This window comes from Clavelina lepadiformis, chromosome 4 (genome assembly GCF_947623445.1).
Source record: "Clavelina lepadiformis chromosome 4, kaClaLepa1.1, whole genome shotgun sequence".
Taxonomy (NCBI): domain Eukaryota; kingdom Metazoa; phylum Chordata; class Ascidiacea; order Aplousobranchia; family Clavelinidae; genus Clavelina; species Clavelina lepadiformis.
In genome coordinates this window covers 23,387,327-23,527,172 of record NC_135243.1, presented here as the reverse complement: position 1 = coordinate 23,527,172, position 139,846 = coordinate 23,387,327, and the positions used below count along the sequence as shown (strand labels likewise).

Here is a 139,846-nt window from a genome sequence, read left to right as displayed (position 1 = left end):
GCGCTGAAAAGCCTTCCCTCTCTTTGTGGCTTTGGTTCTAAGTAAAATTTGCGGCACTGGGATTGTTTGCGGTACAAGAAAAGAGAAAAACGGAAGAATAATATTACAAAATGGTTACAAAATTACAAGTTTAATAGATTTTGACCTAAAAAAAAGACCTAAAGAAACAATTTGACCGTATTTTGACCTAACGTAACATTTTGACTTTATTTGACCTAATAACTTCTATACCACACGTCGTACAAAGCTGAAATTTGTTTTGTGCTTGTTTGATAACATTCTGGGCAGGTTAAAAAAAATTGACCATATTGACTTTTGGTTGCACTAGTAATTACCTCATATTTTCAGTTGGACATTAAACCAAAATGCACGAGCCTTGCCGTTCGCGGTCATGAGCATGACGTAGTGATGGCGTCATCATACGGTATGCTGGGCTCGGTGGATTCGAACACAGGATCGCCGGACCTCGGATGGGACACCGATCAATTTCCTATGGATGTGAAGAACGCGACTTTCATCATGAAGGTAAACTTCAACCACGAACTTGAACTTGTGTTGGATTAATGACCTAACAATGATTTATTCTTAAACACGAGAAGCAAGAAATTAAAAAATGTCAAAAGCCTTACCGCAGCGTTTTATGATGATATTTGTCTATTTTACAGACGATTTTGGACCAGGGCAGACTGGACCCGGCGGCCTGAATTTCGACTGCAAAGTCCGGCCAGAATCGAGCGATGTTGCCGATATGCTAATATCGCATATATTGGCGACATGAATTGCTTTGTGAAGGCACTAAGAGTGGCGGCTACCAGAGATACAAAATTCTACGTTTCTAAGTACCATTTACTAACAAAGCTTGATCGTGCGTATCAATTCAAGCTCGTTTTATCGTTTTTTACTCTTTTTACCTCCAGATACACTATTGATTTTGGTCGAATCGTGTAAAAGTCTGTTACGTGAAGAGTAAGTGTTTAAGCCAGGTCTATAGCTCCTTTCACCGCCACACCAGAGTCACACTTGAGTGCTGGTGAGAACTTATATTTAAAAACTGAACACAATATAGACGTCGACTTAAAGTTGAAATTTAGAAGAGGATCGATCAGTACAAAAGCACAGAGCAGAGAAAACCACCTGTCGCCAACACTCACTAACCGAACTGCCCCACGTATACTCCAAAACATTTTAAGGAATTCCTCGACGGGTTATTTGATAATTAGCGGGTTAAACCAGCGGCAACATTGGTGTGAGCAACAAATGCGATCGACAAGACCAAATTTCAACAGTGTTAACCCAAAAGTTGCCAAAATCCAAACGAATGCTCAAATACAGACTAAATATAGCAACAAGAATAAATGTACTGTCGTCACATTTGTTACACGTCTTTCTCTGTGTGATTTTTCTTTTCCAACTTTTTCTGTGGATTTAAGGCTCTTAAATTTACTTTCAATGTTGCAGTAGTTAAATAAATCTACTTCGTGATGTCAAACGACAAAATACTTTAATTTGATTCATTCTTCGAAACCTTAATGAATAAATATAGATGAACGTGAAAAAATTTCAATTACAGGTTCCGAGTTATACAAATTCCGACCAACAAATCCAGTTAATTTCCTAATAACTATTCCTGCGCGCCGAAGCAAGCCCATCAGAACGAAATTTAGTTTTATGATTTGATTTTATATTATGCACGCTTATGTATGATATTACATACCACCGTTATAGGTAAGATATTACCTGACAGTAGTTAATGTTAAACCGAAATTACATATACCTTAGCCAGACATGTGTGTGTAGAGATCTAAACAAATATAAATTAATAAATCAGCATTTTTTCCTTTGTTATATAGTAGTTATATATTTAAGTATATCTCAAAGGAGAAGGCGCCTTTTAAAACGCCATCTCCTGCGAAATGTGATATTTCAAAATGCAACAACCAAACTCAAGCAATTATTTGTAGTTGACCATGACCATAACAGCAACGTCACAACCGTTTTGATAGTGACAGAACAATTAAAGGAAGATGGAAGGAGATGATTCCACACTTTATCGAGGTACGTTCGCTTCACATCTTCACATTGCTACCGCCATCTAGCGTTAATTCAATTTGGGTTGGTGCTGAAATTCCTGCTTCAACTTGGTCTTTAGATCAGCAATTTTAATGACGTAGGACATAGTCGATGCTCTCTAAGATAGCGCCATTCAAAACTCACAACTCATACAGCAACTCACGTATTGTAATTATATGAGCAATATGCACGATGATTGTCGCTTTGGATCGATCACGGTTTGATTTTATTTACATTGCATTAGTTGTAAATTATAATACTATTTTGAAATGTGTTTTGTCTTCAATTCTGGCTAATTGCATGAAGCTTAACCCAGGCAGTTGCAATACAATAAAAAACAATACACAACCTAACCTGGAGTTAAAAAAAGCGAACTTATTCAGATGAAATGTCGGCAGCGACTAACATGCGATAAGCTTCAAAACACGGTTTACATTTCGTAATTTAGGATTAAAAACTCTTTTTGGTCAAACTCCCGTTGAAAAGAACAAAGTTTCGTTACCCAAGCAAACACAAAAGACAGATTCCAGACAGAAATTCTCCTAGAATAACTTGCACCGTTAGACGGCGCGGTGGATATTAAACAGTCGCTCGTCATGAAACCATCGTCAGTGATATAACTAAAACGTAGTTTTGATTTCATTAGCATATTTGTGTTACACATTTCAGAGTTTATTAGTATTTGAATTTATTAGATCTGTTCAACGGGTAGTATTAAGTTGGAGTCTCAAATTCAACTGAGCGCCACAGAAGCAGCCTTCTGTCCTAGCGAGAACATTGAAATGTCGCTCAGAGTGAGTTGAGATTAAAGTTATATCATTAACAGACCTCATAAAAATTATTTGCAACGTCAGGTGTGGACTTGAGGTGGAACCTTAGAAATGCATCACATTTCTGCCCCCATGGACATCAAGTGTTTCAGAAAAGAGCTCCCAAATTCAAACTGGGCGAACGCGGAATAGCAAGAGAGCGGTGGGAAAGGTTTAGTTGGAACAACTGTACAAGGAAAAATTTTACAGGAAAACTCTTCGTTTAAGAAAGGTGGGTAACTTGAAATTATAATGCGTGAATTCTATGATGTTATTCTGACGTAATTAAAACGTCATCAAACTGAAAGTTGTGCTGGATTCGAGGTTTGCTTCAAAGGTTTTTATGAGTCAGCATCTGGGGCTCGACGGAGATCAGGACACACAAACGTACCTAAAATTGTTTGTTTATAACATCAGTTATCTTTTGATGTTGATCAACCATCTTAGATTAAAACATACATTTACACAAAAAAATTAAGATGACTTATCAACAAAAATCAAGGTGAATTTTCAACAAAAACGAAAAAGTCGAATTACAAAATGAAATGGAATAAAAGAGCATAGAATAGCATCAACAATACAACCTTTCAGTGCTTTCTCACTTTCATTGTACTCTGATCATGATTTTTGATGATTCCATGACTTCATGCTGATCATGGCTTGGTTTTGGAGTGCATGCGCGCCTTAAAACGTTTAGGATTTATTACTTCCGCAATCTGCAGTGACGTCGATGCGCATTTATGCCAAACACAGGGCTACTGGCACAGTAGAAAGCATATTTAGTTACAGACAAGACAGAGATTTGCTGATAAACAAAAAATGTTGCTGAGATTCCAAAATTCATCGCTGATTGATCAGGAATTAATGTTGGTAGTTCTAAGTAGATTGCAAGGGAATAAACACAACCATGAAAGTTTTCTCTGTCCGAACAAAAGGAAGCAGAACGCCTGCAACACTTTATTACTCATGAACAAGGGCCATTAAAGAACTGAGGTTAAGTTATCAAGCAAGAAGTATGAGAAAACAGTGTTGGTCGGGCCAAGGTTTTTTGAATACTTGTTAATAGAGACTTAGATTTCGATATTGAACTTAAAGTTCTATCCAGTGACCAAATGATCAAACATTAAACTTGCAGTTATGTTAACGTTTATATGTATTAAAACCCATGCTAAGTTAAATCAGGGTTTGCTTTTCAGAATTAATTTTAAGTCAGGAAAAAGTTGTTTTGTGTCCTGTAACTTTTGTGGTGTTAGTCATTGGTCTTTTGCTGATTGTAATCATTCATAATGATCTTTCCCTTTTAAAGCACAGTACCTAATCAACGCAATCTACTCTTTAAGTATTACGCTTATGGTGTACATAAACTGACCAATACTCCTTGCATTGTAAGCAACGACCAAACATCAAGGTACATTCTAACAAACAAAAATGCAACGATGAATGTGTTCATTATAACTTTTCCGTACGAACACAAAATGCTCATGTATTTCTATAAGCATTCGCTACAATACTTAGTGTTTTGGTTTAATAGTTTCAAACAATGGAATTTATTCGGTTTGTATTAAATTATCGCTGGACGGTTAACGAGGGTTGACAAATTGCTTTTAGCGTCATGAAGTTGTACTACTTCCGGTTTATAAGATTGCGAAAGTGTAGCGTGTGTGTATAGGAAGGCATGCGCGTGATTGCTGCTTTGGATTGGCCCAGGCACTGCTGTCAAGCTAACATCATATTTTCAAGTTATGTCGTGCAAGTTATGCAAAAGTAATGTGTTTAATATAATTTCGGAAGAAATGGAAATGGCTAAAACGAAAATAATTTCATAAGTTGAATTTAGCTAGGAAATTACCGGACCTTCTATGCTCTCTGAAGCAATAATGTCATCATTTCCATCGTATGAAGCATCCAGTTTTACGACCAGTTGGGATGAAGAGGACTTATTGGGAAGTGGAAGTTTTGCTACAGCTAGAAGATGCATCCATGATGAGATGGGAAGAGTTGTGGTCAAATGTTTTCGTCCTGATAAAACGAGTAAAGCTAAAGTCATGAATGAGTAAGAACGAATTGCATTGCTTTGCTCTAAGCTGATTCTGCTCTGATATAAACCTCACCGTTTAAATGGCAGACTTTTTTGAACAGCCATAGTAACAACAAAAGCTTTTAAAACGTTTCGGTTCGTTTTAAATTGCAGGTAGTTTAGCTTTGAAGTTTAAACGTCACCAAATGGATTAGTACTAGTTGTTTTTATGAATAAAAGTATAAAGTCTGGATGAAATGTTTTACTGAAAATGTCATTATAGTTGTTTCCAGATTTAACAATGATAAAGCCAAAACACGCAGTTACTGCAGTAAGAAAATTTAGAAGCATGAATTTACACAAAGTTGCCTTTTACGTCCTTTCGAATTGTCTTAAATGTGTAGACTGGGGTATTTGCTTGTTCATGATGATAAAACAGAAAAACAAAAACGTTGCGTAGGGAAGCAACATAAAGTGAATGTTGGTTATTCTTTAAATTAAGTTGCTTTGCATTTTCAGTGTCGAAAGAGAGATGAAGGTTCTCTCTCGTCTGAAACATCAACACATTGTTGCCGTTTATGGCATCACTCGATGGAACAATTGCATTGGAATCATCATGGAACATATCGACGCTGACAATCTGGATTCTTTCCTGTGGCTCCAAGGAGATATAGCAGACATACCATTGTTACTGAAACTCCGATTTTCCCATCAAATAAGTGACGGCTTACGTTACTTGCACCACCATGATAAGAAGAGATCCTACGTACATTGCGACCTGAAACCACAAAATATCTTGGTTACATCAGACCTGATGATGAAGATTGCGGATTTTGGCTCCGTTGCCATTGCCGCGGCAACAGGAGTTACAGGAGGATCTATTACAGTCACTTCAAATACTCAGCATACTCCATTCTACACTGCACCAGAGCTTTTAAGAAATATACTGCGTGAGAAAAAGCCAAGCATGGATGTATACAGGTAAAAATAGTTCCGGTTTGTGGGGAAATAGTATTAGTAGTAGTAAGACAACAGCAAGGAATTTAGAGTCAAGTAATTAATAACAATAACAATAATAACAACTGCAGTAAATTGAAATTGTTTTCATGCGACAGTAAAGAAAGATTGTACGATCAAAACATTTTTTAAACAAAATATTTTTCACTCCTTCAGAAGCATATATTAAGCTTTTGTGTCTTGTTATTACCATTATGTAATCATAATCTACATGTCCATGTCATTACAATGCTATAGTCTTGTGCATTGTAACGGCTTTTCGTAAATATAACTTGAACTTTTAGTCAAACTCGGTTCGTCTGCCTGATAAGCAAAACATTTGCTAAATCAAGCACAGTTTTAGATAATTTTACGACCAAAGCTTTTTGTATCAATGCGAACATAAAATTGATATCATAAATATTTATACGAAGTTCTCGTTAGCAGCGAGCTGTGGTAACGGCAGCCGCTCATTCACAAAATGTATATCCTTTTTGATTACGTAGCTACTGTGTATCTGCTAACGAATATATTTCAAGAAAAGCCAACGTACAAAGATTTCTTAGTAGAGTTTTTGCGCAATTACAACTACAGCAAATATTTTGGTATTTTACAAGGTTTTGAATATATTCTTCGATATTTTTGTTCTATTTTTCCAATTAAAAGCATTATTTTTGTTTATCTCTTTGAAGTGATTTAATTATTGATTAATTTTTTCAGCTATGGGATGGTGCTTTATGCAATCCTCACCAGGCATCCTGCTTTTTCCTCTGATAATCCTATCAGTGGAGCAATCATCGAAGTTATTAAGAGCTTAGGACAGAAGCCATACCAGCCATACTTAGACAGAGCTGAATCATCGTTGAAAAACAAACCTGAAGATCTTCAAATTTTTTTGTTCTTGAAAGATATCATGGTTCGATGCTGGGATTTTGAGGCAAAGAATCGGCCAGATATGCAAGGAAGTAAGTGCAGCTTTGTGCATATCAATAGACCTATAACAGATATTTGTTTACAATTTTAGTGTTGATGTGGGGGGAATATAGCTTTATGTTTCTCACAAACATTTTATATCGGCTAAAATATTTGGTACTTATGCAGTTTATGACGAAATTGATGTAAATCTGCGTTCATTGAACAAATCTGACGTCACCTTCCACATAGCTGATCTCCAAAGGAATAAAAAACCTGAACCAACACAAACCAGTGTAAAAATTAACCTGAGTGAATTCTTGTCTCCATTTGAAGTAGGACCGACACCGTCTATAACTTTTGTAACAATTCCAGGTTTACAAATCTCTTGCATTAAGGCCTTTTTAATCTTATTTTGTTCTGTTTACAAAATGTTTGTCATACGTTGTTTTCCAACCATGTAATATTTATATAATAAACCACAAAAATAATGCAAACATGCCTGAGTAATATGGTAGTAAAAAGTAAATGAATATATATTTCACATAACCCTTTTAACAAAGAAGCTTAGAAGGTTAAATGATTTTTTCAAACGTCTGGCATTATAACCAATACAAAATTTGCGTTATAATTGTTATATTTACTTCAACCAACTGTTAAAAAATTTAAACTTAAGTCGAATTCCAACAGGAAAAAATTCAGCAAATGAGCCGGCAGATGGAGTTATTGAGGCTGGAACGGATGTTGGGAATCCTCAAGGTGAATATGAAATGCAAGTAGTGTAGTGTAGTGCACTGAATCAATATAATGTGTGTTATTACAAACTTTATTTTGACAAAAAAAATTATTGAAAGGCGTTCGTTTGGATTTTGATTTTTTACGATTTTGACAACAAAAATTGTTGATTTTTATTCAACGCAGAACTGGAAGTTTTGAGTGAACGGATCTCAAACATATATGGTTTAATGTCTACCGGCGAAATTGACCAAATACTGGAAATGTGTAAAGATTTGACCTCCATTCTAAAAACTACTTCTATAAGCGGAAATAACGCAATTGCAACCGGAAATGACATCATTAATCTTGTCAAAAAGTTGCACCATGTGAAATATTCATTTACAGTTTTGACGCTTCTGTTGTGTGCAGGTGATCTTACGAAGAAAACATGAATAACTTTTTTTTTAACATTCAACAATGGAAAACATAATTACTTACCGGTATACTTTAACTCTGCGTAGGCGACCTCCACAAAAAGGTTGACAACTCTCCAGAGAAAGTAAAACTGATGGAAAAATGCGCAGATGAATGTTACAGGTTTTTAGAAAGATTCAGGGATATGGTGCCACAGACATCACAAACCATCGTGATTTCACGCATGAATGGCTTTCTGGAATCCTTGCAAAAAGCGGACAACGTTGATGAAAAGCTTGTGGTTGTTGCAAAAGCTGAATGCATGCAAGTGGTTGGATATTGCCATAGACGTCAAAATGACAGCACTCACTCTATAGAAGTGTTGAAACAAGCAATAAGTAGCTTGGAGTCCACCTTTAACGACGACTGCCAGTTGCATGCAGTGTACTCAGTATGCTGTAACAATTTGGGTAGGTCGAAAATTTTTATTGGTAATACAGAAGAAAGTTGGCAGTGTACTTATATTGTTCTTTTACCAGGTTGGGATTATTTAAACAATGACAATCCTGAAAAAGCAGAGGAAGCCTACATTAAATCATTTTACGCTTTTCCAAAAGTGGAAAATGTTAATGTCGAATGGAAGATGGAATATACTCATATCACAACAGCAAGTAATGAACCATTTATAACCAATAACAACCTAATGTCGTTTTTCGTTATATCACGTGTTCGTTAACGTGTCACGTCACATCATGTCACGTGTTTGTTAACATTTATACTTTGATTTTTTTCAATAATTCTGTCTTGCATCGACAATGTCATCATCATTAACACACACTTTCATTTTGGTTTTTAATACATCAAATTTTATGTGAAATACAGTTGGATTGGTTCTGTCCTAATACCGATCTCTTTTTGTCCAGACGATTAAATGTTCTTAATCTATTTTTCACGTCATCACATGTTTACAAAATCTAGTACGCACTTACAGTAGGCAAAATCAAAACAAAACCTTTTCTATCAACTCTTAATTCCGTTTTTAGGTCTGTGCTATCTCTATCAAAACCATCCCACCTTGCCGAGGGAGAACGGAAGTGACGTTTACAACTTTTTACAAAAACAAGAACACTTGACGGGGCTTCCCCGCTTCTGGAACATCTTATCAAGTTTGAGATTGATGATTCTTCTTCACCTGGATGGTGACGTCGAATCAATCGGCAATGAACTTGTTGCCATGGCAAGAAAAATATCGCCGCAGTCTAATCTACGCGGGAACTTATGCAATGACGTCAGAGAAACTGCCGAACTTTTAACTTCAAACAATAATGACGAATTAGCAAAATCATTACTACAATGTGCAGATGAGTTTGAAAAGTGATTATAAGTCACTAATCGTTACTAATAAATTAATCGCATTCATCGGCCAGTTTTGTAACCAAGTCAATCATATACGGGTATTGCTTGTCAATAACTATTGCATGAGCTGATAAAAGGCGATATTGTTCTTAGCTTGAACCGATTCTCTTCGCCCGTCTTGTCTAGTGTCGGAGCAAAATTAGAGCAGGGTGACGCTGATTCACTGTGTGCGGAATGCTGTATTACTTGCGCTTTGTCAACACCAAGTGGTTAACAGTTTTATGTTGCGCATTGCTGCTCTGTGTTCTTTGCAGCGTCATTGTTGCTCGATTTTACTGCGACATGCTCATTATAACGTGATTATTAGCCAATCAGTATCGTATTTTAAGTCATGCAACTATCACAGAATATTCTAGAATCAATTTAGAGAAAATTTTAATGTAATTACATAATAACTCAATTAGTAAGGTTTGTGATGTTCAGCCTTTTCGATGCTCGCTTATTCATTATTCTGATTGATTGATGATGCCGTGTGTTATCTGCAAGATATACTATGTTAAATATAATATGTTACTCAGATACTATTCCTTTAACCATGAGGGCAATAATAAGACTCAGCCGTTAGTACGGCAACTATTCCTCAAGTCTTGTTTAATCAAAAATCGCAACCTTCTGATAATGTTTTAGTAGCGGTTAGTTATCACAAAACACTAACTTGTTGCTACAGTAGCCATCGAGTCGTCATCCAAAATCTCGCGAATGAACAACGTCGTTAACTCCCGAAGAGGTGAGGTACTGGAGATCGAGCAGATATGATGGGAAGTTGTCTTTAGTTTGGCCTTTGGTGTCTCACTCACACACAGCAGAGTTTGCAAACTCACCACCATTATTATAAGTAGAGCACCTAATAAAAGTAAAGCTTCTTCGCGGCGTTGCCCAACCGGTAGGATACCGATAGAAATGAATGCATTTTCTAATGTTGTGGAACGCACTAATACTGGTCACAATATCAAAGAGACCGTTCAGGACACCGTCGGTATGGTGGGCGTGTGTACCGCGACACCAGACAAGTGTGCAGCGCCCAACAATAAATGGCCAAGGACAAACGTTGCCGCACGTAAAGTAGTTGCTGATGTGACAGAATTATCAATGACGTCACACTTATGTTTTATTCAGGTTTTACTGTGTAGCTCATTTTAACATGTCTTAATTGTTTTTGTCTGATTTGTGCGTGTGTTGTAGCTTTATTACTTTGAACGCTTTTCTTATCTTATCAAGCATTCCAACGCCTAAGCTGTAGCCCGGTAGCTCTGTTGCAAATAAAGGGTCTTATTCAAACATCTTGTCTCCACCTGATGTGTTTGGTGAGGGGTTCACCATCAAAGAAGAATCAGCTTAGTAGGAACGGACACAGCTGCAAATCTAAAAATACAACGCTCGGCTTTTACAGTACTTATAGCCTAGAAATTATTCTCAATGTCGTGAGTCATGAAAGTGACCTGGTCTTCACAGTTAACTTTCTACGTCGAAAAACAGCCTATACTTGCCTGTAATGGAGAAGTCCATTTTGGGTTCAATGCATTTGTAGATCATCTATATTCTATAAGAACGTTTTATCTTGAACGATACTTCTTTGGAAGCTCTAATGCAGCATCTGACGCTCATGAATCGCAGTTTCACTGGCTCTACTGCAGATTTTAGGAAATTCCTGGTATCTCAAATATTAGGAAAAACAATTTATCACAGACTCACAGATTCAAGGAAAGTCCAGTTAATTACTGAAGATGGCGTCTTGGCCCGGGACCTTTCCTGGTTTCGCTCGCTGGAGAAAAAAAAATAAAGAAAAGAATAAAGGAAATGAGAAAAAAATGCTGGAAAGCTGTGAAAAAGTATTATGAAAACATTACCAAAGATATTTCTGCTCTCAGGTTTGTCTATCTTCCATGCCTCAGACACTTTTTTTGCCCCAAGTTTAAATAACATGCGACATGCAGTCCCTTCTCTTCTACGTCTCATCTTTACAAACATCAACCGAACTTCGAAAACAAACCTCAACGCGAACGTAGTAAGCAAACTTGAATCTGTGGCTTAGCCTACACGACAACGCAAATGTATTTTTAAGGCCCCACTGTACTTAGCTTGCAACAAATCTTTGAAAGTTTAGTTTTGAAATGTGACAAATATAAACTTTACCCCGACTCACCCTGATTGAAAGTTCAATATATTCACCACCTTGCATCAGCATATCACGGTCGTAGGTCCTAAAGAATTCAAATATTTCTTACTTATTGCGAACAGATCTATGAAATAACATACGACAGGTAAAGAAACAATTTGTGATCAACTATTTACTCAGATTTCTTATAAAGTATATATAATATACAGTTGGCCATGGGGTTATAGAGTGTTCTTTTTTTCAAGGATCTTCGGAAATTCTAACTCACGAGATGTGATTGAGATGCTAATAAAAGCTGAAATACAAAATAATTTTATCATTAGCGATGTTTTCCAAAGGTAATAAAAATATGATTTAGTCCCACCGCGCCATCTAACGGTACACGTTACTACAGATGAATAGCTCTGAGTGGAAATTGCCTTTTTTACTTTTACTTCTGATTGACACCGAAGCTGATAGAATAGAATGCATTTGTCGAACTACTCCAGGTTAGCTTATGTCCTACTTACAGTAAAATAAGTGTTTTACTTTCTGTATTAACTTATATGCTTTTAGCCACACTTGAAAACGAAACATTTCTGAAAATAAAATCATATAACATGCAACTACTGTAATGTAAATAAACTCAAGCCGCCATCCAGTGAAAATCATCGTGCATATTGCATATATAATCACAACAAGTGAGTTGCTCTTTTTTGCGTTGCGCAATCTCAGAGAGAATCGACCAAGCCCAAGTTCATCGCAAATGCCAGCAAAACGATACAAAAAAGAAAGCACAGGTTTCTATGCATAAGAAATATGATTCATAATTTACTCAATTGTAATCTAAGATGTGGCCAAGTTGAAGCAGAAAGGTGACTGTGAAATTATACTGTATTAACGCTAGATGCTGCTAGCGAGCTAGATCCTTCAAGCAAGTCAGGCTTTCAAAGCGGTTATGACGTAGCCGCAATGGTAACGACCTCATGAATTCGAGTACAAAGAATGAGTAATTGCACTTTGAAATATTGTATTTCGAATTACATTAGATTTTTTTTTGAAGGTGAACCTCCCCGTTAAGGTCTAGTTAAATCTAACTACTATATCAAAGACAAAGGAGTGCTAGGTTAATGTCTTGTTTCTGCTTAACTTTCTACACGCACATGTCCTGCTGAGGTAGATATGGCATTTCAGTTATATCAGCTACTGTTAGATAAGTTCTCATTTAGAACAGTTATGTCTTGCATAAAAAATCATACAATTAATTTGCAGTGTATTGTGTTTGCATTATTCACCATTCCTGGTCATTCTTTCAGCTCGCAGACAACCTGATTAAAAGTGAATCGGAAAGACAAATTTATTGGATCAGCAGCGATTTTGTATTTATCGGCAGCAAGATTTGAAACTTATTCACGTTCACAAAGTTAATCGTTAAGATGTGGATGGTGGTGTAAAGTAATGCATTTTACCGCTTGATGTCGCCCATAAGTTATACTTACTTTACTGTACAAAGTTGCAAGTAATTACTGGAGAATAATCGACATCTTACACACAGAAATGCGTTTCCACCATTTGGTCAAAAACAACAGCGCAGGATAAAAAGGAGTAAAAAGCGGCGATAAAACCGTAGTTGAACTGTAACACACGATCAAGGTTTGTTGGTAAATTGTATTTAAAAATTCAAGAATTTGTATATCCGTTAAATGGTAAAGTATAATTTGCTGAACTACCTGGGCTAACAATTTTTCAGCATTTGTGGCCAAAAAATAAACAAAATGATCTAAAAACTTTTATATGGTTTTTAGTTTTTACCCACCGTAAACTATAAACTGTTTTAAATCTTATAAATAAATGGAGAAAGAGCTTTTTGCAACATGTTGTAAACATTCTGGTTTTTTAAGGCTTGAATCCAAACACACAAAATTATCATGATGGAAAGTGCCATTTTATTTTTAAAAATCTGGCAATTAAGTTTCGCACATCACTCGACTTTACAGCAGAAAGTTTTATCAAAAACGAAACAAATCCCTTAATTACGATTAATTAATTACATTATTTACATATCTTTTGTACTTTGTCCTGTACAAGGCGCCAGGTATCACAAAAAAGAAAAAGAATAATTCAATAACATGTGAACTATGATGATGCTTCCAAGTCTTTTGCTATTTATATAAATCACTGTTGTCGTTTTTGATTGTTTTTACAGTTTTCTTCTGAGGATGATAATGTTGGTTACTTTGGTGTTTTTGGTGTTCTCTGTTCTTGTTGTTTTTTTCCCTTCTCTGACCCTGGTGACCTCTCCTTCGGTTTTGGTGCTGTTTCTTTGGATGGACTTGCCTTCGAGGCTGACTTCTTTGGGCTATCTGGCATTGTTGCGTTTCTTTTGTTCCAAGACGTAACGTTGTCCCAACCAAGTTACGTGAAAGCGAAACTTTTATTAATAAGTTGATTACTGGAATAAGTAAATATTTATCGTATATTATTTGTTGTTTTTGAAACATAAATCTTGATATAAATTTATTATTTTTTAAGATATCACGGCAAAATCACTCTCCATACCAAAAGCACACTGACCAGACGTAACGTACGCTTTTGAAATACATCACAAGAACACTGCGGCCTAAAAATCGTTATCTTTTTTCTGAATAGCAACGTTTTTTCCTTTCTTTCTCGAAACACCGTTTTAATACTTATGACCACTTTTTAGCTTTTTGGCTGTCGAGTACTTTATTTTGGTACAAATGCTTGTGTAAAATAAATAAAAATATACTTTTTGTACAGATACCTGCCTAAAAAGTGCTCGTTACCAAAATCGAGTTCCAGTTTATCCGTACCGCTTCATTTGAAGAAACGACATGGTCTGTTCGTGTGTGTTCAAGCATACGCAGGAAGATTTTTCAGTTCCTATGATAAATATGAAGCCACTGTTTCGCGTAGGTGGTCATGCGAAAAGTGACATTTCAAGGACTTTTGTCGATACTCGATGTTCAATATTTCAGTTTAACTCTACAGTTTATTCACCTTTGTTGAACGTGACCAAACGCAGTACTTAGCAAATAAAAAGCAACCGCTGTACAAGTTTGTTGTTTCTTAGTGTATTAAAAGGCTTAACTGATCTTTTTTGAAAGTAAATTTGGGCCGCAACAACTTCTTGTCAGTTACTATATATTCAGTCGTAAACGTATATTTTGGGATATTTCATATATTTAACTGCAGATTGTTACCATTGTCAATTTATGACGTCAGACATGTTCATGCAAACGCCACAAAAGTTAAATTAGAAGCTATAAAAAAGCATTTTTCAAACTGGAACAATTATTAGTTAAGGACTATCTCAGGTTTTCTTTGGTTCCTGAAAATCTGCATCAATTTTCTGACAAACTTGTGTCAAGCTTCAAAACTTATTCTGCCAACTATCAGTTTCTTGTGGAAAATGGATACTATGCCGTTTATGGTTTTTAAATTTCTTGCTCGAATTTCGTCTCTAGCTTTCTTAATCCTGCTGCGTTGCGTAGGTAAAATCAACCAAGAACCTAAGAACATTAACAATGGCTGTGACATCGACCGAAACCTTTCACTAATAAAAGCATTTTTTACTATCTTGGCTCTATCTTTGCTACACCTTGGCGCTTGTGTTTGTTTTGGGTACCTATTAACCTATTCATGTTTAGTCAAGCATGTGAAGCAGATATCGCTTTCACGTTTCAACATTCAAAGTTTTCTAAAGCAAAGGCGGATATATTTCTCGGCTTGCTTTGCCAAGCGATATATGACCAAAGGTGTTTTAAGTGCTTTTGTATTAGGCTGGGTTGATCATTTTGGATTGATCATTGTTTCTTCATTATTTTTGTTGATCGTGTTACCACTTGTCATCCTTCGCTAGTTACAAACAAAGTTAATCGTTAAGATGTGGATGATAGTGTAAAGTAAAGTATTTTACCGCTTGATGTCGCCCATAAGTTATACTTACTTTACTGTAGATAGTTGCAAGTAATTTCTGGAGAATAATCGACATCTTACACACAGAAGTACGTTTCCACCATTTGGTCAAAAACAACAGCGTAGGAGAAAAAGGAGTAAAAAGCGGCGATAAAACCGTATTTGAACTGTAACACACGATCAAGGTTTGTTGATAAATTGTATTTAAAAATTCAAAAATTTGTATCTCCGGTAAATGGTAAAGTATAATTTGCTGAACTACCTGGACTCCCAATTTTTCAGCGTTTGTAGCCAAAAAATAAACAAAATGATCTAAAAATTTTTATATGGTTTTTAGTTTTTACCCACCGTAAAATATAAACTGTTTCAAATCTTATAAATAAATAGAGAAACAGCTTTTTGCAACATGTTGTTAACATTCTGGTTTTTTAAGGCTTGAATCTAAACACACAAAATTATCAAGATGGAAAAGTGCCATTTTATTTTTGAAAATATGGCAATTAGGCTTCGCATATCACTCGACTTTACAGCAGAAAGTTTTATCAAAAACGGAACAAATCACTTAAATACGATTAGTTAATTACATTATTTACATATCTTTTGTACTTTGTCCGGTACAAGGGGCCAGCCATCACAAAAAAGAAAAAGAATAACTAAATAACATGTGGACTATAATGATACTTCCAAGTCTTTTGCTATTTTTACAAATCACTGTTGTCGTTTTTGATTGTTTTTACAGTTTTCTTCCGAGGATGATATTGTTGGTTACTTTGGTGTATTTGGTGTTCTCTGTTCTTGTTGGGTTTTTCCCTTCTCTGACCCTGGTGACCTCTCCTTTGGTTTTGGTGCTCTCTCGTTGGATGGTCTTTCCTTCGCGGCTGACTTCTTTGGGCTATCTGGCATTGTTGCGTTTCTTTTGTTCCAAGACGTAACGTTGTCCCAACCAAGTTACGTGAAAGTGAAACTTTTATTAATAAGTTGATTACTGGAATAAGTAAATATTTATCGTATATTATTTGTTGTTTTTGAAACATAAATCTTGATATAAATTTATTATTTTTTAAGATATCACGGCAAAATCACTCTCCATATCAAAACCCCACCGACCAGACGTAACGTACGTTTTTGAAATACATCACAAGAACACTGCGGCCTAAAAATCGTTATCTTTTTTCTGAATATCAACGTTTTTTTCCTTTCTTTCTCGAAACACTATTTTAATACTTACGACCACTTTTTAACTTTTTGGCTGTCCAGTACTTTATTTTGGTACAAATGCTTGTGTAAAATAAATAAAAATATACTTTTTGTACCGATACCTGCCTAAAAAGAGCTCGTTACCAAAATGGAGCTCAAATTTATCCGTACCGCTTCATTTGAAGAAACGACATGGTCTGTTCGTGTTTATTCAAGCATACGCAGGAAGATTTTTCGGTTCCTATAATAAATGTGAAGCCATTGTTTCGCGTAGGTGGTCATGCGAAAAGTGACATTTCAAGGACTTTTGTCGATACGCGATGTTCAATATTTCTGTTTAACTCTACAGTTTATTCACCTTTGTTGAACGTGATCAAACGCAGTACTTAGCAAATAAAAAGCAACCGCTAAACAAGTTTGTTGTTTCTTAGTATATTAAAAGGCTTAACTGATCTTTTTTGAAAGTAAATTTGGGCCGCAACAACTTCTTGTCACTTACTTTATACTCAGTCGTAAACACATATTTGGGATATTTCATATATTTAACTGCAGATTGTTATCATTGTCCATTTATGACGTCAGACATGTTCATGCAAACGCCACAAAAGTTAAATTAGAAGCTATAAAAAAGCATTTTTCAAACTGGAACAATTATTAGTTAAGGAATATCTCAGGTTTTCTTTGGTTCCTGAAAATCTGCATCAATTTTCTGACAAACTTGTGTCAAGCTTCAAAACTTATTCTGCCAACTCTCAGTTTCTTGTGGAAAATGGATACTATGCCGTTTATGGTTTTTAAATTTCTTGCTCGAATTTCGTCTCTAGCTTTCTTAATCCTGCTGCGTTGCGTAGGTAAAATCAACCAAGAACCTAAGAACATTAACAATGGCTGTGACATCGACCGAAACCTTTCACTAATAAAAGCATTTTTTACTATCTTGGCTCTATCTTTGCTACACCTTGGCGCTTGTGTTTGTTTTGCGTACCTATTAACCTATTCATGTTTAGTCAAGCATGTGAAGCAGATATCGCTTTCACGTTTCAACATTCAAAGTTTTCTAAAGCAAAGGCGGACATATTTCTCGGCTTGCTTTGCCAAGCGATATATGACCAAAGGTGTTTTAAGTGCTTTTGTATTAGGCTGGGTTGATCATTTTGGATTGATCATTGTTTCTTCATTATTTTTGTTGATCGTGTTACCACTTGTCATCCTTCGCTAGTTACAAACAAAGTTAATCGTTAAGATGTGGATGATAGTGTAAAGTAAAGTATTTTACCGCTTGATGTCGCCCATAAGTTATACTTACTTTACTGTACAAAGTTGCAAGTAATTTCTGGAGAATAATCGACATCTTACACACAGAAGTACGTTTCCACCATTTGGTCAAAAACAACAGCGTAGGAGAAAAAGGAGTAAAAAGCGGCGATAAAACCGTATTTGAACTGTAACACACGATCAAGGTTTGTTGATAAATTGTATTTAAAAATTCAAAAATTTGTATCTCCGGTAAATGGTAAAGTATAATTTGCTGAACTACCTGGACTCCCAATTTTTCAGCGTTTGTAGCCAAAAAATAAACAAAATGATCTAAAAATTTTTATATGGTTTTTAGTTTTTACCCACCGTAAAATATAAACTGTTTCAAATCTTATAAATAAATAGAGAAACAGCTTTTTGCAACATGTTGTTAACATTCTGGTTTTTTAAGGCTTGAATCTAAACACACAAAATTATCAAGATGGAAAAGTGCCATTTTATTTTTGAAAATATGGCAATTAGGCTTCGCATATCACTCGACTTTACAGCAGAAAGTTTTATCAAAAACGGAACAAATCACTTAAATACGATTAGTTAATTACATTATTTACATATCTTTTGTACTTTGTCCGGTACAAGGGGCCAGCCATCACAAAAAAGAAAAAGAATAACTAAATAACATGTGGACTATAATGATACTTCCAAGTCTTTTGCTATTTTTACAAATCACTGTTGTCGTTTTTGATTGTTTTTACAGTTTTCTTCCGAGGATGATATTGTTGGTTACTTTGGTGTATTTGGTGTTCTCTGTTCTTGTTGGGTTTTTCCCTTCTCTGACCCTGGTGACCTCTCCTTTGGTTTTGGTGCTCTCTCGTTGGATGGTCTTTCCTTCGCGGCTGACTTCTTTGGGCTATCTGGCATTGTTGCGTTTCTTTTGTTCCAAGACGTAACGTTGTCCCAACCAAGTTACGTGAAAGTGAAACTTTTATTAATAAGTTGATTACTGGAATAAGTAAATATTTATCGTATATTATTTGTTGTTTTTGAAACATAAATCTTGATATAAATTTATTATTTTTTAAGATATCACGGCAAAATCACTCTCCATATCAAAACCCCACCGACCAGACGTAACGTACGTTTTTGAAATACATCACAAGAACACTGCGGCCTAAAAATCGTTATCTTTTTTCTGAATATCAACGTTTTTTTCCTTTCTTTCTCGAAACACTATTTTAATACTTACGACCACTTTTTAACTTTTTGGCTGTCCAGTACTTTATTTTGGTACAAATGCTTGTGTAAAATAAATAAAAATATACTTTTTGTACCGATACCTGCCTAAAAAGAGCTCGTTACCAAAATGGAGCTCAAATTTATCCGTACCGCTTCATTTGAAGAAACGACATGGTCTGTTCGTGTTTATTCAAGCATACGCAGGAAGATTTTTCGGTTCCTATAATAAATGTGAAGCCATTGTTTCGCGTAGGTGGTCATGCGAAAAGTGACATTTCAAGGACTTTTGTCGATACGCGATGTTCAATATTTCTGTTTAACTCTACAGTTTATTCACCTTTGTTGAACGTGACCAAACGCAGTACTTAGCAAATAAAAAGCAACCGCTGTACAAGTTTGTTGTTTCTTAGTGTATTAAAAGGCTTAACTGATCTTTTTTGAAAGTGAATTTGAGCCGCAACAACTTCTTGTCACTTACTTTATACTCAGTCGTAAACACGTATTTGGGATATTTCATATATTTAACTGCAGATTGTTATCATTGTCCATTTATGACGTCAGACATGTTCATGCAAACGCCACAAAAGTTAAATTAGAAGCTATAAAAAAGCATTTTTCAAACTGGAACAATTATTAGTTAAGGAATATCTCAGGTTTTCTTTGGTTCCTGAAAATCTGCATCAATTTTCTGACAAACTTGTGTCAAGCTTCAAAACTTGTTCTGCCAACTCTCAGTTTCTTGTGGAAAATGGATACTAGGCCGTTTATGGTTTTTAAATTTCTTGCTCGAATTTCGTCTCTAGCTTTCTTAATCCTGCTGCGTTGCGTAGGTAAAATCAACCAAGAACCTAAGAACATTAACAATGGCTGTGACATCGACCGAAACCTTTCACTAATAAAAGCATTTTTTACTATCTTGGCTCTATCTTTACTACACCTTGGCGCTTGTGTTTGTTTTGGGTACCTATTAACCTATTCATGTTTAGTCAAGCATGTGAAGCAGATATCGCTTTCACGTTTCAAAAGACAAAGTTCTATAAAGCAAAGGCGGATATATTTCTCGGCTTGCTTTGCCAAGCGATATATGACCAAAGGTGTTTTAAGTGCTTTTGTATTAGGCTGGGTTGATCATTTTGGATTGATCATTGTTTCTTCATTATTTTTGTTGATCGTGTTACCACTTGTCATCCTTCGCTAGTTACAAACAAAGTTAATCGTTAAGATGTGGATGATAGTGTAAAGTAAAGTATTTTACCGCTTGATGTCGCCCATAAGTTATACTTACTTTACTGTACAAAGTTGCAAGTAATTTCTGGAGAATAATCGACATCTTACACACAGAAGTACGTTTCCACCATTTGGTCAAAAACAACAGCGTAGGAGAAAAAGGAGTAAAAAGCGGCGATAAAACCGTATTTGAACTGTAACACACGATCAAGGTTTGTTGATAAATTGTATTTAAAAATTCAAAAATTTGTATCTCCGGTAAATGGTAAAGTATAATTTGCTGAACTACCTGGACTCCCAATTTTTCAGCGTTTGTAGCCAAAAAATAAACAAAATGATCTAAAAATTTTTATATGGTTTTTAGTTTTTACCCACCGTAAAATATAAACTGTTTCAAATCTTATAAATAAATAGAGAAACAGCTTTTTGCAACATGTTGTTAACATTCTGGTTTTTTAAGGCTTGAATCTAAACACACAAAATTATCAAGATGGAAAAGTGCCATTTTATTTTTGAAAATATGGCAATTAGGCTTCGCATATCACTCGACTTTACAGCAGAAAGTTTTATCAAAAACGGAACAAATCACTTAAATACGATTAGTTAATTACATTATTTACATATCTTTTGTACTTTGTCCGGTACAAGGGGCCAGCCATCACAAAAAAGAAAAAGAATAACTAAATAACATGTGGACTATAATGATACTTCCAAGTCTTTTGCTATTTTTACAAATCACTGTTGTCGTTTTTGATTGTTTTTACAGTTTTCTTCCGAGGATGATATTGTTGGTTACTTTGGTGTATTTGGTGTTCTCTGTTCTTGTTGGGTTTTTCCCTTCTCTGACCCTGGTGACCTCTCCTTTGGTTTTGGTGCTCTCTCGTTGGATGGTCTTTCCTTCGCGGCTGACTTCTTTGGGCTATCTGGCATTGTTGCGTTTCTTTTGTTCCAAGACGTAACGTTGTCCCAACCAAGTTACGTGAAAGTGAAACTTTTATTAATAAGTTGATTACTGGAATAAGTAAATATTTATCGTATATTATTTGTTGTTTTTGAAACATAAATCTTGATATAAATTTATTATTTTTTAAGATATCACGGCAAAATCACTCTCCATACCAAAAGCACACTGACCAGACGTAACGTACGTTTTTAAAATACATCACAAGAACACGGCGGCCTAAAAATCGTTATCTTTTTTCTGAATAGCAACGTTTTTTCCTTTCTTTCTCGAAACACCGTTTTAATACTTATGACCACTTTTTAGCTTTTTGGCTGTCGAGTACTTTATTTTGGTACAAATGCTTGTGTAAAATAAATAAAAATATACTTTTTGTACCGATACCTGCCTAAAAAGAGCTCGTTACCAAAATCGAGTTCCAGTTTATCTGTACCGCTTCATTTGAAGAAACGACATGGTCTGTTCGTGTGTGTTCAAGCATACGCAGGAAGATTTTTCAGTTCCTATAATAAATGTGAAGCCATTGTTTCGCGTAGGTGGTCATGCGAAAAGTGACATTTCAAAGACTTTTGTCAATACGCGATGTTCAATATTTCTGTTTAACTCTACAGTTTATTCACCTTTGTTGAACGTGACCAAACGCAGTACTTAGCAAATAAAAAGCAACCGCTGTACAAGTTTGTTGTTTCTTAGTGTATTAAAAGGCTTAACTGATCTTTTTTGAAAGTGAATTTGAGCCGCAACAACTTCTTGTCACTTACTTTATACTCAGTCGTAAACACGTATTTGGGATATTTCATATATTTAACTGCAGATTGTTATCATTGTCCATTTATGACGTCAGACATGTTCATGCAAACGCCACAAAAGTTAAATTAGAAGCTATAAAAAAGCATTTTTCAAACTGGAACAATTATTAGTTAAGGAATATCTCAGGTTTTCTTTGGTTCCTGAAAATCTGCATCAATTTTCTGACAAACTTGTGTCAAGCTTCAAAACTTGTTCTGCCAACTCTCAGTTTCTTGTGGAAAATGGATACTAGGCCGTTTATGGTTTTTAAATTTCTTGCTCGAATTTCGTCTCTAGCTTTCTTAATCCTGCTGCGTTGCGTAGGTAAAATCAACCAAGAACCTAAGAACATTAACAATGGCTGTGACATCGACCGAAACCTTTCACTAATAAAAGCATTTTTTACTATCTTGGCTCTATCTTTACTACACCTTGGCGCTTGTGTTTGTTTTGGGTACCTATTAACCTATTCATGTTTAGTCAAGCATGTGAAGCAGATATCGCTTTCACGTTTCAAAAGACAAAGTTCTATAAAGCAAAGGCGGATATATTTCTCGGCTTGCTTTGCCAAGCGATATATGACCAAAGGTGTTTTAAGTGCTTTTGTATTAGGCTGGGTTGATCATTTTGGATTGATCATTGTTTCTTCATTATTTTTGTTGATCGTGTTACCACTTGTCATCCTTCGCTAGTTACAAACAAAGTTAATCGTTAAGATGTGGATGATAGTGTAAAGTAAAGTATTTTACCGCTTGATGTCGCCCATAAGTTATACTTACTTTACTGTAGATAGTTGCAAGTAATTTCTGGAGAATAATCGACATCTTACACACAGAAGTACGTTTCCACCATTTGGTCAAAAACAACAGCGTAGGAGAAAAAGGAGTAAAAAGCGGCGATAAAACCGTATTTGAACTGTAACACACGATCAAGGTTTGTTGATAAATTGTATTTAAAAATTCAAAAATTTGTATCTCCGGTAAATGGTAAAGTATAATTTGCTGAACTACCTGGACTCCCAATTTTTCAGCGTTTGTAGCCAAAAAATAAACAAAATGATCTAAAAATTTTTATATGGTTTTTAGTTTTTACCCACCGTAAAATATAAACTGTTTCAAATCTTATAAATAAATAGAGAAACAGCTTTTTGCAACATGTTGTTAACATTCTGGTTTTTTAAGGCTTGAATCTAAACACACAAAATTATCAAGATGGAAAAGTGCCATTTTATTTTTGAAAATATGGCAATTAGGCTTCGCATATCACTCGACTTTACAGCAGAAAGTTTTATCAAAAACGGAACAAATCACTTAAATACGATTAGTTAATTACATTATTTACATATCTTTTGTACTTTGTCCGGTACAAGGGGCCAGCCATCACAAAAAAGAAAAAGAATAACTAAATAACATGTGGACTATAATGATACTTCCAAGTCTTTTGCTATTTTTACAAATCACTGTTGTCGTTTTTGATTGTTTTTACAGTTTTCTTCCGAGGATGATATTGTTGGTTACTTTGGTGTATTTGGTGTTCTCTGTTCTTGTTGGGTTTTTCCCTTCTCTGACCCTGGTGACCTCTCCTTTGGTTTTGGTGCTCTCTCGTTGGATGGTCTTTCCTTCGCGGCTGACTTCTTTGGGCTATCTGGCATTGTTGCGTTTCTTTTGTTCCAAGACGTAACGTTGTCCCAACCAAGTTACGTGAAAGTGAAACTTTTATTAATAAGTTGATTACTGGAATAAGTAAATATTTATCGTATATTATTTGTTGTTTTTGAAACATAAATCTTGATATAAATTTATTATTTTTTAAGATATCACGGCAAAATCACTCTCCATACCAAAAGCACACTGACCAGACGTAACGTACGTTTTTAAAATACATCACAAGAACACGGCGGCCTAAAAATCGTTATCTTTTTTCTGAATAGCAACGTTTTTTCCTTTCTTTCTCGAAACACCGTTTTAATACTTATGACCACTTTTTAGCTTTTTGGCTGTCGAGTACTTTATTTTGGTACAAATGCTTGTGTAAAATAAATAAAAATATACTTTTTGTACCGATACCTGCCTAAAAAGAGCTCGTTACCAAAATCGAGTTCCAGTTTATCTGTACCGCTTCATTTGAAGAAACGACATGGTCTGTTCGTGTGTGTTCAAGCATACGCAGGAAGATTTTTCAGTTCCTATAATAAATGTGAAGCCATTGTTTCGCGTAGGTGGTCATGCGAAAAGTGACATTTCAAGGACTTTTGTCAATACGCGATGTTCAATATTTCTGTTTAACTCTACAGTTTATTCACCTTTGTTGAACGTGATCAAACGCAGTACTTAGCAAATAAAAAGCAACCGCTGTACAAGTTTGTTGTTTCTTAGTGTATTAAAAGGCTTAACTGATCTTTTTTGAAAGTAAATTTGGGCCGCAACAACTTCTTGTCACTTACTTTATACTCAGTCGTAAACACATATTTGGGATATTTCATATATTTAACTGCAGATTGTTATCATTGTCCATTTATGACGTCAGACATGTTCATGCAAACGCCACAAAAGTTAAATTAGAAGCTATAAAAAAGCATTTTTCAAACTGGAACAATTATTAGTTAAGGAATATCTCAGGTTTTCTTTGGTTCCTGAAAATCTGCATCAATTTTCTGACAAACTTGTGTCAAGCTTCAAAACTTATTCTGCCAACTCTCAGTTTCTTGTGGAAAATGGATACTATGCCGTTTATGGTTTTTAAATTTCTTGCTCGAATTTCGTCTCTAGCTTTCTTAATCCTGCTGCGTTGCGTAGGTAAAATCAACCAAGAACCTAAGAACATTAACAATGGCTGTGACATCGACCGAAACCTTTCACTAATAAAAGCATTTTTTACTATCTTGGCTCTATCTTTACTACACCTTGGCGCTTGTGTTTGTTTTGGGTACCTATTAACCTATTCATGTTTAGTCAAGCATGTGAAGCAGATATCGCTTTCACGTTTCAAAAGACAAAGTTCTATAAAGCAAAGGCGGATATATTTCTCGGCTTGCTTTGCCAAGCGATATATGACCAAAGGTGTTTTAAGTGCTTTTGTATTAGGCTGGGTTGATCATTTTGGATTGATCATTGTTTCTTCATTATTTTTGTTGATCGTGTTACCACTTGTCATCCTTCGCTAGTTACAAACAAAGTTAATCGTTAAGATGTGGATGATAGTGTAAAGTAAAGTATTTTACCGCTTGATGTCGCCCATAAGTTATACTTACTTTACTGTAGATAGTTGCAAGTAATTTCTGGAGAATAATCGACATCTTACACACAGAAGTACGTTTCCACCATTTGGTCAAAAACAACAGCGTAGGAGAAAAAGGAGTAAAAAGCGGCGATAAAACCGTATTTGAACTGTAACACACGATCAAGGTTTGTTGATAAATTGTATTTAAAAATTCAAAAATTTGTATCTCCAGTAAATGGTAAAGTATAATTTGCTGAACTACCTGGACTCCCAATTTTTCAGCGTTTGTAGCCAAAAAATAAACAAAATGATCTAAAAATTTTTATATGGTTTTTAGTTTTTACCCACCGTAAAATATAAACTGTTTCAAATCTTATAAATAAATAGAGAAACAGCTTTTTGCAACATGTTGTTAACATTCTGGTTTTTTAAGGCTTGAATCTAAACACACAAAATTATCAAGATGGAAAAGTGCCATTTTATTTTTGAAAATATGGCAATTAGGCTACACATATCACTCGACTTTACATCAGAAAGTTTTATCAAAAACGGATCAAATCACTTAATTACGTTATTTACATATCTTTTGTACTTTGTCCGGTACAAGGGGCCAGCCATCACAAAAAAGAAAAAGAATAACTAAATAACATGTGGACTATAATGATACTTCCAAGTCTTTTGCTATTTATACAAATCACTGTTGTCGTTTTTGATTGTTTTTACAGTTTTCTTCCGAGGATGATATTGTTGGTTACTTTGGTGTATTTGGTGTTCTCTGTTCTTGTTGGGTTTTTCCCTTCTCTGACCCTGGTGACCTCTCCTTTGGTTTTGGTGCTCTCTCGTTGGATGGTCTTTCCTTCGCGGCTGACTTCTTTGGGCTATCTGGCATTGTTGCGTTTCTTTTGTTCCAAGACGTAACGTTGTCCCAACCAAGTTACGTGAAAGTGAAACTTTTATTAATAAGTTGATTACTGGAATAAGTAAATATTTATCGTATATTATTTGTTGTTTTTGAAACATAAATCTTGATATAAATTTATTATTTTTTAAGATATCACGGCAAAATCACTCTCCATACCAAAAGCACACTGACCAGACGTAACGTACGTTTTTAAAATACATCACAAGAACACGGCGGCCTAAAAATCGTTATCTTTTTTCTGAATAGCAACGTTTTTTCCTTTCTTTCTCGAAACACCGTTTTAATACTTATGACCACTTTTTAGCTTTTTGGCTGTCGAGTACTTTATTTTGGTACAAATGCTTGTGTAAAATAAATAAAAATATACTTTTTGTACCGATACCTGCCTAAAAAGAGCTCGTTACCAAAATCGAGTTCCAGTTTATCTGTACCGCTTCATTTGAAGAAACGACATGGTCTGTTCGTGTGTGTTCAAGCATACGCAGGAAGATTTTTCAGTTCCTATAATAAATGTGAAGCCATTGTTTCGCGTAGGTGGTCATGCGAAAAGTGACATTTCAAGGACTTTTGTCAATACGCGATGTTCAATATTTCTGTTTAACTCTACAGTTTATTCACCTTTGTTGAACGTGACCAAACGCAGTACTTAGCAAATAAAAAGTAACCGCTGTACAAGTTTGTTGTTTCTTAGTGTATTAAAAGGCTTAACTGATCTTTTTTGAAAGTAAATTTGGGCCGCAACAACTTCTTGTCACTTACTTTATACTCAGTCGTAAACACATATTTGGGATATTTCATATATTTAACTGCAGATTGTTATCATTGTCCATTTATGACATCAGACATGTTCATGCAAACGCCACAAAAGTTAAATTAGAAGCTATAAAAAAGCATTTTTCAAACTGGAACAATTATTAGTTAAGGAATATCTCAGGTTTTCTTTGGTTCCTGAAAATCTGCATCAATTTTCTGACAAACTTGTGTCAAGCTTCAAAACTTGTTCTGCCAACTCTCAGTTTCTTGTGGAAAATGGATACTAGGCCGTTTATGGTTTTTAAATTTCTTGCTCGAATTTCGTCTCTAGCTTTCTTAATCCTGCTGCGTTGCGTAGGTAAAATCAACCAAGAACCTAAGAACATTAACAATGGCTGTGACATCGACCGAAACCTTTCACTAATAAAAGCATTTTTTACTATCTTGGCTCTATCTTTGCTACACCTTGGCGCTTGTGTTTGTTTTGCGTACCTATTAACCTATTCATGTTTAGTCAAGCATGTGAAGCAGATATCGCTTTCACGTTTCAAAAGACAAAGTTCTATAAAGCAAAGGCGGATATATTTCTCGGCTTGCTTTGCCAAGCGATGTATGACCAAAGGTGTTTTAAGTGCTTTTGTATTAGGCTGGGTTGATCATTTTGGATTGATCATTGTTTCTTCATTATTTTTGTTGATCGTGTTACCACTTGTCATCCTTCGCTAGTTAAAGTAAACGTAACGTTAAAGTCACGTGCGTATTGGGATTCAATTGAAGTAAAAAATGCCTCGGGTACCTCATATAGCATAAGTAGTGTATCGTAAGTTGAACCTCTCGTTAAAGTAGCTGGGTGGATTAATTTTGGACTGAGAACAAACAAAACATCTGCTCCTAGTATATTTTTCGCTTAGAATGCCTTCTGCGACTTCCAGATATGATGTCTAAGGTTAAATTGAATCCACGACAAGAACCGCTGCAATAATCAGGAATCTTAACTTCTTCATTACTGACATTGAAATTTGTTGATTTTGTTTACAACACTTCATAAAAACCCAGAAGTGGTACAAATGGAACAAAAAAACAACTAAAACACAGCCATCATTCTAATAACAGCACCTTTAATACATTTTACAGTCAGTATATAGTCACTTTTGATCCATAATTTACACAGCGTTAAATATTGACAAAGATAACTTTGTTTAATTTATTCGTCGTAAACGTAGACTTTTTTGCTTTTTCTGTGTCTCTGTTTAGTTTTTTCTTCATGGAACACAAGTCGGATGAGTTCTAACATTGGCATGAGCTTGAACCCAACCCACTAAATTTCAAACCAAACACACAGAATCTTGGAACCTTTAAATTTTTAAATGTGGTCCAGTCGGTTATCAGTTTGCTGTCCAACCCATAATCAAAGTTCATATTCCTGGACACAAAAGTAAAAGAAACCGATGAATTGATAAGTGCTTGGGGTTTAAAGATATTTCTGCTTCACCTTCAACAGATCTTCAGATCCACAGATAGATAGACCTTCAGATATTTCCAGCACACAGCTCATTACCCCCTGTTGCGAGGTAATTCAGCCGCATTTAATAATTGTAAACAAGTTGTAAAGGTCGCGTTCACGTCAAGGTTACATCTGCCATATGCTCCATACACGTAAGTCTCAACATAGAACTTGTTGGGAATCTAGCCTGGAAATCAAGCACCCGCAAAAAAGTTAGAGATGTTTCAACAACTTTTGTACTGGTGTTTTCGGATTCCTAAGCACACCGGAAAAATAGTATTTCTATACCAACTATCAGAATCGATGCGGATCCGCACACCACATCCTGACACAGCAGAAAATATCAATCCATGCGCTATTCATTTCTATTCCATTCTATTCACTTTTGCGAAAGCGTTTACAAAAACTTCACCGAGGAAACTCTGCAAAAACATGAGACAATAATATGGCGGAGTTTTGGTCTTTATGCGCATTTTTAAAACAAATCATTTTTTCGTCTTGATTCATAAAACAGTGCTTCATCTTTAGAGTACTTTGAGCTGCAAAAATGTATTGGCACAATTTTTGTTCTATTTTGCTGGTACTTTTTTCTTTCATCTAGCAATCCCACACTCACGTGTTCTGACATGATACGTCATCAACTTCAAGAAAATGGTGACAGAAGAACTTTCTATTTGTTCAATTTATTTTGATTGCGATATAAATTTTATCAATGCATATAACATGCACGTTGAAATAAAAATAAAAACCAGGAAATTTGAATTGATGATATTACCAACAAACATTTAACTTTACCGAATATGGAAAAATTTTAATAAAAAATATTTTCAAATTAGAGTAAATATCGATTGAGAACTGTTTCGAATTTCTCCTGATGTCCTGAACGACGCTCTGGCTCCCCCTTCTGGCGAATATATTCATGGCAGTCTTCAAATGTTGCGTTGCCAGATTTTAATTTGGCGCCCAAGCCAGACCCAAAGCTGGCATAACGCTCCTGCGAATGGAACAGAACAAAGTTTTATGTGAGGGTAAGATGGAGTTTCAAAACTCCTAAGAATTCAAGAATGATAAACCGCACGTTTTTACTTAAAAGGGCATGAATCGATCTTCAGATTTAGAAGTTTTGACTAATATCTCATCATAAAAGACTGAACAAATTCTAATGTGTCGTTACTTGTTTCATTTTATCAAGGACGCCATCTTGTTTTATTTTAGCCGCCACTCTTAGCGCCTTCGCAAAGCAATCCATGGCCCCGATATGCGATATTAGCATATCGGCAACATCGCTCGATTCGCGCCGGACTTTGCAGTCGAAATTCAGGCCGCCGGGTGCCAGTCCGCCCTGGTCTAAAATCGTCTATAAAATAAACAAATATCGTCATAAAAAGCGGCGATAAGTCTTTTGACATTTTTTAATTTCTTGCTTCTCGTGTTTAAGAATAAATCATTGTTAGGTCATTAATCCAACACAAGTTCAAGTTCGTGGTTGAAGTTCACCTTCATGATGAAAGTCGCGTTCTTCACATCCATAGGAAATTGATCGGTGTCCCATCCGAGGTCCGGTGACCCTGTGTTCGAATCCACCGAACCCAGCATACCGTATGATGACGCCATCACTACGTCATGCTCATGACCGTGACCGGCAAGCGTCGTGTGGTTCGGTTCGATGTTCAACTGAAAACATGACGTAATAACTTGCAGTATAATCATTTTTACCTCCCAGATTGTATATTTTGAATAGACTATACAATGCTACTGTACATTGAAAGGTGTCCTTCAAAATACCTTAAAGTCCTTATCTAAGTTGTATGTCTTCAAAAAAGCAATCACGGTCATTGCATCTGAAACGAAAAATTTAGATTTAATTTGTTGCTTTGCTTAGAACTGAAGTCTATGTAAAAAAAATCTTCAAAATTTTGTGAGTATATCGAAGTATACTTCCAGTATTGATGGCTTAGCATGTCCTGAAAATACTTAGGTTCGTTTAATACAGTTTATTATTATGTAATAGAGAAGACTTCCTCACCGTAGTCGTATTGGTGCTTGGTTGGTTCCTTCGGTTTTGGTTCAATGAGAAATGGCCCAGTGAACCCTATCTTCTTCTTGTATGCTGTTTATGATGTCATAGCGTTTCATTGTTAAGCTTATACAGCAAGAATGCAAGTATTATGACATCACAAAGCACTTTTACTTACCTACGGCCATCTTGAAGAAGTTTGCCAAGCTGTCCAATTCCTCCCTCACATTCGTGTTGAGGAGGGTGTGGTAGCCCTCCCTACCTCCCCAGAACACGAAATTTTCGGCCCCTAGTTTCTTACCGACTTCTAGACCCTTCTTGACCTGTGCTGCCGCGTACGCCACGACGTGAGCGTCTGCGTTTGTGGCGGCGCCATTGCTATATCTGATAATTTTGCGATAATAGACATCTAATCATTATGTTATTGGATAATATTATAATTATTCAATATTTGCAACAGCAATAAATAATGCTTATTAAATACGTACCGGAACAAATGTCTACAAATACTTTCTTAACACAAACTTAAACCAAACCTAAATTTATTTTCCTACTTTTCTTGACTATCGTCACAGATTAGCAGATATTGAAAAGCAATGCAGTGTACCTGGGGTGTGCAAACAAATTGCAGGTGTTCCAAAGTAGCTTGATGCCAGTTTTGTCTTGCAGCTCACTCGCTAACTCCACCAAGCGATCAAGATTTGAATTAGTTTCATCCAGCGTGGCGCCCTCGGGAGCGATATCCCGATCATGAAAAGTCCAGTACTAAAAACAAGATTTAAAACATAATCAGTAGAGACTATGATTGTAATAAACACGGAAGCCAATCAGGGCATTAAATAATAGCTTAATACAATTTTAACTTAAGACGTAAACTCAAGTTTAAAACTGGAGTGTGCATACCACATGCTCATAAAGAGATCTTGTGCAAACCCAATATAGGCTTTCATGTTAAGCACATCAAGGGATTAAGATCATGACAGTGACAAAAGTTACAAATATAGGCGATAATCCATTAACAAAAACAACACATTTAACATATGACATGGAATTAAGCTGGCTGTTTACGAAACACCAATGCTCGGAGACGATCACAAGTTACTATTAGTTACAGTCTAGTTACTTACTAGTTACTAGGAGTTTACCTTCACGCCCAGCTTAGACATGAAGTCAAAGGCGACTCTCATTCTTCTTTCCGCGTTCTCGATGCTGTCTGATCCGTCGTCCCACAATCTTTTCAAGGTCGGGAACCCGAATGGATCAGCCCCTTGGTACATTGTTTTGGTTGAAATTGAAATAGATTATATTATTGGAGAATAGTGGTTAGAAGTTATATTCTTAGTCAAAGGACAAGAATGTTTGTTCCATGGCAATTGAGTGAAGTTTTGCAAAATAACATCTGTCAGCCAAAGAATTAGATAAAACAAAATAACTCGAATCTGCTGCACTTGAGCATAAAAGCTTATTTAGCTTATTTAACGCAGCTGGTTTCAGGTAATTTTTGTTTTTCACCTGTCCCACGGAACGTGTGCCAGTAGCAAACCGAGAAACGAAGCCAGTCTTTCATCGGTTTGCCCATAATCACCTCGTCCTCGTTGTAATACTTAAAGCATATGACGTCATCAACTGTAGCGTCTGGTTTGTATGGAACCTTTACGATGTCTATGGGAAAAAGATGTTCAGTTTGAGCTGTTAACGTTTGAATTTCAACACTTTACAACAATTTGAGATATTTTTTAAGCATAGCTCTTTCTAGCCATATGAGCAAAACGTTCTACGTAAACAACATTGTATACGCCTATGATGTCAGCATAACGTCACCGACCAATTGGGTATGTTGTCACTGAAGACGCCTTTTGTGCTTCATCGTTAGACGACTTTGAGGCTGGGGCAAACGACGACATATTTGTTTGATCACCTACCACTCTTACTAACAAAATATAAACCACATGATTGATGATAGTGGCAACAGCCTACAACGATTATAGTGACTTGAATATTTCTTCATCTTAACTTAATGCAGTTCGCAACGTTGCAAAAACATCAGTAGGCTTAATGCTGTTTAAACCTTTTCATATTCTTTCAATAAAATTCGTCGAAATCATTGTGCTTCAGTTTCCTTTGATACTCGAAGAATATCAACATTTTATGTACACTGACGACTAACTGTGTTGAGCTTATTACGAGCATGGCCGATAGCGTCGATTAATTACGACTTCAAGAGAATACACAAAAACTTTTTAGAAAAATTTTCGCTAGTTGCTTTGCAAAAGTTTAGCTGGCATAAAAGGACTTCAGCCTTTGCGCAAACACAACTGCGTCCTGGACTAACTTAGTAACGAGACAGGTAAAGCTGCACCTGTTGTTAAATTAATAATTAACTTCCAGCAAATTGAAAGACAAGAAACACAGGACTACATGGAGCTAATGATAAGAGACGAAAACAGGCTACATCCAAGCGAGTTACCATGTTGAAACTGGCACGCCAAACGTAAGTCAGCTTACTACACGTTGCTATGGGCAGCTATTAGTTTTTACATTGGTTTACAAGTGTTTAGGCTACTTTGCACTATCAAATTCCACTTTTGTATAAATCTATAACTGCAACAAAAGGTTGTGCTGCTATATATAAAATGCAAGTGTTTGCATAACTTTTACATTAACGTGTTTTTGCTTTCCTCGTACAGCTATAACAACGTTTCGCGTAGAATTACAAGCAGTTATATGATGTCATTTCCGCTTACTTGCTAAGCATGCGATAAGAGCGTCTTTTAATAGTTATAGGCATTTTAGATTGAAGAACAAACTTAATCAAATATAAAACACCATGTAGACCTACGATCTACACACGATAATATTAAAATTGAATTGGAAACGACATAATAACTAGCTATTTAGCCGTTGGTTGCAAATCAATATGCCTTAGGGCTTTGGCTATAATAATCGTTTTTCATCGAATGTGCAAGTTATGTCGCTGTCAACATCATGAACTTTCGTTTGGTATCTGAAATAAAAATCTTCTTTTCATTAATCCCCATTTTTTATTTTATGTTTTTCTTATGTTCAAGATTTGCAGTTTAATATTTTCTGAAGGCTTATTATTCTAAAAAGCACTGAGTATTTTAGTAAAGTTCCTACTTACAAAAAAACAAATTTATGTTATTGGATTTCATGAACTGATATTTTTTAATAAAAAGCTATAAAAACTCGTCTGCTCGGTAGCGGAATGGTTCGAGAGCTGAACTCGTAATAATGCGGCCCGTTTTGGGTGGCGCTCGGTAGCATTATTGTTGTAATATTGTTTTGCAAGGTATTTACGAAACCTGCTCCTATTCAGTAAGTCTGGGGAATAGTTTCAATTTTCTTGCTAAGCAAAATACCAGAAGGCAAATATAAACGGAGCGCATTAACTGGAACTTGCACAAAAGTTAGTTCGGTATCCGGTAATGATCGTTGAGTTTCAATTGCCATACTTCCTGCAGTCCCAGGCCAAAAGTTTTTATAATACCATATACAGTATTTAAAAAATTACAAAGTCGACAGTAAATCGTAAAATTGCCGGGTACGTTAAGATTTCCATGGCATATTAATCTTGAATCGTTACCAGGCAAATGTAAACTTTGCAAAGTTGAGCTGGTCTAGGCCAGGCCTAGTTTTAAATATGAGATAGGCATGTGCGCCAGACTGATCATCATGTATCGGTATACCTATTGCGGCTATATAATAAGGCTTTAGTCTAAACAGTTGAAGGGCTGCGTATTGCGATTTCAACATTTCAGTTTGAGTCGGTTCGGTAGCCGAGTGCTTGGAATGGTTCGAGCGGCCCAAACTGCAGAATTTAGCATGGACGCAATGAATATTATTTTTCATAAGCAAGATTGTGCACTTTATGTGTATGTTTTGTAGTTAATGACTGGAAAAGAATTTGTACGCACTCAATTTTTACTTTTTTAGTTCATAAATAGGACTAGATTAAATCAGTCAATTTCTATATGTACAGGCAAGGGCCATGCCGTAGAATGTGTGGCACCTGCACGCACGAGGTTTGTCAGCTTACACCCCAGGATTTTTTTTTATCTTTACATCGATTTAGGCATAATCAACAAACAAAGAAGCTGGTTGTTTTAACACTGATTTATAATAAATAAACATATGATAGAATTTGGCTTCAGTGCATGCCATTATGCCAAAATTTTCATCTTTGCATGCTAGATTTCTCATTAAAAACTGCTGTACTTTGCATGCACCTGGGCATTAATGCGTCTGGGTGTTTTTGTGCATCAATTTTGGTTGTATGGCACACGCAAAATCTTACCAAAAGTACCGATACGATACATAAAGTACCAATACATTCCAGTTGAGTACTGGCCTCGTAATAAATGCAACTCGTGTTCCATATTTGACACCTAGTGGTGTTATACCGTTAAAAAGCCCTTGGGCATGACATTAACAGCACTTGCTTTTGTTCAATGGACCTAGTGGACAGTTCTAAATTTGGACAATACGATATGAAAAATTAAAAACCAAATAAAAATCGTTTGACAATGGATACTTGCACAAAAGCTAACTTGTCAACCGGAGCTCAAGCACGAAGGACCATCGTCACGTTTAAGTTGCGTGTAGACTTTTCTCAGTTTGAGAATAAAGATTATCATACCATACCATGAAATGTTTTACAATGCAGTTTGCATGCTGGTCTCATATTTTAACATGGATTTGAAACAATGCTTTGTAGGACTTTATTGGGAATTAAATTCACGTGATATCTCTGTGCATGAATTGAACTTATGTTGCCAAATAGCCTTTTATTTGTTTTCATAGCTTATTTCCTGAGTCATGTCAATTGTTCTGTTGATGGTTGTTCTGTGTTAGGGAAATAATTATTTTATAGTTTTTAAGAAATACAGAGTTTACGAGGTTTTTAACTGCAATTCTTTTGGTGATTCATACAGATAGATGAAATGATTTTAAGTATATCAATTAAGATAATCAGATTGCACTATATATACAGGAGTTGAAAATAAAACATAGACACTGCATTGGTATGAATATTGATCGAGTATTGAGGAATTATTATGACGTAACTTCCTTTTCATTATCTCATATCTACTTCCCATTCAAGCCTTCACGTATGGGTGCAAAAGTAAAATTGACTCAAAATCATTTTTGTCGAAGTTCAAGGTCACTACTGTTACGTACTTCGTTTCTCACATATTGTGTGGTCGTTCGTCATTGTGTTTCCATTTGAAGCGTTTTTACCATTTGGCACCATTTTTTGTTTTTGTTCTTATTTATTTTGATCATATTGTTTGGCACCCCCGTCCCTCATTAAATATGAAGGTTGTGCATTTTTTCTCGTAGGGATGACTCGGTGTTTGGATGTGACCAATTAAACGTGACTTTATAAAAACGACTGGTTTGTTTTATAGCGTGACGACAGTATATAGTTGCTCATAGTTAAGAGTGTTGGGGTTCGCCATAAACGTGAAATTTTAGTCTAGCTACATGAACGAGAAAATTCTAGATACACTCCAATGCTACTGCTCCAAGAGATGCTAAAAATCTCTGCGTAGAACCAGCCAGGTTGCTGTATAATTTATTAATGATAATTTTGTCGTTTTGGTTTAAACCATTTTGCCAGCTGCCACTTCAATTTTAGACCTACTACTATTATATGTCAGATATTATGATTATTATTGTGTAGCTTGATTTATAGGTCTGCAGGTAAAAGTACTAATAAGTTTGTGATACTTCTGTTTTACAAAGTAGTCATTGTTCTGAGAAAGAAGAATGTCTGCTAGTGAAGAAGCATTGCCAGTAAGTAATACGCAAATTCTGTATGCACCAAAGGTGTTTTTCATTAATATAAATTCCGTTGTTTAAAGTGCTGTAGGCACTACAGCAACTTATAGCTAACCCATTAGACAACAAAACAATGTTGAGTTTAGTTGGGAAATTATGTTTTTATTCTTTTTTTCTTGCAATAGCCCATGTCAGCAACTGAAAGTTATCTTATGTTCATATGTTCATATCTTATGTTATGTTCTTATGTTCAAAATGTCTTATGTTCAAATGATATGAACACCTTGAAGTGTTACTGTGTAATCTAAACCGACCTAGGACAGTAATAGAAGTTTTGTTTAACATTTTGTTCTCGTTTTATGCTGATAGGACAAACATGGTTTAATGTTTTCCGCACTAAATATTCTTTTGTTCATGAGGTTGAGAAGGAAGAAAAGTCGGACAAAACAAATGTTACTGTTGTTCCCACGGCAACCGTCCAATCTAAACCGAAAATCCGAGGCAGGAAAAGTGAGAATGACATGTTTGCTTTGTTGAGTTTGCAGAAGATATGGCTTGGTTTAAAGTGTAAAGATTTAGTGTATCAAGTCGCCATATTTCGACCTTTGTGTAGTGACATCATATATAACTGCCTCTAGCTCCACACTTGAAATGTTTAATTTAGTTTTCTTTCTTGGCTAAGATACACCACAACTACCAATCATTGAACGTCGAAACTGGTTGATCCACAGACATTTTGTGAGGAAAGAATACGACACTTGCAAGGTATTAACGGCAGTTTCCATGAACATAAGTTTCATCATATTTACATAAGGTGAGGTCACTGTTTCACCATGTACCCTCGTGTAGAGCCTCATACAAGAACAGTTAAAGGAAACACGCGGCCAGTGCGAGTATGCCATTTATATCCAGGTGAGGACGTATTGTGACATCATTATTAAGCATAGTTTGTATGTATTAAATGATTGTTAATTACTCAGGCAATGATAATGAGAAATGAAGGGGACATTCAGAATTCACTCGAGCTCTTCCAAGCTTGCCATCTTCTCAATTCCAAGAATCCCGATAACTTGAAGCAAGTTGCAAAAAATTTGTAAGTTTAATTTGTCACTGTTTCTCTCTCTCTGTGAAAGCAATGGTTTTTCAGTAAAGTTGTTCAATTTTGTAACCTTTAAGTTTTTTTATCGCTCTGTAGCTTTTCACACAAGTAACTTTACGTTGCAACGCCTTGACCTGGCTTCATCAAATTTTAAGCATATATTTTAAATTGAATTAGAATTCTTCTCGGAAAACACAAGGGTGCACTAGAGTGCTACAACCATGCGGCAGAGCTGGGAGAAAAGGATTGGGACATTTGCCACTGCCTTGGAGTCTGCTACCAATTCCTTAAGCAATATGACAAAGTTTGTCCTACGCTAGATCATGTCATTCTTATTGTTGTATCCTGTTTTATAAAACTGTGCAAAAGCTTTTAACTGTTCTGTGTGACATTACAGTTTATCGCGGCAGGTTGCAGGATCATGTTGTAATTGTTGTATAACATTTGCTCTTATGTTGAGTTTGATATTTTAGGCTGAAGCTAGCTACCAAGAAGCTTTGTCAAGAAATCGTCACATTGTCACGTACAGCGCCCTCTCAAAGTTGTATCTTGAAAAGGATGAACCAGAAAAGGCGATGAGTCTATTACAAAAAGTTTAGTTTGGCCTTTGGTGTCTCACTCACACACAGCAAGGTTTGTAAACTCACTGCCATTGTTATAAGTAGAGCACCTAATAAAAGTAAATCTTCTTCGCGGCGTTGCCCAACCGGTAGGATACCGGTAGAAATGAATGCATTTTCTAATGTTGTGAAACGCAGTAATACTGGTCAAAATATCAAAGAGACCGTTTAGGACAGCGTCGAGATGGTGGGCGTGTGTACCGCGACACCAGACAGTTATGCAGCGCCCAACAATGAAGTGGACAGAGGCCAACGTTGCTGCACGTACAGTAGGTGCTGATGTGACAGAATTATGAATGACCTCACACTTATGTTTTATTCAAGTTTTACTGTATAGCTCATTTTAACATGTCTTAATTGTTTTTATCTGATTTGTGCGTGTGTTGTAGCTTTATTACTTAGAACGTTTTCCTTATCTTATCAAGCATTCCAACGTCTAAGCTGTAGCCCGGTAGCTCTGTTGCAAATAAAGGGTCTTATTCAAACATCTTGTCTCCACCTGATGTGTTTGGTGAGGGGATCACAGTTAAAGAAGAATCAGCTTGGTTGGAACGGACACAGCTGCAAATCTAAAAATACAACGCTCGGCTTTTGCAATACTTATAGCCTAGAAATTATTCTCGATGCGGTGAGTCATGAAAGTGACCTGGTCTTCACAGTTAACTTTCTACGTCGAAATACAGCCTATACTTACCTGTAATGGGAGAAGTCCGTTTTGGGTTCAATGGATTTGTAGATCATCGATACGAACGTTTTGTATTGAACGATACTTCTTTGGATGCTCTAGCAGCATCTGACGCTCAAGAATCGAAATTTCACTGGCTCTACTCCAGATTTTAGGAAATTCCCAGTATCTCAAACATTAGGGAAAACAATTTCTAACAGACTCACAGATTCAAAGAAAGTCTTAATCATTGCGAACAAATCTATGAAATAACATACGACAGGTAAAGTAACAATTTGTGATAAATTGTTAGCTCAGATTTCTAATACTGTCGTTATGTTATAATTATATATAAATAATATACAGAGGGCCATGTGGTTATCTGGTGTTTTTCTTTTCATGGATCTTCGGGAATTCTAACTCATGAGATGTGATTGAAATGCTAATAAAGCTGAAATACAAAATAGTTTTATCATTAGCGATTTTTTCCAGAGGTAATAAAAATATGATTTAGCTCCACCGCGCCATCTAACGGTACACGTTACTTCAGATGAATAGCTCTGAGCGAAAATTGCCTTTTTTATTTTTACTTCTGATTGACACCGAAGCTGATAGAATAAGATGCATTTGTCGAACTACTCCAGGTTAGCTTATGTCCTACTTACAGTGAAATAAGTGTTTTACTTTCTGTATTAACTTATATGCTTTTAGCCACACTTGAAAACGAAACATTTCTGAAAATAAAATCATATAATATGCAACTACTGTAATGTACCACGGCCCAAGTTCATCGCAAATGCCAGCAAAACGATACAAAAAAGAAAGCACAGGTTTCTATGAATAGGAAATATGATTCAGAATTTACTCAATTGTAATCTAAGATGTGGCCGAGTTGAAGCAGAAAAGTGACTGTGAAATTATACTGTATTAACGCTAGATGCTGCTAGCGAGCTAGATCCTTCAAGCAAGTCAGGCCTTCAAAGCGGTTATGACGTAGCCGCAATGGTAACGACCTCATGAACTCGAGTACAAAGAATGAGTGTGCTTGAGTTTAGTAATTGCACTTTGAAATATTGTATTTCGAATTACATTAGATATTTTTTTTGAAGGTGAACCTCCCCTTTAAGGTCTAGTTAAATCTAACTACTATATCAAAGACAAAGGAGTGCTAGGTTAACGTCTTGTTTCTGCTTAACTTTCTACACGCACATGTCCTGTTGAGGTAGATATGGCATTTCAGTTATATCAGCTACTGTTAGATAAGTTCTCATTTAGAAAATTTATGTCTTGCATAAAAAATCATACAATTAATTTGCAGTGTATTGTGTTTGCATTATTCACCATTCCTGGTCATTCTTTCAGCTCGCAGACAACCTGATTAAAAGTGAATCGGAAAGACAAATTTATTGGATCAGCAGCGATTTTGTATTTATCGGCAGCAACATTTGAAACTTATTCACGTTCACAAAGTTAATCGTTAAGATGTGGATGATGGTGTAAAGTAATGCATTTTACCGCTTGATGTCGCCCATAAGTTATACTTACTTTACTGTACAAAGTTGCAAGTAATTACTGGAGAATAATCGACATCTTACACACAGAAATGCGTTTCCACCATTTGGTCAAAAACAACAGCGCAGGATAAAAAGGAGTAAAAAGCGGCGATAAAACCGTAGTTGAACTGTAACACACGATCAAGGTTTGTTGGTAAATTGTATTTAAAAATTCAAGAATTTGTATATCCGTTAAATGGTAAAGTATAATTTGCTGAACTACCTGGGCTAACAATTTTTCAGCATTTGTGGCCAAAAAATAAACAAAATGATCTAAAAACTTTTATATGGTTTTTAGTTTTTACCCACCGTAAACTATAAACTGTTTTAAATCTTATAAATAAATGGAGAAGGAGCTTTTTGCAACATGTTGTAAACATTCTGGTTTTTTAAGGCTTGAATCCAAACACACAAAATTATCATGATGGAAAGTGCCATTTTATTTTTAAAAATCTGGCAATTAAGTTTCGCACATCACTCGACTTTACATCAGAAAGTTTTATCAAAAACGGAACAAATCACTTAATTACATTATTTACATATCTTTTGTACTTTGTCCGGTACAAGGGGCCAGCCATCACAAAAAAGAAAAAGAATAACTAAATAACATGTGGACTATAATGATACTTCCAAGTCTTTTGCTATTTTTACAAATCACTGTTGTCGTTTTTGATTGTTTTTACAGTTTTCTTCCGAGGATGATATTGTTGGTTACTTTGGTGTATTTGGTGTTCTCTGTTCTTGTTGGGTTTTTCCCTTCTCTGACCCTGGTGACCTCTCCTTTGGTTTTGGTGCTCTCTCGTTGGATGGTCTTTCCTTCGCGGCTGACTTCTTTGGGCTATCTGGCATTGTTGCGTTTCTTTTGTTCCAAGACGTAACGTTGTCCCAACCAAGTTACGTGAAAGTGAAACTTTTATTAATAAGTTGATTACTGGAATAAGTAAATATTTATCGTATATTATTTGTTGTTTTTGAAACATAAATCTTGATATAAATTTATTATTTTTTAAGATATCACGGCAAAATCACTCTCCATACCAAAAGCACACTGACCAGACGTAACGTACGTTTTTAAAATACATCACAAGAACACGGCGGCCTAAAAATCGTTATCTTTTTTCTGAATAGCAACGTTTTTTCCTTTCTTTCTCGAAACACCGTTTTAATACTTATGACCACTTTTTAGCTTTTTGGCTGTCGAGTACTTTATTTTGGTACAAATGCTTGTGTAAAATAAATAAAAATATACTTTTTGTACCGATACCTGCCTAAAAAGAGCTCGTTACCAAAATCGAGTTCCAGTTTATCTGTACCGCTTCATTTGAAGAAACGACATGGTCTGTTCGTGTGTGTTCAAGCATACGCAGGAAGATTTTTCAGTTCCTATAATAAATGTGAAGCCATTGTTTCGCGTAGGTGGTCATGCGAAAAGTGACATTTCAAGGACTTTTGTCAATACGCGATGTTCAATATTTCTGTTTAACTCTACAGTTTATTCACCTTTGTTGAACGTGACCAAACGCAGTACTTAGCAAATAAAAAGCAACCGCTGTACAAGTTTGTTGTTTCTTAGTGTATTAAAAGGCTTAACTGATCTTTTTTGAAAGTAAATTTGGGCCGCAACAACTTCTTGTCACTTACTTTATACTCAGTCGTAAACACATATTTGGGATATTTCATATATTTAACTGCAGATTGTTATCATTGTCCATTTATGACGTCAGACATGTTCATGCAAACGCCACAAAAGTTAAATTAGAAGCTATAAAAAAGCATTTTTCAAACTGGAACAATTATTAGTTAAGGAATATCTCAGGTTTTCTTTGGTTCCTGAAAATCTGCATCAATTTTCTGACAAACTTGTGTCAAGCTTCAAAACTTATTCTGCCAACTCTCAGTTTCTTGTGGAAAATGGATACTAGGCCGTTTATGGTTTTTAAATTTCTTGCTCGAATTTCTGTCTCTAGCTTTCTTAATCCTGCTGCGTTGCGTAGGTAAAATCAACCAAGAACCTAAGAACATTAACAATGGCTGTGACATCGACCGAAACCTTTCACTAATAAAAGCATTTTTTATTATCTTGGCTCTATCTTTACTACACCTTGGCGCTTGTGTTTGTTTTGGGTACCTATTAACCTATTCATGTTTAGTCAAGCATGTGAAGCAGATATCGCTTTCACGTTTCAAAATACAAAGTTCTATAAAGCAAAGGCGGATATATTTCTCGGCTTGCTTTGCGAAGCGATATATGACCAAAGGTGTTTTAAGTGCTTTTGTATTAGGCTGGGTTGATCATTTTGGATTGATCATTGTTTCTTCATTATTTTTGTTGATCGTGTTACCACTTGTCATCCTTCGCTAGTTAAAGTAAACGTAACGTTAAAGTCACGTACGTATTGGGATTCAACTGAAGTAAAAAATGCCTCGGGCACCTCATATAGCATAAGTAGTGTATCGTAAGTTGAACCTCTCGTTAAAGTAGCTGGGTGGATAAATTTTGGACAGAGAACAAACAAAACATCTGTCTCTAGTATATTCTTCGCTTAGAATGCCTTCTGCGACTTCCAGATATGATGTCTAAGGTTAAATGGAATCCATGACAAGAACGGCTGCAAAAATTAGGAATCTTAACTTTTTCATTACTGACATTGAGATTTGTTGATTTTTTTTACAACACTTCATAAAAACCAAGAATTGGTAATAATAATGGAACAAAAAACAACCAAAACACTGCCATCATTCTAATAACAGTACCTTTAATATATTTTACAGTCAGTTTATAGTCACTTTGGATCCATAACTCACACAGCGTTAAATATTGACAAAGATAACTTTGTTTAATTTATTCGTCGTAAACGTAGACTTTTTGCTTCTTCTGTGTCTCTGTTTAGTTTTTTCTTCATGGAACAGAAGTCGGATGAGTTCTAACATTGGCATGGGCTTGAACCCAACCCACTAAATTTCAAAACCAAATCCACAGAATCTTAGAACCTTTAAATCTTTAAATGTAGTCCAGTCAGCTACCAGTTTGCTGTCCAACCCATAATCAAAGTTCATACTCCTGGACACAAAAGTAAAAGAAACGGATGAAATGATAAGTGTTTGGGGTTTAAAGATATTTCTGCTTCACCTTCAACAGATCTTCAGATCCACTGATAGATAGACCTTCAGATATTTCCAGCACACAGCTCATTACCCCCTGTTGCGAGGTAATTCAGCCGCATTTAACAATTGTAAACAAGTTGTAAAGGTCGCGTTCACGTCAAGGTTACATCTGCCATATGCTCCATACACGTAAGTCTCAACATAGAACTTGTTGGGAATCTAGCCTAGAAATCAAGCGCCCGCAAAAAAGTTAGAGATGTTTCAACAACTTTTGTACTGGTGTTTTCGGATTCCTAAGCACACCGGAAAAATAGTATTTCTATACCAAATATCAGAATCGATGCGGATCCGCACACCACATCCTGACACAGCAGAAAATATCAATCCATGCGCTATTCATTTCTATTCCATTCTATTCACTTTTGCGAAAGCGTTTACAAAAACTTCACCGAGGAAACTCTGCAAAAACATGAGACAATAATATGGCGGAGTTTTGGTCTTTATGCGCATTTTTAAAACAAATCATTTTTTCGTCTTGATTCATAAAACAGTGCTTCATCTTTAGAGTACTTTGAGCTGCAAAAATGTATTGGCACAATTTTTGTTCTATTTTGCTGGTATTTTTTCTTTCATCTAGCAATCCCACACTCACGTGTTCTGACATGATACGTCATCAACTTCAAGAAAATGGTGACAGAAGAACTTTCTATTTGTTCAATTTATTTTGATTGCGATATAAATTTTATCAATGCATATAACTTGCACGTTGAAATAAAAATAAAAACCAGGAAATTTGAATTGATGATATTACCAACAAACATTTAACTTTACCGAATATGGAAAAATTTTAATAAAAAATGTTTTCAAATTAGAGTAAATATCGATTGAGAACTGTTTCGAATTTCTCCTGATGTCCCGAACGACGCTCTGGCTCCCCCTTCTGGCAAATATATTCATGGCAGTCTTCAAATGTTGCGTTGCCAGATTTTAATTTGGCGCCCAAGCCAGACCCAAAGCTGGCATAACGCTCCTGCGAATGGAACAGAACAAAGTTTTATGTGAGGGTAAGATGGAGTTTCAAAACTCCTAATAATTTAATGCAAGAATGATAAACCGCACGTTTTTGCTTAAAAGGACTTGAATCGATCTTCAGATTTAGAAGTTTTGACTAATATCTCTTCATAAAAGACTAAACAAATTTTAATGTGTCGTTACTTGTTTCATTTTATCAAGGACGCCATCTTGTTTTATTTTAGCCGCCACTCTTAGCGCCTTCGCAAAGCAATCCATGGCCCCGATATGCGATATTAGCATATCGGCAACATCGCTCGATTCGCGCCGGACTTTGCAGTCGAAATTCAGGCCGCCGGGTGCCAGTCCGCCCTGGTCTAAAATCGTCTATAAAATAAACAAATATCGTCATAAAAAGCGGCGATAAGTCTTTTGACATTTTTTAATTTCTTGCTTCTCGTGTTTAAGAATAAATCAATCAATCAATCAATCAATCAATCAATCAATCCAACACAAGTTCAAGTTCGTGGTTGAAGTTTACCTTCATGATGAAAGTCGCGTTCTTCACATCCATCGGAAATTGATCGGTGTCCCATCCGAGGTCCGGAGACCCTGTGTTCGAATCCACCGAACCCAGCATACCGTATGATGACGCCATCACTACGTCATGCTCATGACCGTGACCGGCAAGCGTCGTGTGGTTCGGTTCGATGTTCAACTGAAAACATGACGTAATAACTTGCAGTATAATCATTTTTACCTCCCATATTGTATATTTTGAATAGACTATACAATGCTACTGTACATTGAAAGGTGTCCTTCAAAATACCTTAAAGTCCTTATCTAAGTTGTATGTCTTCAAAAAAGCAATCACGGTCATTGCATCTGAAACGAAAAATTTAGATTTAATTTGTTGCTTTGCTTAGAACTGAAGTCTATGTAAAAAAAATCTTCAAAATTTTGTGAGTATATGGAAGTATACTTCCAGTATTGATGGCTTAGCATGTCCTGAAAATACTTAGGTTCGTTTAATACAGTTTATTATTATGTAATAGAGAAGACTTCCTCACCGTAGTCGTATTGGTGCTTGGTTGGTTCCTTCGGTTTTGGTTCAATGAGAAATGGCCCAGTGAACCCTATCTTCTTCTTGTATGCTGTTTATGATGTGATAGCGTTTCATTGTTAAGCTTATACAGCAAGAATGCAAGTATTATGACATCACAAAGCACTTTTCCTTACCTACGGCCATCTTGAAGAAGTTTGCCAAGCTGTCCAATTCCTCCCTCACATTCGTGTTGAGGAGGGTGTGGTAGCCCTCCCTACCTCCCCAGAACACGAAATTTTCGGCCCCCAGTTTCTTACCAACTTCTAGACCCTTCTTGACCTGTGCTGCCGCACACGCAACAACGTGGGCGTCTGCGTTTGTGGCGGCGCCATTGCTATATCTGATAATTTTGCGATAATAGACATCTAATCATTATGTTATTGGATAATATTATAATTATTCAATATTTGCAACAGCAATAAATAATGCTTATTAAATACGTACCGGAACAAATGTCTACAAATACTTTCTTAACACAAACTTAAACCAAACCTAAATTTATTTTCCTACTTTTCTTGACTATCGTCACAGATTAGCAGATATTGAAAAGCAATGCAGTGTACCTGGGGTGTGCAAACAAATTGCAGGTGTTCCAAAGTAGCTTGATGCCAGTTTTGTCTTGCAGTTCACTCGCTAATTCCACCAAGCGATCAAGATTTGAATTAGTTTCATCCAGCGTGGCGCCCTCGGGAGCGATATCCCGATCATGAAAAGTCCAGTACTAAACACAAGATTTAAAACATAATCAGTAGAGACTATGATTGTGATAAACACGGAAGCCAATCAGGGCATTAAATAATAACTTAATGCAACTTAAGACGTAATCTCGAGTTTAAAACTGGAGTGTGCATACCACATGCTCATAAAGAGATCTTGTGCAAACCCAATATAGGCTTTCATGTTAAGCACATCAAGGGATTAAGATCATGACAGTAACAAAAGTTACAAATATAGGCGATAATCCATTAACAAAAACAACACATTTAACATATGACATGGACTTAAGCTGGCTGTTTACGAAACACCAATGCTCGGAGACGATCACAAGTTACTATTAGTTACAATCTAGTTACTTACTGGTTACTAGGAGTTTACCTTCACGCCCAGCTTAGACATGAAGTCAAAGGCGACTCTCATTCTTCTTTCCGCGTTCTCGATGCTGTCTGATCCGTCGTCCCACGATCTTTTCAAGGTTGGGAACCCGAATGGATCAGCCCCTTGGTACATTGTTTTGGTTGAAATTGAAATAGATTATATTATTGGAGAATAGTGGTTAGAAGTTATATTCTTAGTCAAAGAACAAGAATGTTTGTTCCATGGCAATTGAGTGAAGTTTTGCAAAATAACATCTGTCAGCCAAAGAATTAGATAAAACAAAATAACTCGAATCTGCTGCACTTGAGCATAAAAGCTTATTTAGCTTATTTAACGCAGCTGGTTTCAGGTAATTTTTGTTTTTCACCTGTCCCACGGAACGTGTGCCAGTAGCAAACCGAGAAACGAAGCCAGTCTTTCATCGGTTTGCCCATAATCACCTCGTCCTCGTTGTAATACTTAAAGCATATGACGTCATCAACTGTAGCGTCTGGTTTGTATGGAACCTTTACGATGTCTATGGGAAAAAGATGTTCAGTTTGAGCTGTTAACGTTTGAATTTCAACACTTTACAACAATTTGAGATATTTTTTAAGCATAGCTCTTTCTAGCCATATGAGCAAAACGTTCTACGTAAACAACATTGTATACGCCTATGATGTCAGCATAACGTCACCGACCAATTGGGTATGTTGTCACTGAAGACGCCTTTTGTGCTTCATCGTTAGACGACTTTGAGGCTGGGGCAAACGACGACATATTTGTTTGATCACCTACCACTCTTACTAACAAAATATAAACCACATGATTGATGATAGTGGCAACAGCCTACAACGATTATAGTGACTTGAATATTTCTTCATCTTAACTTAATGCAGTTCGCAACGTTGCAAAAACATCAGTAGGCTTAATGCTGTTTAAACCTTTTCATATTCTTTCAATAAAATTCGTCGAAATCATTGTGCTTCAGTTTCCTTTGATACTCGAAGAATATCAACATTTTATGTACACTGACGACTAACTGTGTTGAGCTTATTACGAGCATGGCCGATAGCGTCGATTAATTACGACTTCAAGAGAATACACAAAAACTTTTTAGAAAAATTTTCGCTAGTTGCTTTGCAAAAGTTTAGCTGGCATAAAAGGACTTCAGCCTTTGCGCAAACACAACTGCGTCCTGGACTAACTTAGTAACGAGACAGGTAAAGCTGCACCTGTTGTTAAATTAATAATTAACTTCCAGCAAATTGAAAGACAAGAAACACAGGACTACATGGAGCTAATGATAAGAGACGAAAACAGGCTACATCCAAGCGAGTTACCATGTTGAAACTGGCACGCCAAACGTAAGTCAGCTTACTACACGTTGCTATGGGCAGCTATTAGTTTTTACATTGGTTTACAAGTGTTTAGGCTACTTTGCACTATCAAATTCCACTTTTGTATAAATCTATAACTGCAACAAAAGGTTGTGCTGCTATATATAAAATGCAAGTGTTTGCATAACTTTTACATTAACGTGTTTTTGCTTTCCTCGTACAGCTATAACAACGTTTCGCGTAGAATTACAAGCAGTTATATGATGTCATTTCCGCTTACTTGCTAAGCATGCGATAAGAGCGTCTTTTAATAGTTATAGGCATTTTAGATTGAAGAACAAACTTAATCAAATATAAAACACCATGTAGACCTACGATCTACACACGATAATATTAAAATTGAATTGGAAACGACATAATAACTAGCTATTTAGCCGTTGGTTGCAAATCAATATGCCTTAGGGCTTTGGCTATAATAATCGTTTTTCATCGAATGTGCAAGTTATGTCGCTGTCAACATCATGAACTTTCGTTTGGTATCTGAAATAAAAATCTTCTTTTCATTAATCCCCATTTTTTATTTTATGTTTTTCTTATGTTCAAGATTTGCAGTTTAATATTTTCTGAAGGCTTATTATTCTAAAAAGCACTGAGTATTTTAGTAAAGTTCCTACTTACAAAAAAACAAATTTATGTTATTGGATTTCATGAACTGATATTTTTTAATAAAAAGCTATAAAAACTCGTCTGCTCGGTAGCGGAATGGTTCGAGAGCTGAACTCGTAATAATGCGGCCCGTTTTGGGTGGCGCTCGGTAGCATTATTGTTGTAATATTGTTTTGCAAGGTATTTACGAAACCTGCTCCTATTCAGTAAGTCTGGGGAATAGTTTCAATTTTCTTGCTAAGCAAAATACCAGAAGGCAAATATAAACGGAGCGCATTAACTGGAACTTGCACAAAAGTTAGTTCGGTATCCGGTAATGATCGTTGAGTTTCAATTGCCATACTTCCTGCAGTCCCAGGCCAAAAGTTTTTATAATACCATATACAGTATTTAAAAAATTACAAAGTCGACAGTAAATCGTAAAATTGCCGGGTACGTTAAGATTTCCATGGCATATTAATCTTGAATCGTTACCAGGCAAATGTAAACTTTGCAAAGTTGAGCTGGTCTAGGCCAGGCCTAGTTTTAAATATGAGATAGGCATGTGCGCCAGACTGATCATCATGTATCGGTATACCTATTGCGGCTATATAATAAGGCTTTAGTCTAAACAGTTGAAGGGCTGCGTATTGCGATTTCAACATTTCAGTTTGAGTCGGTTCGGTAGCCGAGTGCTTGGAATGGTTCGAGCGGCCCAAACTGCAGAATTTAGCATGGACGCAATGAATATTATTTTTCATAAGCAAGATTGTGCACTTTATGTGTATGTTTTGTAGTTAATGACTGGAAAAGAATTTGTACGCACTCAATTTTTACTTTTTTAGTTCATAAATAGGACTAGATTAAATCAGTCAATTTCTATATGTACAGGCAAGGGCCATGCCGTAGAATGTGTGGCACCTGCACGCACGAGGTTTGTCAGCTTACACCCCAGGATTTTTTTTTATCTTTACATCGATTTAGGCATAATCAACAAACAAAGAAGCTGGTTGTTTTAACACTGATTTATAATAAATAAACATATGATAGAATTTGGCTTCAGTGCATGCCATTATGCCAAAATTTTCATCTTTGCATGCTAGATTTCTCATTAAAAACTGCTGTACTTTGCATGCACCTGGGCATTAATGCGTCTGGGTGTTTTTGTGCATCAATTTTGGTTGTATGGCACACGCAAAATCTTACCAAAAGTACCGATACGATACATAAAGTACCAATACATTCCAGTTGAGTACTGGCCTCGTAATAAATGCAACTCGTGTTCCATATTTGACACCTAGTGGTGTTATACCATTAAAAAGCCCTTGGGCATGACATTAACAGCACTTGCTTTTGTTCAATGGACCTAGTGGACAGTTCTAAATTTGGACAATACGATATGAAAAATTAAAAACCAAATAAAAATCGTTTGACAATGGATACTTGCACAAAAGCTAACTTGTCAACCGGAGCTCAAGCACGAAGGACCATCGTCACGTTTAAGTTGCGTGTAGACTTTTCTCAGTTTGAGAATAAAGATTATCATACCATACCATGAAATGTTTTACAATGCAGTTTGCATGCTGGTCTCATATTTTAACATGGATTTGAAACAATGCTTTGTAGGACTTTATTGGGAATTAAATTCACGTGATATCTCTGTGCATGAATTGAACTTATGTTGCCAAATAGCCTTTTATTTGTTTTCATAGCTTATTTCCTGAGTCATGTCAATTGTTCTGTTGATGGTTGTTCTGTGTTAGGGAAATAATTATTTTATAGTTTTTAAGAAATACAGAGTTTACGAGGTTTTTAACTGCAATTCTTTTGGTGATTCATACAGATAGATGAAATGATTTTAAGTATATCAATTAAGATAATCAGATTGCACTATATATACAGGAGTTGAAAATAAAACATAGACACTGCATTGGTATGAATATTGATCGAGTATTGAGGAATTATTATGACGTAACTTCCTTTTCATTATCTCATATCTACTTCCCATTCAAGCCTTCACGTATGGGTGCAAAAGTAAAATTGACTCAAAATCATTTTTGTCGAAGTTCAAGGTCACTACTGTTACGTACTTCGTTTCTCACATATTGTGTGGTCGTTCGTCATTGTGTTTCCATTTGAAGCGTTTTTACCATTTGGCACCATTTTTTGTTTTTGTTCTTATTTATTTTGATCATATTGTTTGGCACCCCCGTCCCTCATTAAATATGAAGGTTGTGCATTTTTTCTCGTAGGGATGACTCGGTGTTTGGATGTGACCAATTAAACGTGACTTTATAAAAACGACTGGTTTGTTTTATAGCGTGACGACAGTACACAGTATATAGTTGCTCATAGTTAAGAGTGTTGGGGTTCGCCATAAACGTGAAATTTTAGTCTAGCTACATGAACGAGAAAATTCTAGATACACTCCAATGCTACTGCTCCAAGAGATGCTAAAAATCTCTGCGTAGAACCAGCCAGGTTGCTGTATAATTTATTAATGATAATTTTGTCGTTTTGGTTTAAACCATTTTGCCAGCTGCCACTTCAATTTTAGACCTACTACTATTATATGTCAGATATTATGATTATTATTGTGTAGCTTGATTTATAGGTCTGCAGGTAAAAGTACTAATAAGTTTGTGATACTTCTGTTTTACAAAGTAGTCATTGTTCTGAGAAAGAAGAATGTCTGCTAGTGAAGAAGCATTGCCAGTAAGTAATACGCAAATTCTGTATGCACCAAAGGTGTTTTTCATTAATATAAATTCCGTTGTTTAAAGTGCTGTAGGCACTACAGCAACTTATAGCTAACCCATTAGACAACAAAACAATGTTGAGTTTAGTTGGGAAATTATGTTTTTATTCTTTTTTTCTTGCAATAGCCCATGTCAGCAACTGAAAGTTATCTTATGTTCATATGTTCATATCTTATGTTATGTTCTTATGTTCAAAATGTCTTATGTTCAAATGATATGAACACCTTGAAGTGTTACTGTGTAATCTAAACCGACCTAGGACAGTAATAGAAGTTTTGTTTAACATTTTGTTCTCGTTTTATGCTGATAGGACAAACATGGTTTAATGTTTTCCGCACTAAATATTCTTTTGTTCATGAGGTTGAGAAGGAAGAAAAGTCGGACAAAACAAATGTTACTGTTGTTCCCACGGCAACCGTCCAATCTAAACCGAAAATCCGAGGCAGGAAAAGTGAGAATGACATGTTTGCTTTGTTGAGTTTGCAGAAGATATGGCTTGGTTTAAAGTGTAAAGATTTAGTGTATCAAGTCGCCATATTTCGACCTTTGTGTAGTGACATCATATATAACTGCCTCTAGCTCCACACTTGAAATGTTTAATTTAGTTTTCTTTCTTGGCTAAGATACACCACAACTACCAATCATTGAACGTCGAAACTGGTTGATCCACAGACATTTTGTGAGGAAAGAATACGACACTTGCAAGGTATTAACGGCAGTTTCCATGAACATAAGTTTCATCATATTTACATAAGGTGAGGTCACTGTTTCACCATGTACCCTCGTGTAGAGCCTCATACAAGAACAGTTAAAGGAAACACGCGGCCAGTGCGAGTATGCCATTTATATCCAGGTGAGGACGTATTGTGACATCATTATTAAGCATAGTTTGTATGTATTAAATGATTGTTAATTACTCAGGCAATGATAATGAGAAACGAAGGGGACATTCAGAATTCACTCGAGCTCTTCCAAGCTTGCCATCTTCTCAATTCCAAGAATCCCGATAACTTGAAGCAAGTTGCAAAAAATTTGTAAGTTTAATTTGTCACTGTTTCTCTCTCTCTGTGAAAGCAATGGTTTTTCAGTAAAGTTGTTCAATTTTGTAACCTTTAAGTTTTTTTATCGCTCTGTAGCTTTTCACACAAGTAACTTTACGTTGCAACGCCTTGACCTGGCTTCATCAAATTTTAAGCATATATTTTAAATTGAATTAGAATTCTTCTCGGAAAACACAAGGGTGCACTAGAGTGCTACAACCATGCGGCAGAGCTGGGAGAAAAGGATTGGGACATTTGCCACTGCCTTGGAGTCTGCTACCAATTCCTTAAGCAATATGACAAAGTTTGTCCTACGCTAGATCATGTCATTCTTATTGTTGTATCCTGTTTTATAAAACTGTGCAAAAGCTTTTAACTGTTCTGTGTGACATTACAGTTTATCGCGGCAGGTTGCAGGATCATGTTGTAATTGTTGTATAACATTTGCTCTTATGTTGAGTTTGATATTTTAGGCTGAAGCTAGCTACCAAGAAGCTTTGTCAAGAAATCGTCACATTGTCACGTACAGCGCCCTCTCAAAGTTGTATCTTGAAAAGGATGAACCAGAAAAGGCGATGAGTCTATTACAAAAAGGTCCTTACAGAACTTGACTTTTAGGTTATTGATTGAGAATACTCTAAAGTAAAAATCCCACAAGCTTGTAAATTTTATCTTTAAATGTATGATTAAGCCAAGCTTATATTATCAGCGTACTTGATTTTGTTAAAATTTGTTGAATCTAACATTTTAAACTTGTTGTTTGCGTTAAAAGCCGTCGAGTTTTCTCCGGAAAATACGGAACTTCTCACATCTCTTGGGCTCCTGCACCTTCGCAAAAACAACTTCCATCGAGCTTTTGAACTTCTTGGTCAGGCTTTGACCTTTGATCCCGAGAATTATAAGGTTTTTACTTAACTATGTATATAGTCGTGACTCGTGTTGATAAGAAATGCTTTAGTGTGAAGTTAACTTAACTAGGTATGCAATTGTGGTGATTGTAAATGCATTTAGTACGCAGTTGCATTGACTAGAAGTTCTAAGAACTGTTCCAGATTGAACGTACACAAGCATATTATGCCGTAATAATATTGTCATGAACCATACTATGACTATTATATGTGGGGAAGTTCTATTCTAGAACATTCACCTGTGCTTCTAACAGAAGTTTTAGTAGTTACTACCCTTAGTAATTAACACTGTGCCGTGGGTCATATCTTTAAACTGGGATATGTTTCACTGAACATTTTTTTTGTTTGCTAGGCAATACTTGCAGCAGGTTCACTCATGCAGAAACACGGAGATTATGACGTCGCGCTTACCAAATACAGAGTTGCGGCACAAAAAGTTCCGGAGAGCGCTTCGTTGTGGAACAATATTGCCATGTGCTTCTTTGGGAAAAAGAAATATGTCGCAGTAAGTTAATGATGTATCTATGTTGTTTATTTCTAAAATCATCTTTATTAAAAACTTGAATCATGTTTCTACGAAGCAAAATGCTTTAAAATAGTAGCTGCAATTTCCAAAGTAAAGATAATATTTTTTCGCCACCAAGAAACATATTTAATTAGACAGATTAGATTAAAGTAATAAATATCGACATATTTGCATGGTATATTGTGTTTTCAAAACTCAATGAAAGAAATTTCGTTCCAGGCAATAAGTTGTCTGAAACGAGCCAACTACCTCTCTCCATTCGATTGGAGGATCCTTTACAACCTTGGCCTCCTTCACCTCACCATGGAGCAATATGCCAGCGCATTCCAGTTCACAAGTTCCGCTTTGACACTTAAGCCTGACCATGGACCACTTTTCACTCTACTGGCAGGTTCGTTACATTTGTTGCTGTTTTATGAAGTTTTCGAAGTGTAAAATCTAAGAAATTGTGATTTAGCACTGAGGCAATGCCGCCATATGTTGTGATCATGTTTGGTCATGGTGTGCGCATCAAAGCATGACATGGTGTTAAAGAAATGGATCGTGTTTGCAGATATCATCCTTGTTGTATTATAAAGCATGTATGTGTGTTAATATATCAAGTTACAGCTTTCCGGTTCCTTTCATAACCATAATTTTCCCATTATCACTTACCTTAAATTATGCCCAATTTCATTTATGGCAATTAATTATTATAGAATAATCAAGTTTATTCTACCACAAATGACAGAAGCAAATTACTTTTACAATATTTATTCAAAAATCGACATAACTTCATCACTGCTAGTAATAACAGAGATAAAAATTTTAGATTACATGAGTAGTTATAAAATTAGCTAAATCTACTAGATTACCGGTAGTATAAAAATCAAAGCAAAATGACTAAATTTTAAAAACGCCTTTTTTCAACGAGTTTTTCACGTTTAAGATTGTCGGTAAAATAGAAAACCAGAATATCGTTTTCGAATGGTGAGCATGCTTTTGCTACCGGCAACAATTTAATGTTAATTAGTTCGTTCCTTATTCTTTGCAGTTGCTCTCACCAACCTTGAACAAACAGAGAACGCTGAGAGAGCTTATGAGCAAGCCGCGAAACTCAACCCGTGAGTTCATTTCTGAATTATCCATTGATACTTTACTAATAGTAGGATATTGTAAGATTCATTGGTAGCTGGGATATTTACAATTCTCTGTACCGGGCTTGTTTGTTTGCGTTCAGTCTTTCGATGTCAAAACTGATGCTGTTGGTCTCTGAAATAATTTAACCAGAATAGACTTGAAATGTGAACTCGAATGACTCAGGAGAGCAAAAGGAAAGTTTGATGTCCCGGCTGTCGATTTGATCATGAATTTGCTGATATTTTTCTTTATGAATTTTTTGGGCCTTTTCCAACGTTTTCTTTTGGTTTAATTGTACTACTTAGTGCACAAACACGCAAGTTCTCTTCAATAACAGATTCCTGTATTTCAAAAACGTTAGAAAACGAAAATATTTAAGAAAATATGAATTTTAACCCAGGACCGATCATCACACAATGATCAACTTCTGCGTTTTCCTTCACAACCAGAACAGATCAAAAGAAGCCGGAAAAGTTTTGAGAAAATTTTACAAAAATCTCCCCACTGAGAAGAACGCCAATTTGGATAAAGAAGTCAGTGATTATTGTCTTGTATCTTTTGCTTTCAGCACTGACTCCACTTGACTCGATTTCGGTCATAGTTGAAGTCATATTAAGCTCTGCAACCTTTTGTCATGTCTGTCGTTTAGATGCTCGACGTTGGAAAGAAGCTTTCTGCGGCGTTGAACGTCGGTGATAAATTAGTGGCAGAAAAAGAGAAAGCTTCGAAGAAAAAACGACAAAAAGGTGAAACTTTGGGAAAATTAATTTCAAATTTTGAAGAAATTAATTCCATGGTATTTTTAAGTATCGCATTTTTATATTATTTATTTTTAGTTTTTGTATTTTTTATATTATTTTTAAGTATTTATTTATTTAATTTTTTATTTATTTTTTATTTTATTTTTATTTCCAAATATCGTATTTAGACCAATATTTAACTATGATTTCTAATTTAGTAAATTTTTAACCGAAAACCATTTCTTTGTTTCAAACAAAAATACATGTCCAATTTGCAAACGTACCCGTACGTACCATTTTGACCATTAAGAATTTATCTAAGATCAATACTTTGTCAACAAAATTATAAAATTCTTTAAAGTTGGAATTTGTGTCCTGGATTAAATCTATGATGACTTTTTAGACGGAAGCAAGACAGCTCCATCAACTTCCAAAGATACGGCGACATCACGAGCTGATGATGACGCAGAAGGAAGCAGAGGCCCCGCACTTAAATCGACCGATCTGCCGCCTCTCTCCAGGTTATTATGACCTCATAATAGTTGTGTTTTACATATAACAACAGATAACCTTTGAACTTATGGAGCAGGCTTAAACGTGGAGAGTTTGATCGTGACTTAGTGTGATCTGGTTTGCCCCATGTTTTAGCTTCGTCATAATGCAATAAGATAAACTTCAGTTTAACCGGATCAAAATTCTTTTCAATGTCCGGAAACTTTACTCGAAATAGGCTTTTCACAATTTCTTTACCAACACTAAAGTATTTCATATCCTACCTTGTGTTTCTAAACACACTGGAGCAGTGCCCTTGGGTTTACTTTAACGTTTGGGCTGTATAACCTTGGCTCAGTTCATAATAATCAACCAGTGTTACGTCACCACAGCAGCAAGCCTGCAAATCTTCCAAAACTACCACCACTTTCTACGTCATCGTCACGCGGCGTGGAAGGGGATTTACCCAAGCGCGATGACTTCACATCCGGCCAACCGACAATGGACCGACCAAAGACAAAGAATAAACCAGCCCTGCTCGCAGAATGATGTCAATTATATGATGTCACTTTTCCTTTGTTTGACGTCACACTTAGCAGTTACCCTATGACTTTTTGATCATTGGCGCCGTTGGTGGTTGTATATTTTGTTCAACGTGAAACACTAAGTCTAAGTATTTTATAATTTGTAATTATCAAGAATTTTTTGCCCAAAAATATTTGTTTTAAAACTTATGCACAATGTCATGTACCTTGCGTTGTTATACTGTATCACGCATAGTTGCACAGTTTTAATATTACAGCAACACCTTGTTTCGAAAAGTTTAGAGACGGTGATGTTTAAAATCATTAGGTGTTAGGTGATGTTTAAAATCAGATGCTAGCCTCGTTATTCATTGTTTAAACGAAAATACGACCGCAAAGAATCAACGAACTGGAAAGCCCACTTTCCACCATAGTGGCATTAATGAGATTTTATATGTAATAAGGGTTTTGAATGGTTTCGTTACAGAATTGGATTCACGTTATAACTTATAAGCAATAGCAGTTCTTAGTTCGCTAAAAATGACATAAGACAGGGGGTGTGGTAAAATCTGACTGTGTAAAAGATGACAATTTTGTGGAACTAAAATGCTATTAGTACAATTTAAACTCAATTTGAATCTTTTGCTAAATGTCCAATTGGTTTTATCTTTCTCATATTTGATATGCATAGAAAGTTCGACTAAAATAGATCCAGCAGTTTTACCTTGTAATTTATTGAAAGTGAAGATAAACCTAAGACAGGTAATTTCTGAGATAAAATGTGCCACTCTCTCCACTACTATGAGGTAATAATGGGATTTTAGATGCGCAGTGATTTTTAAAAGGATTTGCTTTAAAAATCTCATTCGCTGCTGTTGACAGTAATTCTTAACTTGCTATAAAGGTCGGTAACTGACATGTAAAAATGTGAGTGTGTAAAAGACGACCGTTTTGTGGAACTAAATAACGACAGCAATCGGGAAAATTACTCTGGAACGTACAACTAAATTTGAGCGACATTTGTTCGTCTGACTACTCTCACATGCATCTACTGGTTAGGTCTCTGCATACGTCTTCAGGCTACTGGCTTGACTACAGCCTATCATAGATTTTTTTTTTTTTTTTTTTTAAACGTTCTTAAAACAGTGTTAAGGCACGCTTAATAAGAAATAAATAAAAAAAATGATCGTATAAGTTTCGGGGAGAACACAGAGTACTTCAAAATTCGGAATAGACACAAAGTATAACGACGTAATGCATTTCGTAATTTTGGCCTGGGCCACGTTACAAATCAAGAAGGAACATAGAGGTTACACTCTTAGTTTACAGTTGAATTAAGATCGTCGGGGTTTGGTTCGTATATATATTCGCATGTTCCGCACTGGAAAGGCTTAAGTCTGTCCTTAATATGTAGGACCGAAAATTTGGTACAATTACATCGTAAAATAACTGCTGTACAACCTGCACAGTAAATCGGATGTGTAAAGTCTGGGAGTGAATTTCGTGGGTCCTTGCTTCTTTTGATTCGGAGGAAGTCTCCGCAGGGGCACGCGAGGTCGCCCGACGTCTCGAGTGCCCAACTGGAAAAGTCGAATTTGCGGTTTCCGTTCGCGGTCTCTGAATACAAATTTGGGCTGCTTGCTCGACTACTACCTTAGTTCATGACACCATAGTGAAAACTGTGCATATCTACACCTGTTTAGCCAACATCTTCTCCACATAACGTCAATAGTAATCAGTCTATCATGGATAGACATAAAAAAGATGATCTCAGTCTTAAGAACTGTCCCAAGTTGTTCCTCATTCGTTGTCGAGTGCGTTATAACTTAAAATTTAGAAATTAACTCCCATTTGTGGTTTCCTTGTTTGCGTATTTTAAAAATGTATTAATCGTATCATTTTTAAGATACCCTATCGGCCTATCTGTTCAATGTTACTGGCTTTGTAAGTAATTGTATGCAGCTATCAATGTAAATCTAAAAAGTTACTATTATTTTCCGAACACAAGATTTTATTATTACAATAAATACATAGTGATTGCTAATATCACTTAGTTTTAAAGCTTGTGTTTTTGTTTATTAAATGTTCTCAAACAGTTAAGACACGCTTAATAAGAAGAAAATAAAAAAAATTATCGTATAAGTTTCGGAAAAACACAGAGTACTTCCAAAGTTCGGAATAGACGCAATGCATTTCGTAAATTTGGACTGGGACTCGTTCTAGACCAGGAAAAAACATAAAGGTTACAATCTTTAATTTACAGTGGAATTAAGATCGTCAGGGTTTGGTTCGTATTTATATTCACGCTACACACTGGAACGGCTTAAGTCTATTTTTAATATGTATGACCGAGAATTTGGTACAATTACATCGTATCATAACTGCTGTACAACCTGCGCAGTAAATCGGGTGGTTAAAGTCTGGAAGTGAAATTTGTGAGTCCTTGCTTCTTTTGATTTGAAGGAGGTTTCCGCATGAGCACGAGAGGTCGCCCGATGTCTCGAGTGCCCAACTGGAAAAGTCGAATTTGCGGTTTTCGTCCCTACATCGTCTCACTTCAGTTTTTTCTTGGCCTTCGTTGGAGTCTCCGCTTATTTTCTTTCTCTTGTTTCCTCGGTTCTCATTCTCTTTTTGTTCCGAGGGTCGTTCATCAGAGTCGAGCTCCCGGCTCTCCTCCAATGAGAGCCCCGTTTTTGCTCGGCTCCTCCTCGAACCCCAGGCGCTCTTTGTCTTTAATCTTCGTCGTGACTCCTCTGTTTCTGCAAGAGCAGAAACCTCTTTGTGATTTTCACTGGGGGATGGTGCTGATCCCTCCGCGTCCGATTCTACAGTCTGAGTAGTCTTCATCGGAGTATCCTGTTCATCCGCACTGTTGTTGCCTGCTTGTAGTCTCTTCGGGCATTCTTTAAACTTGTGGCCCTGCTCAGTGCAATGAGAGCATGTGTAAATCTGTCCTTTGTAACTTACCGCACATCTGATCTTGCCCAGGTATAATTACGATGGGAGTTGGTGTCGTTCCATCGTTTTCTTGTTTACTTTGTAGGTCCTTCGTCCATCTTTGATCCCATACTTATCGACACCCAACTGTGCTGTGCCTTGGATCTCGAATTCTTTGAGGATTTCATCGAGGTGTTTCTGTGGGTATTCCAAGGGTACCCATCGAATCGTAAGGTCTACTCTATCATCTCCGTGCGCGGTGGCAGATTTCACTTCCGGTCTCATTCGAAGTAAATCTGCAAGTCTTATTGCAGTGTTCTTTCTATCTACAGTAATGTTTACCGTGTTTCCAGGTTTCTGGTTGATGCCTTCTATATATTCGATCGGTATCTTGATTTCTTTTAGCAATTTGTAAATGTCCTCCCGCCTCGATGGTTTCTGTATTCTACAGCCACGTCGTTATTCCACTGTCTTTTTACTCTCTCTGCATATATGAGAGTTTCGGCAATTCTTCTCACCTTCACCTTCTTCACCACCTATGATCTCTTTTTACTTTTACGGATGCTAAAAGGCTTCGGTCTATCATAGATTATGACAGAGTTAAAAATACAGTAGTTCGAAGATTTATTTTTGGACTTCTACTGAGTTTTACGTAGCCACTTGTTAGAAATATATTATTTTTAAAATGACTCATATTTGTGGTTCCCCAGTTGCGTTCTTTTTATAAAGTAAATGGTGACAAATAGCACTAAATATGGACATTGTCGATGACACTTCCAGCATAGACCTACATTTTTAGTTACATTGTCAGGAAAAGAATTAATAAATCAACTCAGCAAGCAATTTCTGGGACTAAAATATTCAGTAAACTCAAGCACCGCTGTCGAGACAGCACGCCGCGTAATAGCACCGCGTACGTATTATGCAGATACGTAACGCCGTTGTGTTTTTCTAGATTAGACAAGGAGGTGAAGAAGTGACAATTGCAGTTTTATTCGATCATTGTGGTCGTATTTCGCCGCTATAGGATAAACCGCGTTCGACAGACAATCGGTTTTCAACCTACTTATTAAAATCGACGTTATAAGTTATTAATTAGTTGTTAAGAACCTCTGACAAATACTGTACACACGTGTCATTTACTTAATTTCCAGCTAAGGTAAAGGTTCTTTACATTGTCCCGATACTGGTTTCAATAAAAGATATCAGATGTCCGATTCTAAACAAAAGAGCATTGTGACGAGATAATTGTGTCTAATTACTCATCACAATAAGTTTGATCTGTTCCGCGTTAATCTTTGTTCTTTTGATAAAACTGATATGGAAGCAATTGCAAAGATAAACGTTTACTCAACAGGGCTACTTTAGTAATTACGCGTGTTATAGTTTCTCATGTATTAGTAGAGCCTTACAACAAAGTTTATTAAACTGATATTTGCATATAAAGTCAACAACACATGATACTCATGATACTGTACTGTTTGTACGTAGTATGTTTGAGAAATGGAAATGTAGTAAGGCTTAAAGTTAGTGGAAAACTGTCAAGTAGAAAATGTGCTTTAACAGATTGTTGATCCTATAAGTATAAGATGATAACGAGAAAAGACACTTTAGTAGTATTTGTAATCCTCTGTTTGACAAGTAAGTAACCAACGAAATTAGGTTAACGGTGCAAATCTTTTTCAGTTAGTTTTGAAAAACATGATTTCGAGTTTCCAATTTTACTACTTTTAGTTAAAGGCAAGCAATTTTTTTTCACAAGGCCAGTTATCGACAGCTACGATTGTCACAAGACCACCAAGTACAACCTGTCTAACATCTGGTCTCACCTACTTACTGGTTGAAGCTGTATTTGAAAGGCAAATCGATACTGACTCGTGTGCTTGGAATTACAGCAGCCCATCGTGTGACTCATGCTTGGTCACGTTCTACGATCACGCGGGATGCAAGGGCAGTCAATTTATTGGCAGTGACGTCATAACTTGTATCGAACGATTCACCAACGGTTCATCAGTGGTTAGTATTTCAACATTCCTAACACTAGGAGGACCATTGACCGTGGGAATCCTCGAATTAGCGATTGTCTGCAACACTACGTCCGGGGCGCTTATTGATACAACTTCCACCACAAGAAGCATTGAAGGTATTTTTATCGGTGTTTTGTTTCAAAAATGATGAAATTGGATATTTCTATAAAAAACAAAACTGGCAAAGAAAATGTTTGATGTTCTTTTGTAATGATTGTAACGTATGTGGTAATGGATTTGAAGTATAACTAATGGTGACATTGTAACAGACGTACAAATTGCAAACGTAAATAGACAACCACAACAAGGTTTAGGAAAAAACACTAGAGCAGTTTTGCCTTGTGTAGTTTAACAATAGTTCACCTATAAATAATTGGAGACTGTTTGCATTACAAAGAATGCAGTTTGAAAACCACCAACTCCCAAAGTGTAATCAGTTCTTGTGCGCCACCTTGCGAATACAACGACCCAGCAACTCTGTCGTGTGCTGGCGAATATGACGGAAGTGACGTTGATACAATTTGTGCAGCCGACTGCACGTTTGTTGATGACGTCACATGTACATTAAGTAACAGTAAGTGTTGTTACGAGCTGGATTGGTACCGCTAACAAGTTATCTCTGAACTGACTGCATTGTATGACGTCACAGGGTCTGATCCTTTCAGAATTGCGACCATCGTCCTGGGGGTACTGCTGGGGATTTCCCTGCTGGTTTGGCTGAGTTACTGCGTCTGGAATGCGACCAAGTCTCATTCCCAGAACTTGGAAACGTAAGTCGCTTCGATAATTTGTAGAAATCAAATCAAAACCAATTTGTTTGCTCATTGTTTTCTTTTGCAAATTATAACTCAGTTGTGTCTCTACTTGTGTAAGTTGCTTGAATAAATAAATGCACGCAACTAGTAATGTAAATCTAAAAACTTTTTTATTATTACGTCACAGAGGAAAAAGTTCACATCGATCGGTGGTCACGAGTTCTTTCCAACAAAATCCGCAGCAAACATTTTCAGGTGAATTGTCATAAAGTGCATTGTATTTCAAATGTTATCATCTGCGGTTGTGCAAAATAAACTAAAGACTTTTTAATCACAGACATATCCCGACCTCACTTACGCCGTGACAGCGGAAGCTTTGAAACAATCTCTGACGTAGACCGTGATTACAATCAAGAGATCGAACCTAAACGTCACAATTCAAACCATCAAAGTTATGCCAGTACGTTTAAACCAAACAAGCATTGTGACGTTGCAATCGTATGATTCACTTCGAAATAATGAACCAGCTTTTATGCTTCTTCGACGTAATTTATTTACAATTTTTTTTTTCTCATTCATTCAGATATGATATCACAGCATCGCGTTCAAGCGTACAGTATTACGTCACCGGAACCGAGTAGAATTCGAGAGCATACGTACGATGACGTCATGGGGTCGTCAGGTAATGGCGGGCAAGCTCCACAACCACTTTCACTTGACGACAGACCGCGTGATCCTCTTCCACCACCGCCGAATGACGAATATGATCAACCAATGCAACCACCCGAAAACTCATCTCACCACTATGACGTCACAATATACAATAATTGTAACTAGCAGCGCTTTTCTACGCAATCTGGCGCACCAAGTAAATCATTTTTAAAACTTTTATTGTATGACTTTGTTTAGCTTAATATTTTATATCTTGCTTTACACGGGGACTGTACGGAGTTAAACAAAATTATATTTGTGGCATTATAGATATGTTTATAACTGCAATAGAACATTCTAGTATTTTATTTTTCCAAAGCTCGTAAAACTACATCGCAGGAAATGTTTGGGTCGGACTTGTCCAGTTGACGCTTTTCTTTGAACCCTTAATATCTTAACTTTCAAATGCAAGGCACTGAAAATCTTGGAAAACCAAAATAGTTTTTTTTGTGCGCTTTAAAAATATGTTCCAACTTGAAACCTACAGTACAAAAGACAAGAAAACAATATAGTCTTAATTTTTTGTAATCTATATCTTTTATATTCTTTCGATGTCATAAACCGTAATTACATTTATCAGACTGGATCTCTGTTCCATCTTAAATTTTTTTGCCAAAATGGTTGCTGTTTTGTGCGCATTAAAAGTATGTTCCTCTTGAAACCTACATTTGGTTCTGGTAAAACCTAAACCTCATGGATCTATTTCAGTCAAACATTGAGTGTATATCATATATCATGTCATATGATGTTACTTCATCTACTTTCAGGTTATTATTATTAGTATTCTATCAAATTAATGTTTTTATGTTAAATTAATTTTTTTGTTGAATTATCGTATTATTTATCCTTTTTTATACGTAGATACTGGAATTATAAGTTTACTAAAGTTATGTTCAGGCTGTTGGTGATTTGGTTCATCTGGTGGTTACTGTTTTTTACAGTCTATACCATACCATGAATATTTAATATATTGCAATCTGACTCTTTAGAACAATTAGAAGGTTGCGAATTCTGTCTAGGAATTCCTAAACTTCAGTTGAATAGTTTATATAATTTTTAAACACTGAGAATCTGATTAATATCAGTTTTAATACTCTTCATTATTACTTCAAACAAACACTAAAAAGTACAACGATATTGTTATTTATATATATATAGAAGAATTCAGGAACACATTAGCAATCAAAGCGCATCACTCTACATTCCACGATGGTTTTAAGGAATTCGTTCACAGAGCTATTACGATCTATTTCTTCTCATTTATTGAACTTTTAAAACTCTAAACTGGATATTGAAGAACTCAATATTAAAGACTAGTACTTATACTAATACCAATATTAAAACTAATGTACTAAAAACTGATAAAATCATAGCATGCAACGATAATTTTTAAGCTGAAGGAGACAATAAAGAAACAGAATTTCAACTTGAGGCGCAATGCCTTTATCAATAACAGGAAATTATTTTGACTTTTATACTCAAAGTTTTACAGGTCAGGTGATAATTTCAGCTTAGAAATTTTCAATAAAAGGAAACAAATGTCGATCAATATTGTCTATTTTTAGAAAAACAATGCTGTTAACACGAGGTCAATCATGCATATAAACATGTTCGTCAATTACGTTGTCAATCACATAGGAATTTTTCGAATTCGAAAAGTTCATAATGCAATGTAACATATACCATGTTTGCAAAGCAGGATCAAAAATATGGGGTTATCTTAGTACAATCTGTCTTTAATGACAGAGTCAAAATTTAAGTTTATGGATAACTGACCGCTATTACTCAGCAATTTTTGTAGCTATAAAACAACTTCTATTTGTGGTAACTTCGATGACATCAATGCTTTGCTTAGACATTTTTCAATAAGCAAAGAAGCAGAATCATCATGTAACACGAGAGTTTCTCGGATGGTATTAGCCTGAAATTCGGAAATTTCAAGGCAAATATCACTGCCGATACTTGTAGGTTCGTACTAATAAAAGGTTTTACTGCACTTCTGCTTTCGCACTATAGCAAAAAAATACGCGACCGAAAAGAGCGACACCAGACTATACATGCTAGAACCATGACCGCTGTTTGTAGTATTTAGCGGTTTAAAAGTTTGAATTTCTTCTATTCCAAAAATATGAATCAGAAGAAATTATCATGTACCATTGCACAAATACACTTTTTAGAGAGACCTTTCATAAACCGAGATTTCCAGAGGTTTTATAAGAAGAACGATTTAACCAAAATCAATTCTATTTATCGCTTTTGCCATAACCAATCATCCAAGGCCACCAGTTGTACGTCACAGAATATCTCCTTTGTAACCGCTAACAATTTGCCAGCACTTTTACTTTACAGAGATATTGTCAACAAGACCATATCTAAATTCGTAACATTCTGAAGTCTAAATGTACTACTAGCACTTGACAAGCAAGTTTCTCCGTCACACCGGTCCGTGTCGTATTTAAGCTGGACAACTATGTATAGCCACGTAACACAACACGCGCATATTTTAAATGACGCATTTGTTCGAGCCAGAGAACACACAATCAGTCGCTTACTACAAAACGTCAATTATCTATTCTAAATCATTACAATTCACTATTAAAATCGCCGTAGTATAATGAACTATATACGGCTTGTCCACATAGCAACTTTATTTAAATTACTGCATACAGCAGCCTTTTGAAGTCAGGAGCCAGATTCACCTTTGTCGCATAAAACAACGTCACAATAACACCTTTTCGCTATAGAGTAATTAACTGTACACGGCTTACATATTATAATATGCATATTATGTTGATGATTGTCAACATATTATTGGTAGGCTGCGGGTAGACACAAGTGCAGTATAAACTTACCAATGGCGCTAGGCCTGCCTGAAGTTTTTTCACAGCCTAACCTCGTCCCGCATATTCAATCCCCATTACTTATCTTAAGATTTCTATGGTCTTTCATTCTAGCCGTGTCCCGCAATCGTTACCAAAAACTTACGCCCTCTTTTAAGCTTGTTGTTTCTAAGAAAATTGTCGGCCCAAATTGGTAAAATGATTTTGACTTAAACAACAAAGCCAGCAAGAAATAGTAAGCCTAGAGGCCAAGTGCATGTTCCTGTATATGTTTCTTTCCTTACATCTTACACCAGGGACGGGCAACTTCTTCGGTCGGCGGGCCTGATATGAGAAAATGAAGTACTTGGCGGGCCGGATTCCTGAATAGATTGGAACGCAGCTTTGTCTTATTAATGTTCACGGTCGAAAATGTTTGCTCATAAATGTATGTAGACCCGAACAGAACAAGTAGATTTATCGCCATCTTTCTCAGGTTGGCAAACTTGGACTTATTCAGTGACGCAATACAGGGATTGCGGCAGAATGTGGCCGCAGGCCACATTATCATGTAAGACCGGAAACTGTCTGCGGGCCGCTCAAAATCCCGTCGCGGGCCGGATCCGGCCCACGGGCCGTATGTTGCCCACCCCTGTCTTACACGCTTAACCGCCTATCGCTGTTACTTGAACACGGTGTTAAATCATAGCGGTTATATTACAGGTTATATGAACTACGTTATGGTCACTAATTGGTGCGAGTTGCACGAAACACCATTGCCACGGATAAGGAGACAATTGAAAAATATCGGTGGATTAAATATTCAACAAAAGAGAATTATAGCACAAAAAGAGTAGAAATGGTTTGTTTAAATTTTGGAGTGACGACAAACCACGTGAAAATTACCAAGTTATTTTCACAATTAAAAAGCGTCGCATTACTAACTTGTCGTTCACAGTAATTGGATTATGTGATGTAACAATGCAAGTAAAATAAAGTTTTGCCACAGCAACTGCGCCAGTTATTTTGGGCATAGGATAATCATGCGATTCAAACAACATCATACATAATACTGATTGGATTGGCACCGCCAAGGATTCAGGATAAATCGAGCTCAAATATTGCAGCTAACACAAACTTCAAATGAAAGACCAAAGTAAAAAGGTTTTGGAGTCAACTACCCGAGTTGGGAAAGTCCCGATGTTGAAACAACTTGTACCCAACATACAGGTTTGCACATAAATGAAACATAACAGACGGAAACAGAAGGTTAAACTCATTGACATCATTTATCTGGGATGGCGACTGCTTTGCACGCCAGGTTGCGCTGCAAAACGTTGCTCATTATTTTCTATTGTGACGTCATAGTTATCAAATCTGCCGCCAAGGTGCTGCAATGGTTGCTCATATTCGTCACCCGGTGTTGGGGGTAAAGGGGCGCGCAGTCTGTCGTCACGTGAAAGCGATTGGGTGGCTTGCCCGCCATTTCCTGACGCGATTATGTCATCATAAATATCGTCTGCATTGTTGTTAGTTTCCGGTGTCTTAAGCCTGTAGGTTCTGACGTGTTGATGTGATACTGACGTCATACCTTAATAAAAGAATTATAACAACAATTATTATATAAGAGCAATAGACATATAATACGTTATAGAGACCAAAGGTTAATGTCACAGAAAGCAGCACATAATTGTAACGTCACAATGATTCTTTGTTCAGGGTCAAATGTTTCTTGGGTTGACCAATGATTATACCTGCATGAGGGTGAAGGTTTGAATTTTGACGTCCAGGTTTGATTTCATGCTCATAATGGTTTTCATCGTCGTCGGGGTTTGCTTCGAAGCTTCCGTTGTCATGGTGATGGTGATTTTCAGGTTGGGAAACGTCTGCCATAAAGCATTCATGAAGCAAATCATTTAGCAACAAAATTAACTAAACTGAAACCAAATAATTATATATAAATATATTATATTAATATATTAAATTATCAATACATTAAACTGAACTTAACTAAACAGTTAACAAAGCGGTTTGAAAGAATTTACTTGAAAAAGTTGGATGTGGATTTTGTTCGTAAGCATTTTTGACAACTGGTCGCGGTGGTTTTTTCTTTCTGTGACGTCACAATAAAACGTTTTTAGATTCGTGTCTACATGCATGCAGTTATTCAAACAACTTACAATCGGGACAAACAACTGAGTTATAATTTGCATGACAAAACAGTGAGCAAAGCTAAATTGGTTTTGATTTGAATTTTACAAATTATCAAAGCAAATTACTTTTGCAAGCCCTGTGAGTGAGACCTGGTCGCATTCCAAACGCAGTAACTAAGCCAAACCAGCAGGGAAATCCCCAGCAGTACACCCAGAACGATGGTCGCAATTCTGAAAGGATCAGACCCTGTGACGTCAAAAAGCGATTAATTCCAAAACAACCAGCATTATCTGCTAAAGCAAGGAAGACAATTGACCTTGAGGTTTGAGTTCTTGGTATGTGCAGTTGCCTGCTGCAGCCACAACCGGTCCTAAACACGTGTCGTTGTTTAGAAGCATAGCAACGGTTGCTATGTAGTGTTCTTCTTCTGGTTCGATGAAGAAACGATATTCTGGCCGCTGTGCTTCTGATGAATTGAAAAGGATCTGCAAGGTTTTGCTTTTCACCGCAATCTGGGGAGAGAAAAAATTTCGAATATGTCATTTTTGTTAATGTTTTGGCTTTGAAAGCGATCAGACACTGAACCTGCTAGTGGGCTTGGATTCACCGAACATGAAATTTTTGGAAACTAATCAAGTCTTTAAATTTCCAATCTGACGCATTTCATACCGTAAGGTCAAATTTGCATCAAATCTAGTTTATTGGAGCGACATTTAAGGTTAAGTCCGATATAATATTTTTCCATTTTGCTGGACCTTTGTAAACTCTCTATCGCCCACTGCAGTTTATTATTAACAGCAAATTATTCATTTAACTATAAAACATTAAACTTTTGACACAGTTGAATTTGCAAAATATTTTTTACACCAAACAAACCGGCACACCTGATATCCGCTGACGTTAGACATGCTGGATATTTTCCATTTAATCGTGCAATGGTCGCCGTTGCTTTCCATTGTGACGTCATCAGGTTTGTCATCTGCGCAATTAGACAAGAACAAATGATGAATTTGTTTGCTAGATTTTTTCGGTAGACTTTGATAGAAATTTGAACAATTAGTCAGTAAGCCTCACACCTTGTACTGTGAGGGCGAAATTTTGCGTTTCTTTACGTGGCGCCGAGCCATCGTATCTGGCACCAGTGACATCGCATGTGTACACGCCATTGTCATTTGACACGGCGTTTGTTATAGTCAGCGAGGACAGTGTGTTGTTGGTTTGAATGAAAACTCTAGAATCTTCGGTCACTTCTGTTGATTCATTGGATGCGATTGGTGTAAGAGACCACGTGACTTTAATGGGATTCGGCGTCGACGTGTAAGAGCATCGAAGTGTTGTGAAGTGATTGTAGCAAACTTCCAAGCTCTCATTGCTTTGTGCTGTGATGGTCACTGGGACTGCGAACACAAAGAATAGTCAGGACGAATGCGAGATACACGACGACAGAACGAACTGGTAATTTATACAAAGCCAAGCTGTAAAAGTTAAGTTGTGATTTGCTATAAGTTTGTTGTAAAAATCCTTCCCTTGATGATTTATTTCAAGGCGATGACGTTTCAATAACATAACGATCTTAACTTGCGTAAAATCATGATCATTACGTCACGACGGACAAACCACCATTGACACAACACATTACGTTGAAGCATAAAAATCAAAAACTTGTGCTGACAACAGCATAGTTACCACTGATAATATCCACAAGGTCTATCGTTTCATCAAGATCATTGAAATCATTTCGAGCTCTGCAGGTGTAAGTTGTGTTCGAAGCATCGCTCGGCGTAGCTGCAAATTCGTAAATTCAGTTTGTCGAAAAATTACGGAATATTCTTGCACCTGTATTCCGTTATAATTTTTGCATTATTTTGCAATAAAAGCGATCCTTACAGTTGCCGCCGAGGTGTAGTATTACGCTTGTAGTGTTGACGTCATCAGTTGGAAGACATTCTTGATAAGGATGTGACGTATTATGGAACATAACAATGCTTCCATTGTTTGCGTAGTACCAAGCAATGGCGTCAGCAAGAGCCGCATTGCAGGTGACGTCAGCATTTTCGTCATTATAACGTTGGATCTCGTTCGTTGATACGGTGACGTCAACCGCAAAAATACCTTATTAATCCAAACAAGTTAATGTTTTGCCATTGTTGTTATGAAACGTTTCATAAATTAATGCTTAAAATAATGAAACCTTTCATATAGTTACGTGTGGTTACATTAGTAACTGCAATTATGTTATCTATTAATTATAGTTGATGAACGATTAATTATTCAATTATATTGATGACGGAATAAAACATTGTTTTTGGTTGGTATTAATTGATTGAAAAAGTTCTATAAAAACCTTGCTACGGCCGTGACGTTTCCTGCTAAGCAAGGGAAGCGGTTTGTTACGTTGCACTACAGCCATAAAATCTATAAATTATCACTTACCGCTTGTTATGTTGACGCCGGTGTAATTACCACCGCCACATACGTCAGCGTCTGAAAATATAAAAACAACTCAATAAAAAATTGATATCTTTCATTTCGTTAAAAGTTTTGCGAAAAGTCATGAATCTGCTTTGTTTTGTAACAAATATCTATTTAAGTGCACAGTGTAAGCTTTAATTAAAAAGTGATGGCCGTTGGAAAGACAAAAAATCATGTGTTTCATGTCGTTTGAGTTGTGGATAGTAACATACTAAAAATACTTTTAACGTACATACTTTTAACTTTTAAAATACTAAAACATACTTTAGTATCATACTAAAAGATTTATCGCATTTAACTCGAGGATAACAAAAAAGAAACACTCCAGCACAGACGTTAATATTATACGACGATGATGTACAAGTTGCACAACAACCCATCACAATGTTTTACCCCTTAGATACCCAGAGATAGTTACAGACCCAAGGCTTGTGATAAAACTTTGTAGCTCCATAAAATCCAAACGAGCTATCACTGAACGAATCGAAGGATGCTTTCATGTCGTAAAAGAGTCAGTTGTTGATTAACCACAATTTATTCATCACTCTTCCTAATCTACACAACGGCTTGAACAAACTAATAAATCTGCCCCGTCTTTGTGCTGTTGTCCGGCCCTTGTCAGAATCAAAGTATAAATTAAGGTAAGCGCGATCTTCTACAAACATCATGAGACGTCGAAATGTGTAAAATCGATCAAATATGACTTGTAGTTGGAGCAGTCGCATTTGAAAATAATAAGTCAGCTGAAGTAAGAAGCGTCGCTCTCGAAATAGATAATGTCGATGTCGATCGTTGTATTGTCTCGTACACTCGTAGTTTTATTGTCATTATACGTTTCGCGTTTCTATTTCCATATTGTCGTTGCTGCATAATACTAACAATTACTTGCCGTTATTTCGTTGTTATTTAATATCAAACGTGATTTATATGGTTATGACGTCAAACGAAATGAACTACGGAATTTAAATCAAAGTTGCCTCCCAATGCGCCACTGATTGACAGGTCACTTTATAACAGAAGTATCATTTCAAAAACAAATATTTGTTGATAAACCAAAGCTACATGTTACACCTGATATTAGAATAATCCAAACTATCTCACCCATTTGAGCCCCAAGCTAATATTAAATCGCATACAAAGACTTTCTCCTATACGCGAAATACTTACTCAGTTTGCAAGCTATGTCTTCACCAAAGCTGCAGGTACTACCACAAGTTACAGGAACACCTTGACCGTCATATCCGGCAGAACACGACAACATTGCCGTGTCGTTGTATTCACAAGATGGCGCGCATGAGGCGAATGCATTTGGGGAGGTTGAGGCGTTCAAGCTGCAAGCTGCAAGGCAAGAAATTTTTTCATCACTTTTTCATGCTTTTCTGGGTTTAAATGATTCTGGAGTCGACCGCAGAAGGCAGCTCCTCAGAATGAAGAAACTTAATGAAGTGGTTAATGCTATCGACTAATGACCATCAAGTTTAAATTGTCTACCAGAAATCACTGCAATTTAAACACTTAGTATTGGTAAATATTGAAAATTAAAAAATTAATTACAAATATGGACACAAACTATCAAATTGTTTTCCGCCTAGTTGGAAAAGTTTACTGACACGTACGGTCAGAATCAAAATAAACAAAAAGTGACCAACAATTTATCTGGTTAGCCAAAGTAGGTAAAGTAATGAATTGAAGCATTGTCAGAAGCTTGCAGAAATTCATACATATGGAAAAAAGTTGGTTGGTTATTGTTCTAAACATACGGTTGCGAGTCGCGGTTTATAAAGTTTTTGTCGTCATTTCACGACACACAGTCAAGGGGGGCAGCTTTAATCTTTTTACGAAATTGTCGTATTCAATAAAAAGTAGTAGCAGTAGTAGAGAGAAGTAGTAGTTGCAAAGGCTTACTGTACCATTAAGCCTACATCACATGCGCCGTACAATTGAAGATAACTTAATGACAATGGCGATTTGTACAATCAAGAAAATACGATGAATATCAATCGTTGTATTTCGTTGAATTTCAACCAATCAATTAATTTCGTTGAATATCAATCACTGCAGGATAAATGTACACTTACGTTCAACGTTTCTCGTGATTGAAGAATTGTCAGCGCTGCCGCCCGCAGTGTCGTTGCAAGAGATCGTCAATTTAAGAGTTCCTTCAACTAATGGCCCGCCAATGTTCAGACTAGTTTTGATATCATTCCCTTCTGCTCCGTTGCAAATGATTGTGTCACTTCCAGCTGTGAGATTCTCGCATCCACTTGAATAGAAAGGTTTATTATCCAATACACCGCCATAACTCCATGCACAAGATGCGATGTCGGTTGTATTAAACACAGCTTCAGCCAGTAAGTTGGTAAGACCGGATGTTAAACAAGTCGTGCTGGCTGGTGTGGTTGCTATCGTTGTATTAAGCGAAGATGCACCTAAAAAGTAATTCGTCATTTTACTGTCAGCTTTACTTCCTTTTTCGGAACAATAGTGTACAATTGTCCGTCTGTACACGCAGATAGCATTGAAACGAACAATGACGTAGGAATTTCCATTGTATTTGATCGTGCTACTGAGGTTAAGCGTGGATTGTGCGTGTATGACGTCATACACTCTAGATGAGAGCAATAGCGTTAAATTGAGATCTTAGCATGAGGCGCTGACACATTAACTTTACTAGAATTATTACTTATTAGGTAATAGAATAGAATTAATCAGCCGATAAAAGTGTACAATAAAAGTCACATGATCACAGTCACTGATTGTGGGCAAAACAAAAAGTCTTTGTTTTAAAACAATATCAAGTTTATCAAATTGCTGGGCGATGCTATCAAAATAACGATAAAATTCATTATTCATGAACTCAAATAACTTAATCCGCCTTTGAACTGCGGTTGTGATTTGTCGCTAACTAAAGACTGTTGCTATTATATACAAGTTGCTACAGTATCGACTTACTTGCCAAACAGAAGAGCACGAAAATAACAAAAGACGACTCCAACATGCTCAATTATCAGAATCTTAATCAACAAACATTTTACTTTCAGCAGTTTCTTCACCAAATTTCAACCTTAGGCTGCGACTGCTCAGAAATACAAAGTGAAATTGTAAAAGCTCGCTGTTGTTTGCCACCTGTACGCCTACATTTCACTGCGATCTGGGACCGTTGTCTGCGCGTGGTTTGTCGTTTGTGCAAACATTATGTATAAATTTATCGGCGACTCATGCGCTTTACTTTCGTTTTAATGTTTGTTCATGTCATGGCCGACTATGGTCGTTGTTTAAAAATCTGACTTTAAAAATGAATTTCACTTTAAGGATCACAGGTTTTGTTTGTTCCGAATGAACAATTGTGACTGAATGACTGAAAACAATTTGTTTGATCATTTGTTGAAAATGTAATTATTGCTACCACATTCGTCATAATACAATTTTTATGAAACTGTGACCGTCGCATTTGCATGACGTAAAAGAGGAAAGACTGTCTGTTGTCAACGGGTTTAATTTTGCAGCTGAACGATATATACCTTTTGCAAATTACTGTTATCCTTTTCTGTAAATGTTATAAACTTATAATCCTTGGTCGAATTCTATGGATTTTTCTAACCATCTGTGGTTGATTATGACGTATTTATCCCGTAACAATTTCGTTATTGCGTATTGATTTCAAAAACAATCGGCGGTAAAATCTGTCGCAAAGCATATCAACAGTTCAAAACGTGGATTCATCTGCTTAGCAAACAACTTAAACATTTTTCGCGGCTCATATTAACTTGGTTGGCTCACTGCTGTTTGTATCAACTTATTATAAAAACAAGTAAATTCCACTCCAATGCATAAACATATCCTTGTAACTTTACTGAAATAAATTTGCATTTACTGCCTATTAATACATAACTATATCATAGAATCCTGTACGCTATATGTGTAAGCTACGCAAGAGCTATCATTGGCGCTATAGAAGCTATAACTTGCTTCGCGTAACTAGTTTATTGTTCGATGTTTTATTAAACTTTTGTGCTACAAGTTTCGTTAATGATTTGCAAAAGCGCGGTCCATCGTTGTTAAACACAATGCGATTAAGAAGACGAACATTGCCTCTTAATAATTCTAGAACCTGATCGTTTTCCTATTTTACAACATCACAGCTCGATTATTGTTTTGTCTTTATTTTCTTTTTAACTTGCATGTATTTCACCAAAAAAGACAGAATCATACAGTATCTTAAACAGTTTTCTTTATCAATTTGTCTGCAAAAAATTTTTGTAGGTTTTATGCAATGTTAGAAATATGATGTTTTTAAAATTACATTTTTCAAAGGGACTATTTCACCGTATGTAGGTGACGCCGCCTATTGTTAAAGGGAGGTTAGGTTTGGAATATGTATGCAAAAAGTTGATTTTGGCTATTTAAGGTTTTAATGGAGTTAGAGTTAGATTAGAAGATAGATTGAGGTTAGGTTTAAGTCACTATGTTATAACATATAAGTTAGGTTAACAGGAAACTGTAAAAAATAGTTTCGAACACGAGATTATTTCCGCTGAAACAGTGGTAGCCTATACTTTTTGCCTTTAGAGTAATTTTTAATTTCCTTTCTTGATTTTCTGGCGACAGTGAGGATCCAGTTTCTGCAATCCACGGATCCGGTGTGTTGTCCAGAGTTATCATGGAACTTATAAACTAACTTACCGAAATGTAAAGAATTCATTTGTTATAGATCCAACTCAAAGGTTAAAAAAATAAACCAACCAGAGTTGATGAGAGACTTAAAAACCACTTTTTACATATCTCGTCCATAGTAGGTTATACTTTCTGCATTAAGTTACTTGATCTGCATCCGTTAATAAAGAGAATACTTCTTACGTAGGGGAAAGACGCCCGTGATGGCAAGATTTGAGAGCTCGATAAATTGTTTCAGCCACACAAAGTGGCACAAAACTGACTTTTGCTTTAAGTCCATTACGTTGCCACCTTCCTATTGACATATTGACAAACAACTAGCTTACTTTGTGTTTTGATTATTTTAATCGAACGAAAAAAGAACCTAAATTTTAAATTTTGCCAGAATTTTGCTACTTGATAATTAGGTTTTGGTTTGACGTGGCGGTTGTTATACTAACAATTAAAAGACATGAGTTAATATGTGATAACTTGAACATTGACAGACTTACCGGTTTGTCATTCAGAAACGGTTTATTGACAGTTTATTGACTATTCTAAGATGGGACACATTATCCTTGGGGCTGTTGGTTTAAGGTTCGATTTAGTTTGTATCAATGTCTTTGTATTTGTACCAGGTTTAATACAAATTTATCAATATTTATTATGATACGAACGAACAAATACAAAATACGTAAAGTTACATAGAACGGCGTTCTGTCTGTTAGGAAAAATACTACATGTGTTACTTGAAAATAGGTTTAAAAAAGGCAATATAGCACTACAATGGCGAGTCGTGGCGCTATAAAGATGAAAATGAATTTAATAAAAACAATAGCAACCGTACAATGATAAAAACTACCAGTCTCAGAGTAATCACGAAAATAGCCACCAAGGCCAGAGCCGCGGTGACTACACAAAAACTAGTAATGGCCAACAAGTCAACACCAAAGATTGTAAAAGAGAGAGGACGATGTGTCGATAAAACAATCTAAGTCGGTACAAACTAAATCATCTCTCCGCTTAAAACGAACACTAGTCAGCATATAACGCAAACACAGTTATCTGGAATGTTGGGAATGTTGTGACAAGGAACGCGAAGACAGGGATTGTTACACAGTGTGTTTGTTGTGCGCATATAATCAATCCATAAGTAGGCTGAGAGCCGAAGGCTAAGACAAAGATGAGAACGGCAAACCTAGAAACATGATAAAGGTAAACTGTGCAAACACCGACTACACACAGGTGCACGTCAATGTAAAAAACTGCGAACTACAAACACATCCTTCCCGAGGCGCTTGCAGTCATATTGACACTGATGCGTATTTCACAAAGAAAATTTGTTTTTCCACAAAATTTGACGCGCTTGTCATATTTTAGAAATCGGTTATAAAATGGATAAAAATTAATTTGAAAAGGACAGCATGTACAACGCAACCAAAAAGCTTTGGTAGGCCTGTAATGGAATGGTTGGTTTTGGTTGTTGAACTTGATTGTTCCAGTCACTCCAATACAATGTTCGATTGTCTGAATGTTTATTGCGCTCGATGTAAATGAGCCTCAAGGTCTTTAATTGCTTTATCAACCCTAGACTCGGTTGTTCAGCTAAAAGCTGATCGTCTTTTGAAGCCGACAAGCAAAGTTGTCTAAGTTGACGCTGAGCTTCTCTTAAATTGTACTCTTCAATAGTTAGCACAAGTATGATGATTGTATAAACTGATTATATTCTTCTTCTTTAAACGATTAAATATAGACAGAACATTGGCACATCAACAGCATTTCTACCAACAGCTAATGTTATAGCATTGAGACTTAGCTATATTCAACTGTATTATGTTACTGGTTACTGGTAACTTCTAACGCGACTGTACGACTTTTTACAGCAGGCCAAAATACATATGAAAAAAGGCATGACGAAATATGATCGCATAAGTTGCAGCGGCAATCAGGAAACTGTCGTGACGTAGAGTTAAACTTTACTGATACTACACTTAAGGACGAGAATTCTATGTTTTACACAATTTTATATTACATTAATTCATAATATTATCACAGGCCTATAGCATTAGCATATAAACACATCTTCAAATTTAGTTGGGAAATTACGAGGGCTACCTATACTTGAAATGGAAACAAAATAGTTTGACATTGCCTGCCTGCTTGCCCACCTGCCTGAAAGCTTGCATGTTATAATTTGCCAAGGAAAACGAATCTTTTTTCATGTATAACAACGGTAAACGCAGGAAAGAAATGGCAGCACAGATTTGTAGAAGATCATCTTTCATTGTTTGTTTGGTCAATCAATTTATTCGTCTGTTCGACAATTAAATGCTGCAAAAATCAATTCAAATTTTGTTTTAAATTTAAGTAATTTTATTTCAAAGGTAAATTTTCTAAGATTATGGTTCAATTAAAACAAGGTTTCACTGTTAAAAATTCATGTGTGTTGTCCTATCTTGATTCAAAATAGTTAATGTTTACCCAGAATGGGACAAAAAAAATTATTTTTAATTTGTAAATCGCAGGAATGAATATGTTACAGGGTACAAACGTGGAAAAAGTGTGAAAGTGAATTTTTTAAAGTAATAAAAAAGTTGACGCCACAGTCCTTTAAATCCTAAAATAAATTTAGGTCAGCATCCACATACAAAGCCTGATGCAAAATCTTTCAAAACCTTAAAGTGTGCGTTCTGCAAACTGTGCGCTAAAAAGCTCAGGTTTCAAAACTCACCAAATTTACTACCGTTGCAAAGGTTTCTAGGCTATCACTGTATTGAATAATTTGCATTCTCATAAATGGAAGGAAGCGTGGGAACGCACAGAGAAAACTTTATGACATGATGATGCTTCAGTACTTGATTATTATCGGTAGATATTGCAGGAACGCAAAAATGTAGTAGAGCCGAATTTCGATTGTTTGGGGAAAGACTTCCATTGCATGTTGCCCGTTTAGCTGCCAAAATCGGGAATTTCTACAATGGGTAAAAGAGTGACTATTTCACCGTAAGCAGGTCACGCAGCTCATGACCAAACAGGTCTAGTGTTCAAGTACACAGCGAGATGACATCACAATTTGAGTGGCTACGGCTTAGTAGACCTATACAAAGACATCCTTTGGTTACAAGTGCACTTGCATAGCCTACTAGGCTAGACCCAATTAAACATAAACAGTTAGGTTAAGTCGTTAGGAGAATGGGTATGCAAAAAGTCGATTTAAGCTATTTAGCATTTAATTTAAGTCAGGATTTAGATTAGAAGTTAGATTTGGGTTACTCTGCATGTTACAAGAATTTCTCCTCACTTTTGCTTTTCGTTATGTGTTGTTTGGCAGACGCAAGATCTTGCTGGAAACGGTCATACTCTGCAGTCCGGCCACTGAAGTTAATCACAATGCCCTAAAGTGTCATACTTTCGACAAGAGATTTCGTCAAACCAAACTCTGTCTTTGTTTCGGTATAGGCCTAATATGTTGCAACTTCTAATTTCAAGGTGAAGCTTGTGTAAATTTTTGCTCTGTTAATTAATCATGTTTTCTCGTGCTCTACTAAAAAGTGTTCGCCATTTTGAAGTTGGAAGATGGTCGTTTTGCACTTTCCGTGCTATGTGCCAAGTGAAGAAGGAAGCAAGCGCAAGTTTTGGTTGGTTAAACAATGAATGTGCATTATCAAGACTGCCAAATGTGGGATGCAAATGCATGTCATGACAAACTAATGCAGTGTACTCAAATCTAAGAAACCTACTTTCGTTTCATAAAAATTACATTTCCGCAAATGATTAGCAGTATAGGCTAAATTTACATTTTGTGGTGTTAAACAGCTCTGATAATGCAAACCACTCTTGTTATTATTACAAATCTAACAGACAAGTTTTATGATGTCATAATTTTGTCAGTAACATTATAATTTATCACATGCTTGAGATTTGGCAGCCTTGAGCAATATTACTTCTGTTTTGTCATATTTATCTTCACAGCACTTTTAGGTATCATTTGTTTAATTTGAACTCCAATTTTATACATGTTTAGGATATATTTTTAAGCTCTGTTTTTAGTTTAAAAAGTATTTTCGTTTCTGTTTTTTTTTTTAACTTTTTAACGTTGGTGCATATGCATTGTGACATCACATCATTGTGAAGTGTATCACTGTTTAACTGTTTTCAATTAACATGTTTGCTTTAAGAAGTAGGGAACTGTCAACACTGGTTCAGCAGGACAAATAATGCAAATTTTGCAAAAGAAAATGTTTAACTCTGAATTTCATTTTCATGATTTATGTCTTCATTGAATTAAATAGGATTTTTTATTTTCAGTTCCAAACTTTTTGAGGCATCAAAACCATGCGACGTTAAATGAAAGAGTCAATATATGTGCCTCAGTAAGAACGTTTTCCTCAAAGTCATCAGACACTGCAACAAGTTTTCACATACAAAACAGAGACGACTTTAACGCCAGAGTTCTTCGCGCAAAAATTCCAATTATCGTTGATTTCCACGCAGAGTGAGTACTTTATAATCAAAAGGTCATATGCTTTATAGATTTGTTCAATTTTAGCTCATATTTTACATCAAAGTCAAGAAACTGTTCATTTCTTTATTGTTGTTGGTGCTTCAAGCAGAAATCTCGCATCAGTGGAGCTCAGAAATACAATTTATGTAAAAATACAATTTGAAATAAATAAATAGTATTTAAAATAATAAAATAATATTTAAAATAAAATACAACAGAAATACAATTTATGTAAATGCGACATTTTTCTGACCTCCAAGTCAATGATACTCATTAATAAACAATAAGCCTAAAAATTAATGAGATTTGTGAACCGTTGACAACAATATCTTGTCTTGGAACAGGTGGTGCGGTCCATGTAAGCAGCTGGGTCCGAGTTTAGAGAGAGAAGTTGCCTCTCGTGATCAGAAAGTGATGCTAGCCAAAGTTGACGTTGATGATCACGGCGACATCGCGATGGAGTACAAGGTAAAGTCTGTTCTGGTGATAAAAAGTTAATTTGGTTTCTGACCAAACTAATGCATGGAGAATTATTGTGGTAAATGAGTTGGATATGTTCAAAAGTTGGCGTTAACTCAGCAATTTCGAATATTTCTGTCACTGAAGTGCCTAAGACTGTTATTAAACTTAAAGTGAGCGGCAAGTCCAAAAACAATTCAATCTCAAGTCGAAGAATAATTGCCATTAACTAGAGTGGAAAAAGGATTTTTATACTATGTAGTGGTTAAGCAGTTGTAGTTGAAGCAGTTATTTCTTCAATTTTGTCACAAATTTAAAAGTAATCATGATATAGGTGGCAGCCACATAGATGTCAATATTTAATGATTTGACACTATACAACTATCCTTTCGTTAAAGACCAAAATTTTTCTATACTTGCCCCTCACTTTAAGATAGGTTTACTAAGGATGCTTTGGTTATAATGACATAGCATATCAGTGACTCAGTGCTATCATAATCCGTAGCTATAATTTAAACTAGCTATTCATTTCCCCACAGATCATGGCAGTTCCAACTGTGATGTTATTCAAAGATGGGAAGTCTGTCGACTCTTTCCAAGGCAACATTGACGACGATTTGATAAAAAAGTTCGTACAAGACGCAGCAGACTCATAGTTACGATCAAAAACCAATTCTTTCAATTTATGCTGCATCTGTGATGACATTTTTACCGTTTCCACAGCAAAGACAAAACTCTGAGGCGCAAAAGCCATGGATTAGTAGCTTCTAGCTTGTATCAATACGGCTAGTGAGTCAAAGCACAAGAATGACCCAATATGACCGCTTCTGCCATTGTCCATGCTTCATGCTACTTAGTGACGTAATTATAGTAATTTTTCGCTTTGTTACGTCTTAAAAGTTTATTGACTTGTTGAACATTTTGAAGTGAATATCACTTTTTGCATAATCGCAAAAAACAATCGCGCTTTTATAGATTGGTTGAATATTTCCCAAAATCAGCTCAGTTTGAACTGCCGCACTACGGCGCTGCCGGGTCAGTGAAGGAAGTTAAGGCATGTTGTTGTAATCATTTATTATCGCACAGGTGGTCAATATTTGAGCTGATTTACGGCCAGACTGACTGTAAATTTTAAAACCAAACATTGTCAGACTGTATGATTCAATTATTGGTATGCTGGTAGCATTTGCAGAGAAACGTGCGGTAAATATCCATCTGTATTATCGATGAAATATTGACAAACGCGTCTTTTACTGAATTTCGTTTTCAAGTGCCAGACACTTAAAGATTAATGTAAGCGGAAAATGTGTTAAAAAGTTTAATTGTGACGCAATAGTAGATTATGACCGCACACATGATTTGTATCTCAATCATCGCCAGATGTGCATTGGAGTGTGGCAGTCCGGAAAGTGGCTGCATGTTTCCGATAAACGCACAGATCAAGGCAGAATGAGCAATGTTTAGAGATAGGATTTAATCTCCGCGTATTTGGATTCTGATTTGGAGTCGTAGTGACATGTTTGCATAACCTCAATCGCATGCGAGCGTCTGTTGGTCGGACTGTCGTCTTTGCAGAATGGTTTCGTACCAGGCAGATACAGCTTGTGTAACGAATCCGAACTTCATAAGCAAAACTCTGCAGACTTCACTTTTAAACGTTTTATTAAAAAGAACTGCTTGATTTTGCTATTTGTATGAATTAGGTATTTACAGAAGGAGCTTAAACGATTTTTATTGCTGGGTTTGGCCACTTTACGACCTCTGAAAGACGACTAGATATAAAGTCTGTGATATCTGACATGTTCTCAGATGAAAGCATGGTTTGGTTCAATGTGAACCCCGCGATATACCGCGCAGTGCAGTACGTCTTTGCGCTGATTACTCTGTACATCTTGAGCGGACTACTCCGGCATCTTTATCGTTTGCACTGCCATTGCTGCGTATGCACACACGGGAAAAACGTCGCCAATCGGCCGGGAAACTGTGACCGAAATGGGGCGGAGACAAAGGAAAATCCCGGGCTCAGCCGAGAACCTTCGTACCGCCGCAAAACACAGGACAAGAATTACAAGGCAGCCTCAATATCCATGTTGGCTCTGTCAATAGTAACTTGCATTCTGGCTTTAATGCACGTTCTAGTCGACGTTTGGGTGTTTTCAGTGCAGGACCGACTGTCAACCGATTTATTTTGCGTGAGGCAAACGCTAAGCGGTTTGCTGTACTTCTTGTGCGTTCTCTGCGTCTACTTGTTTCTATGGATACGACAGCGGATGTTTTACAGTCACCCTGTATTACGTCATCTATCTGGACCTCGTTTGGTATGTTTCAGCTGGTCAGTACTGGTCTGCATTGTCATCACCATGTCCACGTTCATCGCCTTGTATTTTGTTCCACACTTCATGCCCGAGTGGAACGGAGATGGATTCGACCCTGAAATGGGAAACAATAATAACCAGACCGAGGTAATTTTTGAATGGCTGTAAGCATTTGAGGTTTTTGAGCTAGAAATACCGTATATGTTATATTTAAGAATAACCAGCTGCTAAATGTGTGCTAAAAGCAAGTGTAAATGCAAGCACTGTTTTCCATAGATTTGAATAGCTTGAATGAAATATTTTGTGGTTAGATAAGCCAGTATAGCTTAAAAATGCCGTGATCTTAAAATTTGGTTTTATGCATTTTAAGACCGTTGCCATGACAGTACCAACTGAACCGTCACCAACCTTTTCTGGTCAGCCATCGTGCTTCTACAGAAGAAAGAAAATCTATCTCGTTTTGCATTTGTTGCTCACACTCGTATGCCTATATTTTCAGGTAATGTCATTATGACGTGGCGGCCATTGTGACGTAAAACCATTATACTGGCGGAAATGCATTAGGAAAAATTTAATTGTCATTTTACGGGGAGTTTTGTCGCCCTTTAAAACTCAAACCAATGCATTAGCAAATATTTCAAAAGAGAAAATTTTGTTTGTCACTGATAGGCCATTAATGCAATGGATCAAATTTTAGAAATAAAAGCGGTTTAATAAGTTTTTCCTTTTTTACAATCCGTTATGATTTTTTCGGAGCAAAATACATTAAGTTTGGTGGTTTGTTGCAAACGCAATTCGGTCCTTGACAAATTTGCTGTCTACAAGGACTCTTACCCGACAAAACCGATTTATTGAAACAGTCTCCATGTGATATAATCTTAGTATATAGAGTATAATATAATACAGTAGAGAGTATAATATAATAGAGTATATACTGTAAGTATATATGAGCTGGTTTTATTTTGGTTACAATGGAGCATACGAAGCAGACTCGCTAAAACGCACCTTCTAATAAAATTTTTATGTATCTTTTAAAATCGTCAATTTCTGCTACAAACCTATTCCAGCACCATTTTATTTATCGTCGCTACGATGTAGATATTTCGTTCGTATAATTCGCCCTATATGACGTGACAATAACAAAGAAAATGGAGTACAAACGAACGACTAGTATATATTCGCACAAGTCGCACATACAGCGGTCGCTGAACAGTAAAATTTTATATTTAAATAAGGATAAATATGCGGTTATTCCAGTTAATTCGGGAGCTTGGAGCAAACGTTGTTAAAATTTTATTACAGGGCTACCGACACCATTTCCAGTAAATCGAATATTACAACAGGGTTCATATTTTGCCCTTACGACCATTCGCACTGTTTTTATACGACCATATTCCCTTGTAATGTTTTTGTGCGCTGTAGTACGTTTGTGATGTAATAATGATACAGCTATTATGCAATCATGATTATATTGAGTTAAGCGGAACCGTTCCATAGAGAAGAGAGATCGTGGGATTTACGTAACAAATTTATCGAAGAAACAGTAAAAAACGACAAAAACAAACAATTCTTATTTTCAAACGCTTGACGTGCCAGGAGCAATTTTAAAAGATTTTTTCAAAGTTCAATTTAAACGATCGCTTTTTTCCAAATTCTAGATTGCCCTCCAGTTTCTTTTCGCTTATCCCGTCTTCTGCCACCGACGTCATCTTACAAAGTTGCACCGGAAGCGATTTGAAGTTAGATCGAACGAAACGAAAAGTGACGCGAAGGTCAAGATCCCCCCAAGAAATGTCCTTTCCTGTCCGGCCTTATCTGACTATCAGGAAAGTAGTCAACCACTCACGTCATCCAATCAGCTACAAGTAAAAGACGATTTCGTCACGATAAGTTCGCGCGAAACTGATAGCTCGGTGCCAATTGGCGCGAAAAGAACTTTGTCGGATTCTTGTTTGTTGCATTCCAGAACCGATTTGGATACTCGAGAAGGTTCTCTAAAAATCTCAGATCGCCCCAATTCGCTGCAGAAGATTCAACTCGCAACTAACGGTGACGTAAAATTAGAACGTGCGGTTCAGAAGAGCAAGAAACGCTCGAGAAACGCTAACCAATCAAAAGATGCTACGTCACTGAAAAAACGGAATTACCGCTTCGCTGTCACAGCCAGTCTGCAGAAAGATCGGTGCTTGACTAGAAAAAGAGTCGCTCGGGCGCCCTCTATGCGCCAGAAAACGCCGGGAAACGCGCGATTGCGTCACTATGTCGTCAGATGCTTCGTGATGTCGCTCATTTGTTGCGTATCCGACCTAATCGCGTTCGGATTTTCTCTTTACACCCAAATGAGCGCAAAAACGTTTTACATGGACATCTTCCGCAATCAAACCACAGATTACTTCGGAAATGACGTCATAAACAATACCACGACCGGAAACGCCATGTTGAACGAAAAAGTGACTATCTCCCTGCTGTCGGCGCTCGCTTATAACGGGAACATGATCATCAACTTGTTTTGTGTTTTGTTGTGCTACGACGACTGGAGGTCGATGCTCTTTCCCTGCTGCGCCGAACCGTGTGAGAATAAGCGCTGCTGTACCATTGTTAAATCATATAATCGTAAGAAACTTTTTTCCACATCCAGCACCGACGCTTGCAAAAGTGGAGAAAGCCCTCACAAGGAAAGCAGCGTAACCTTCGAAAATTAAAGCTGCTTTCATTCAATGAAAATACACAGGTTGTTTTTGTGCGACTCCATTTATGCTTCGGTACCATGATGTCTAAGGTGTTTTATTTTTCAGCAGCAATCATTATCGTATGTTTATTTGTTGTTTTCTGTCTTTTGTAGTTATATCTCAGCTTGTCTCATATACATCTTATCACGTTTTTATTACCTGTTTTCTTTTGCAACGCGGTGGTTGCCTAAAAGAGACGCGAACCAAGTAAATGAAATACCGATAAATTCCTAGCAAGTTACGTTTAAAAAAGTTTTACCGTAAGTAGCTCACGCAGTGTTATGGTTAAAGATATACGTTTAAGTTAGGAGGATGGGCGTAGAAAAAGTAGATTTTAGCTATTTAGGGTTTAAATGAAGTTAATTGTAAATTAGAAAGCAGTTAAGAAGAAACTATGAAAAATAGATTGGAACCTACGAATTTTTCTGGTGACACCCGTTAAAATAATAAATTCACCATTTGACAATAACGTTGTTGGAATCTTCTTCGGAAAATTCTTTAATTTTGTCAATCGAGATGTTACGTTTCCCAAAAAAGCTACAACCTGACACAAAGAATCAATATTTTGTTTTGCGATGTTTGAAAGTTTGGATTATCATGCAATAGATCACTCAATATAGTACAGCGCTTGTTGTTAAACACACGAAATAGAACACAAATAACATTATAATATCATCAGATTTGCACGAGAATTAGGTAGGAATTAATGGCTTATTATGGAAATTAGCGCACTATCTCGCCCCTCGGGCATTCCACAAAAAAATATGCTTGCGGTAGAAGCCCATGTGACAGCACAATGGGCATCGTATCAATAATAATGATTTGCTTGGGTAAATAGGTGGTTAATATTGCAACATGAAAGTAAAATTGTTTGTTTTTTTTGCGTCACGTGTTTTTCCTTCAAACAGAACACACACTTCCTCCAGCAATTTCATGGCTGGACTCGGTGTACGACACTGCATGGTTTGTTGAGAGTTCATAGATCACGGTTCTGCACTTTCAAGGAACCGATACCGCTCGAGTCTTGCGTCATTGCTTCGATGACGTCTTGAGTGAAATGTTTGTTTCTGGGAGTTCATTTTGCAACTCGCATGTGACTGGAGCAATCTTCAACGTCGCTCGTGAGGGTTGTAATAGATAGATTGTGAGGTCATAATAGATTGTGCCAAGCTTGTGATTAACTTGAGTTGCTGGTCACAAATGTCCCGATAATCCAACCATTAGGCCTACAATGTTTATAAGCTTGGTAAGTAAATGACTATAAGTAATGAGTCTCGATTCTCCAGTCGTTAATATCTTTTCACAGTTTATCTAGTGACGTAGGGAGAGTAGACCAATTCCGAAGATATTGAAACGTCAGCATCAACTTTCAATTGCGATCAGGTTGCGTCTTATGATAAGATGACTGATAGATTTTAATTCCACTCAGAAACTTTTCTGTCGATGGTTATATTGATATGTAGGCTACAGCTTACAGAATTCTTGATAACTATAGACTTAGCGGAATCAGAACAACTGCATGAATGAATGTCTTATTCAAACAGAATAATGAATATACTGACAGAATGTACAAATATGTATACGTACTACGGCAATAATCGACAAGCATTTCTCACGCACATCGGAAGCTGGTCATAACAATTCGTTGATAAATTTGGTACAAATTTGCTGACAATGATCGGAGAAAATATACCGGAGCCTGAGAAACCTGGTACTGAAACTGAGCCAGATTGTTCAACTACGTCATTTATACCAATAATGCTATATGTGACTTATGACTGTGACGTAGAACTATTGAGAAAAGAAATCTGAAAACCATATTTCGCGCATAACTACTCCATTCCAACCAACATCACTTTTAAGTAATTGATTGCCAAAAGGGTATACACTATACAGGGCAAAACTGGTGTATGGCTTCAATGCTTTGCGTTTATGTGGGACTTTCGGTGACGTAATGTTCTGATAATCAATCATATCATATCACGTTATAGTTTATTTTTTAAGCCAAGTAAAACTATCTCACTAATTTTATTTTCACGTAAAAAGTTTAAGATAAAGTTTCACTTTGACGCATAAAGTACCATTTGATAGGTTTAAACAGCTGTTTGACAAGTTTCCTTTTAGAAAATATAAAAAAAGTTCTAATTTTCATTACCCTATTACGTACTAAAATTTACAAATTTTGAATTTTCTTTTTTAAATAAAACATTTAAATTTTTTTTAAATGTTAGTGTATACTTATAAATTTGCTCAAGCAACATTTTACTTAACTTAAAACTTTTAAGTATCCTTTCAGTATTACTAAATGGAAACATAAAATAAGACAGTTTTGTTTTGAACTGGAAATTTAAAGTAACTGCGGTTGCCTGAGGTTTCGTTTAGAACTTGGAGAGCTTTAGCACTGTCTTTTGTTTATTGCTCTGCAATTAGTTATGACTAGACTAGTTAGCTCGACCTTATGCATAGGCCAAGTAGGTTATAGTTTAATCCTCTTATCGGTTTTATATATTTGAACATTTCAATCAATCATTATATTTTTCGTCAAAAGCGCTATAAGTCCGTAAACTCAAGCCAGTTGTTACTACTTACTAGGCCTAACCAGCGAACAGGAAAAAGTGAAAAAGCCGAAAAGGCTTAAAACTTGCGCAAGAGAAATAACGTTATTACTTGCTGGTAACAACTAGCCTAGCATTGCCACTAAACCTAGAATTAGTTAAATCCATAAAACATAACATAAAAATGCGAAAATTAAGCAGACGAGCAGGTGGTGTGTTCAAGCAACTGATGAATGAAAATTGTTTCAATGCTGTACATCAGTGGATGGGAAAAGAAACCCACCGTAAAAAAAAACCATCTTGGGCAAGAGTCTGGTTTCTGTTGGCCGTAGCACTAATTAAGGGTGTAATTTTGAGTGTGCAAGTTGCAAACGTTTCTCTGACCGACATTTGAAGCAAATGATTTAAGTAAGACTTTTGTCATCGTTTTCTGGAGAAAAAAAGTGTCATGACTAAAATCACCGTCCTATGTCATCCCGACCCAGGTTGAAAAGTTTTCTTTTTGTGGGTAGAGATCCGTCTCGCAAAAAACTTGAACTGTAACGGTTATATGCACAAATCATTCAGAAAAAACAATTTTGTGGTACTTTGTTTACTTAGCGAAAAAAGTTGTGCTTGTGTAATTTTTTTAAGTCAGTTTCTTTAGGTCTAGCAGCATTAGACCTATGCCAAATTAATTTCGAGACTTGATTGTACTCAAATGGCCCACATTTGGGAACATATTTTCAAGGAATCAACACTAATGTTGGTCAAAAGAAAATATTTTCATAGAATTTCCAGTAAAATGCAATTTTGTTACAAATCCCAGATAAAATTTTACTTGCTACTTAAAAAAAATATCACAAATTTTCAGAAAATAAAGCATTCAAAAAGTGATTTAAATTTGATACATAACATAGAAATAAATTTTACTCTGTGTTAATATTTTATTGTTGCCAATTTACTCAACCTGTTGCAATTTTCGAGTTCGTTATCAATTGCTGTAAAAGTTGAAATTTTCACATTCCTTAACTTAGTAACAGACTGGTAGTTATCAAAACTGGTATTTTGTAATTCTTGCGTACCGGGCTTGTATTTTAAAGCGATACGACTCATTCATTTTTTTAACGTATTTGATTGGAAGCTTCTGACTTTATTTCCTCAGATGATGAAAAAAAGCAGCAAATGTTAAAACACAACTTTTTCATCATATCAAAATATTAAAACTTTTTCTTATCTTTTAGCTGCAAATTTTTAAATGCATTTTTTCTAAAAAACTTTATTGTAACAAAAAGCTTTCGCGTTCCTAAAAAGTTGCTCTCAAGCATGGATCTAATCTCCGATCAAGGTTGGTTTGTGACAGAATAATCTTTGCATATTTATCAAATTTGTTAATATAACTGGGGTCATAATGGTGCATATATATAATTGTAGAAGCAACAATCTTCTGAAACCTTTTTGAGTCGAATTAAATTTATGGAGTATTTTCTCTTCAGATGTTGTTCGACTTTCGAATGCAGTCGTCCTCAAGTGCAATTTGGGAATCAATATCAATGAAGCTTCCCAATGCACAAGTGATTTCATCCTGGTGCTTTACCACGCTATCATGGGGGAATTCCCTGCTGGTTTGTTGTTTTTGTTTACATCTCTTTATTAATCACGCTCTCCTAAACGTTACGTTTACTTTAAAGTACTTTCACTTTTTAAATTTGATCAATTAGTAAATGCATAAAATTTTATTGTGATCTTAGATTTGTTTTAAATCAAAATGCGTCTTGATCCATTTTTTTCCCTCGTTTAAACAACAAATATACCCAGGTGTACTTACTGATTGTACAACGACGGAGTCACAGGAGCACAACATCACATGTGTCGTTGACACGTTGTCAAACGATTACCTTCACGTTGATCTCTCTCACATCTCGCCGTCATGCTTCGTTGAAGGCGACCCAGCAACCGTGTACAACTTGCTTGAAATTCTCGATGGATTGCTCGAGTTTATGCTCGATCAGATCAGCAGTAATGCAGACAGTGGTGGTATGTTATGTTTTTTACGTGGACAGCTGATGTCTGTGTATTACAGCAAGTCATGTTTCTGTTTGTTGGGGTCATTTTGCTGAACTTACTGCTGGTTTTCTAAAAACTCTCAGATTTAATCCAGAACAAATATGTCACAGTAACAACAATACGGCTGAGCTAGTTTACTGTTTTTCCACTAAGCGTTGGTTAAGCGATTTATAAAGAAGTTACATGATTAATAACAAAGATTTCATTTCAAAATTACTGCAACAAAAATTGTCCACCAGTGACACAGGGTATTGTCCTGCTGTATTGGACTCATGACCGGGCAACAGCAGATAATGCAACATAATTTAAATTGAGATTTATTTGCTTCTGTTTTTCTACATAGCACCCTATGTATGAGTATAATGCAAATAAGCTTGCATTGTCAGTGTTGGATTTCTGTTTAAAGAATATCATATGCAGTTTTCTAAACTTTGTTAGATGAAGCTGATGTTGATTCTGATCAATTTAGTGTGCAAAGTAATTTGCTCAAACAACAAAACCTCGAAAGGTATTTTACATTATTTATATAAAATGATTTATAAAAAGTTTGCAAAAAACTATCTTTTGTTGAAAAAAATTGAATTTTTTCGGCAAGTTTTAGTCTTTAAATGTTCTTTCAGCGATACTTCCGTATGCACTGCTGACCTCATCAACTATGATGTCACACCTCACAAGTTTTCTGAAGTGGAGGAAGGAGAACAATTTGTTCCTCTTCCAAGATCTTTCTCTCCCGCGTCCAGCAAAGATGAGTGGGAGGAGTTACGTCCAAGTTTAAACGAGATCACGGAACACACTCTAAATTCAACTGACTTGAGCAGAAATGCTGTGGTCAGTGATAGAACCGAGTCGTTGATTAATTTGGACGATGACATCGAACCTCGTCCGATGTTGATCGAGTCGTTAAAGCATCCTGCAGATGCAGGAAGCACTCAAAGGATTCTCAACGATCTTACAAACTCTCTCTCAAAGTCGTTGGGTCTCGGTTCAACTTACAAAATCCCCGACAAGCCCGAACCCGATGTAATCCTTGATACCTCAGTTAAAGGATCAGGAATGAGTGTCAGTGATGTCACAAGTGAAAGGTCACACGATGGGTCAGTTAAATCTACGTCGGTCATTTTAGAAGACAAAGAACAACTTTCTGAGGAGGTTCGTAATTCGTATTAGAGAAGTGTTTATAGATAATATTTGATCCAGAATAGATGAGTGCATGTTGTAATCTAAATTATCTCATAATGAAAACAACTTACGGAATAGAGTGTAAAAAATCTTTAAAAAACACGTGATGATTGGAAATACAAATAAAACATTTTCAGGAAACCTGTAAATTCATTCTGACGATGTTGAAATGTAACATGGATTAGTGTTGTGATCAATTATCAATGTATGTGGTTATAAACCGATCGCAAACCAACATGAAACATAGACATCAAACATGCCCATGCTCCAGTTATGAAGATATTTTATGGATCAACATCAACTTATTTCTTATCTTAGGACAACCAAACTCCAACTTCCCAAATATCCGAAGGTCTCGATGTAGCAGATGGGATTCCTCGTCCAACATTGGGCGATCAAAACAGTCGGAACAATGCATTGCGGTCTACTTACACCACAAATGGTTCCTATGTCCCAGAAAGACAACATGGGTGACTTCAATGAGTTTGCAATTCTTTCAAGTTTCATATTGTGCCATTGTTGTTGCATTTTGGTTTATCGTTCCTTTGTAGTTTGGTTAATATTGATTTTGTTTGAGTTTAAACACGTTTCTAAAGTGTGGAAATGAAGTTCAACCTAAATGTATGTGAAAGTCAACGTTTTAAAGCATGAGTAAAAAATCCATTCCTTGATACAGTTTCACTTTTAAAAATGTCCAGACGGCCTTGTTTTGAAGAACTTGACTTACAAATTAATAAACTGGGGATAAATTTTTGATGTCTTTTCTCAGAGAATCGGACTCAGGCATTCTACCTCCAAACCGAGATTGGGAAGCTCTTCTCGAAAATCTTCAGAAGACGGTGGAGGAATCAAAGAAGGTCCGGAAGAAATATTTTGTAACTCCCCACAAGGATGGTAGCACGACTGTTGATGATACCGGTGAAAGGTAGAAGCACTCGTGATAAACCGGCAAGAGATTTTAACCGTGTTGTTTACGACCCTAATTCTTTTCTCCAACCATGAACGTGACTTGGCTTGTGTTGTATTCATGAGTAAAAGATTTTGACAAAGCTGATCGCTCCCGGAAACAATTGGTCAGTTTTAGTCCATTCCCATTGGTCAGAGTTTCCCCGACAATAATTTCCCGGTGGTCTAACTTAGGTCCGGTTGTTATTAGTATGCACTTGCATGACCACGAAAACGTGATGTTATGCATCTGCCAGTTGGACATGGCTGCTTTAGTACAATGCAAGCCACAGTTTAAAAATTCATGAAGCATAATTTAAAATAAAGATTATATTTGACGATTATAATCGTAATTCTTGCTTAGTAGTTATTCAAGTTATTAGTATTGATTAGTAATTATTGATTAATATGCATTAAAGATATTAATAACTTAATCATAATACTTTTAACAGTGTCAATGAAACAGAGCAAGCACATGTAGATTCTACGGGATCCTCGACAGGTTTGAAAGTTAAAGTTGATGATGATGTGATTAATGTATTATTTGTGCCCATTATATGTTGTAAACTGCGTCAGCGCAGCAGCTCAATTTCATGTATTTGAAGTAAGTCTTTTCAACAGTTGCCAAAACGCTTTTTGGGTACCCCTGATATCGTAATTTATTGGTCCGATATCCCAGGCATGGTTCACAAACTTCCTTACTACGAGTCATACGATCAGCTGTAAAAAGTTAATTTTCAAAATATTTCCCCGAAGATGCTCTTGGCGAAAGTTATGGGGAATCCCTGAGAATGAAACAAAAACAGAAGAATGTTCGATTTGAAGACACGGTTTCAACCCAGACTGCTGAAGAACTCAAGAACTTTAAAGACGTTTTAAGGAAAGAAAAGGAACTTCAAGATATTAAGAACCAGGTATTTTCTGTGAACGTTAAAGGTTTTTTTCCATGGCTATAAATTATCGTAGAAAACTTTTTTCTCTGATAATTGCCACTAATTAACTCCTGTGTAGTGCTCACCTATCTTAATTACTGTTGTTATCCCTTAGAAAATTATCTTATACTTTCCACATTTGGGATAAGTTAAATTTTTCGCAAACAACAGCTGGTTAAACCTGTTGCATATGAAGTATTAGCACTGGAAACAAAACCTTACTTTTTTATTGAGCAAATACCGTCGCATATTTTCTGATGTCATTTGAGATCATTTGATGTCTATCTGCAGGTTCTGTCCAGCAGTTACCGAGATCATCTTGACGAGGTGGAAGAAGTAGAAAGGAGAAAAATAAAACCTCTTGTCGATCGCGCTGACTCCACCGAAAGATTTTTAAGAGGTGCCATCATCCAACAGCAGAAGAGAGCTCAAAGGAGTCAACTTGGGAAGCAGTCAAGCATGAAAAAAGATCTCGCCGCCGCAGCGAAGTGGAAGAGTTGGCAAACCACCAACGGTAAGTTGAGATGTTTTTTTCTGCTTAATCGTTGCAAAAACTGCATTAAATTGTTGACTTGATGCATTTTGGAGTTAAATTTATGAATACTCGAGTGAAAGTATGAACTTGTGGAACAAATTGTTCAGTTTTAGAAGTTGTTCAAACTTTGCTTGTTTCAAGTTGTTCTGTGAGACAAAAATTAACCCTTAAAAATTTGATTTCAAAAAACGATCAAACAGTTCACTTCAACTTAAAAATAGAAATAAAGTGTCCACGAACCACCATCAGTATCAACAGCGACATCAGATAACTATTGTTGAACAATACAAATTTTTAGTCCAAAAAACTCCAAACAGCCGCATGAGACCAATAAAGAAGAAAATCCAGGGCAACATGGTAATCGGGGAACACGACTTGCTCCCTGCTCTCATCGCTGAGTTCCCAGGACTCGAGTTGTCCTCAACTGCGTTGAATAATGCTTGGAGGAAGCAGTTCCAACAGATCGAGAGACTGACTCGGAGTGAAAGCAACCACATGAGGCAAAAGAGGAACAATGAGAAACAGGTGGAAGTTTGTTCCGGTTTTATCTTGGATTTAGTTTGAGAAGATGTCATCAGCACATTGACATTTGTTTGTTTATTTTACTAACATTATTATTAACTTATTTCAATAACAATTATTGTTAACGTAATATCGCCCATATTAAGCCATTAAAAGTTAAAACCCTTTTTCCCACATCCTACATCGCCATAAAACCGAGTAGAAATCAGATATACCATTGTGACGTCACAGTTACAAGAAGCCCACCACAAACATGAGCTTCTGACGGAGATAATGCGTCGCGAGCACGAACACAACCAGCGGGTCCGAGACTCCAAGGACCGAGCCAGCAACAAGAGGGAGGCGCAACGCAACATGAAGGACCGGAGACAGCAGTCCGCCCGTGTGAGAAGGTATTACAGAGATTACCAACTTCAGATGAGGTCCCGGATGCTAAAAAGACGAACGCGAGAAGAAAAAGTGAGTATGACGTTATAATGTTTATTGTTGACGATTGTTCGAACGTTGTTATTAAGAAAAGCATCGCATTTATTTGAGGATTTTAACTGAAAACTCAAGCCGTTACGTCCATTCTTTGCAGTTAAACTTGCGAACTTATCGAGTTTCTTTATAGGTCAACTCTAAAAATGAACTGAGAAATCTATTTCATTTATTTGCTCTTATACGTTGAACTTGCTTGAAATTCTTGTTGACTAATCCAGCCGCAATGTGTCTTTTAACGGATAAATTTATGGTGCTTTTGCAAATGATTTCCTCCTACCTTAATTACCGAATTATCTTAATTTCTTAATATTATTGTTATTAATTATGACAATTTGCGGAATAGTTTTTCCCGAGTTGTAACAAAGCGGTTTATGACGAACAGTTACCGGGATGGTTTCAGTGACCTCAGTCAACAACTCCTCAACCACATTTTGCTGTATCTCTCTGCAGCTTTTCAAGAATCTCTTCGAGGAAGGCTTAAGCATACAGCGTTCACGCTTGAATGATTTGCGCTGCTACGCACGTGACAAGCGGAATGAACAACAGAGGCGCCAGAGAGACGAGATTGAGTCCATGGAGAATTATTACAAAGATCAATTCGCAATTTTGGCGGAGACTCTTGAAAAAGAAAAGACTGATCTTCGAATTCGGGATAAATCGCAAACTAAGGTAATAGGAGTGACTTTGTAGAAATTTCGTTTTTAGAAACTTAATTTTTCACCTCGTACATAACGTACATACGACAGCTTGATGCTGGGCTGATCTCTTGCTTATTTACTACTTACCTTCGTTAAACTTTGCATGTCATAGTACTACCCTGTAGACTGTAATGATAGGCATCGCTATGTTATTCTTAAGGCATTGTTGTAGTATAATGAGGCAAACAGCACAAGAATAACAATAGGAGCATAACAAGATAAAACTAAAATTCCCAAGCTGTATAACTCGTTAGAATCTAACTTCATGTAAATTCAACGAATCATACAAACAAACACACTTGTCATTTCCTCATGCGTACTAACTCACTTGTCGTGTAGTTGTTACGTCAGATGAAGAGCGGACTTCGCGAGAAGATGGAGCGCGAGGTCCGCGATCTTCAGGAGAGAATCGTCCGCGATGATGAGGACATCTACTTCCGGGAGATGGAAGCCGATCGTATCCGGCGTCAGCTTCAACTCGCCACCTACCACGCCAAGTTCCACGGTTCACTCAAGCATGACATTTAACCTGATTTCTATGGATTTTCATGTTTTTGAAACATCAGAATTAGAATTGAGAAAGAAAATTTATTTTTTATGCGCTTTATCGAATCGATTTTTGTCAATCTTTGCTAAAAGTGTCTTGATTCCTTGATTTCACTGTTGCTAAATTTTAAAAGTTCATCATAAGCATTTCAAACATTTTTAGTTTTTTGAAATAAAATCATCAGATAAGAATTGAAGTCGTGTAAGTCGTACCATCGTTGAAAATGCTTTTTACCGATTGTGTTGTGACAGAGGAAGAATAGGCTTCTAACGTGGCTCTATAACCTCGCTCATATATTCAGTGAGAATTGAACTCTGAAGTTTTCGTAAAACTGCAGGAAGGGAATAACAGCCCAATAACCACTACAGCAACCAGTGAAGACATCCTTCGAAAATGACATTTTTTTAATGTTAGGCTTACCATATGTCCCGTTTTAGCCGGGACAGGCCCGTTTTTTAAGGCTCTGATCCGGCGTCCCGGTCAGTCAACCCAAAGTCCCGCTTTAGTCAGCCAGCATTCCCCTACATTACACGAATATTAACATGCTGTGATTAGGTTGTTTAGCCAATTTTCTGAAGAGTAATGCTCGATGCGTGTTATTGTTTCGTTTTGTTAAATGGGAAAGTAATTGTTACGTCATTCTAGCTGGTAATTGGTCCAGTAGTGAGTTGATTGTTAACGCATTCGCTAGTTCAGTAATAGTAGGTTAGAAGGAGGAGGTAATCTTTTTGCAGTTAGGTTATTGAAAGAACTTATTTCGTACGGTACCGTTACTTGTTTGTATTTCCTTCTGCAAAAACCATTTGAATGTGAAAGCCCTTATCACCTGCAAAATTAACACTGACTTCTCCTGCTGTGATTTTTATGAGAAAATTAAGTCGAATGTAGACTTCTTGATGAAAGTAGGCTATTGTCTACAGTAAAGTATGATTGGACGATTATATAAATTTACAAATGCTTGAACAATGTTTGTTTCCTAGTAAAATACATTATTCAATCACAAAAATATGGTATGCTTATTTAACATGAATAAAGATATAAAAATATATGTAAAAAAGAATAAATAAACATCACTAATCTCGATCAATAAAGATGGAGAAAGGTTATGTAACACAAATAATGTCTTTCTTTTTGTATGTAATACAGAGGTAACATAATGTATTTAAGTACATTTAAATCATTAAAGACTTATGCCATAAAAGAAGCGTTGATCTTTTGAAATTCTGCCAAAAAGTGCGACCCTTCTGTAAAACCAGCAAAAGTGACCAATCGCCAATTGTGACTGACAGTCTGACACCAAAAGTAAGTGCTTTGCGCAAAGCTAAGGGAGTTTTCAACTTAACAAATTCCGCTGAAAAATTGTTTGTAGCAAGCGATAACAAGTTAATAGTTACGTCGATAAATAAACTCTGGAATTACTTGGAGAATTTTTTTTTGAAAACCTGATTTAATGCAAATTCTGTTTCCAATAAAGTATTTTAAAAGTTATCAACATTGCTGTAACCAAGTCATTTTTTTAAGACTCAAGTCAAGTAATTTGGGAAGTTGACTTAAGTCAAGTCGATATATTTAAGTCAAACTATTAAATAGATCAAGTCATGTCATTAGCTGTAGCCTACCTTTAACTTAACCGATCGTAGGCAACGAAATCAAATGTCTGTAATTCAGTTGGTCAATAAATTCAAAACTTAGATTTAATGGTTTGATCAAGTTATTTAAAAACTCGAGAATCGAATCAAGTCAAGTCATTTAAAAACGTGACTCGAGTCAATGACTTGACTCGAGTCTTTGCGACACTATTCACCAATAAACGCTTTATAGCACAAATGTTACTGTTATTTTGTGTTAAACAATTTTACACGATTTCAATTTGTGCGCTGCAATTAAATGTGCGCTATTAAGTTAAAGATAAAAAGTGATGAAGTAACTTTCTGGCGAAGTAGCAATGATGAATAGGGCGATTATTTTTTGACTTATCAAAAAAAGTCAAAAAATTGTCAAATTTACAGCGTTAGGTCAAAAATTGTCAAAATTGTTTACAAAGTCAAAATTGTTTACAAACTGCATTGTCGTCGTGTCATAGAGGTTGCGCTGTCAGTGAACTTGTTATTTTACATTGTACACCTTGTAGCCTAGCCTACTTTATACTGTTGTAAATGGCGCATTGTCTACTTATTGTGAATCAGCTCTTGCTTTGGTTTTGCTTTAGATACTTCTTGTATCTTTAGTTTAGACAAATGTATTGCACAGTTTTTGTTGGGACTTAGTTGCAGTTTTTTTGGCAATGATTTGTAATTAGCTCATTTCCCTTTTCAGAATAGGCTAGGTCTGTGTTCAGATTTTTGCCCTTCTTTACTACAATAAATTTAACTTTTGTACAATAATGCGTAATTTAACTACTTGAGTTATTCATACGTTAAAATTTGTCAAAAAAAAGTTTTTTAATGTCAAAATTTTCAATTTTTAGGTCAAAAACTTTCGTTTTATAGGTCAAAAAATAATCGCCCTAATGAAAACATTACTTTCGGTAGCCTGGGTAATTCTTATATGCCTAGTTTCATCTGTTGACAGTTGTAACTTGTCACTTCACAGGCGCACAGATAAGCAGGAAGAAGCCAATGTCTTTCCTATCGGCTCCATTTATTAAAATAAGAATTAGTTATGGCAAAAATTATTTAGAGTCTAAATACTCTCATGGCGTAAAATATATTCTAGACCCAAATTTTTTTTGGAATAAATCCCCCTGTGCTGAAATACAAGCTCTTCATACAGGTTGGTTTCTAATATAATATTAGCCAGTCCAGCAATTTTACTGCAGCCCCAGAATTTGATGATAACTTACCATTTCATGATTTGGCAAAGGCTGAAAAGCAAAGACGGTGTTTCTGTAGTTCATACCATAATCAATTAAGCAATTTGTGTTTTAAAATTTCGTGAAAATTTTTTTAAGTGATTAATCCGTCAAAATGGTAATAATGACTGAAAAAGTAGGCAAGTTTAAAGTTCAAAAAAACATTTTAAAACATGGAAATGGAAAGAAACCATCATTTGAGACAGGATCTAAAGCTACTTTTCACTTCAGAACAATCAAGGAAAACAATAAGGTTGGTATATTTCTTAAATGGCTGTATAAGAAAGTGTGGCATCTGCACGCATTAGATTCATCAAAGTGAGTGCCAAAATTTTCATTTTCACACACTGGATTTTTTGTCGAAAGCTTTCCCCTTGGGCTGGTATAGGCTAATGTGTGTAAATAACTTTTAATGTATATGTCAATTACTTTTAAGATATCTGGTCGCAAGCTGACTAGACTTTTTATAACACAGGAGCAAGTTGTTATTGATGATTCTCGGAAGTGGGGAAAACCCTTTGAGCTCCTTATTGGTCGAAGTTTTAAATTGGAATGTTGGGAGGAATGTGTGGCAACAATGATGCACGGCGAAATTGCGCAATTCGTGTGCCCACTCCAATGTGTTATGGATTATCCAACCATATCAAAAAGTCTTCGCGATCTTCACTTTGGTAAATGTGATATTTATGGGTTTATGTTAAAATTTCCCAATTTTTGTGCCAAAGTTGCTGTTTCTGCACCAAATTAAACAGATCTTTATATCAGATCTCTTAATACAAATTCTACAATGGTGCATCCCCATTGCAAATACATGTGTATAACTGATTATTTAGTTCTTTCATTGGCTAACCATTTTTAAAAACTTATCCTGCAAGCATTTTCGTCGAGTGTTTTAGCTATTGTTTTAGCTATTGTTTTTCACTGTAAAGACTTAATATTATCACAAGAGTTTACGCTGTATTTAAATGTAATTACCTACCTTCCATTCATTGTTACCTCTTTGCACTGTCAGGCAATATGTCTGGCTCATATACATAGTATGTATGTTAATCATCTCTCACCCTGTGTTGTATGCAGGGAAGAAGCAATCGGGTCATTCGTGTGGTTTACACGCTGCCCACGATGGTCTCGGTTATGACGATTTAAATCAACTTCAGCAGAATATGGTGCCTCTAGTGTTTGAGTTTGAACTGTTAAAGGTAATGATTGTATTACTTTTATGGTCTGTCAATTTAAGACTGCCATTAACGGCAGTAGGCTGTTGTCTCAATTTTAGAAGTGTGACATCATTCATGCCTAAAAAAAGTTGTATACGATATTAACGTCGTTTTTTACTTCCATGGCACTGGCATAAAGAAAAGTTTGTTTGACCTTCTTGTGTTCTCATACTTGCCCTTGTTGCTCATGTCATTGGTAAGAGAGAAAGCCGCCAATAATTTGGTGGCAACATGATCTCAATATAGGACATGGAAAATGAAATTAATGTAGGTTGTAAACCAAAAACAACTTCGTTAATACTGAAATGAAATAACTAAATAATTGAAAAGCAATAATGCACTCGTGGTTTCTAGAAGTGTGGCTCGGTAATAGGCAAATTTTATAAAATGCGTAATACAATATTAGGTTGAGGGGATCAACACATACGAGAAAGAGTTATGGCAAATGGATGCAAACGAAATGTTGGCGAGCATTCCTAAGTAAGCTTTTGTTTTCATTATTGGTTTTTATAATTTTGTTTTTATGATTGGATTCGTCTAGTTGTTTGTACTGAAAACACTTACATAAATGCAAAAACAAAATGCTTTGTATATATATGTATTAGTATTCTCATAAATTTTATAATTTTCATCTGGCTTTCCACATAGATATCACGAAGATGGAAACAGGTTGTTTCGAAATGGGAAGATCGATGAAGCGGAAAAGAAATACGCAAATGCAATTGGCTGCCTGAAGCACCTCCAAATAAAGGTAGTGAGTGGTATGTGCATGTATGAGTAGCTGATACGTTCTCGATCAATTTCTGGTAAAGCCTGATAGTTTATCGGTTTCGACTTTCATGATGCTATTTTTGCAAACTTGCCTAATGGTAAGAGTAATAGATAAACACTCTTAATGTTGAAAATAGTTAATTTGTTGATACAATTTATATATTTCCCAACATTGCATTGTATATTGGTATAACGAATATGACTGGGATTTAAGGTGGTGCATTGTAACGTATGAATATAACATAAAAAGTTATTGCACGATCTATATTTCAAACAAATGTATTTAATCAATTTTCACGGTTTTTCTCTTGCTTAACACTTTTCGCAACTCAGGAACGACCTGGCACTGATTCTTGGATAGATCTTGACAAGCAACAGATCCCTCTGCTTCTAAACTACGCCCAGTGCAAACTGAACCAGGGTGAATATACAGTTTGTATCACGAACTGCAGCGAGGTCTTGGAGAAAATCGATGGAAATGTGAGCTAAATTAGAACTGATTTCTATCATGTAGGCATTATACTGTGATTAATTCTCATGCATAGAATTCTATCACATAATTTTGTCTGGTGTTTTCGTTTAGTTGTAATAAGCAATTTATTTTTAACTATTTTGCATCCAATACACCAGCCAACTTAGAATCGCCTTCAAATTTCTTTAAAAATTACATCCCAGTTAAAATTTTTCTCTCCAATCTGCCGCGTCATATGAATGAATTTTCAAGAAATATATTAGAGTAATTTTCCTCAATTCCAGAACAACGTCAAGGCATTGTTCAAACGTGGCAAGGCGCACTCTCATATCCTTGATGAGACAGAATGCAGAGCTGACTTTGACCTTGCTCTTAAACTTGACCCCAGCATAAGGGGCCAAGTGAATAGAGAATTGAAAGCGCTGAGCGTTCGACAAAAACAACGAGATTGTCAACTTTCTAAACACTTGAAGGGAATGTTTGAGACAGATTGATCAATCAACGAAGTATTTCAAACATATCAGCAGTATTTTGTGTTTGTCGCCATTTCCTCAACCAGTTTTTTGATGTTCCGCACCATTAGACACCAGCTTACCACATGATACTCTGTTGGTTCACAACTGGTTCGGTTAATTTCGAAACCAGTTGTCCTCAACCAAGGGTCAACGAAAACCTTATTTTATAACATTTTCTTTTGAAATATAAAATATATAAATATAAACTGATAGTTATTTCTTAACTGCTCATACATTGTGTTATTCCCCGTGCTTGCCTTCATTATCTTATCATCTTACAAACATTTCATGGAACTAAATGCCAGTTTAGTCGTATTAATAGTGAGCTTGCATAAAAGCGGCAACAAAATGGATTGAGAGCCACTGATTTAAGGACTTTTGTAAATATTTCTTGCATAGTATATGCTTATGTCATAGCTCGTACGTATTATATTTTATGAAGTTTCTTTTGTATAAAATGTTCCATGGGTTGTACTATTTTATGATGCTCTGGATCTGTGCCAGGTTTTATGATCACAAAGTAGCTTTTCGTTTATTTCTGCTGCCGCATGGTGGCGCTCTATGTACCGAATCCAGGCCTTACCTCCATGCTAAGAATACAACTATGTGCATCTTCTTTTAAAACTATAGTCAACCAAATGACATATGATTGTGAGTTGGTTAAAGCGGGAACCTGTGTTATGGGATGCACGTTCATGTTTCCATATTTTCGATGTCAATTCTGTAATCGATGCATTTATCACCTTTCCCTCATAACAACATGCCGTTAGATGTCGCTGTTTGCCCACATTAAAGCTTTTTTCTTGACTAAAACTATTTTACGCAAACTGTGAAAGAACTTAACTAACATTTTGAATACAGGAAGTAACAATATGAAGAAATCTTTTAACTGAGCCGTGAAACTTTGTTTTACTGTCGTCCATGGTAAATGTTGCAATACAACTTTATACTTCGTAACCACTGTATTACGTCATCTTTTATTGATGAGTAGCAAGTTATCAGCGCTACTGTTATTATTACAGCGTTAACAGTTATCAGCCTACTATGAGCAGTGGGCCTATTACATCTCGATTATGAGCAAATTGGTCAAACAAAAAGTCGTAGATCGTTACGATTCCTACCATGCAGATTGCAGGCTACCTACAAAAAATGCTATGCTATAGATTTTACGCTGAAAACGCTCTAATGACGCATTGACAATTATGACGTACTATCATGTACGATTCAACAGTGAGCAGATATTTTTGCAGTCAAACTGAAAGAAATGATTTCAACTGCCAGACATAGAATGGAAAAACGTGCTCACCATTAAATAAAGCAGGAAATACATCAGGACACTACATGCTGGTAATATTTGTTGTTGTTGTGTCGCATGACGTGTCAGATCTCAGAGCATCAGACTGTGTTTGTGCAACCAACCTGCTGGTAATAATGACAAACTGCGAGCACGACGCAGATATTATAATTTCCTATAATTATGCGCATGGTGAGACATTCTTCTTCTCTGTATGCTTCATCCCACAGCATGTAGAAATATACAAGGCAAACGAACTTTAAGCTAATCGATTAAAAGCAGAATAAGCAAAGAGTTTTGAACAAATAGGGGTACACTTTTATTGTCATCAGTAAAACACAAATTATATAAATCTACAGCATTTTTCAATTCGTCGCATTCAAACCCATGACCCAAACTGTCAACATGGCAAGCAAGATGTATCGCGAATCGTGACGACAACGCTCAATTTTTCACCTGTCAGTTGTGTATAAGGCCTACTCCGTTTCAATTATCATATCATTATGTAACAGTTTGTTATGAGCTTGTCAGAAATAACGTGATAAAAATTTGAGAGTGACTGTTTCACTGTAAGCAGGCCACGAAGTCTTTCGTTAAAGATAGGCGGATAGTTGTGGTGAATCGTTTGGAAAAAGTTGATTTTATTTAAGGTGTTATTGGAGTTAGAGTTACATTAGACGATAGATTTAGATTAAGTTTAGGTTGCTGTATTATAAAATTTACATTTGGTTAACAAGAAACTGTGGAAAAAGCTTCGAACGTACGAATTTTTCTGGTGAAATAGTGGCAGCCTAAAAATTGACTTTCTAATGCAGACTGCTGTTAATTAATCACTGAAGATTGCAAAAATGAGGTTTTTCTGTTAAACGACCTTGTTATTAGCCTACTTTTGTGCTTCTGTCATGGATACAACTGCTTCGAAGTAGTTGATGATTCTTCCCAGAAAACTGTTGAAATCAAATTGACATTAGCGTTCATTAGCGCATGCTAATAACAACTGGCTCAATTTCTGGAATGACTTGTTGGTTGGCCTTGAAAGGGTAAGCTTGCGCCGTGTGCAGCAGAGCGTGGAATCAATCAAACATCTATTTTCTACGTCACTGGCGCAGTGGGGCCGAAAACCCACGTTAAATTGTCAATAGCATGTGCTAATGCATGGGGAAAAAGATAAAGGCAAAATGGCTTAAAACGTGGCCGAAAGAAATGAAGTAATAATTAATTAATAATAACAACAACAGCGACCACTAAACGTAAACAACTAAACATCTGAGGCAACAAATATCTATGAACCAGGTTCGCAGGTAAGTTCGTAAAACTTAGAATTCAGCTACGTACCCTGTTTTTATTCAAGGTTTATTTCTGCTACGGGTCCACGTGTGAATTTAAATTTTTTATATTAATCTGTGCAATTATTACAATTAATCACCCCCATGCACAACAATTTTTGTCGCAATCTATGTTTTCTTTTTATTTTATTGATGGTTTTTCTGCAGAAATGGACCAATGCTAAATGAACTTTAAGTTGCTGACTCAATAGAATTAATTTAAATTTTCCCAAATATATAGCGACAGATCTAAACTAATAAACGAAAAGTGCTTAACTGACGCACTGCCAGTTAACGGAATAAAACGTTGCAACACTTTTTAACGGAAACAGTGCAGTGGCTAATGATTCCAGGCAATAACAGATTTTAATTGGCATCTAGTGCAGCTCATGTCACGGTTAGTACCGTATGTTTGTGACTTGAGTGACAAAGAAACTAATTATACGGAAGGCATTGCACAAAGACTGGATGTTTTATTTTCCGTTTATGAATGTACATACTTGCAGAATACAAGGCAACATACATAATAGCAAAGTAATAACAGTACCAGTAATACAAACATGTGGTATTTATGAACCATTAATACAAACATGTGCCATATACCACATCTTTGGATGTGGTATATGGCAAGCTTGTTGGTGCTTTCGAAATGAGGTTGTTATGTAGAACAACTTTATTGCTACTTTAGCGTTTATTATCGACTTTGAAAAAAGATTTTAATATTGTTTGGTCATAAACTTGTCAGATACTGTGTTAGGCAGCCTAATTACAATTTAACTTTTAAAGGAGATTGTTGGTGTTCTCTGAAAAAATTCGAAATGAGGTTTATCTGTGTAACATTTTTGTTGTTACTTTTGTGCTTTTGTTATGGATACAACTGCCTTGAAGTAGTTGATGATTCTTCCCAGAAAACTGTAGAAAAACAATCGACAGAATTTGAACCAAACGAGGAATTCGTTGCTTTCTCTCCCTTCATGCAACTGTTCAGTGATGGATATTTTGATGACATTCTCGGAACGGTTGTCCAGTGAGTAAAGTTTGCGAACAGACGTAATTAGATTTGCATGTAGACGAACGTTGAATGACTTGTTGTAATAATGGTAGGTTGCAAGATAAAGTTTCTTTTAACGTTTTGCTAAAACTCTCTGTGTTTGTAGAAAATATTTTTATAGAACGGATTGCAATACGTCTATCGATGCAATCCTTTAAATTAGTTTAAATTGTATGAACTACATCTGTGTTACAGAGCTGTTGAACATTTGGATGAAAATATGGAAGAAGAACCAGACATGAAAACCTGTCGCAAGCAATGGCTTACCTTTATAAACGATCTTCAATCTCAACCTTATGCTTTGAGAAGTATGAATAGAACGTAGTGAACTAAATTTACAACAAAACCTTATCTATTCATAAACAATGTTTCTAATAATAACTAAAAAGATTTATTTTTAAAATTTCGTTTTTGCTAGCAATAAATTGTTATAATTACTTCCAGTGGCTGACACCTGGGGACGAAAGCAAAGTGGAATATTGGATGGAAATGTTCAATGGATGGGTAATTATTATGAATGTATTGAAGCTAAAGGCCCTGACTTCAATGGAAAATGGTGCCAGGCTTTCATGGATCATAAACACGAGGTTTGATCTATATTTCAAAACAAATTGGGATGATGAATTAAGCATGTTAAAATAACTACGAACTACGTTAATAATAATAACTACATTAAAGTAACTACGAAATACAAAGCAGTAGATGAAAACGACAAAGGATATTTTAGAAACAATTATTTAAGCAATGCTTTTATTTTAGCCCAACATGGATCAATTATCAAGACCTCCTTCAGTTGGAACTTGTGTTCCTTCAGGGTGCTCCGAAAATTCTATCACAAAAATCTTTCATGAAATATTGAGTTTTAAAAGTAATATCAAAACTGGAAATACCACATTGCTTAACGTACAGTGTCCTTTAACGACTGAACAACTAGAATGGACAACAGCCGACACCTTGGCAATGTAAGTTGTTTGTATTGTAGTTAGATTAAGGTCTAGTTAAATCTGTAGTTAAATTTTAATCTAACACGTAGTAGTATACCAACGTTAAAATTTGAAACAAATAAAAGTGTTGACATTTTTGTTTAACATTTTTACCTTCCAGTGCGGTCACTTGCATGGTAATAGTCTTAAACTTGATTGCAACATTTGTGGATTTCATCACAAGACACAATAACGCAAAGGACAAGAAGGTTTCTGAACGCACAGACAACTACGATAAAAAGTCGCAATCAACGAAAAGTCCACGTTTGCTCAGTAAGCAACGATAGTGTAATTAAAATCGAAATGAGTATGAGATTAATCACAGTAACTGTATTTGACGCAATTTTATATCTTTAAGATAATGTTGGTTAAAAATTTATTACAATTAACTTTGATAATGGTGGTTTTCACTACAAGTAATTAAACTGTGACCTTAATCCGGTTGAGATTTCTGTAATGTAAAACTTAATTTGTGATTTGTGGCAAATATGTGGAAAATGCTTCTTGTTTTTCATTCAAATCATTCCAGCAAAAATGGTTTTATGCTTCTCCATGATTTCAAATGGTGAAAAACTGCTAACAACGAATTATTCTGGTGGCTCTTTGGGTATTCTTAATGGAATCCGATTTCTAAGTACAGCATGGGTTGCACTCGGACACGTTCATATTGATGGTCAGAAGGGAACAGGTAAGTCTCGTTGATTGCAAAGCATTTGACAGATAACGAAGAAATGGAAAACTTCTTTGCTTTTAACCGTATGGCTCAGCAAAATGAGTAGAAAATATTTCCGTTGTATTTAAAACCAAAGTTACAGAAACCAATCAAGTATTTATTTAAGTGTATTTCATAATGTTTTTTGAAAGTTGTGGAACGCGTTGTTTTAGGTAACCATGTGTCGTCCTCAAGATACTTAAAATCAAAATTTGCTTTTATGCCGATAATCAATTTCTACTACTCCGTCGACACTTTCTTCTTCTTGGGAGGTTTGTTAGTTTCTTATCTCGGTATGAAGCAACTCACTAAAACCAATGGTCGCATGAACATCTTATTGACTTACATACATCGATTTATCAGGTAAATGTTTCCTGCATTCTGTTTAATACAAAGCTGCTACTTCCTATGATTAAATGATGAAATCGAAAAATTCGTGTAATCATGTTCAAATTTCCCTGCCATGCAATTCATTCAGGATAACACCAGTCTACGCTTACGTGATGCTTTTCTCTATGGGAATACTTAAGTGGTTGGGAAGCGGGCCACAGTGGAGTAATTTTCCATTGATACCACATGATGGCTGCCAAGACGTTTGGTGGACTAATCTTCTTTACATCAACAATTTTTTTCCTCCTCTTAACTTGGTAGCTTTTGTGTTTTAATTTTCACACAAATACAGAAATATAAAAATACTTCGCAGAAATACGGAATAAAGCTACTTCTAAAATAAATATTTATCACCAATTTTGATCTAATTATTTAAGCTATTTGCAGTGTATGGCCTGGTGCTGGTACTTGGCGGTGGACATGCAGTTTTATCTTCTGACTCCGTTCATTCTTCTTGCCACCTACCGGTATGTAGACACCAATTACTTAGCTTAATCAGTATATTTTACTTTTGATAAAATGAATTGCTCCATGCAATGCACAAATCCTATTTTCAGGAAAAAAGCTGAAAATTGCAATTTTTCTTTGTAAAGCAAATCCAACATACCAGTTTGTATAAGTGCAGTGTTTTGCATTGACAAAACCAAGCCTTTAAGTAGCCATAGCTGTGATTCGTACATAACTTTGCATTATTCACGTTATGCTTTATACGTCGCTGATTTACCAGGCATTGAATTGTTGTTATAGTCTTATTTTCATCTCTTGCCACGCCCTTCACGCTAAAGATAACCATATAGATATAGTCTCGTATTTGCTGAATTTATTTCAAATTCTATGCCTACTGTTTTAGTTATATTGATAGTATGTGCAATCATTTCCGATGATTATTCCTCGAAATTCATATGTTTCAAAACATCTTGCGTTTTAAAGTGGCAAATTACAGGCGTTGATAGGCTTATAATAAACTTGTTGAATTCAAGGTGGCCTCGAGTCGGAATATCTTTGATGGTCTTCTTTACTATTGCAAGTATGGCTGTTTGCGGAATATTGTCTGCCCTTGGTCCTATTCAACCATTTGCATTAATTAGGACTCAAACCATTGGCCTGTAAGTTGCATCAATGAAATAAGTACCAGATCTTTTAAGTAAAACATTTCTATCACAACAACGAAGTTCTTTGTTATTATTTCAGGTTGGACTCATCGTCTGAAATTCTAACCTACGACATGAAGTTCAGATATGATATATACTACCTACCATGGGCCAGATTACACGTGTACATGATTGGAATGTTAACTGGTTATGTGCTATTCGCTACTAAGGGCAAATTGACAATTCCAAAAGTTAGTGCCGTTTTTGTTTTTCAAAATACGTCATTTGTTTAAGTAAAATTACACCAGAAACTATCGCAATTGAAACTACCAGTAAGCAGCTTAAAAAGAAGAATTTTATCCTCTCAAATACTTCCTGTTTATGTCGAATGACACGCACTTCAACAAAAAAGAAGTTTTGCGTAAACTTACGTTGCAAACGATACACACGGTCAATTGAAAACAAGTCAAACAGCAAATATTTTTCATCTCTAGTGGTTGGTCGTTTTGGGATGGTTGGCATCGGCCGGCAGCTGCTTCGCGATCATTTTCGGTTTATATCCACAAACCAGCACAGATACTGATTTAGACACTGGATTGGCAACAATTTACAATACTTTTGAAAGACCTGTGTACGGACTTTGCCTTAGCTGGGTGATAATAGCTTGTACATCTGGATATGGAGGTAAGGATATGAATGGAAAGCAAAGGATTCTATAATAAGTTATATGTGACGAAATAACCTTCACGTTTTGATTAAGGTCCTGTTACAAAGTTTCTGAATTGGAAAATTTTCAACCCCCTCAGCCGATTAACTTTCTCCTTCTACCTCATTCACTTGTTGGTATTGATGTGGTTCTTTTTGAGCCGGAATAACATGATCCATTGCCAGACCATTGACTTTATCTTCATTTACATAGGTATTGCAAAACGTTTAAAACAATGATACTTTGTAACATTCTGTTTTGTTTACAATTAATTTGGTACCTTTGCGAAGCTCATATGTTGCTGTTGTAAGTTAAGTCAATGTTAATTTACTTATTTTATTTTTTAATGCAATGTTAATCTGTTTTATTTTACTTGATGCAAACGTCCGTTTTAGGCACTTTGCTCGTCAGTCTCATTTTGTCATTTTTTGTCTGTTTAACCATTGAATGGCCGACCATGGAACTGGCCAAAGTCCTTCTGCCTTCCAAACGAGGTTATCCCTCCGACCGAGATGAAAAGTCTGATCAGAAGAAATTGTTGAAGCAACAGTGAAGTGAAAATACTGTTTTAACAAATTAACGCTTCAAAATGACCCTCTAAATCTAAACCATTTGAGTAAAATCAGTCAAATTTTAAAGCAACATTTAAAATCATTAAACATTTAACAAGAAAATTTTCGCATTCTTCAAACTTTTAATTGAAAATCAATTGTCTCGATCTCGGAAATCTCCATCGATTTTGTTCAGTCGTTTTAGCAAATGAATTGGCTCACTTACTAAATTTTAAACGACGGCAGTTTCTGGATACGTTTTAATTACAGTAAATCATGACGATTTTTAACTTAATACAAGTTTAGGTATATTAACTATTTATTTAGGACTTCCACACTATATATCTACAGGTATATACGTTGTAAATATGCTTTTCATGAAACGTTGTTACGAGCACTTTTAATATTCAAAAAATGGCAACTAAAGTTGACTAGAAAATTCTCACTAACTCATTGAATTGACTTCACATTTTTCGTACCTCGACTTGAAAATTCGTATCGTGTCTGTTACGCAAATTACAATCATTCTCGTACAATACTCGTAATTACGTACGTTAGTGTGTTTGTAATAGATTGTTTTTATTGCTACAGTTAAAAACGCAATAAAGCATTCGAAATCGTATGTGCACAATCCACATATGGCTCACAAGTAAAACTTCCCATGTTTTATATACATGATTAAACCACGTTTATGCTTCACAGTTTGTTTGCTTTGATAGGAAATGCTTGCTGCCACCAACATTTTTCATGGCTTAAATTCTTAACATCAAATAATTAAGCATTACAACCGTCTTCTATTATCGTATTACTATCTCCAAACGTTGTACAACCCTGTAATCTTAATCTCGCATCAGTTTGCTTGAATTTATTTCACCAATGTGTTGCCTAAACGTAGTGAATTTACTTATTCCCGTATGCACGTATCAAAATTTTCTCATGTTTTATTCTAATTGGAAATCACTGCAACGATTTCCGCTAAACCCGGAACTGATGTTTACTCCAAGTTAATCTCGTTCTCATAAATGCTCACAGACGCTTGCAGGCAGTTGCTGTATGTCGTGATCAGGCCATTCTGAATAAAATTTTTGCTCTTTGCCTAAATGAAATGAATTTAGACAAATGTAAATAAAAAGATTAATTTACAAAAGTAAAACTAAGTAAGTTCGTTTCTGATAGTTTGAAAGTTGAGAAAATTTAACGAATGTATAAATCTGTTAAAGAAGCACGTCAGTATATCCAGGTATTTCAAGAGGATTTGAAATATCGCAAAACATCACACTTTACCTGGCTCGTTCAACCACATCAAATCGTTAAGGCGCCTACATTAGGTTTTAATAATTGAATTGTTGTTTTACAAAGGTGCAAAGTAATAATGGGCCGAGGCAATTAAATTAGTCGGTGTCGTTTATTGTATCATCTCAACTACTTTAAGGATTTTCTTGTTATAACTATCGCTTAACAAGTTAATAGTGAGTAAGGCTCATTGGTTAGCAGGTAACTAGCAGAGAAGGTCCAAGAAAATGAGATAATTATTGGTGGCGTTACAAAAATTTATCACATGTTGCGAGTGTGTTTAAAAAATAGTCTCCGAAATACTTGACTCTGACTGCAACGAACAGATTACAGTCTGATACATCAGACGTCGGTGCTATGAAGATAAAGGAAGTTGTGTTGTTTTACAAACTTCCATTTATAACTCCTTGCATGACTTACTGTGAGAGATTCCACTGGATCGCTCTGTTAACATTGGTGTGGAACGAAATGGCCAAGTTTTGACAACCACCTTATATCTTCCATTTAATATTATCAATTGCAAACAGCTATCAAATGCAGCGGTTTAATGCAACACGTGGCCACTGTACCATGATAAATATATTTGAAAAGCAACAAAACACAGTGTTTGACCGAAGAAAAAAGACGAGTTGGCTTCGAGTATTTAGTTCTTGTGGCAGCCATCAGGGGCATTCGTTGCAACATCTGCTGCATCTTGGTTTGTTCCGGTTGCTGCGACGTTGAAGATATTCTGTGATAGAAGGATAAATAAGTCCTGGCACCCGCAATTGAGGCTTCTATGTTCGCTCTTAAATTATTTTAATACAACGTTGAAAGACACCGCGGTAAATCACAGTCAGTTACATGGCTGGCAAAATTTCCAATCACAAAAAACAACTCAAATTCCCATCTCACAGCAAACGATAGATTGGTGAGCTACAAAACCACGTTAAACACTGCAGTGGTCCGCTATGTATCACGTTAATTCACTGTTGTCGACGGTAGCACTCTTAACTAATCACTCAGTTAATATATAATTTACCTGACCGTTGACCAGATCGGCCGGTGTTAAAGTTACCGTCGTTTCCTGTCCACCAGCGCCATCTTGTGACGGTATTCGATAAGCAATCTGACCACTAAACGAATTCTGAGCATTGTTTAGCAATTGCTGCAGAGCCTGCCAGACGAATTTAAGCAACCGTTAGACAAAGTTGGTGAACCACTAAAGTTCATTCATGTTGAAAGCGATGAAACATTTAACCAACTGACGCAAGATACAAAATTTCAAGCGCACCCCAAAGCAGTGGTTCTTAAGCTGGGTCTTATAGAACCCCAGAAATTTGGTGAGTTTAGTCTGGGCTCACTGAATGCGGGTTTGAAACCTGCAGGGGGCCCAGTTTCTTCAAATAGTAAAAGAAATACTGACCGCTGAGGGTAACACAACAACATGCAGTGATGGACGCACCTGCAAAATGGCTTGGTTTAGATTGACCGTAACTTCTTGGTTTTTGCTAGCTTCGTTGACATTGGCAGGGTTCTCGAGAAGCTGAACATCAACAAAGATTATCGTTAAGTTTAGGTGAATTTACAATATTTTCGCCCTGTCAAGTGAACTATACAGCTATGCACACCACTCTCACATGCGGAGTACCGATACCGATGCAACACAGCATCGCCAAGTTCGGGGCAATGAATTGGAATTTTGCAAGCAGCCTCGGTCCGAGTAAAAATCAAAAGCCAAATTGGTGCAAATGCGAATATTCGAGTTAGTTTGGCGACATATATAAAGTTATCAGGTGTGATTAAAAATAATGCGGCTAGTTTTATTGCTGTCATCCTATTGTCAGTGGACTTCGACTCAAAACAAGTTTATGGCTTAGCAAGGCCGTAGAAACTTTTACTAAACTGTGATACCTGTGCCCACAGCTAACGTCTCGTAACAGTAAGCGCATGCCAGCACAGATATTAAACATAGGCTACCTGTTGTGTTAATCCAGCCAGACTGGATGGCACCGCTATGTTGACCTCTTGCACCTGGCGTGGCAGATCACTGCTAGGCGCGGCTGATTCTTGCGTTCCATTCTGAGGTAGCGGCTGAACGCATAGCTGGTTGAGGGGTTGGATGACTACGTTTGGGGCTGACCAATTCTGATTTGATGTGGCCGGTTGTTGTACCGCTGTCACTGAGGGCATTCTGACGTAATACAATTAAGCATTATTACGTCATAAAACTGCCAATCATGACAGACAAAGTGAAATAAACAAGTGATGAGCTCACTGTAGGAGCTGGTTGAGCGTGCTTGGTTCCTGTACGGTCTGTTGCAATGTCAGGGGGTCGATTTGGAGGGTGATGTTGTCGTCTTCCGAGCCAAGTTGCATATTACTGGGGCTAATTTGGAACGGGAGCTGGACCCCGTCTGAATCCTGGTAAGCAACAACAACTGTTAGGTCACCTAATTTGAAGGCGTAAGCTGCTAATGGGGGATTTTTATAACAAGCATGTCCAATACAACTGCTGGTCTTAGCTTGAATATGAACCAATACTATCATACATTCGATCACGGTCACGTCATGATCATCATGATATTATGTGATAATAATAATATGATAATCGTGATCAGGCTAAAGCTGTTGTACTTCTTTTCAAACTTACATTTACAAAATTAAACAAGTATTAATTAAACAAATGTGACCTTTTACCACCCCTTTCAAACAAGCGGATTATCTTATAAGACTTGCCTGGATGAAGCCAGTATTGAGGAGACTCTCCATCGGGACAGTGATGCTCATTTCAGGCCAGATGGCAGCTTGCTGTGGCTCTTGGGAAGCTTTAGATGTCTGTGGGGGCCCAGAGCTGCTTCCGCGACTCAACATGGGGTTCGCATGGCCACCCAGTCTACTGCTCGGTGTGCTTGTGAATGTGGACAAGGTGGGAATCGAACCTGTGTTTTGCAAGTGATGGTTCATTGAGTCACAAAAGTTCTACTTTACATTATGACGTCCTGTGGCTACGTACATTGTGACGTTCTGTGCTTCACATGGCCACGGCTACCTAAGTTCCGGTTATTTCTTACATAGCATTCTTCGACAATAAATTTTACAAAAAGCTGCGTAACTTGCAAAATACTAGGAACCACTGCGATACGAAAGTGCCCGAACTTTCAAAAAACAAAGATTCATCGAAAAGTGAGAGACAGCAACCGCATGCAAGAGCACACCTGTAGATGACACAGGAGCATCAGAGGAAGCAGTAAGGTTGTTTTTGCTTGGTATAATAAGGTGGGTGATCATATGATTCTTGCGATGACCGGAAGTACGAAATGAGAGGTGGCAGTGTGGACACTTGTACGGCTTACCCCCAGTGTGGAGCCGCATGTGTACCTGGCGAGATGAAATCGTGAATGAGCAAGGTGCAGTCTAATCAACAGTGAATACACTTAAATAAACGTATCTAATTATCTATAATAGTTATAGTAGCACTGACCAGCGATTGAGTGACCACTATATCTGAGAAACTTACTTTTAATGAAGCTTTAGCAGCGTACATCATATCGCAAATATGACAGCGATACATTTTCTTATCTGTGTGACACTTCTGGTGACATGTGAGGGTGGATTTAATTGCAAAGCTGAAAATTCGCAAAATTTCATCATCAATGTGGTTGATAAGCTAATTAGCATATAAACACCATCCGGTACCACAGTTAGTGTTTAGTTCTTTGGTTCCCAAACTTTTCATTCTCACGGCGACCTAGTCAGCCATAAATTTGCCGGTTTTTCCAATGACCGAGCAATTACTTTCGTTAATGACGTTCAATGCACAATAGAACATGCTGACGGAGGTGTTTTAATTCTTTTTCACCGCAACTTAAATGCTTGTTAATTACATTTAGATCTAAAATATGCTGGTAAAATTACATACGACGATTTTCATTCAATTTACGCAGCAACTTTGGCAAAGTCGTGCGGCTCCCAGTTTGGGGACCACTGCTATAGTTATTCCTTATCAGGTATATTTCGCGATGGTGTTTGCTTGAAAATTAGCTCACAGTTGCCATTGATCACCTCTTTCCACAGACTCCACATTTAAATGGTTTGTCCCCGGTGTGTGTGCGGACATGACGCGTCAGATCGCTCGGTTTTCGAAAACTCTTCGGACAAAACTGGCAAACATTTTGGTAAGCCGGTTCCTTCTCGTACGCCTTGAACCGGCCCCTGCCTTTATGTTCTTGTATGGGAGCGACCTGAAATTAAAGTCTCTATTACAGATGAAGACTCTAAGAAATGGGATTCTGCATAAACGTGGAAAGATTACTTCGGCACCATGCTCTATCTAACACAGGCCCAGGATAGTAAGACGTTGGAAAGATCTTATCCACGACAAAGTGTATCGATGTATGGATAGAACAAACGCTGCACTACAGACCCTGTTTTTCTCAGCCACGGCGGATAGCAAGATACGCTCTGAGATGGTCATCGACTTGGTCGGGTCAGTTTTCTCTAAAATCTCACTTTGTTCGTCCGACAAAAGATAAAAACCATTCCTGGATTTAATGCAACAAGATTGTGTAAATATACCTTCACTGGAATAACTCGGAATAATTGGAATAAATAATTTAATTCATTGGAATAATTGAAAAAAGTCTTAGAGAGGTCTTTTAAGGCACGGGGTTAAGCTAGGTACACCAATCAACATAGGCCTAAATGGCTGGATGATGTTGCCTGGTTGATCAAGCTATGCGTGCGACGTTACAAACAACGTATAACTTGTAAAACAAAATAAACAAACCGTCAAACTAAGTTAAGTAATGAAAGGTCAGTTGGAAGCAGTAAACAGTAAAGTTTTGCTTCAGAAATGTAAAAAAGCCGACCTTTTGCGTTTCAATGCTTTCTTCTTGTTAGCATGTTGCTGCATGTGAAGAAGAAATTCCGGTTCGATGCTGAAAGATTCACCGCAAACATCGCAAGTGAAAGTTCTAGAAATTAAAATTGAATTGAAGGACGACAACAACAGTGTGATGGTTTAAACAAAGCAGCAATGAAACATACGCAAGAAACTAACAATCATTGTGCGTTTAAGATGGTAATTTCTCTCTTTAAAAACCTCTTTTAAGCCTGTATAGTACACACTGTATATCGTATAGTTAATACATTGCCAGAACAGGCTCATCCTGATAGCGTTGCAAAAATGTGTGCGTTTTCAACAGCTGCAAATTGTCATAAGAAACTGCGCTCACACGGCTCAACAAATTTTATCCAGCCAACTACAGCAGCACAGTACACAAAGTCTCCATAAAGGGGGCGAGATCCAGTTCATAATTGCTGAATGTCAAAGTATCAAAGTACCAGTCAAAGCCGCCAGGCTACAATTGTGACTTACTTGACGGTCCTGTGGGAATCCTTGTGTGTTGACATGACCTCCGGGTCACTGAAACTGACGAAGCAAACAGGACAGCGGTGGATTGTTTCGCTCGAGTGCGACCTCATGTGGCTTAACTGGGATCGCTCTGACTCCATCGAGTGGCAGCACATTGAGCAGGGGAAGAGATTCTGTGACGTTGAGCTTCGTTCCGTTTCCTCGTGTCGTTGAAGGTGCGCTTTCGACTCAAAAACTCTCGCACAACCCTGAATAAGACAAGAGTGACGTTAGTGACATCACAATAAACTTGAACTCATGTAAGTTTGTTACTACTATTAGCATTGTGTGCGTTCTTGTAAGCAATGTTGTTTATGGAGGCAGCTAGGATTAGGATAACTAGTTCTAGTACTCATGTGTGCATGATAAGACAAGTTGTTACTATGCCAGCACGCGTGATGTAATTTAATCAGCATTAATGTGTCTTCAAGACCTATCAGAGCAATCGCAAACGCTGATAACATTCTAGCTTCTGCAAAGTTTTATAAATTAAAAGTTATATTTCTGTTTTAATCCAAAACATTGCGATTAATAAATAATTATTTATATTAGATTATTATCAACCACTCCATTCATTCAACGCAAAAAATTATCAGCAAAACTTCCTACACATGGTATAAAAAATTGTAAAAAACAATAATCTCACAAACTAACGTACCAGACATTTGAAGTTGATGTGCGGCATCTGGCTTTGAGTTGGCTGAAGCTGGGATGTCAGAGGGATTTCCCCTGGCATGTTTTCACCCTGGTTGGTGTCAACCATATTTTGTTCGTTGGGTGAGTCCTGTCCAGAAGATGGCGCTGTTGCATTAAAACAAAGCAAACTTTACACGAACAATTACAGCAACATTTGTGGAACAGGAATTAATAAAACTCTTGCAGTTATCAACAATGGATAATGAAAAGTTGCTGTCACACAGTGTGCAGCAGTGTAGCACTACAATATGTGATTGATCAACAAAATAAATTAACATCTTTACCTTTGTAAGTGGAAATCTGGCTGAAGTTCTGAATAATGTTTGGGTCAATCTGGAAACAGAATAATATTGAACTTACTGGAGTTTTTCAAGTGGATATTGTTCAAGATGTCTGATTGTACGTGCAACATTAATCTTTTAATAACCCTGACGAGAAAAAAATTACAACAGCCGACAAGAAAGTGCCAAATTTTTAATTAAATTGGGTTATTAAATCAATTTAAATTTTAATTTGTTAAGAATTGAAGCTGAATTAAAATTGTTTATTGGAATCAAGTACCACGTTTCAAAACGGGCGCAAACGTTTGAACGAGACCTTCATTTTGATTTTTTAGTTCTCCGAAACGACCAGTAATAGGAAAAAGGCAGAATATACCTGGGCTAGAGTGGGATTTGTGTTAAAATCCAGCAAATCGTCATTGGTGTTGAGGCCCACCATGCATTGGTTGGTTGTTTCCTGCATCACTGGTTCTGCAACAGCAAAATACGAGATGGTTTTAATCATTCGGAAACGCAAACATTGTGCTATTGCCGCTTTCATATTTCAAAATATTTTACAGTGTTTTATATGAAGTTTTACTCTTGAATATATTTTTATTTTAAAACTTCTCTTTCAACATTATTTCAGCTTCTGTCATAGAACAGAAATCTCACCAATATCTTGATTAGGTTCAAGTGGTGTTAAATGGAACAAGGTGCTTGGGTCAATGGTAGACTGAGGTACGCTAGGATCAGGTTCTAATTGGACTTCATGTTCAACTAGGTTTGGCTGCAAAAGACGAAAATAAATAAATATATCGTTCAAAAATCGAAAAAAAATTAACACAGCTGTAAATCTATGATTCGATCTGAAAGGATTTTAAAGAAATTATAGGTTTAAAAGCAATCTCAGGAAAAAATTGAAAGTTATGAACGCAACAACAACCCTACATCAATAAAATCACAAAAACAACCGTTAAAAAAAACACACTTCCAACATCCTAGAGTAGTAGAAACACCACACATGGATACATGAGGATATATTCTGTATAATACCGGCTACACCAAACTGACCTGTGTAACGGGGTCACTTCGATGTGTTTCGATGTGTTTCTTGCACGTTGCATTGGTTTTGAACGTCTTCTGGCAATATGGACACATGTAGGGACGCGATTCGCTGTGTATGGTCATGTGACGCTTTAACGTGTGATGCGAAGCAAAAAGCTGGAAGCACGTTGTGCATTGGAATGGTTTATGACCTAATAATCGAAGAAATATGCATTTCAATGACGAAAAATTTGACAACTTGGCAGTCAAAATATTTTGTGTGTTTTTGGTTTTACTGCAAAAGTAATTCCAGGTTTATAAAACGCTTTATATCATTCATTCTGGCATATACTAATTGCATGATATGATATGATACAAATCACATGATATGATATGATACTAATCGCATGATAACCTCAAATGAAATGTTTAAAGCAACATAAAACGTTAAATAACTGTTCAGTTAAAACAAAACTACTAGAAACTGATCAAAAAACTTTTCCTCTTTGTCAACATGATGAGTTAAGGACCTACCTGTGTGGACTCGCATGTGAGACTTTAGTATGCTGGAAGAAATAAAGCACTTCCCACACTGAGTGCAGTGGTAAGGCTTCTCTCCTGCAAAGTGGCAAGATTAACTCAACCAAGCTTAGAACTTATTGGAGCTCGAAAGACATTTCGATCAAAGTTCACTTGTATCATAGTTTGATTATAATTATTCCACATAACCCTCTTAATATTATATTTAACATAAGTAGACGTTTGATGTTCTTAAAGCCAGCTATGATACAAACGATTGAAAGCATGAGTGGTTCAATTGAATACGATCAAAATTACCGCTATCAAGACCACAGTTACATTTTCTCAAGTCAAGTCAAAGTAATTTACTACAGAACTCTGACAAAAATATCAACACTACAGTAATTGTTCAAACCATTATTTAGACAATAAAAGCCTACCTGTATGGGACCTGATGTGTTGTTTAAGATGACACAACTTCTTGAACGATTTGTTGCATGTGACGCAGGTGTGGATACGTTCTGATGTGTTCAAGGTGGCTGAAAATAATATATAAACAAAGTGAATATGAATAACACCGAAACAAGGCAAAAATAGAAAATCAACAAGACATAGACAGTTATAACTTAATTTTACAATTGACAGTTGTGACAATATGTGCACCATACACTCATGCAAGGTACTGAGCTTCATAACTGCAGTATTGGAATGCACCAGGCATTGGTAGCAGTAGAAAGTATGATCATTATAAAAGCGCACAATGTACACATATTCTAGTACGAGTCTTGCATGAATAAACAAGGTACAACATAAATGTATTTACCATCATTTGGTTTAGCAAATGAGCCGTCATCTTCTATTCTTATCGGGGGTTGCATTGGCACAGGGGCAGGTGTTGGCAATCTACATTGTATCACAATAATGCCTATTATTACATCAAAAGCATTCCATACAATTCGATTAACATGATTAAGTGAAGCATCAGAAAAGTTCAAAAAATTATGGTGAGTATTAAAATTACTCACAGAATATTAAAATCACAAATTTTACAAGACTAGTAATATCTAAGAAAAATTGCAAAAATGACAACAATATTTGCTACGTATAAAGTATTACAACTATGTTTGGTGAATAAAATTTTCACGCTCACAATAAAGTAGCATCTTTCCTCGTTCTGCGAAGTCGTTTGTGAGCCGTTCCCCTGATGTGCGCCACCTGGTGGTTCCGAAGGTGACTGCTTGTCCTAAAATTCTGCCCGCACTTGTCGCACTTGAACGGGCGCGCCCCCGTGTGGAGACGGATGTGGACTTTGAGACTTCCAGACGTGGAGAAAGACTTGGAACAAACCTGGATGTAATTGAAGGAATCTTGTGATCAGTTCAGTGGCAATTCTTGTTTAATTTAATCTTAAACTAATTTGCACAATTTTTCCCTATTACATTATATTCCCAAATATTCAGCAGTGATTCAGAATACTGAATAGATAGAGTACTTTAGAATACTGAATAGATAGAGTACTTTAGAATACTGAATAGACAAGGACAGTCAAAGTGATAATAGACAAAATCATCAATTTCAAATGGTGATAATCTACACTAGTATTCTGATACAATTGTTGTAACACTGTTATCTTGAAACATTCTCAGATGAACAAAAACAGCAAGGCACGATATAATTTTAATCCATATTCCAAATCAACTACCTGGCACTTGTAAGGCTTGCATCCGGAATGGACCTTCTCATGAACGGTGAGCGAGGTTTTAACTGCAAAACTCTTGTGGCATATTGAGCACTTGTACGGTCTCTCCTGTGTGTGGATCCGTATGTGACGAACCAAATCACTCGGTTTTTTAAATTCCTGCAACACATTTATCGCGACATGTTTTTAATTACTGAAATTGATTTTTTCTGCTTTTGTTTTTCACATCTATTATATTTATCAATTTGAACTTATATTTCTGTATCTCATATTTATGCATATAACATATTTCAATGTTTCGCTGATAAATTTTAAGATATCACATATAAATATAGTAAAAGTTAGTATAATTAACAACAACACTGGTACCTTGGTGCAATACATGCACTGGTGCCAGCGCACACCATTAACTCGTCTCACACGCCAAGTTTGGTCGCCGTGGTCGCCAGGAGTTCTCAGGTACAAGCCCGAAACCACTGTTGAAAGAAATGAAAAACTTGAAAGTTTCTTGTTCATTTCACTGATTACATGAGCAATTAGCTGCTCTGACTGTTAAAAAACCCAAACATCGTTAAATGTGAGCTGAATGTTACCGACAAACTTTAAAGTTCATAATTGCTATTATCGACTTGGAAATACCTGTACATGAGAGTAGTAACGAAAACATTTAACAGTTTTAAGTTGAAAAATGTGCCGATATCATATTGAATAACTGAGCTGGCAATAAAGTGCAAATTAAAACCAACCCATTTTCTTCTGATTTTCAACGAGTTCATTACTTGAATTTTCACCTGTTTGTTCTTTACCTGCAAATAAATAACTTGAGGACCATATTTTAGCAATATTTAAAGGAAGAATATAAGTATGGAAAAATGCAACAAACATACTCATGCAAGTAAAATAACAGATACAAATTATGAACCTTAATTTGACTGCATTCATTGTTTAATCTGCAAATTGAGTAATAATCTTCTGCCAAACACAAACTAAACAAACTTTTGACACAAAACAAGTCCATTTCTGCCTCAGACACTTTAATTTGTGACATGACCAACCTTTATGACATCACAAGCCTTAACTTTACAGCCCAGCAATATATCGTGTTACTGCTTTTCACAAAAATTATGCGTGATGAACGTTGTACACTCACAAGAGGAAATACATCCTTACACTACCAACCCACAAGGGCAGTCCGCAAGAGCCAACGCCTACGAGTTGTATAGGTTTCAAACCAGGTTTGAAACTGAAGGTTGTTTTTGGTTTGGTGAAGGTTTGAAACCAAACACTAGATTCAAGTTTTAACTATTCTTGCGTCCTGCTGGAGTCTATTCTGCACCACTAGGCTATGTTACCTGCTTCTGTGTTACTGTTGAAGATTAGATTATAGGCTATTTATGTGAGTATTCTTGGTCAAAGAAAAAGATTTTATTAGGACACATTCTCACTGTTAATGTATTACTCAGAATCCTATATTACAACTGACGTCTTTCGTGATATCAATTCGGTAAACTTTTTCTGAGATTATGCTTTCCCAAACAAAATTATAAACAACTGTTTTTTAAGATGTTTGGGGAGACCGAAATGATCTCATAAATTACTCCTGCATATTCTAAACTTTTTCTTCCGCAACATCAGCAGAAAATTTGCAGTTTAAAGTAAAGTCTTTAAAAGTCCAACACTTAAACTTTAACTCAATCAAACTGCTTAAGAACGTGTCCAACTACAAATGCGAGGTAGAGATGAAAGTTGGGTTGTTGCCAGCTGGGCTCAAAAGTTTACACTGAGTCAGTGTCGTTTCTCAACTTAATCTCCAGCTACAAACTATGCTGCCGCTACAGCCCAACATGCTGCCAAAATCACAGTAACTTGTGTGTAACAAGTCAGTACCTGTTTGTTCCGGATCTTCCACTCCACCATCTTTGTCGAGCATCTACATATAGAGCAAAAAGTTTAGTGAACTAAAACCCGCCATCTTTGTCGAGTTACGCTGTTTATTGAGGATTTGACGATTTGTGTTTCAAACTTTATAGGCTTTGTTGTTGGCTAGAAGCCAAGAGGTCGTTTAAAAAAACAAAATTATGCAGAAAATTAAAACTTTTCACTTCAAAAAATTTCGAAAAATACTTACACTTTCATCCCCCTCGTCACATATAATTTCCTCATATGTTACAGTGGGAACCAACCTAAATAGCAATTTATAAACAGCTTTGCAAAGTTAAAACAACAAGAAATTGACTCAAACTCAAAAAAAAATCGTCCAAAGCAGCACACAATATTAAAAATAATCGAACTTAAGACAAACAAATTTGAGAAACACAGAAATCTTACTGGTTGCCTGAGGTTGAATCGACGCCACTGTCCTGTAGCGCCTGTTGCACGATGTCCTGACTCACATCTCCGTTCAAGAGATTCTGGGCAGTTACTATTTGTTCGGCCACGTCGTCAACTTCCTGTAAAGGAAATTTTTCAATCGTCCTGAAATTATTTTTGACATATTTCCATTGAAATACAGCCAGACTATTTCGCAATATAACCCATGATTCGTGACCACATGCATTTCGATGATCGTGAATGATTTGCAGTAACCTCGAAAGCAAAAATGTGTTAACATTTCTTATGATACATTTTCCAATAGAAGAAACGACAGAATGACAATAAGCAGTTTACGAGACAAATTCATGCTACTCTTGACAGATCCACATCTTTGATCTGATCATCATTGAACTCACATCAAGACTCCTGAGCAACTGTTGGATCACGTCAATTTCCTTCTCCTTCGTGTTTGTTGAGTCATGATGATTCAGCGAATCCTCCGTTAGCAACGAAATGAGTCCGTCTTTCTCAACCTTTTCAACATACGGGCAATGTCAGTGCAACTTATCGTACAAGCTGGTGGCCCCACTGTTGCCACAACAGAATAAGTTGTTAGAAAAAGTAACGTAAGTCATTTTTTGTGACGTTAAAAGATTGTTCGACCCACACAAAATTTTACAGTTTTTGTGTGTCAGACAGCTGTGATAAAAGGAACGTGTCACAAATTTATTAAATCAATCTTTCAAAAATCTTTCATTAAAAAATCTCTGTCAAACATGATTAGAAATTGAACTGAATCAAATACCGGCCTCAACGCAATGATGTTTTCAAATCAAACTAATAAATTAAATATGACTTTGAATTCTATTCAAACTAAAGCCGAAAAGAAACAAATTGAACAAAGCATAAAAAATTACGACCCAATGAAACCTACCGACTGTTTCTTCGCTGTGGAGTCGACGCTCTGTTCCATGACGGCCTGCTGGTGTTGCTGTGTGATGGTCGTTCTGTGGTATTTGGTCATATGAGCATTGAGGCTTCCTATCTTCTTGAACACGCACGAGCATTCGACACATGGGTACTGGTTAATGCTCGTGTGGACGCGTTCAATGTGTAATCTTAAGTTGCCACGCTGTGAGTAAACCTGCACAAAGTCAATGATATGAGAAAGATCCAAAGATTATCAACCAATTTCATCGCAGATTAGTGCATAAGCTAGGCAACAGTTTGGTTCTAAGAAACATTGAACAACAGTAATTTGTTGAAATTTCCATAGTGACACTGCTTTCGCACAAAATCCCACGTTTTCCTTAGAAGGTGAAAAGTAAACTTTTACAAGTGCGCCAACCTGTGGACAGTGCGGGCAGGTAAACGGCTTCTTTCCGGAGTGTGTCATCATATGAACCTTTAGCGCTCCCGCCTGGTTGAACGACTTTTCGCATAGGGAGCAAGAGAAAGGCTTTTCTCCTAAACAGACGTCGTGAACGATTATTTCCTGGTTTAGTACAATTAGTTAAGTTTTTCAAGTATAGTAGTAGACAATATTAATTAAACTCTAAATAAAAAGTTCTTTGAAAGAACGAAAACAACAGAGATGACAATAAATCCAGAGCAACCATTTTGCAACAAAGACGAATGCCGATGAAATCAAATCTAAGATTTTATTACGGGCACAATGACAGTAGGATAAGCTTAAAAGATAGCACAAAAGTTTACACAACAAGCATCATAGACGACTGACCAGTGTGAATTAGAAGATGTCTCTTGAATTGACTGTCCTTTTGAAAGATCTTTCCACAAAAAAGACATTTTTGGGGAGCGGCGCGCTTTTTTCTTTTTTTTCGTTCTCCTTTGTATAAGCTGTAAAATGAGTAAATGATTTTCATCATCATTGATATTTATCTATGATTGGGACCGTTTTCATTCACTTTCAACGACTCATATCATTCTAATAAAACATTTATCTCCTGGCTACAGCTGGGTAAATGTTTCACAGTGAGCAAAAACATCATACGAGCTACAATTTACCTGTCGGTATCGCCATAGACGTAAAATATTCCATCAATCTCTGCAATGAATAGAGAAGTGAAAACAACGGGAATATCATTGAAGATTTACAATTTAAAATGTACGTCATCAAAACTTTATCTACCTTTATTTTAACAAAATATATCTGCTATTTGTACTCTACTGGAACTTTTAGAGCAGTAAATTCTAAATTTTAATAAAAACAAACTGTTTTATAGCCTGTTAGTATAGATGATATTAATGCAGTAGTTTACGTTTGACAGCAGCGTGGTCAGTCAGACCGGCCCGGTCATTAAGATGTCGCTGTAGGTCCTGTTTGTGCTGAGACATGTGATGGTTGAGTTGAGATTTATGAGAGAACTCATCTCCACATTCAGTGCAAATCATCGTCTGAATAAAAAAACGTTTTGATAGGGACAATAGACATCATATTTTTAAATGCGTTGGATAAGTTTACAAGATGCAACGTTAACAGTTTCAACGTTTCAATTCGTTGCTATGTGCCAAGTACATGTTTCTAAAAATGATCAAAAATCATCAGTTACTAATTTTCAAGGCTCAATAGAAGAATTTAATTGCTTTTAACAATAACAAATAAAAAAACAGCTGTTTTAAGTAAAACATGCACGGCATAGAAAACATAAAATTAACCTCCTCTTCCAAATGCACAGGCAGATGAGCCTTTAAGCTTGCAACTCGGGTGAAATTTTTATGGCAAGCCGGACACTTATAACCAGTTTCCCGTCGATCGGAATGTAACGCCTGATGTAGAATGAGGTTTGATTCGATATTGAAACTTTCCGAGCATACATTGCACTTGTAGGTCTGTGACGCAATAAATTAAACCAGTTGTGTCAAAACAAGATATGCCAGATAACTTTCGTCGTTAACTTAGGAATTGTTAACTGTTAATCAAAAAACGAGTCTTGCTGAATATATAAAGTTCTGAAATTTCATTCAAACCAATTAGAAGATTTAACTAAACCACAAAATGTTTAAACTAAGTACTTAATTGATATACAACTAAATAAATACTCAAAAAGTTAGCCAAAAATAAATTCATTTCTACAACAGAAGAGCATATTTTATACTGCTGCATAATTTCTTAAAGCTAAACCACACACAAACGATCAAGACCTTTTCATTCAAGTGTTCCTTCATATGTCTCTTATAGGCAGATATCAGTGGTATTACAACACCACAGACTTCACATGTAAATGGACCTTTTCTTTGTTCACTTTCGACTGCTACTGATCTAAAGACATCAATATCTTGTAAGATGTTTATGTAAAAAAGGTATAGTATTTCAGGTTGGAAATAATAAGTTTATTGTTTTTCGAAACATAATTGATTATACTATACTGTTGGTCCTCTGCTATATTTGAGATTCACGAATATATGCAAAATTGCAATTTTACAGTAGAGCGTGTTAAAAATTTTGTATAAAATACTTCCATATAGTTTTGATGTTGATGTAAGTGTGTCAAAAGTTTTCAGAATTTTTGAAATTTTACTGATAGTTGGAGGGAGGACTTTGACAGATTTGTGAAAATTGTTACAATTCCTTGAAAATTTTCCGCTCACGTATGCAAATTCGTGAAATACATTTTTTTTCAATATAACAGAGTTAGCTAGTATTTTAAAATTTGTTATCTGGAAAAACATTTTCTCCAATTCTACCTAAAAGTAACGTGCTTAACTCTACCGGCTGTTTAGCGACAATCAACAATTAGCACTTTCATGATTACATCAGAGTTAATTGGTGAAAAAAATCAGGTTCATGAGTTTCTATTTGTTTTGCTTCCTAAACTGTTCGTTGGAATTAAAAGCACCCAATTGAATGTATTACGCAGCAAATACCACAGAATATGCTGATGCTTAGAGCTCAAATAGTGAAAAATGCAGCTTCGTGACTATAGCAGAGTATCGATGACATGTAAAATTCTTATAAAATTTAATTGCTTAAAATCATTTCATGTTGGCGACAAACCTGAAAAATCGACACGTGTTTTTCTTTCTTCTTCCCACTTTCTTTTTCGAATTTCTTTTTAGTGATTGATCCTTAGAGCCGTGATATATCAAGTGAGACAAATGCTGCCTGAAAAGTGAACGAAAATGAAACTTTTCGTACATAGAGGCATGTTGGGCAGAAATGCACAACCAAATGACGTCACAAATTGAGTAGCTGGGGTCTAGTATACAAATGTATCCTGTGGTTGTGCACTTCTGCACTAGACCCGGCACGATTGTAGTTGGCCTAGATTGCAAATTGATCCATGACTACAAGTTACAATTACAATGATCTAGGTCACTATCATCTTATATAATTTACGTGATTAATGTCAACACATCATTTCTTTCACTTTCTGTCGGTTTATGTTTCGCAACTTCTAACAAATAGTTCCGTGTTGAGAAGACACTGGCTACAACATGAACGATGCATACTGGGTTAATGACAACTTGTTACCAGGAGATCGAAATATCATCCAAAGTGGGTCACGCAGACCATTGCCAAAGAAAAGTTAAATTAAGTGGTCAGTTGACATAAATATGATGATGAAATTAACTTGGCATCACAATAGAATTTAAATAGAATTTAAGCATTGGTTATCATATATTTTGTATATTATATGAATGATAAATACGAAATTAGTGTACATTTAACTGAAAAAACTAATTTCTAAATTGTGAATACATCTGGTGAAATGCAGTGACAGCCTTAAGCGCAACAAAGGCTCACGATTCCAACTTAGAGTACAATCTAAGATTCAATCGCACGTGGAAAACCTTGCTGCAAGAAACACCATGTTTAACAACAAGTAATCTGACCAAAAATTGAAGTAAAAGGCTCTCTGTGGCCAAGCAAAGGATATTTATAAACGTTAATGACAAACAACGTCGAAATATTTAATATCCTGGGTAGTTGTAAAAAATAGCAATTATTCCCATTAAAAATTACATGATTCTCCGTAACAAGGTGGTAGAAGTATTCTTGGAAATTTTTACATTCGATTTATTTCTAATGCTGTACAACTTGAGTTAAAAAGTTTTCATCTTAGAATTACAGAACATATATTAAATAACCAACAATCTTTGCTGACCTGTGCGTGTCCATATGTCGATCCAGTTGGATGGTGTCGCCAGCAACATAGTCACAAATAACACAGGCTAAATTCTCTGGCGCGTCAGAAGAAACTCTGTCGCCGGTCGGACAGAGAGAAGGGAAAAGGCGATAAACATCATATAAATCATTCAGCGTTTCTGTTCAAATAATAAATATAGAGACATCTTTTATACAACAGCGGAAAACATGTTTTGTTGAAGATGGTAACTATGATGTAACACCTCTAAACTAGTTCCAATACAAATTAGTATTAGCTTTGTATTAATCAGTATCATACCACAAATGTGTCACAATAGCCTTACTGCCGTCTTGATTCTGTGTTGGTTTGGTGAGAGAACCAGGAGGGCCAACAGTGGCTGTGGTCACTTCTCGAATTTCTGTTTCTTGCTGAGCAACTTCTTGTGAATTTGATGGATCAGAACTTGTGTATGTTGAAGGCATCACGATGCTACTGCTACTACCGTTGGAAGTCAAATAACTGAGGATAATAGTTGTACTAAGTCAAATAGCCGAAACTTTGAAACTTAAAGGACTTGTAGTTCCTTACCTCGCTGTAGTATGGGGAACAGCTGTTGTAGAAGACACAGAGCTGGTTACTATGTCATTCGGCCCGAGAACTTGAGCTACAGAAACGTTTGGAAGGACGATGTATTGTTGGCCGTCCTGTTCTATTACTGGTAGTTCTCCGTTTTCGAGTGTTATCGCGTGGCCATTCAGCAATTCTCCTAAACTTTCCATGTCCTGATGAGAAATAAAAACCAAAAGTTTATGAATTTGGTGTGTAATTAATACTGTGGAAAACATAAGGAAATAAAAATTGCTACAAGTTTATACATCATAGATTTACAATAAATTATTGTATTAAATTTGTAATAAACAAAATCGTACTAACAACACACGCATTATGTATATATTATTTATGCCATACAAACGTTTTGTAGTTGATAAAATAAAGCGTAAGTTTTATGTTAGACCTACCACCATATCACAGCTGGCATGAACGGGCACAACGAACTGCCGAGTATCATATGATGGAGTGACATGAACATATTCTTGAGTTTCTCCTGTCATTTCATTGCTCTGTGACATATAGCACAGTATCATATCACATAAATCATAGTTTACATATACAGATCAAGGCAAGACCGGAAAAAATGACAGTATTTGAGAAGAAAAATCTGCATGCAGTGGGAACAATTTAGATGCAAGCGATGTCGCCGTCATATTGTGTTGGTTTAACATTAATGCAGTTTCCAATGAAATTGAGATTCTGCTGATCAGAAAATTTTCTTTAGTCAATTCCACAAAATAAAAACTTGCTATTAAATGAAAGGGTGGTTTCTTAAAACAACTGGTTTTAAATTTATATAAGTCCTTTTCACATCCTTAGATCCTATTTTGTTTTACAAGCATAAATAGGCAAAGTTCCGTTGTATTGTATATATAAACGAAGTCTTAGTCATTGTTGGCTCAAGATTTTGTTGTAAGGTAATGACACATACCTAATGCGTGCTTTTGTCTGATAAAAAATTAACGTGTATTATTGCAACACTGTCCACAATAGAGTTGTGCCGAAAAGAAAACAATTCAAGTTTGTTCAAAGACGAATATCACATCTACAGGTCAACACAAACCAATCCCGAGTCTGTTCGTATCAGCATCGAGACATAAAATTTCATCAACATGTTGCCTATTTCGGCTTATAAATGACAACAACCTAAAACAGTTTTATGTAAACAATCTACATACTTCTTTCTGTACAAGAGAATCGTTCATGAGTAGAAGCATGCCGCCTGTCTCATCTCTATTGTTGGTTTCAGTTATTGTCACTTCTTCCATGACCACTACTTCAAGTGAACAGTAATGATGCTATAAGGTTGAGAGCCTGTGGATCTTATCTTTAACTTATTCTAACTTCATTTTAATCTAAAAACAATGATTGAAATATATGAGTTCCGTTAGTTATATTGCCTATATTGAAATATTAGTCTGAATGTTCAGTAAATCTATAATATCAGGATGACGTATCTAGTGCGTCAGAGGAAATACAAAAACAAACAAACTATTGCAAGTTCATAATGACCCTGACTGGAAACTACAGCAGTTTTTTGAAAAGAGATTGAACTTGCAAAGATGCAAATTTTGGTGTGCTGACGTGCACAGAAGCTGTAGTTTATTTATTATATATTGGTATTCAAACAACCGGCTTTTCTTTGTTTACTTTTTATAAGTTAGTGTGAAGATAAAAAGTTTGGCAAGTACGTTGATGAATGTTGCAAATTTCCACTATGGCCCGGACTGCAGAGTATGGCAATTTTTGCCGAGATTTCGGGTGTGCAAGGAAGCAGCTGGTGTGCACTGCGACTCGTGGCCCAACACTACCGGGCATTTGTGCAGCCCTATATGACCGAAATCGAGGAAAAACCAAGTTAATTGCCAAAGTATGCTAAGTAAGCTTTTTTCACAAAATTTGTCATGTTTTGTCTTTGCTTTGGAACATTAAAGCATCCACAAATATAGCAGAAAACATCTGGCTGTAGGTTACACTTTCTTTGTCCAGCAGAAGTACCGGTACTAGCCACTGGCGACAGATTGTATAAATAACTAAAGAGATGAGCAACACAGGTTTGCAGAATACTTTATAAAACGTATCTAAAAATATGAAATAACTTAAGAGATTCACCTGTATGTAAGCTACTTAAAATAATTAGGCATGATCTATTTATCTACTTGATCTCAAATGTTCTCTTTGCCCCCTATTGGACGCCAATGGTGTATACGCAATGTATAAAGTTAGGTTAGCTGGTCGCAGATTGTTCGATTGCAGCCAAACACAAGGTGATAGACCAAAACTCACTACGTTTTTGGAATCAGCCCCTAGTAATTACCTTAAAACATCGCTTACATCTACTGTATTTCTGCAAAATTAATGTAGACTGATGTAAAGTTCTATGCTAGGCTATAGCCTGTGGTAAATATTTTCTCTTACCATCAAAATATTGAATTGCATTTTGTGAAAACAATTGACGTAACAGAAAAATTTTGAGGTTATTTTTTGGAATCAGCAGCTCAAAATTAACCAGCGTAAGTCATCTTTTTGTAATCAGTGTAAAAAAAATTTTTTGTAGACCAGTGTAAACTATTCGATCTTAATACATCGATATGGAAGCACCAAAGTAAAGAAGGACCACTGCTTACCGGCATGTTTACCTACCTAGGCTGTAAGCCAAAATTCACTAAGACTTGGATCTAACTAAAAGACAAATATTCCTTAACAGGCTTCCATTGTTTGCCTAAAACAAACTACCAGTATAGACATCCATGAGTTGACCAATTAACTAACGTCAACACAGAGGTCCGGTGCTACCAATCTCCATAAGGTGGCTGCAAACAGAGAATGGTGGCTTTGGCATTCACTGCAAGCTATCCACGGACTAAGTAGGTTTTAGAAACAAAAATGCAACTAATTAATTAATTATTTATTGTACGAAAATTACGCAACCTTAAAAACACAACGTTTAATTGGGACAGACACTCAGCTTTCAAAAAATAGTTCAAGCAATCAAAGTTATAAATATCTTGCGTTTGTAAATAAGCTCCAAATCCGAGTATTACAAGCACATTATGAAACAAAGGAAAAGAACGTCCGTCACGTTTACATTGCTTAGCCTACTTAAACGGAATTACTTAATTTCTATCGTTGCAAATTCTTTCAGTAAGATTGCTGCCGTAGGTCAATGATGACATCACCCTATGACAATGTTTATGTTTTAGGTACAGCAATGCTGGCGACAACGAGCGACAACCCCAATGACGTAACACAATACGAAGTAATTGAAACGAAGGTGATCTAGTAATGACGTAATCACGGTACTTTTTAAATATTCAGTCTTGTTGTATTAATTTTAAAGCTCCGGTAGCTTGATAAATGATAACTCGTTCGATTTTGATGATAGTAATAAACCAAAACTATGACGTCAATTACGCAACGATTTCATTTCGCTCTAGTTACACATGGACTGGGAACAAGCAGGCAAGGTGTCCGTCGGAGATAAAGGTTAGAACCTCGTAATGCTGAGAAAAGCTTTTAAACTGTATCCAGGCATTTCGCTGATAAGTTGTTTAATTATTATCTCACAATCAGCTCAATTGTAATGAACGGAGGAAACGTGACGTGGCATGATTTGATTTGCTCCTTAATTCCATCATGTGGACCCACCTTCATTGCCAGAACACCCCATTCGTCTACTGTCCGCCCATTAAAATGGTCCAGAGTACGGTAATTTTTTCCCATTGTAATGGTTGAAAGTAAGCCTTTCTTACCCTAGAGTAAGATATATGCCTTTGGAATGGGGAAAATTTTACTTCGGCACAAGTATGGTTTGTGAAACCCATTCGTCTATTTTTCCGCCCATTAAAATGGACTTGCTTTCAGCAATGGGGTTTTCCACAAACCATATTTCTGGCGAAGTAAACATCTCCCCATTCCAAATGCATATTTCTTACTCTAAGGTAAGAAAGGCATACATCCTTTCATTCGTATGGGAAAATATTACAGCATTTCCACCCATTTCAATGGACGGAAAGCAGACGAATCGGGTGGCCAGAAACATGTAAAGGTGATATCTCTCGCATGCTGCCAATATATTTTGATCTTTATAGAATATTTTTACTTTTTTATCTCATTACTGTGGCTGCAAAGTCGTGTGTGAGATGCATCACAATGACGTCAGATGAAATGCATGTGCTATGACGGAAGAGTTTTCGTCGAAGATGAAAATACGCGTCAAGGTAAACTTCAGCCGATGTTTGTTTGTTAATCGTCATAGCGATGTTATTATTTACGTCAGGCGTCAAGATAAGTACGAAGTTGTAACCGGGAGAAGCGAATGGAGGTTCCTGGTTTTTCTGATGGCAGCTTTCGTTATCGAACTTGGTTACTTGCTAGTGTGGGGCAAAAATGGATTCAACTTCTGTTCGTTTAGACGAGTGTAGTTTCTTAAACGGCAACAATTTTTGTTATCATTGCCACTTTTGTTTTTATTTTTGATTTCTATGTTCCCGCCATTCTTTCGTTGCCGGACTTTGAGTTCCGCTGCAACAATCAAATTATGACATAACAAACAGCTTTGATTATAGGTAATTATTTCTAAGTTGCTTGTCTTGTTTAAAGTAATGTCAGTTATAGTGTTAGAGCCATTAGTTTGCTTAGGGCTTAGGCATTATTTTATTTTTTCCATTTGCCAAGTTTTCATGTAACGATACTGAGGTCGATACGCTTTGTTCTATTGCGTTCGGCATTGACAGCAACAGTTTTATCTAGCGGTAGTTCAGTGGTTAGTACTGCAACAGTACCGTAGACTTCGGTACTTCATTGAGGCAGCGTCTATCGTAGGTTTGGCTTTTTCACCGGACCCTGTATCAAATTTGAAAAACACAGCTTGCATGTAAGTCTCGACAGTTACGCAATTTGTATTTTCCGACTTAGCTACGTTATCAGGGACTGACAAAATGACCTCATCAGTATATTTTAAATAAGTTACTGAAATATAATAATCTTTTACTCCGAGGTTTGGCAATCTGCTATTATGCACACACCTCTTAGTAAGGGTCCTTTTCTCATGCTTGCATCTAAAATTATTTTTTCTCGAGTTTAGTAAAAATGCTCACACTTCTTTGACAACAACCTTTGTGACATCATATTGTATCAATCTCCAACATCATAAAATATCTTAATCATTTTCTATTGATGATATTGTGCTGAGTTTTTTGATAATAAATTATCTTATCACCTTCTGGATTTGAAAGTATGCTCTCTTGAGCGCCTGAAACGTTTGTTATCCCTTGTATTAAACTCTCCGAATTTTTTGCAGATTGGAATACATGTAAGGTTTGAATCTATGAAATTTTAAAGATTGCAATGGAATCGACCCCACCCCCACCATATTCACCCAACGACCCCCGCGCTTACCCACCACCTGCTACTACCCCAGACTACTCACCACAGCCAACAAAGACCCAAACCAGAAACATAAAGGTCTCTCAGAGAAAAGCTCCTTATTATGTAGGAAGTGACCCACCTCCTGGTCAACAAATGACGTCAGCACAACGTCACGGAAAGCAGCCGACTGGTGTTGGTGAGTATTTTGAGCAGTGTAAAACTATGATTTAGTGCCTAGTTGTACGTACTTGTGTAACCGAATTTTCTTTACCAGGAACCTTCCCGCTTTACAGCTAGTCACTTAGCTCTTTTTGCTTTCTTAACTTTTAATCGCATATCTTAGGTAAAAACATCCATCTTTTCACTACAAAGTTAAAACGTAGACTGCCCTCAACGCTCGCTCAGTCGAGCGCAACAACACACCAAAACAAATTCCACGCAATGAGAAAATCAACGTGGAACGCTAAACACCAATTAGGCCCTAGGGACCGCGATGTGAGACGTCACAAAAGATCGACCAAAAACACGTGGACAAATAAATAAGTAAAATACAGCAGCACGTGAGCAAACCTAAAACCTGACAAGCATGCATACAAAATACATAACGCGAATAAAAATAGGAGCTGACCCACACATTTAACCAAATCAAAATATAAGAGTGGTGCAAAAAACAATACGATGGCTATAAAACGGGTGCATAAAAATAATCCCGTGACACTTGTACCTTTATGCTTGACTGCTCCGGTTATTCCAGTTTTTGTCTTGTATTCAAAGGTTTTGGCCTGGTTATAACAAAATTGTTTTCAGCCACACTGCACTACTAGGCTACGCATTTTCTTATACATTTTGTCTTTTGTGAATTCCTTATCTTTGTCTGTTAAAAAAAATATTTTTCTCACCCAGGTTACAACGAGAGAGATCGCCCTCGAGTTACAAGGAGCGAAGATACGGCTGAATGCTTCCTCATGGGATGCTGCGCAGCGCTTCTATGCTGTTGTTATAGTTATTAATTCAAGTTCTTTAAAAGACACTTTTAGACTTATTCCAATTGGATACAGTGGGCCACTCCACTCCTAAAGAGATGTCTTATTTCTATAAGTATCAGTTATACAGTGCCATTTCATTTAGCCCCGGAGCTAGATTTTGATTCATAATATCGCTTTGGTTTGTCGTTCTTATTGTGATTGCACCTATTTCGGGTAGGGGGGCGGGCTGCATCGTCTTTTTATGAGGCATGTTGTTACTAATGTTTTTGGTAGTAAGCAATCGAATCGTTACATGATAAAGTTGCGCTGTTAAAATTTTTCACTTGGATAAATTTTTTCCAGTTTTATTAACTTGCTATACATATCGTGCATTTTTTCTGCATTCTTTACTACAATCAACTTTGCAATATCGCTTTCACTATGACATGTGTAGTGTATGGCATAAATAAATAAAAAAAAAAAATTATTAGTTGTTAAGCTTGAAACGCTTTGGGCTGGAAAAACTTAACTAATTATAGTTTGGAGCGCTAAAATAGTAATTCTTATGTTTATGATTATCTTGTGGTGATGACATCATTACAGTGTGACGTAGAGCACCATGATGAAATTATGAGAAATGTTAGCTTTCTATCAAATTCAATTGACTACACTATAATAAAAGCCCCACACTTTTTATCGTCGAAAGCTAAATGTATCCTTTTTCTTAAATTGCGCCTTCTTTCAAGTCCAGAAGTTAACATAGAGTTAGGCCAAACGCCATATAAAGACCAAATTCAATGGCAAACAAGCATATACTTCTGTCTGTGGTTTTCTGTTCATGTATTCTCAATCAGATATACAATGCACAGGTCAAATTCAGACCAAACAAGCGAAGCAGAGAATAGCCTAAGTTTGGTAAAATAACATCATTATTGAGAGCTGTGAAATCAGATTGAGCGGTTTTCAGGTCGACTTCACGGTTCCTGCCATCATCGGAGGCGTGAGAAAATACCTTCCTGTGACGTTTTTAATTCATTTCTGTCCTTAATGTGACCTGACTCCGAAAGCAACAAATTTTACCTTATTTCGAAAATTTATAATATCTACTGTTCTATCACATTTTATCGTTTATTTTTCGCCATTAATTGTGTGGAGCGAAAACTACAACGTTATCCTTTATAATTATAGCAAAATAAAGAACATGCTCACGAACAATTAGCGAAATGGAAAAAGTGGCAAAGTTTCAAGGGATTAAAACATGCAAGGAGATTATCGCACAATTGTGTTATAAACTGTATGTGTTAGCATGGCCAGCAAACCTAAAGTAAAGACTAGGTTAGTACGCCTTAAGGAGGTGGACTGGGCCCAAATCAGACCCCATATACATAGCTTGGAAGCCGTTCTTTAGAAAAGAACCTTCACTTTAGCTGTTTGATGATAAAAGAAACGTCGCTCGCGCCTTCACTAATCGATAAAAAACTGCTTCTTGTGGCGCTCCTGCTCGTTTTGGCAAATCAAAACTACCGTCTCTTCATCGGATTTTCGAAAATTGCTTGCGTTTGAACTTTGTAATGCGGAACTTATTTCCAACTGTAATTACTTGTTGTTATGACTCAACAAAGTTTTCAAGGCTTCATCTTCACGCCGATACTGATGAAATTCTTTGTGATCAGACTTACCATTCGATGTTTTTTCTTTCAATGTTGAATAGGCAATAAGTAGATTGCAACATAGTGGTAGAAGTGCAAAAAAACGTGATGTGCATTTACCCAAGATCTACAAACAAATGTCCTGTACTGCAAAAATAAGCTCGAATTTATTTTATGAAATTTTAATATTTAAATCATCATCCATCGGTTATCCGCCATTAAACCAACTAGTAAAATAGATGCATTTTTGTATTTCGTTATTATTGCGTATTTAGGATCGGATCCATTCGAGAATTAAACATAATTACAAAAGGCTGCCGCTATTCCACCTGAAAAAATCGTGCGTTCAAAACTATTTTTCACAGTTTCTTGTTAACCTAAGTTAAATGTTATAACGAATAGTAATTTAAACCTACCTTCTGATCTAAATCTAACTTCAATAAAACCTTAAATGGCTAAAACCAACATTTTGCATGGCCTTTCTCCTAACCTAACCGCCTACCTTTAACTACAGGTTGCGTGACCTATATATGGTGAAATAGTCACTCTCTTTGCAAAAACATTGTCGATTTTCACAAAGGTTGAGTTTTGTTAGCATTTAATATATCCATTGTCCGAGGCACATAAAAGCAATGCAAGCAATGTCAACAAAAAACGACTGAAATAGACTCGACTTGTTCAATTACTAGTCAGGTTCACACCGAAGCCTTTCCGTTGCAGAGACAATTCCGATAATTTGTTCATGTTTAGCTCGAACTGTGTTGAACGTAAACTCGGTGAGAAAGAAAATAAAAGAATTAAACGTGAGAGAGAACCAGTGGCTGAAACCGAGGATCTAATCTTAAGCAGAGTTCGGATAAATTAGTATAATTCGGTAAATTTTGGTTTCAAAGTGAGCAGATTTACGAAAAAACGAACTTTTACGGAAAACAAGAGCATTGATATCTAGAAATTCTATTCAAAAATGAAACTTGCCAGAATTAATTCAAGGCTTCAAGACATCCTTATCCGGCGTAAAACGGTACTATAAGAAATAACAGAGTAGTTTAGTTAAAATCGACTACAATTGAGAGGTATCATAAGAGTAGTAAAGTTGTCTCGTAGACATGCATCTGCATATTCTCAGGGAAATCAGTAGTTTTTCAAACAAACATGCAAACATGACAGCCCCAGTTAAACAAGTTAAATTTTCTCAATCTAAGTTAAATTTTCCCAATCATTGTCGTGACTGGTGTGGTATTGTAGCCTTAAGGCTTGTCACGGGTTACAAAACCAAAACAACCGCTGAAAGAAGCATAATTGCTATAAATACCGTATCACGTGAACGCAGATTTGCGTCATGGGATTTCCTTTATATATGGTGTGTAGGTTTTCACGTAACGTTCTGTACAAAAGGTCTGAATTGAATTCGATATATTGTAGCGTTGTAAAGTTAAGTATTGGATACGCTGCTGTGCGATAGGTAAAATAACATATTTTAAGCTGACAAAGTAGATTAGAAATTACTTGAATTAGCAGCAAGCTATAGGTAAGGTCGTTTACAAAACACAGTGATTACAAACTACTGTAGAGTATTACGCTGTAAGGTAGGCTAGTTACAGAACAGTCTCTCAATTTTACCATGGCGCAAACGTAGGTAGCCTACGTGTTGTATTAAGTGCTCGTTATTACTTGTTCAACATAACGACGCTACTTGTATGAAGGTGCCTTTAAGTGACTACCGCAACCAGGCGAGCGTGACGAAACGCACCCTCATATGTTTCACCAGGATTTGTGTCAGCGATTTGATGTTTTGTTGTAAGCGACTGGAGGCGATTTCTAAATAATAGCTCATAGTCGAGCGTTAAAATGCGGATGTTATCACTTATCACTGTTCAGGAGCAGCGTCTAAATTACTCCAGGCTGTAGCCAGGGTTAAATCTTTACCGAGGCAAATATGTTAATTAGTCACCGATTAGGTGTTTTGTTAAATGTAGTTTAGCATCGGAAAATGTTTAGGGCTAGGCAAATGTTTCGTTTGCCTCAGTGTAGTTACGGCCAAATGCTGGTATAGCCCTTGTCTGCCGCTGTGTGCGTTGATACGTCATTTATTTGCTTATTGCTGTCACATGATTGTGTTGTATTTGCTGTGGGTGTTTGCGCTCGTTGAAAGACTTCTCGACGTAACCTAGCATAGAGATCGCTGTATTCCCAAATGTGTTATTTCGTTCATGTATTAGCTGCGTTTGACGAAATCGATTACTGTATTGATGGCTGTAAAAATATTAAGTAGCTAATACGGAGCATTTGGATGGCGGTAATCGGTACAGTTACACCAGTTAACCAACTTAAAAATATAAAACCAACCAAACTGAAAAGCAATGCTTTAGCAGGCTTAGTAGATTACATTTTGCTGTAATTGAAAGCTAAACTGTGCGTACGTTAGTCTAAAGTTCGATGCCATTCCATGGTTATTGCGGAAATTGAAAGAACCGCACAAAATAACTAACAAAAGAAAATGGAAAGCAAAAGAATGAGATTTCATAAAAGGAAGCTGTCCACAACGGAACACTCCAAACAAAGCGTAACAAAGTAATAAAGCACCGTTTTTAGGTTGTGCACTTGTATACTAGACCCGTTTTAAGACCGACCGCTTATGATTACAGTGACTGATTCACGAAAATCGAAACAGTCCGCTGAATTGTCCGTTGTAACGTTGTTAAAAACTTCCTACATGATGTGGGCATGACTTGCAGTCGGCAAGTCCATGTCAACTGGTAATGTAACCAACTCAATACGTTCTTAAACGCAAAGAAAATGAAAGGTAAGTTAGAGTTACACTCCGGACTACAGGGCATGGTAGAAACAAAACTAGGTATTTGTAGGCTACCAGTTCCAGTCGAATAAACGCTTAACCGTAAGTTACTCTAGCTCGATATAAGTCCGCATGTGATGTCACTTCCTACTGTTTTGTTAGCAGATTCCAGATTGTTACTGAACAGTGAAGCTGAAAACTGGCAGTAAAGTTAATACGTTAATTTCAAGTTTTCAAATAAGTTGGCAGCTCATTTTTAGGGCCAAGCTACAGTTGCTGTAACGCAGTGTTCGGTCGCTGCTGAATGATTATGATGGAAAACTGCTGATAGTTCAGTGAAACGTCCCTTGACTGAAACGGCTGACATGGATCATAATACTATTTCAGAAACTTTTCGCGCAATGTGTCGTTTCGGTGTACAGAACGTGACTGCTTGTCGTGCAAAGAGAGGTATACAGCCTACTGTATGTAAGCTAGAATGCAGCATATTGTTAAGAAACGGAAAGAGAATTCCAGACATTACAACAGAAATTCGCGTAAGATCAGAAATTACAGTTTGCCAATAATTCTCATATTCGAAGATATTTTTAAGCGTTGTGCAGCGTAGCGCGTGGCGTAGCGTGC

General features: G+C 36.4%; 15 protein-coding genes and 1 long non-coding RNA gene across 26 annotated transcripts in view; 11 read left to right on the top strand and 5 right to left on the bottom strand.

Moving 5' to 3' along the window:
- Positions 1–902, top strand: part of LOC143453233 (xylose isomerase-like) — a 1,135-nt gene extending 233 nt beyond the window's left edge. The window contains exons 1-3 of the mRNA XM_076954424.1: positions 1–113; positions 349–525; positions 666–902. The exon at positions 1–113 is cut by the window's left edge and continues 233 nt beyond it. Coding sequence (XP_076810539.1) covers positions 111–113; positions 349–525; positions 666–704 — 219 coding nt within the window. The 5' untranslated portion in view covers positions 1–110 and the 3' untranslated portion in view covers positions 705–902. The remainder of the gene's footprint in view (positions 114–348; positions 526–665) is intronic.
- Positions 903–4,703: 3,801 nt separating this feature from the next.
- LOC143452755 (uncharacterized) lies at positions 4,704–9,870 on the top strand. Of its 2 annotated transcripts, XM_076953835.1 has the most exons (9): positions 4,708–4,932; positions 5,416–5,877; positions 6,613–6,857; positions 6,994–7,179; positions 7,495–7,563; positions 7,726–7,950; positions 8,043–8,405; positions 8,475–8,606; positions 8,979–9,870. In XM_076953835.1, the coding sequence occupies exons 1-9, from the start codon at positions 4,739–4,741 to the stop codon at positions 9,311–9,313; spliced, it is 2,211 nt and encodes a 736-aa protein (XP_076809950.1). In that variant the 5' UTR covers positions 4,708–4,738; the 3' UTR covers positions 9,314–9,870. The 2 variants fall into 2 exon arrangements, with proteins under 2 accessions (XP_076809951.1, XP_076809950.1); XM_076953836.1 differs by lacking the exon at positions 6,994–7,179 and having other exon boundaries at positions 4,704–4,932.
- Positions 9,871–18,312: 8,442 nt separating this feature from the next.
- Positions 18,313–27,036, bottom strand: LOC143452529 (uncharacterized). The gene is made up of 4 exons (XR_013115050.1): positions 25,620–27,036; positions 25,303–25,438; positions 22,832–25,211; positions 18,313–22,740 (listed from the first exon to the last, which is right to left on the bottom strand). It is a non-coding gene; the product is annotated as an uncharacterized LOC143452529 (long non-coding RNA).
- A 2,083-nt stretch (positions 27,037–29,119) lies between these two features.
- LOC143453272 (xylose isomerase-like) lies at positions 29,120–32,635 on the bottom strand. The gene is made up of 10 exons (XM_076954544.1): positions 32,293–32,635; positions 31,980–32,129; positions 31,613–31,734; positions 31,075–31,232; positions 30,646–30,851; positions 30,477–30,560; positions 30,236–30,291; positions 29,948–30,124; positions 29,625–29,807; positions 29,120–29,444 (listed from the first exon to the last, which is right to left on the bottom strand). The coding sequence occupies exons 1-10, from the start codon at positions 32,369–32,371 to the stop codon at positions 29,283–29,285; spliced, it is 1,377 nt and encodes a 458-aa protein (XP_076810659.1). The 5' UTR covers positions 32,372–32,635; the 3' UTR covers positions 29,120–29,282.
- Positions 32,636–36,150: 3,515 nt separating this feature from the next.
- On the top strand, positions 36,151–38,473 carry LOC143452539 (BBSome complex member BBS4-like). 7 transcript variants are annotated; one of them, XR_013115053.1, is made up of 9 exons: positions 36,151–36,284; positions 36,689–36,779; positions 36,952–37,034; positions 37,119–37,181; positions 37,250–37,362; positions 37,546–37,672; positions 37,842–38,001; positions 38,161–38,257; positions 38,414–38,473. XR_013115053.1 is itself a non-coding variant. In XM_076953553.1 (8 exons), exons 1-7 carry the CDS (start codon positions 36,258–36,260, stop codon positions 37,965–37,967), a joined length of 630 nt encoding a protein of 209 aa, XP_076809668.1. In that variant the 5' UTR covers positions 36,151–36,257; the 3' UTR covers positions 37,968–38,001; positions 38,161–38,473. The 7 variants fall into 7 exon arrangements, 3 of the variants coding, with proteins under 3 accessions (XP_076809668.1, XP_076809669.1, XP_076809670.1); XR_013115052.1 differs by having other exon boundaries at positions 38,161–38,261; XR_013115054.1 differs by having other exon boundaries at positions 38,150–38,257.
- A 5,537-nt stretch (positions 38,474–44,010) lies between these two features.
- Positions 44,011–47,362, bottom strand: LOC143453181 (xylose isomerase-like). Its single transcript, XM_076954360.1, has 10 exons — positions 47,202–47,362; positions 46,889–47,038; positions 46,522–46,643; positions 45,990–46,147; positions 45,561–45,766; positions 45,392–45,475; positions 45,151–45,206; positions 44,863–45,039; positions 44,526–44,708; positions 44,011–44,340 (listed from the first exon to the last, which is right to left on the bottom strand). Exons 1-10 carry the CDS (start codon positions 47,278–47,280, stop codon positions 44,179–44,181), a joined length of 1,377 nt encoding a protein of 458 aa, XP_076810475.1. The 5' UTR covers positions 47,281–47,362; the 3' UTR covers positions 44,011–44,178.
- A 1,632-nt stretch (positions 47,363–48,994) lies between these two features.
- Positions 48,995–56,860, top strand: LOC143452538 (BBSome complex member BBS4-like). 2 transcript variants are annotated; one of them, XM_076953552.1, is made up of 15 exons: positions 48,995–51,200; positions 51,605–51,695; positions 51,868–51,950; positions 52,035–52,097; positions 52,166–52,278; positions 52,462–52,588; positions 52,758–52,878; positions 53,057–53,187; positions 53,545–53,697; positions 53,938–54,109; positions 54,752–54,821; positions 55,238–55,370; positions 55,487–55,583; positions 55,981–56,098; positions 56,465–56,860. In XM_076953552.1, exons 1-15 carry the CDS (start codon positions 51,174–51,176, stop codon positions 56,616–56,618), a joined length of 1,653 nt encoding a protein of 550 aa, XP_076809667.1. In that variant the 5' UTR covers positions 48,995–51,173; the 3' UTR covers positions 56,619–56,860. The 2 variants fall into 2 exon arrangements, with proteins under 2 accessions (XP_076809667.1, XP_076809666.1); XM_076953551.1 differs by having other exon boundaries at positions 48,996–51,200; positions 56,462–56,847.
- Positions 56,861–60,906: 4,046 nt separating this feature from the next.
- LOC143452537 (uncharacterized) lies at positions 60,907–63,923 on the top strand. Of its 2 annotated transcripts, XM_076953550.1 has the most exons (8): positions 60,907–61,171; positions 61,293–61,673; positions 61,955–62,131; positions 62,207–62,327; positions 62,500–62,567; positions 62,650–62,772; positions 62,896–63,180; positions 63,343–63,923. In XM_076953550.1, exons 1-7 carry the CDS (start codon positions 61,120–61,122, stop codon positions 63,147–63,149), a joined length of 1,176 nt encoding a protein of 391 aa, XP_076809665.1. In that variant the 5' UTR covers positions 60,907–61,119; the 3' UTR covers positions 63,150–63,180; positions 63,343–63,923. The 2 variants fall into 2 exon arrangements, with proteins under 2 accessions (XP_076809665.1, XP_076809664.1); XM_076953549.1 differs by having other exon boundaries at positions 60,908–61,171; positions 62,896–63,923.
- A 2,617-nt stretch (positions 63,924–66,540) lies between these two features.
- Positions 66,541–73,572, bottom strand: LOC143453269 (uncharacterized). 2 transcript variants are annotated; one of them, XM_076954538.1, is made up of 13 exons: positions 73,421–73,572; positions 72,547–72,897; positions 71,636–71,806; positions 70,430–70,480; positions 69,884–70,108; positions 69,683–69,781; positions 69,073–69,393; positions 68,881–68,975; positions 68,313–68,508; positions 68,122–68,242; positions 67,888–67,955; positions 67,597–67,728; positions 66,541–67,433 (listed from the first exon to the last, which is right to left on the bottom strand). In XM_076954538.1, exons 1-13 carry the CDS (start codon positions 73,464–73,466, stop codon positions 67,132–67,134), a joined length of 2,178 nt encoding a protein of 725 aa, XP_076810653.1. In that variant the 5' UTR covers positions 73,467–73,572; the 3' UTR covers positions 66,541–67,131. The 2 variants fall into 2 exon arrangements, with proteins under 2 accessions (XP_076810653.1, XP_076810654.1); XM_076954539.1 differs by having other exon boundaries at positions 68,146–68,242.
- A 4,997-nt stretch (positions 73,573–78,569) lies between these two features.
- On the top strand, positions 78,570–81,060 carry LOC143452751 (putative thioredoxin-2). The gene is made up of 4 exons (XM_076953828.1): positions 78,570–78,759; positions 79,430–79,616; positions 79,970–80,093; positions 80,624–81,060. Exons 1-4 carry the CDS (start codon positions 78,648–78,650, stop codon positions 80,738–80,740), a joined length of 540 nt encoding a protein of 179 aa, XP_076809943.1. The 5' UTR covers positions 78,570–78,647; the 3' UTR covers positions 80,741–81,060.
- A 140-nt stretch (positions 81,061–81,200) lies between these two features.
- Positions 81,201–85,335, top strand: LOC143452750 (uncharacterized). The gene is made up of 3 exons (XM_076953827.1): positions 81,201–82,546; positions 82,770–82,898; positions 84,058–85,335. Exons 1-3 carry the CDS (start codon positions 81,884–81,886, stop codon positions 85,099–85,101), a joined length of 1,836 nt encoding a protein of 611 aa, XP_076809942.1. The 5' UTR covers positions 81,201–81,883; the 3' UTR covers positions 85,102–85,335.
- Positions 85,336–88,895: 3,560 nt separating this feature from the next.
- LOC143452878 (centrosomal protein of 95 kDa-like) lies at positions 88,896–95,761 on the top strand. The gene is made up of 14 exons (XM_076954016.1): positions 88,896–89,010; positions 89,159–89,287; positions 89,481–89,699; positions 90,168–90,237; positions 90,350–90,878; positions 91,227–91,378; positions 91,678–91,833; positions 92,306–92,355; positions 92,610–92,767; positions 93,077–93,299; positions 93,619–93,845; positions 94,074–94,301; positions 94,776–94,994; positions 95,363–95,761. Exons 1-14 carry the CDS (start codon positions 88,989–88,991, stop codon positions 95,549–95,551), a joined length of 2,571 nt encoding a protein of 856 aa, XP_076810131.1. The 5' UTR covers positions 88,896–88,988; the 3' UTR covers positions 95,552–95,761.
- Positions 95,762–98,488: 2,727 nt separating this feature from the next.
- Positions 98,489–102,353, top strand: LOC143453135 (AH receptor-interacting protein-like). Its single transcript, XM_076954298.1, has 7 exons — positions 98,489–98,674; positions 98,897–99,092; positions 99,499–99,620; positions 100,045–100,118; positions 100,287–100,389; positions 100,743–100,889; positions 101,166–102,353. The coding sequence occupies exons 1-7, from the start codon at positions 98,537–98,539 to the stop codon at positions 101,373–101,375; spliced, it is 990 nt and encodes a 329-aa protein (XP_076810413.1). The 5' UTR covers positions 98,489–98,536; the 3' UTR covers positions 101,376–102,353.
- Positions 102,354–104,774: 2,421 nt separating this feature from the next.
- Positions 104,775–110,037, top strand: LOC143452049 (nose resistant to fluoxetine protein 6-like). The gene is made up of 14 exons (XM_076952871.1): positions 104,775–105,042; positions 105,262–105,374; positions 105,511–105,653; positions 105,826–106,028; positions 106,171–106,322; positions 106,579–106,737; positions 106,935–107,124; positions 107,240–107,408; positions 107,539–107,618; positions 108,132–108,257; positions 108,343–108,493; positions 108,737–108,926; positions 109,003–109,161; positions 109,344–110,037. Exons 1-14 carry the CDS (start codon positions 104,834–104,836, stop codon positions 109,499–109,501), a joined length of 2,202 nt encoding a protein of 733 aa, XP_076808986.1. The 5' UTR covers positions 104,775–104,833; the 3' UTR covers positions 109,502–110,037.
- Positions 110,038–111,322: 1,285 nt separating this feature from the next.
- Positions 111,323–129,825, bottom strand: LOC143452242 (zinc finger protein 236-like). Its single transcript, XM_076953130.1, has 41 exons — positions 129,623–129,825; positions 128,852–128,953; positions 128,421–128,614; positions 128,176–128,351; positions 127,851–128,010; positions 126,740–126,847; positions 125,887–126,004; positions 125,401–125,574; positions 125,004–125,139; positions 124,750–124,789; positions 124,463–124,581; positions 124,070–124,188; positions 123,656–123,865; positions 123,138–123,254; positions 122,737–122,858; positions 122,537–122,591; positions 122,296–122,338; positions 121,155–121,214; positions 120,778–120,884; positions 120,412–120,567; positions 119,860–120,056; positions 119,533–119,612; positions 119,150–119,248; positions 118,725–118,808; positions 118,218–118,402; positions 117,819–117,933; positions 117,541–117,635; positions 117,168–117,216; positions 116,846–116,988; positions 116,152–116,396; positions 115,643–115,747; positions 115,198–115,315; positions 114,837–115,015; positions 114,292–114,400; positions 113,990–114,152; positions 113,511–113,713; positions 113,050–113,195; positions 112,752–112,965; positions 112,237–112,317; positions 111,814–111,948; positions 111,323–111,522 (listed from the first exon to the last, which is right to left on the bottom strand). The coding sequence occupies exons 1-41, from the start codon at positions 129,710–129,712 to the stop codon at positions 111,436–111,438; spliced, it is 5,238 nt and encodes a 1,745-aa protein (XP_076809245.1). The 5' UTR covers positions 129,713–129,825; the 3' UTR covers positions 111,323–111,435.
- Positions 129,826–133,750: 3,925 nt separating this feature from the next.
- Positions 133,751–135,186, top strand: LOC143452663 (uncharacterized). The gene is made up of 2 exons (XM_076953714.1): positions 133,751–134,010; positions 134,718–135,186. Exons 1-2 carry the CDS (start codon positions 133,794–133,796, stop codon positions 134,822–134,824), a joined length of 324 nt encoding a protein of 107 aa, XP_076809829.1. The 5' UTR covers positions 133,751–133,793; the 3' UTR covers positions 134,825–135,186.
- Positions 135,187–139,846: the final 4,660 nt, after the last annotated feature.

Excerpts from the sequence above, each read along its gene's own strand:
- LOC143452878 (XM_076954016.1), top strand. The coding sequence starts at position 88,989 with ATGGATCTAATCTCCGATCAAG. Across the intron at positions 89,288-89,480 it reads CATGGGGGAATTCCCTGCTG|GTGTACTTACTGATTGTACA; the intron begins GTTTGTTGTTTT and ends AAATATACCCAG. Across the intron at positions 91,834-92,305 it reads GTTGATGATACCGGTGAAAG|TGTCAATGAAACAGAGCAAG; the intron begins GTAGAAGCACTC and ends TACTTTTAACAG.
- LOC143453181 (XM_076954360.1), bottom strand. The coding sequence starts at position 47,280 with ATGTCGTCGTTTGCCCCAGCCTCAAAGTCGTCTAACGATGAAGCACAA. Across the intron at positions 47,039-47,201 it reads AGTGACAACATACCCAATTG|ACATCGTAAAGGTTCCATAC; the intron begins GTCGGTGACGTT and ends TTTTTCCCATAG. Across the intron at positions 45,040-45,150 it reads ACTTAGATAAGGACTTTAAG|TTGAACATCGAACCGAACCA; the intron begins GTATTTTGAAGG and ends TCATGTTTTCAG.
- LOC143452049 (XM_076952871.1), top strand. The coding sequence starts at position 104,834 with ATGAGGTTTATCTGTGTAACATTTTTGTTGTTACTTTTGTGCTTTTGT. Across the intron at positions 105,375-105,510 it reads TCAACCTTATGCTTTGAGAA|TGGCTGACACCTGGGGACGA; the intron begins GTATGAATAGAA and ends AATTACTTCCAG. Across the intron at positions 107,619-108,131 it reads ATTCTTCTTGCCACCTACCG|GTGGCCTCGAGTCGGAATAT; the intron begins GTATGTAGACAC and ends GTTGAATTCAAG.
- LOC143453269 (XM_076954538.1), bottom strand. The coding sequence starts at position 73,466 with ATGTTGGAGTCGTCTTTTGTTATTTTCGTGCTCTTCTGTTTGGCAA. Across the intron at positions 71,807-72,546 it reads AATCACGAGAAACGTTGAAC|CTTGCAGCTTGAACGCCTCA; the intron begins GTAAGTGTACAT and ends CTTGCCTTGCAG. Across the intron at positions 69,394-69,682 it reads CCTTGTGGATATTATCAGTG|TCCCAGTGACCATCACAGCA; the intron begins GTAACTATGCTG and ends TTGTGTTCGCAG.
- LOC143452750 (XM_076953827.1), top strand. The coding sequence starts at position 81,884 with ATGTTCTCAGATGAAAGCATGGTTTGGTTCAATGTGAACCCCGCGATA. Across the intron at positions 82,547-82,769 it reads ACAATAATAACCAGACCGAG|ACCGTTGCCATGACAGTACC; the intron begins GTAATTTTTGAA and ends ATGCATTTTAAG. Across the intron at positions 82,899-84,057 it reads TCGTATGCCTATATTTTCAG|ATTGCCCTCCAGTTTCTTTT; the intron begins GTAATGTCATTA and ends TCCAAATTCTAG.
- LOC143452663 (XM_076953714.1), top strand. The coding sequence starts at position 133,794 with ATGGAATCGACCCCACCCCCACCATATTCACCCAACGACCCCCGCGCT. Across the intron at positions 134,011-134,717 it reads AAAGCAGCCGACTGGTGTTG|GTTACAACGAGAGAGATCGC; the intron begins GTGAGTATTTTG and ends TTTCTCACCCAG.
- LOC143453135 (XM_076954298.1), top strand. The coding sequence starts at position 98,537 with ATGGTAATAATGACTGAAAAAGTAGGCAAGTTTAAAGTTCAAAAAAAC. Across the intron at positions 98,675-98,896 it reads CAATCAAGGAAAACAATAAG|GAGCAAGTTGTTATTGATGA; the intron begins GTTGGTATATTT and ends TTTATAACACAG. Across the intron at positions 100,119-100,286 it reads ATGTTGGCGAGCATTCCTAA|ATATCACGAAGATGGAAACA; the intron begins GTAAGCTTTTGT and ends CTTTCCACATAG.
- LOC143452538 (XM_076953551.1), top strand. The coding sequence starts at position 51,174 with ATGTCTGCTAGTGAAGAAGCATTGCCA. Across the intron at positions 52,098-52,165 it reads AGTATGCCATTTATATCCAG|GCAATGATAATGAGAAACGA; the intron begins GTGAGGACGTAT and ends TTAATTACTCAG. Across the intron at positions 54,110-54,751 it reads ACTTTTCACTCTACTGGCAG|TTGCTCTCACCAACCTTGAA; the intron begins GTTCGTTACATT and ends TATTCTTTGCAG.
- LOC143452537 (XM_076953550.1), top strand. The coding sequence starts at position 61,120 with ATGATAACGAGAAAAGACACTTTAGTAGTATTTGTAATCCTCTGTTTG. Across the intron at positions 61,674-61,954 it reads CACCACAAGAAGCATTGAAG|AATGCAGTTTGAAAACCACC; the intron begins GTATTTTTATCG and ends TGCATTACAAAG. Across the intron at positions 62,568-62,649 it reads TCCGCAGCAAACATTTTCAG|ACATATCCCGACCTCACTTA; the intron begins GTGAATTGTCAT and ends TTTTAATCACAG.
- LOC143452242 (XM_076953130.1), bottom strand. The coding sequence starts at position 129,712 with ATGGAAGAAGTGACAATAACTGAAACCAACAATAGAGATGAGACAGGC. Across the intron at positions 117,217-117,540 it reads CAAATCCCACTCTAGCCCAG|ATTGACCCAAACATTATTCA; the intron begins GTATATTCTGCC and ends TTCTGTTTCCAG. Across the intron at positions 112,966-113,049 it reads ACGCTCAACCAGCTCCTACA|AATGCCCTCAGTGACAGCGG; the intron begins GTGAGCTCATCA and ends GTATTACGTCAG.
- LOC143452539 (XM_076953553.1), top strand. The coding sequence starts at position 36,258 with ATGTCTGCTAGTGAAGAAGCATTGCCA. Across the intron at positions 36,780-36,951 it reads GAAAATCCGAGGCAGGAAAA|ATACACCACAACTACCAATC; the intron begins GTGAGAATGACA and ends TTCTTGGCTAAG. Across the intron at positions 37,035-37,118 it reads AAGAATACGACACTTGCAAG|AGCCTCATACAAGAACAGTT; the intron begins GTATTAACGGCA and ends ACCCTCGTGTAG.
- LOC143452751 (XM_076953828.1), top strand. The coding sequence starts at position 78,648 with ATGTTTTCTCGTGCTCTACTAAAAAGTGTTCGCCATTTTGAAGTTGGA. Across the intron at positions 79,617-79,969 it reads ATCGTTGATTTCCACGCAGA|GTGGTGCGGTCCATGTAAGC; the intron begins GTGAGTACTTTA and ends GTCTTGGAACAG. Across the intron at positions 80,094-80,623 it reads ACATCGCGATGGAGTACAAG|ATCATGGCAGTTCCAACTGT; the intron begins GTAAAGTCTGTT and ends ATTTCCCCACAG.
- LOC143452755 (XM_076953835.1), top strand. The coding sequence starts at position 4,739 with ATGCTCTCTGAAGCAATAATGTCATCATTTCCATCGTATGAAGCATCC. Across the intron at positions 5,878-6,612 it reads CCAAGCATGGATGTATACAG|CTATGGGATGGTGCTTTATG; the intron begins GTAAAAATAGTT and ends TAATTTTTTCAG. Across the intron at positions 7,951-8,042 it reads GACGCTTCTGTTGTGTGCAG|GCGACCTCCACAAAAAGGTT; the intron begins GTGATCTTACGA and ends AACTCTGCGTAG.
- LOC143453272 (XM_076954544.1), bottom strand. The coding sequence starts at position 32,371 with ATGTCGTCGTTTGCCCCAGCCTCAAAGTCGTCTAACGATGAAGCACAA. Across the intron at positions 32,130-32,292 it reads AGTGACAACATACCCAATTG|ACATCGTAAAGGTTCCATAC; the intron begins GTCGGTGACGTT and ends TTTTTCCCATAG. Across the intron at positions 30,561-30,645 it reads CTTCTTCAAGATGGCCGTAG|CATACAAGAAGAAGATAGGG; the intron begins GTAAGTAAAAGT and ends CATCATAAACAG.